Here is a 144,179-nt window from a genome sequence, read left to right on the forward strand (position 1 = left end):
CCCTCACTGGCAGTCTTCAAGCAAAGGTTGGATACACACTTCTCTTGGATGCTTTAGGATGCTTAGGGCTTATCCTGCGTTGAGCAGGGGGTTGGACTAGATGGCCTGTATGGCCCCTTCCAACTCTATTATTCTATGATTCTATTCCTGATGGTTGGTGAAACACAAGTTACTGAGGAAGTGCCATACATAAGTGCTATGGTAAGGATTCAGTACCATTCAATTTCATGTACATGTATTTGATTTAATAATTCCCCAGTCTTGCACTTCCATGGGATCGTGGCCCACATATTACAAGGTCATATTCAATATACATGGAAGCCTGCCCCCTTGTGTGATACAAAGGTCATTGCAGGTATTTTGATGAGTATGTAGTAAAAACTGTTTGAACTTTTTCTTTGGTTCAGATTTACAATGGCTAACAGCAGTTGCCTTTCAATACATTTGAAACAACCACAGAGATGGGTGTGAACAGTCACCTCCACACACTGCCCTGTGTTTAATTGACAAGGAACATCTCTCATGCAAGACAAATCAGCCCAGTGACAATGAGGCATAAAATAATGTTATTGTCCTTCCAAATTAGCCATTTGTGATATAGAGATCCACCAGGCATTGCATACGCTTGCTTCTCTTCCTTGGCCTCCTTTTATTTATATGTTTGCTGGATTTCTATGACCACCCCTTCTGGCATAGCTGGCTCAAGGCAATTTACAACATCTGGATCACACAATTAAAATATACATTAAATAATAACAAACCAATAAACCCAATATAAATTAGAAAATCAATCTTCCGGTTAAAATGTAATTGTGTTCATGACTGATGCTTTCAGTATCCGATAGCTTGCTTGCAGATTTCTTCCTGTGTTCTTACATTCAGAGGGGTGTATTTATACAAAGGGGGTGGTTGTAGATGTTGTATCCTCCTGGCCCCAACCAAATACCTGGTGGAAAAGCTTTGTCTTACAGGCCCTGTTAGCAGTAGCTTAGCAGTTCCCGTAGAGCCATCGTATCACTAAGTTTACATTAAGCCAATAGCAGAAGCCACAATTTTCACTGGCATCCTAAGTGGAGCTGCTGGTGGTGGAAAGCGTTGTTAGGTCACAGCCAACTTGTGGCAACCCCATATAGTTATTTAATTTATTTATTTGATTTTTATACGACCGCTTTTCCTAAGAACCATGGCGGTTCACAGAATAAAACGTTAAAATACAATAAAACCCACATAAAACCCCAATTTACAATAAGTCAGCAAGTGGCCAGACATTCTTCTGAATAACCAATCTCATCCCACCTTGTTCAGCTGGAAACTAGGAGCAGGTGCATGTCTAATAGACCTTAGGAAGGGTTCCTTGGATGGAATACCGGGATTCTGCCCTGGCCTCAACCATACGCCTGGTGAAAGAGCTCCATCATGCAGGCTCTGCGGAAAGCTGACAATTCTGGCAGGGCCCTCAGCACTTTCGGGAGCTCATTCCACCCGGTTGGGGCCAGGACCGAAGGGCCCTGGCCCTGGCCCAGGCCAGGCAAACATCCTGGGGGCCCGGGACAACCATTTAATTCATACCCACAAAACAGAGAGCCCTGCGGGGGGCATAAGCAACCTTCATTGAAATCAGTGGGTTTAGATGGGCGTGCGTAGGAAGGCACTATTTATTTCCTCTGAAATGCCCTTGTTCTCCCAAGCAGCTGTCTTCTATTCGAGCTCTGGCTATTGCTAGTATCCCTCTTGTCACTTCTTTTCAGTCTTCATTCCAGTCTGACAGTGAGGATTTTCTTGTCTGTGGTAACATCTGTTGTTTTCTGGAGTATTTCTGTCTTCTCTTTGGTAGTCTGCTGACCTCCATGTTTACCTAGGGGGCCTGAAACAGGAAACTCCAGAAGTAGGACAGGTCAGGCTGCTCTTCCAGAATAGCCTGTTTTACTTGTATGAAGCAAGATTATGGAGGAGTTTGTGATGCTGGTAGACAAACAGCAATGTCATTTATATAATCTTTCCCCTTTCCGTTGGAGAAAGTAGAAGAAACCTTTGTTCAAGGTAATGGTGTATTTCTGTAAATTCACAACATTTCAGGAATTTCAGATTTAATTCATACAGCACAAATCCAATGTTTTTAAGCACAGGAATTGTTAGACTGTACAATACTATATAGGTCTACTAAGGAATAATTAGATTGTGCACTAGACAGTCTATAAAGCAGGGCATACTTCCACGGAAATGTTTTTTAGGATTGTACTATTAACTAAAGAGCCTCTTATGGTGCAGAGTGGTAAGGCTCTGCCCATGAGGCTGGGAGTTCAATCCCAGCAGCCGACTCAAGGTTGACTCAGCCTTCCGTCCTTCCAAGGTCAGTAAAATGAGTACCCAGGTTGCTTGCTGGGGGGTAAACGGTAATGACTGGGGAAGGCACTGGCAAACCACCCCGTATTGAGTCTATGAAAACGCTGGAGGTCATCACCCCAAGGGTCAGACATGACCCAGTGCTTGCACAGGGAATGCCTTTACTTTTACCTTTTATTAACTATTAGTTAATTAAAGTTGGTAATGAAAGTTGCAATTTCTAAGATTATGACCTGGAATGAACTGCTCTGGGTATAATACCAGGTTATGGGAGTGTTGTGACAGTGTTTGCATGAGCAAAACATGCTTTGAGTCTGTCATTGAAATATAAGTCAACACACAAGCAAAAACTGATGAACAGATGGGGGGGTGACACTTAGGCCCAAGGAATTTCAGACATCTAAGCATTCAAGATTGAGGGACTAGGAGAGGCATAACTTTGATTGGGATTGCAGTAATACTTGTTGTCATTTTTAAAACAGTCACAGTTAAACAGTAACTAGAATCTGGGTTAAATTTTGATCTTGCTGCAATTTATGCAAAATTCAGTTTCAGTTTGGGCTAGGATTTAACATTTTTTTGGGTGGAGATTAAAATTCTCTCAATTTCCCCCTGCTTGTGAAAGTCATATCCCATATCTTTAAAACTTTAAAACTTGTTTCAGTTCCTCTACTTTGCCATACCAAGCTCACAGGGATGTTTTCCAACTGAAACAATTTCCTAGTGTCCCTGCCAAACAGGTCAATCTTGTTCAACATTTATGTGCATAGCATTTCCAAATCTACTAATCTCTGCACCCACTCAGGCATTATGATGGCTGTTTGATTCTATTTAAGCATAGGTCCTATTTGTATGAACTTTGTCATTCTTGTAACTAGGGGCAAAGCTTTCTAGCAGCCTGACTTAGGGATGGAAATAAAGGCAGAGGTTTCCTGTTAGTTCACCTGCTTTGCAAACTAAAAGTAAAATCAAAACAGAGAGTAGCAATACTACCCCCTCCCCAAGATAGGCAAAGTAGTATACCCACAGTGGAGAGAAGTAGATGTATTACTTGCACTGGAAGGCATGTGCTGAGAAGGGAGGCAAAGGTATTACACTCTGTGCTATGATAACAATGGCAAAGCAACTATGGGGGAGTGAGGCAATGGTGTTGCTGCCATTCTCTCCTTCTGGCAAGCCAGCCATATAGTCTTGCTGCAGAAGGGGAAGGATTTATGAGGTAAGTGCTCTCCTTCCAATAAAAGGCAGGCCCAAATATGAAGAGACATGAGAGATGTTTACTCCCTTCTTTCTCTCTCTGTATTTCTTTTTATGTATCCAAATACAATTTTTGCAATTTTATGCCAATAAAGTGAATCTATATCAAAATATTCAGGAATTTCCTCAGCAAGAGTTGATGTGTGTATGTGTGTGTGTGCCTTTTGTTTAATTTGTGACAACACTTACACATACACACGCCTTACAGGAGAACCAGGAGTTGTGAATAGATGATGATGATGACAACCATTCAGTTGAGTCTGACTCTTGGCTCAATTGTCACCATGATTTCTGATCTTGTACCGCTTATTTTGGTTGTGTAATGTTTTGGCCGGTGTCAATTTTGATTGTGTCTAACCACTGCGTTCTTTGTCAGCCTCGTTTCCTTTTTCCACTGAATAATCATAGCACAATTGCTTTCTCCATTGAGTTGAATCGCATGATATGGCCAAAGTAACTGAGCCGGAGTTTAGTGATTTTGCCTACAGTGATATATCAGACGTACTGTAGTATTTCCTTGTTTGTGACTTTGCAGAAGCCTTCTCCAACACAGAGTTCAAACAAATCAATTCTTCTTTTGTCCTATTTTTTTCATTGTCCAACTTTCACAGCCATAAGTGACTAGTGGAAATATGTAGATCAAACTAATCTACATTTGGAAGTCAGGCTTATGTTGTTGCTTTTCCATGTTTGGTTCAAGCTCATCATTGCTGAGCGACCCAGAGTAAGTCGATGTTTTATTTTCATACTGCAATCTTCACTCACATCAATTTGTGATCCAAGAAAAATTCTTGAATGCATTCAATCTTTTCACCATCAATTGTTATTGTGATATGACTGGTTTTTTTACAGTAATCATTTTTTTTGTCTTTTTAGTGTTTACGAAAAGGCCAAGTTTTTTACTTACTTCATTGACCTTTATAATCAGCTGTTCTAGGCCTTCCTTGGTTTCTGACAGAAGGGTAGTGTCATCAGGATACTGAAGAGTATTTATATCCCTTACTCCAGTCTTAATTCAAGTTCTTTCAGTGCAGTCTCTCTCATAATGACCTCAGCATTATATGATCTCAGCGTACAAATTAAACACAAAGGGGAAAAGAATAAAACCTTGGCACACTCGTTTCTCTATTTTGAACCAGTCAGTGTCATCAAATGGTATATGTACAATGGTTTCGTGGTTCGCATAGAGTGACTGCATCAGTTTGATCAACTGCATTGGCACCCCCAAATACTGGCTTCCCTCAATTGGTTATGATCCACACAATCCAAAGCTTTCTTGTAGTCAATAAAGCAGATATAGACATCCTTCTGATATTCCTGTGACGTTACCAAAATCCAGCGCAGGTTTGCTATGTGATCATGAGTGCCATGTTTGTCGAAAGCCAGCTTGAACTTTTGGTAATTCTTTTTCAATAGTTGTTGCTATGCGTTTGTTGTATGATTTTAAGCAGGATCTTACTAGCATGAGAAATGAGGGCTATTGCAACTTTCTGACCTGCCTGGCTGACAATTTCATTTATCAAATGGTAGATGAACCCACAAGAGGTTCAGCCATACTGGACTTAATACTGACCAACAGGCAAGAGTTGGTGGATGAGGTGAAGGAGGTGGGAGACCTAGGGGAAAGTGACCATGTCCTCATAGAATTCCTTTTGAGATGGGGAGCCAAGGAAGCTTGTAGCCAGACGCGGATGTTGGATTTTCGTAGGGCAAACTTTAATAAACTCAGAGACATGATGAGTGTCATACCATGGACGAGAATGCTGGAAGGGAAGGGAGCATGTGAAGGGTGGGCGCTACTCAAACAAGAGCTATTGCATGCTCAATCAATGACTATCCCAGAAAGACGAAAACACTGCAGGAGCTCTAAGAAGCCTATTTGGATGAACAGGGAACTTCAAGAGGAACTAAGAAAGAAAAGGAAAATGTTCAGGAAATGGAGGGAAGGACGGAGCTCTAAAGAAGAGTACCTACAGGTTACTAGGCACTGTAGATCAATCATCAGAAAGGCCAAAGCTGAGAGTGAGCTAAGATTGGCCAGGGAAGCCCATTGTAACAAGAAAAGATTTTTCAGTTATGTGAGGAGCAAACGTAAAGTAAAGGAGGCAATAGGCCCACTGTTGGGTGCAGATGGACAAACTCTAACGAAAGATGCAGAGAAAGCAGAAAGGCTTAGTGCCTATTTTACATCTGTTTTTTCCCACAGGTCAAAGTGTTTAGGCACATCTAGAGATGGCCGTAGCCAAAGGATAGTGTCTGGGTGGCAGGTTAACATGGATAGAGAGGTTGTCGAGAGGCATTTAGCTGCACTGGATGAGTTCAAATCCCCTGGTCCGGATGAAATGCACCCGAGAGTACTCAAAGAACTTTCCAGAGAACTTGCACAGCCCTTGTCCATCATCTTCAGAACTGGAGATGTTCCGGAGGACTGGAAAAGAGCAAACGTTATTCCGATCTTCAAAAAAGGGAGGAAGGATGACCCAGGAAACTACAGACCAGTGAGTCTGACCTCTGTTGTGGGGAAGATAATGGAGCAGATATTAAAGGGAGCGATCTGCAAACATCTAGAGGACAATTTGGTGATCCAAGGAAGTCAGCATGGATTTGTCTCCAACAGGTCCTGCCAGACCAACCTAGTTTCCTTTTTTGACCAAGTAACAGGTTTGCTGGATCGGGGAAATTCGGTTGATGTCATTTACTTGGATTTTAGTAAAGCTTTTGACAAGGTTCCCCATGATGTTCTGATGGATAAGTTGAAGGACTACAATCTGGATTTTCAGATAGTTAGGTGGATAGGGAATTGGTTAGAGCAGTGGTCCCCAACCTGCGGGCCGCGGCCCGGTGCCGGGCCGCGAAGGCCATCGCGCCGGCCCGCGGCTCCCTCTCCCCGCCCCCCCCGCAGTAAAAAACTTCCCCGGCCACAAGCTTGCAGCCCGGGAAGCTTCTTACTGCGGCAGGGCGAGGAGATGGAATCGGGGCCGGGCCGCGCCCATGCGGGCGCAGCCCGATGTGCGGGCGCAGCTCGCGGGAGCGCGGCCCGATGCGGGGGGGCGGTCTGATGTGCGGGTGCGGCTCGCGGGGCACGGCCCGATGCGGGGGCGCGGCCTGATGTGCGGATGCGGCTTGCGGGCGCGGCCCGATGTGCGGGCGCGGCTTGCGGGCGCGGCCGATGCGTGGGCGTGGCCCGCGCAGGCGCAGGCCGCACCCCAATGTCCTGCCGGTCCCCAACCTCAGAAAGGTTGGGGACCACTGGGTTAGAGAATCGCACTCAAAGAGTTGTTGTCAATGGTGTTTCATCAGACTGGAGAGAGGTGAGTAGCGGGGTACCTCAGGGCTCGGTGCTCGGCCCGGTACTTTTTAACGTATTTATTAATGATCTAGATGAGGGGGTGGAGGGACTATTCATCAAGTTTGCAGATGATACCAAATTGGGAGGACTGGCAAATACTCCGGAAGATATAGAGTTCAACGAGATCTGAACACAATGGAAAAATGGGCAAATGAGAACAAGATGCAATTTAATAAAGATAAGTGTAAAGTTCTGCATCTGGGTCAGAAAAATGAAAAGCATGCCTACTGGTTGGGGGATACGCTTCTAGGTAACACTGTGTGTGAACGAGACCTTGGGATACTTGTGGATTGTAAACTAAACATGAGCAGGCAGTGTGATGCAGCGGTAAAAAAGGCAAATGCCATTTTGGCCTGTATCAACAGGGGCATCACATCAAAATCACAAGATGTCATAGTCCCATTGTATACGGCACTGGTCAGACCACACCTGGAGTACTGTGTGCAGTTCTGGAGGCCTCACTTCAAGAAGGACGTCGATAAAATTGAAAGGGTACAGAGGAGAGCGACGAAGATGATCTGGGGCCAAAGGACCAAGCCCTATGAAGATAGGTTGAGGGACTTGGGAATGTTCAGCCTGGAGAAAAGGAGGTTGAGAGGGGACATGATAGCCCTCTTTAAGTATTTGAAAGGTTGTCACTTGGAGGAGGGCAGGATGCTGTTTCTGCTGGCTGCAGAGGAGAGGACACGCAGTAATGGGTTTAAACTTCAAGTACAACGATATAGGCTAGATATCAGGAAAAAGTTTTTCACAGTCAGAGTAGTTCAGCAGTGGAATAGGCTGCCTAGGGAGGTGGTGAGCTCCCCCTCACTGGCAGTCTTCAAGCAAAGGTTGGATACACACTTTTCTTGGATGCTTTAGGATGCTTAGGGCTAATCCTGTGTTGAGCAGGGGGTTGGACTAGATGGCCTGTATGGCCCCTTCCAACTCTATGATTCTATGATTCTACCGTAATTGGAACAGTTTTTCTTGTCACCCTTTTTGGGTAGTGGGATGTACATACTCCTCTGGCCTTCGCAACTAACAACAACGCATTCCTTGCCGTGACGAAGGGGCGAACTAGCCTATTGTAGAGGTACTTTTGTATTTAAGATCACAATACAAAAAATTAATTAAACAAAAAAAGCTCGAACATGCCAAATCCTTATGGAAAGAATTAGATCGGGCGGTTTCTGAGAAAAATGACTCACGTTTTTGGGCACTAGTCTCCAATAGTTTAAACACCTGGTCCCATCATCTGGAGGCTCAAATACCAGCTAAAGATTGGGCCCTGCATTTTAGCAAGGTCTTTGGAGCCCATTTGGCTTCACCCCCAACAGCCATGTCACATTTACAACATATCCCTCCTGATCTAACAGATCTCCCAGTTTGGCCCACAGTTTCAGAGGCTGAAATCAAAGGCCTGATCTCCTCACTGACATCTGGTAAGTCCCCAGGGGAAGATCTGATCCCTACAGATCTTTATAAAGCCTTTCCATCATGGTGGTCTCCTATATTAGCAAAAACCTTCTCGCAAATTAACAATACAGGCCAAATCCCCCCTGGATGGAAACTTAGCATTGTTGTGCCCATTTACAAAAAAGGGGACAAATCAGCTCCAAATAACTATAGGCCTATTAGTTTGTTAGACATAGCAGCAAAACTGTACAGTAAGTACTTACTGATTAAGCTGGAGGAATGGGCAGATGAAAATCATATTTTACACCCACATCAAGCTGGATTCAGAAAGGGCTTTAGTACTATTGACCAATGTCAGATACTTCAGCAACTGGTCTATTCAGGGATAAATGGCCCTAAGAAAGTGTTGTACGTTGCATTCGTTGACTTGGCCGCAGCTTTTGATTCTATAGACAGGCAGCGCCTATGGCAAAAATTAGCAGACTTGAACATTGATAGGCGGCTCCTATTTCTGCTGCGGGAGTTGCACTTTGACACTTATGCTCAAATTAGAGTGGGAATTTCTGGCTCCCTAACCAACAAAATTCCAACATGCAAGGGCGTCAAGCAGGGATGTGTGTTGGCTCCCCTGCTGTTTAATTTATTCATTAACAACATTGTAGAAAGACTCTCTGGCCCACAATTTGTTTCTCCCATACTAGGAGGTCAAAAAATATCTATTTTACTCTATGCAGATGACATGGCCCTAATTTCCCTCACGAAAATTGGGATGCAAAGACTACTACAACAACTTGGTGCTTATTGTAAAGAAGAAGGTCTTAAAATAAACTACGATAAGACAAAAGTAATGGTCTTTAGAAAAAGGGCCAAAAAGTTCTCTTGGAGCATATCTGGAAATTCTGTTAGCCAGTGCAACTCATTTAAATATCTGGGTATCACATTTAGTGAGAGGTTGAATTGGAAACTTCATCTGGACACCATTAGAGCCTCTGCAACACGCCTAGTGGGCACTATTCTGAAGTTTTATTATACAACAGGAGGCTTCCTCATCGATCCAGCCCTCAAATTATACAAGTGCAAGGTTATCCCCCATCTTTTGTATGGAGTAGAGGTCTGGGGATGGAAGGAAAACTTCATACCTAGGCTAGAATCTGTTCAAAATATATTCTTAAGGCGAATTCTAGCCCTACCTAGGGGAACTCCGGCTGTTTTGATGAGGGCAGAAACAGGTCTGCCTTCTCTTAGTGCCCAAGTACATTTGGCAATTTTAAAACAGTGGAAAAACCTCAGGTTAGCCAACATAAACAAATTTAGTCATCAGTCCTTTAATATAATGTTATCTAAGGATCCAGCACGGCATTGCCTTATTAATAGCCTTATTGCACGCTACTCCATCCCCGATGACCTCCTAAATCCTTCAGCTAATAACTCTCACCTTAGAGACTGGATCTTCAAAAGTGATGCCCAGTTAGACAGAATGCAAATTTTGGAAATTAAGACAGCAACATGGTTTAAGCGGTTTAAATATGACCATCGTAGATCCTCTTATCTAATGAAAATCAGTAACCATAATCTCAGAGTAGCTTTTACATCACTTCGATTCGAAACGATGCCTACAGAGGTACTGGCGGGTCGATTTAGCTGTACGCCAAAAAACCAGCGTTTCTGTATTTGTGGTGCACAAGCTCTGGAGGATTTACCCCACTACATCTTTGACTGCTTACTTTATGCCCAACCCAGAGCCAAATTCCTCAATGAGACCTTACGGGGTTCTAACCTTCACTCCGTTGCTGAAAAGATAATCTATCTTTTATCTGACCAGGTTGATGATGTAACATATAAAACCGCCCTATTTGCCTTGGCTGCAAGGAAAATAAGGGCCAATGTTACAACCACTAAGGCAGCCTCTTAACACTCTTGCACTTTGTATGCTGTTTCAGTTTTTTGGTCTTAAATTTTATATTTTTATACAGTTCCTTTTATTCTATTTTACTGTTTGTAAATTTGTATTTTATATTTTGTAAAGGCCTATGGCTATATACAAATAAATGTATCTTATCTATCTACTCCTCTGGCCAGTTATTAGTTTCCTAGATTTTCTGGCACACATCTCAGCAGTTCCATGGGTATGATGTCAATGGCTGGAGCCTTATTGTTTGGCAACTACTCAAGGCCCATTCAACTTTCTCCTAATGAATGGCCAGTTCAAGTTCTATTTCTATTTCTTTTTAATTTGGAAAAGAGCGAATTTCCATTCTGCATGGTTACAGTTCTTCTGCATATTCTCTCCATCAGTTCATGGTGCTCTGTTTGTCAGTCAGTTCCTTCCGTTGTTTATCTTTGATAATATTTTTGTGAAAGCATTTCTTGTGTGTCCCTTTCTGTAATCTTCTTGTAACTGCTTGCATTTCTGATTGCAGTAAGCTTCACTTTGTATTCTTGCTGCCCTTTCAAAATCACATTTAATTTCCTGCAGTTTTTGATGCTTTTCTACATTCAGCTATTCTTACAGTTTCATCTGAGAGCCAGTTTGATCTTTTTTCTGGCTTCTTGTGCGGTGTTTAACTATTTCAACAACAGTGGATTGAATTTCTTGACACAGTTCATCAGGCATCTTCTCTGTTGCATCCAAAAGTTGAAATTGATTTTTCATCTCTACTGCATATTTGAATGGAATTTTATTTACATCAAACTTTCTTAATTGTGATGTCTTCTTTTGACAGCTGTTTTGACAGCAAGGATTGAATTGGACAATCTTCAACTGCCTAAAATGTAATCCATTTGGTGATGTCCAAGTGTATAGGTGATGCCTATGCTGTTTAAACCAAGTGTTAATGAATAGAACCTGTGATCAAGTTAAAGCATTTATCAAGGTCCAGAGTTGTCAGAATATTTGATGAAGAATGGATGAAGTCTTGCACTCAAGTACTGTTGCTAGTCTGGCAATTTTATCTTTAAACATCTCTATTAGCCACTAGTACCACTGTATGGTGCTAATATACAATAGCAATCTCTGGGCCATACATAGGGCTGCTAAACTCCAGTTGGGGTCTGGAATTCTTCCAGGATTACAATTGATTTCCAGACTAGAGGACAGTTTACCTGCAGACTATGGCATCACATCCCTGTCAAGTGCCACCCCCACCTCCACAATCATTGGGTACCACCCACAAATATCCAGGAATTCCCTTAGTATGAGTTGACAACACTAGCTGTTATGTATGATAACATTGCATACAGAGTTTTGTGTTCAAAGTGTATGATGTTGGCAATGAAAAATCCCAATTTTTTTTGCATGTTGTGCATCATGTTTAAATTGTTCCCCAGTTAGACTTGTTTCCAAGTGCACACATAGAAGTTGTGGCTTTGTTTTCTGTTGTGTTAGCAATGTTCACAGGTGCACAGAAATGTCTTAATGAAGGCACAAATGCTGGCACTTGTGAGAATGGTCTTTGTCCCTGTCATCCTTACATTATCATTGATCACAACATACCGTGGCAATGCATTCCATAGGCAGGGTTACCACATTTTGAAAAGCAAAAAAGAGGACATAGTTCCATACACTGATTATTTCAAACAAGTGATTACTATGACAAATCTCATTTAAAATATCCGCCTTTAAAATGGGATACATGCTACTAACTAGCAATATTTCTAACCATTCATCCCCCAAAGAGGACATTTTAATCAGTTTTTTTTTAAATAACCCCAAACAGAAGAGACAGCAAAAAAAGTGGACAAGTCCTCTAAAAAGAACATGAGTTAATAACGTATCAATGAAAGCAAAATGAGTATGGGATAAACAATACTTCTTTGGTTTGATTTATTGTACTCGAAGTGGTTTCATAGTTAATTAAGTTATCCAGTCCGAGCTTTTAAATAAATTAGTTCTTAGAAATGCCGGACGGCCTAATCAGTCGTCTACGGGTCTTCAATCTGTTCCCGTCTCACCAACCGAGTTGGGGGGGAAGACGCGCAAAATCTGTTGAATGGCGGGGAGACTGCACCCTTTGTGTGGTGCAGGGCCGTGCCTTTGGTATGCATGAGATTGAAATGAAGTATTTTTTCTTCCAATGTTCCTCTTCAGGCTGCACCTAGTCAAACCGTCTAGGTGTTTTTACTGCTCCTCTGTTATTATCATTGTTTTTATTTGGACCCCTATCCACCAATGCAAGGATACTTTAATTTTTTTTTTACACGCTTTTCTTTCCTCATCCCCCCCACCCCATGTCTTCGGTGCCCAGTCCGTTGCCAATAGCAACAAAGATTTTCCGTCCGCGGGCTAAGATGGCGGCGTCCGGGAATTGAAGCCGGCGCGCCGCTCCACCTGCCGCTCTCTATGGTTACCGTGGAGGCCTGTGGGTGTGGAGTCCCGTGACGGGTCGCTCAGTACGCGGCGACGGCGGCCGGTAGGAGAGGCGATGGGGGGGGGATAGCGGCTGAGGGGGATGGCGAATGCTACGGTAAGGAGGACTGGAAGGTGGGGAGAGGCCTTCGTCGAAGGGAGGAGAGCGGGCTGCAGCCGGAATGCGAAGGGAGGGGAAACTGACGGGGGAGGGGGCTCGGGCGGCAGTGCCAAGAGGGCTGGGGGCGTTGGGTCAGGGGAGGAAGGGGTGGAGGCAGCAGGCGCTAGGGGGACGAGTTGGAGGCTGGCAACGTCGGAGGGGCGGGGGGTGGTGTCGGAGGCTCGGCGAGGGAACGAGGCTTCAGTGGCAGGAAGACGGCGAGTGGAGGAATGTGGGAGGTCGTCGGCTCTGGAGCCGAGGGGGGTCCCTGGCAGCTGGGCCACGGGCGAGGGGACGGAGAGGGGTGAGCTATTAATGGATCCTGGTAGGTCGCTCCGAGTGGGCGTGGAAAGCAGGCCACCGGGGGGAGTCGCGGTGGGGTTGGGCAGGTTGAAGGGCTCGACCCTCCCTTCAGTGGAGGAGGAGGAGGAGGAGGAGGAGGGGGGGGGGCTGAAGCAGAGGCCAGGGCTCCAACCAAGCGTGTGGGGCGGTGATGGTCTATGCAGAGGGTCGAGGACGAGCAGGCAGGGAAGTCCCTTGGAGAGGGGGGGTGCCCCTTTGACTGCAGCCCTGCAGGGGAGCCCTTTCGGGATATGGAGCAGGCTGCAGCCGGTGGGGAGCGGTGGCGGCAGTAGCAGCCGCCGCCGCCGCCTGGGTACGCGGGGGTAGGTGGGAGGGAGCCCCCCAGGCTGAGACTTCAGGCAGTGGGCGGAGTATGCAGGGAAAAGGGCTAAGGAGGTGGTGAAAGGACTGACTCGTGTGTGTATATGCGCCTGTGCAATGCTGTGTTTTGCTAGCTGCTGCGGCTGCAAGCCTGTAGGTGGAGGCGTCTGTTCCAAGCTGCTCTCGGCTGCTGTTGCTGACAGGAGATAGGGGTTGGGCCTAAGAGGCCATAAGGCAGAAGAAAAAAGCAGCAACAGCAGGAGAGATGGTAGCGAGCAGAAGCAGGAAGCCCCAAACACATAAAAGCCGTGACGCCCTTTGCTAGCAGGTATAGCCAGTGTCTGAAATGGGTGGAATGTGGGTTATTTGGATTGAAATATATTACATAGAGTTGGAAAAGTGTAGCTTGGGCGTATGTTCTGGTTGCTGGCTGCTATTAACCAAGTGTATTCTTTTGTTAACAATTTAACAATGAAGGCACTCCTTTTTTAGAACTCTGATCCTTAGGAGGCACAAAACTATTTTTACCAGTATTATGCACATTCCTGTCATATATGTAGGAGAGTGCCTTAGCAAGTAGGAGGGTTAGATTCTGACCTGTACATTTGGAAACCATTTTTTCCTGTATGTGTTGAATTGGTTTTAAAGAATGTCACTTTGTATTTCATCCTTATATGAGAAGAAAGTACAACAAAAAGTTAATAGCTTTTCAGATATTTCTGGTGAGTGTTCATAGTTACATGTTAAATAGTAGCTATGTCAGAAGAGCTCTTTGCTGCTTACAAAAGGATGGGCAACTCTTTTTCTATTTCATTATTGTTATGTCAGTTCTGCTGTTGTGCATAATTATGTATAAATAGCTTGTTTAAATGTTTTTTTTAATATAGTGAAAGTTTCTGTTATGAAATATTGTAATTTGAAACCTATCTGAAAGCTAGTTTCATATTTACAGTTGATCAGTTTCTGTGTGGCTTTCAGTTATTGACATGCACTATTGTTTTCTACTAAAGATATGATTATTTGATTTTGTTTATATTGATGAAAAACATGTGTGATAAAGCATTGAGCTAATTTAAGAATACTGGTTGAGATGGTCTGTGAAATAATTTATAGTCATTGCATATATGCATGAACAAAAATGCTTCCACAGTCAAATAATAATTGCAGCTGAGTTCTAATTGCATGCTCTAGCCTGCCTTGGAGCCATAAAACTGCTGAAACATAATTTTAAAGGGGAGTTTTTCACAACAGACAGCTTTTTAGTCATCCTCTAAAGGTGACTGTGTTTTACTGTCATTGAATTCTTCATTTAAACTAAGAAGTTAAGTCACACTGGTCATCTTAGAACTTACAATTATATGTGTCTGTATTTTAAGCACAAATGTTTTAGTGGTCTCTGGAGTTCCACCTGGTTCTTACCAAGAACTTGGTGACATTTATTATGTTTGAGGGTATATTTTAGATAAACTGAATTTTTAAAATCCATTACTCTTGACTTGGGTTTAAATATTTAGATTTTCTCAGTGAGTTACACAAAGCAGCAAAGTTCAGGAGAATTGATTGCCTAAGTCTAAGAGATGGAAACTGGATTCATTTTAGCTTATGATAAGCACTGGTAAATTGGTTTTGTGGAACTGTTAATTTTGCTAGATGTAACAAGTGAAATGAACAGGAGATGGTTGACATTTGGTCAACAGTTGTTTTAGAGGAAAAAACCCTTCTAATTTGACAGAAACTCTACTTGCAGTAGACTAAAATGCAGAAGTATTGGTCTAATACTGTAGGTGGTTAGTAATATATAGAAAGTAAATTCTCTTTTTCTGTGCTATGAAGCTTATAAACATTATTTGCTGTACTACTGTCAGTATTTTTCAGTTTTCCCCATTATTCAATTGGAAGAGGCTATAGGGTGGGTCATTGACATACATATTGATGATTGGTACACTGTACTAATCTAACATTATACAGACAATGGGTATAATTCATGCAGCTTTATCCCTGTGAATTATACATTTTTTACTTTTATAGTTTCATACCTTGATCCTTTTAGTAACACATATGAGAAGTTTGGCATTGGTCAGTCTGTTAGGACCTGTCCTAGCAAAACATCTTTATTTATTCAATTTGTTGAAGGAATTACTCTAAAGTATGTGCAATGTACAACATAGGTTACGAAATATGCCCAAGGGCTGTTAGGGAGAAATGGTTTTGATTGGTTTAGAACTTTTAAAGTTTTTGGGGGGAAAAGTGACATGAGAGAAAAATCTTGCAGTAAACTTTTGAAATAATGACATAGTTGTAATTTTCTGTTCAAATTCTTACCATAGATTAAAAGTTCAGACACCGCATTTATCACTTGTTGCATTTGCCCAAGTTATTGTAACACCAATCCAATCCTTTCTTATATGATGAAAGGGAATGGCAAATTTACCTTTAGCAGTACTGCTAATGGTTTATCCTGCTCTTCATTTGTTTCCCCTCCCCTATCAGAATTTGCTTCCTACTTCTTTGCTTCCTTTTTTCTTTATCATTTAGGCCATACAAGCTCAGTCCTCCACCTCTTTTGGTATGCCTTGTTGGAGTATAGCTCTTGGCACTGGATACTGGATTATGTACTATTTTCTTCCAAATATAGGATTCATAATTTATGTACACAGTTATGGAGCCTTAGCTGAAAGTGGAAATGCAGCTAAAGCATTCCATTCTATAGGATCAGCTCCTGCTGGTAATGGATTTTTCCAGATAAATGAATATAGGTATCTTCCTTGCCCGTAGAGTGGTTTTGAGTTGTAATATTGTACCATCTTGCTACTGTGATTGTTGTTGTGGGTCTTTAATCAGACTTTTGTAAACCACCACGAGCCACTCAGGAGTAGTGGTTAATAAATAAAATAAATAACAATAATAACAACAACAATAATAATTTGTATCTGGTCATGGCTTTCAAGTGCTCCTGCATTGAGCACAGTATGTGTGACATGGTTTAGTTTTTGTGCTTTTCTAATTTTTGTAGCCATCCTTTTATAAATGCATAAGGTAGTATAATAAATAGGGAGAGAGGCAGCTCATTGTATTAAAGGTCTATAACTGATAACATGTACAACAGAAGCAAATAAAACAAAAACATGTGAAGCTTTAAACACACTCCTGTCAATGTGTGAGGACTCAACCAACTATTTGTGTTAGAATTGAAATGACTGACAGCTGTATAGCATTTCAGTTTAAATAGCCGTTTTCCTAGCATGTTAAAAAGGCCACTTTCAACAAATTCTTGTATTCTAATATAGATGGTTACATTGTTTAGTTTGCCTGCACTGCATAGTGCCCACTTTATAACAGGCTTGACTTGAAACAGGTATCTTCCAACAAAAAAGCCCTCTTTCGGCATAATTTCACTTTTCTGTGGTATCCAGTCCACTTCTCATGCAGAATTCGTACCTCTTGGAATCATAGAGTTGAAAGGGACCTCCAGGTCATCTAGTCCAATCCCCTTCACAATGCAGGAACTCGCAACTACCTGCCTACCGATGGGCACATAGTTATGGAGCCTTAGCTGAAAGTGGTGACCCCAATTTCATGCCCAAGTGCCCTCCATCATGCCCTCCATCAAAAATCTCCAGAATCCAGCCTTGCCTGGAGGAAATACACCTGCCATCCAACAGCTGCAATTATCATTGGCTTTGAAAAGGGAGGAGATCCTGTTTTTTGGAAGCTACAGAATTTACTCAAACACAAGACTAGGTTTTTCACAGATATGCTATAAAAGGGGGGGGTGGCATCCTATATTTGCATACATGTTTTGAGGCCAGTGGCACCTTTAACAGCAACAAAGTTTAATTCTGGGTATAAGCTTGCCTGTGCGCTCACACTAATTTAGATGCACTGAAACAGATTTCTTCAAGCCTTACATATAGGTAGTGTGTTTGGTGGGCCAGTTAGAATCAAGATGCATAAATAATTAGGTGCTAAGTATAACTGAGATTGGGTTAAAGCAGTTGGTAGGACTTGTGATTCACAACAAATTACCATACAAGTATAAGAGTTAACAAACAGATATGAAAATAAAGTGTGAGTCGAGTGGCACTTTTAAGACCAACAGAGTTCAATTATGGATATATAAGTGAGCACTGAGAGACTTAGCATGTGTAGGTGCACATTTCATCAGATGCATTGAAACCATGTGTTACATATACCGTGTTTTCCCCAAAATAAGACATATCCATAAAATAAGCTGTAGCAGGATATTTAAGCATTTGTGAAATTTAAGTCATACCCCGAAAACAAGACATGCCCATAAAATAAGCCATAGCAGGATTTCTAAGTGTTTGCACACCATAGAAGTAAAGCTGTGGCTGCTGTTTTACTCAGCACTGTGGGTCTCTTTCCCCCCATTTTGATTTTCCACAGCAACAGTCTGCGGTAGGGTTGCGGCTGCTTTGGTGCCCACGGATGCCCGAGGCAGCGGCACAGAAGACAGGGGCGGAGTCAGCACCAGTGCGCCAGCTGGCACCGCATGCGGGTGTCAACTTGTGCACCGCCAGCATCAGCACCCCGCCCCTCTGTGCCACAGCACTAGCTGCCCCAGTCTCTCTCACCCCCCCCACAAACACCAGTAAAGCTGCTGCTCCCGAGCACTGACCAGCAACAGTCTGTGGGTCTCTCTCACCCCACACAAACACCTTTGTTGATGGCATTGACTTCTCTAAATACCAATAGGACACCCCCTGAAAATAAGCCATAGTTTGTCTTCTTGAGGAAAAATAAATATAAGACAGTGTCTTATTTTCGGGGAAACATGATGGGGAAGGGCAGCTGCCAAGAAGGGCAAATTAGAGTCAAGGTGCATAAGCACAGCTATGATTGGAAAAGCATGGTTGGTAAAATCTGAATAGCAGAAAATTAGTGTACAGATAATAAAAGTTAATAACAGATGTGAGAACTAAGAATGTTCAAGAAAAAGTTTGCCCTCCTGAACTTGTGAAAGAGAACGAACGGTCATTATCCAGTAGAACTGAAGGGCATTGTTGGGATTTAATGACATATACAATGTTAGAAGATGAGCAAGTGAATAAGCCCAAGATGGTGTAGTTGATGTTGTTAGGTCCAGCAACTGTGTGGTCTGGGTGTATGAGGCAACAAAGTCAGCACCTGGGTTTATCACAAGCTCTGGTAACTGTGTTCACATTCAAATTAAATCTTGTATCACTATGGGTGAGGAGTTGTTTGAGATTGGGATGGGGGGTTGTCAATGCACAAGAACTTACAATTCTCTACATAGAGCAAATAGGTCAAACCCTATGCTAAAGGAGAAACGGTCACAAATCTGACACCAAGAATCACAAAACTGAGAAAACCTGTAGGAGACTATTTCAGCCTCCCACATCACTAGTTGTTTTATTGCAAAGGAATTCCAGAAACAGACTGGAATGAGAGATTGCTGAATTACAAATTATTGCAATGCTCAGGACCATGAAACCTCCCAGGGCTTAACAAAGACATTGGGTTCTTATCTTATTACACATGCTAAGTCTCTCAGTTCTCATTTATACCCAGAATTAAACTTTATTGGTCTTAAAGGTACCACTGGATTCAAATGTTCTATTGCTTCAGACCAACACAACTACCCACCTGAATCTATTTGCATACAATTTATGTCCACTCATTTGTGTGTGTGTAAAATTTGGGACAAGGTCATCTTCCTTTTGAGTAAATATTAATGTCAGAGAAGTCCTTATGTGGTGCCTACATATATATGGTTGATACCTAAGAGTCTTTTATGTATTGGGACTGTGGTGATTTCAATTATGCAGGGAAATGGGGAGCAACTTTTTTTCCCTTACACATTAATGGGACCCAAAGTACTCTCAAATTAATTTAAACTCCAGTTGGTCTGACATTCCATTTCCACTTATAAGAAGAACTTAAACTGCAGGAGTTAGATTCAAATGGGCAGCAGAACAACATTTGATTCCAGTGGTAACTTTAAAGCCAACAAAGTTTAATTCTGGATATAAGCTTTCTGGAAGTAAAGAGCCACTTGTGGCGCAGAGTGGTAAGGCAGCAGACATGCAGTCTGAAAGCTCTGCCCATGAGGCTGGGAGTTCAATCCCAGCAGCCGGCTCAAGGTTGATTTAGCATTCCATCCTTCCGAGGTCGGTAAAATGAGTACCCAGCTTGCTGGGGGGTAAACGGTAATGACTGGGGAAGGCACTGGCAAACCACCCCGTATTGAGTCTGCCATGAAAACGCTAGAGGGCGTCACCCCAAGGGTCAGACATGACTCGGTGCTTGCACAGGGGATACCTTTACCTTAAGCTTTCATGCCACTACACAAACTTTGTTTTGCTTTAGACCCACGTGACTGTGTATCTGAATATAAAATATTTTAGCTTATGCTGCATCAGGATCTGTAGGCAACAAGTTATCCTAGCACTAAGTGGATTGCATTTACCCATTCTAATGCATATACTTCCTTATTCTGAAGGATCTACACCCTTTATACAATACAGATGTTTTGAAATATCTTCTGCATTTGAATGATTATGAATGTTTAAATACTGCTGCACATTTGAGTTCATTCTTTCAGTCAAACTGGTGTTCAGATAGGTTTTCTGTTGATGGAGCTTTGCTCAAGGCTGGTTGTGTGTTTTATTAAAAGAATAAATAAATGCGACTTCTAAGTGTAAAGGCCTGATTTCTGGAAATAATGAATTTAGGCTCTTCTGTTCTGCTGTAGGTTGTCCATATTTTGTAGGTGAAGTATTCTCTTACATTTAATTTTCTAATATTTAAGCAAAACTTAGCAATTCATAGACCTTGATTTAATTAGATTTAGTTGATTTATTGCCCAGTACATCATAGTGTACACAAGAGAAGGGGAATTTGGGAAATATGAAAAAAACCCCACATGTTATGGGTGTCCTGTTTCCATAGCAAGACATGATGACATCTAGTTGCTTTTCAAATAGCAGCTTTGTGACTAGGCAAAGCTGTTGCAGGTTTATCTTAAGCTGTATTTCAGAGCTGTGGGGCCAGAAGTATTTTCTACTCGTTTCAGCACTTCTGTTTATGTAAAATACATGATTGGTGGGAATACTGATTATGTTAAAAATTACATGTTTTTTTACTTTTGCATACAACTTATGATTAATGCTATGAAACATGCTTTGAATTTCTGTAAAAAGGCATTCATGCTGAACATGCATATCCTGATCGCATGGGAAGAAGCGCATGCTTTTACATGTGGAGAATTTATCATTGATTACACATGTCATGGAAGTTCCTTCTCCTGTTTACATGACTGTTTAAACTTGGACCAGTAGTTGAACTAGCTCTGCTAAAGAATGTAATATTAATTTTAGTTGGACATATGCCAGATTGCTATTTGGAATATGCTATATACTGCGAATCTTGGAACAATTAAAAGTAATTTTGTATTTGAGAAAATGGAAATGCTCAAAGGATCTTGAATTTTAAAATTATGATTGTAATAATATACAGGTCACATAAAAAAACAGAATAAAATCCCGACATTTTGATTTTCCACAGCAAAATCAAAATTAAACACACTACTTAAACTAGAACTCAAGCAGGATTATGTGAGCAGTAAGACAACACAAAATATTTGCACACTCAGGTTCTATGTGCAATATACGCTATTTAAAATTTTTCTCTCAACCAAGCAACTATGAATGTAACACACTCCATTTAAGACTGAGGTATCAGTGAGATAAATATTAAGCAAATTGGGGACAAAGCTTTATTTCAAACAAAAGTTTGTTGACACAAAATTCAAACAGAAAGTTTTATAAATCCACTTTTGTGGAAAAGATAGCAAGCTAGCAAATATATGTTGCTAACGTAGGTTGAAAAATTCCTTGTTATCAAAGATTTGAGTGGGTTCATGGCACAAGTTCTTAACATTCTATGGTAATCTCAGAACTCCATACATCTTATGATGCCATTGTGTAATTTTCTGGTTACTGTGAACTGACTTGTCTGAAGAATCACATTGTTACTTCTAACTTTTGCAGAGATTGTTCTTTGGCTGTTATGGTTGCTTGTTTACACATTTAGACCACCAGATGTTGCCAGCTATTATAAGAGTCCTATTTTGTATGAGAACTTGTCACATTCCTCCAAGTAACTCCCTAAAAAAATCTTCCAAACAAAAATCCAAAATAATCACATTTGATTTGGTAACCTTAAACATTCTTAAGAGTGAAAGAGACTAATGTTAGAAAACAGCTTTATTGTGTAGTCTTAAAACAATGCCAGTTTCAACTTTTCTGTTGGTTTCAACTTTTCTGAAGAAATGGAACTATGGGATGGATGTTGAATCAAAATATTATGGTGCAGCATACAAACCAAAATGATACTGTAAGCTTAAATCTACAGATGCAAACAATGAAAACACCTGGCTGAGATTTAGCTATCAAGGAAGATTTTTTAACCTTCTAAAAACTACTGTAATCATAATAGGAAAAATATGTCACCTGATGTTATTAAAATAGCTCTGCTGTTTAGTTAGGAATATGAATTCCATCTTGTCTAAGTTCATGCAATAATGACAAATGTTTTGAATATATAACATGTTAAATGAAGCATTGCTTTGAAATATAGCCTTTTAAATTTAAAGTTTTGAGATCACATACCACAATAAAGCTGTTTTCTGTTAATCCACCACAAATTTAAGCTTGACACTTTCAATTAAGGCCTTAATTATTTTGGAAAACTAATAAGACTTGTGCTTTTATCACTGGGGGCAAACAGAGACCCAGTTTCCCATAGATCACTGAAAAAGATTATCGGACACACCACAAACTAAATACAGCAATTACATTTAGATATGATGATTAAGGCATAGGAGACATTTAATAAGTGGTATCTTTAAAAGGATACAGTTTACAAACAGAAGTTCTTCTGTTTCCCCTTAAACCATTTTACTAACATAATTTTTTGTTCTAAGAGTATCATCTAAAGGCCATATATAGAAAAAGGGTTGTAAGAATTCTAGCTTTTACTTACATGTATGGTTGATGACATCACCCTGCCAACAAAAGTGTGTCTAGTCAAGCCTATGGTCTTCCCAGTTGCCATGTATGGCTGTGAAAGCTGGACCATAAGGAAGGCTGAGCGTCAAAGAATTGAGGCTTTTGAACTCTGGTGCTGGAGAAGACTCTTGCTTGTCCCTTGGACTGCAAGGCGAACAAACCGGTCAGTCCTAGAGGAGATCAGCCCCGACTGCTCCTTAGAAGGCCAGATCCTGAAGATGAAACTCAAATACTTTGGCCACCTCATGAGAAGGAAGGACTCCTTGGAGAAGAGCCTAATGCTGGGAGCGATTGAGGGCAAAAGAAGAAGGGGACGACAGAGAATGAGGTGGCTGGATGGAGTCACTGAAGCAGTCGGTGCGAACTTAAATGGACTCCAGGGAATGGTAGAGGACAGGAAGGCCTGGAGGATCATTGTCCATGGGGCCGTGATGGGTCGGACATGACTTCGCACCTAACAACAACATCATAGTGTACTGTTCAGTGAAAAAAGCTGTTATTTTGTTCTGATTATGAAATTCCACAGATCAAAATAATTTTTTGACTAGATGTCATTAGTGTTAGCCAAAGTGGGAAATTTGCTGAAGTAATGGGAAAGTTGTTTTTTTTAAATTCTATTGTGCCAGTCTATACACTGCAGTTAGATAGTAATGGAAAAAGTAGGGTAATATGTTCAAAGAGTGAAAATGCAAATAAACGGCTGGAAAAGTACATGTGTATAAGTACAAATGACTGTGAACTGCATGTAGGTTTGTATAATTCATTTTTATTCCTGTAATTTGGAAATACCTAGAGATCCAAAAGAGCCTCTTGTGGCGCAGAGTGATAAGGCAGCAGACATGCGGTCTGAAAGCTCTGCCCATGAGGTTGGGAGTTCAATCCCGGCAGCCAGCTCAGCCTTCCATCCTTTCGAGGTTGGTTAAATGAGTACCCAGCTTGTTGCTGGGGGGTAAAACGATAATTACTGGGGTAGGGAATGGCAAACCACCCTGTATTGAGTCTGCCATGAAGACGCTAGAGGGCGTCACCCCAAGGGTCAGACATGACCCAGTGCTTGCATAGGGGATACCTTTACCTTTACCTTAAGAGATCCAAAGCTCAGTTATTCAAGGGACACAAATTATTTTTAGATGGGTTTTGATGATTTGATTACTGGACTATGAACAGTTTTGATAACTGAAGTGTAAATGCTACTTGGATTCATAAATTTTTGTAGCATTTAGATGCTACAGAATATATAACTGGCATATGGCAAGGCTGTCTGTTTTCCCTCCCATCCCCGCAGTAGAAATGTCATTGAACACATTTATTCTGTGTTAAAATCTGATACATCATCTAACAGACTTTGAAGAATCTGTTTGAAAAGGTTTTTATCTTTTTTACCACCCTCCAGTCTTCATAAATTGCTCAGTATCATGACATAATTTAGAATATTTCCATACCTGTTGGCATCTCAAAGAGATCTTGTAATTAGATTTGCAGAAAGAAAAGGGCAGATTGTGTAACTTGTTAAATTTAAGATTTTTTGGGGCTTCACTGTAGTGCCCTAATATTTATTGATGCTAAATTTTATTATTATTTTTTTAAATAACAATTATATGTTTAAATATAATTTATTAAATTATCACCTTTCAACAGGAGAATTCCTGGAGGGGCTAAAAGAGGCAGTGGTTTGCCTGCTACTTAAAAAAAAAATCTTTGGACCTACGAGAGCCTTCCAACTACTGCCCCCATCTTGCATGTAGTGTTTCTAGGGAAGATGCTTGAAAAGGCTGCTGCAGGCCAACTAGCAGCATACTTGGAAGAAGCTTTGGTCCTAGACCCATCTCAGTCATGTTTCTGGCCTGGCCAATGGGGTAGAGACAGTGCTAGTTGCCCTGATGGACAACCTCCATTGCCAATTGGATCGGGACAGGTCGACGCTGCTTATATTACTAGACCTGTCAGCAGCGTTGAAGAGAATTGACCATGAGCTTCTTGCCGATCAGAGGGACCGATCTCCTTTCTCCAGGATTGCATAGAGAAAGTAGGACTAGGAAAGAGCTCATCAAGCTGCCACAAACTGGCTTGTGGAGTCCCCTGGGGCAGTTCTTTCTCCAATCTTATTATGCTCCCTCTTGCTCAACTGGTACACAGGTTTGGGTTGGGTTGCCACCAATATGCCGATGACACCCAGCCGTTCCTCCTGATGGTTGGCCGCTTTGACTTTCCCTCAGGAACATTAGCCAGCTGCCTGGAAGCAGTGACGAGGTAGCTCAAGCAGAGTTATCTGAAATTCAATCCTTCAAAGATGGAGGTCCTGTGGCTGGGCAGAAAAGGTCCAAGTAAGGAAATGTGCCAACCTGGATGGAGTACGGCTGTCAGTGGCCTACTCCGCCAGAAACCTGGGGGTGATTTTTGATGCCTCCCTCTGGAGGCTCAGATCATGATGGTAGTGCGGCTGGCATTTTACCACCTTTGTCAAGCCAAACTATGAGTGCCGTACTTGGCCCTGGAACACCTAGCCATAGCAATCCATGTGATGGTCACCTCTAGACTGGACTTCTGCAACTCGCTTTATGCTGGCCCACCCTTATCCTTTATCTGGAAACTACAAATGGTCCAGAACGCAGCTGTCAGGGTCCTCACAGCAACACCTAGGAGGTCCCACATCTAGCCCATCCTCCAGCAGCTTCCGGTCAAATTCTGGATCAGTCTTAAGATTTTGGTTATCACTTTTAAGGCCACATGCGGTCTGGGCCCAGTATACCTGAGGGATCGCCTCTCTGCCTACACACCTTCACCAGCTTTATGGTCCACCAGTTCCAACTTCCTGGTGATCCCTGGCCCCAAGGAAGTTTGCTTGACTTCAACCAGAGCCAGAGTTTTCTCTATCCTGGCCCCCACCTGGTGGAACGAGCTCCCAGAGGAGATCAGGACCCTGATGGAACTTGAACAGTTCCACAGGGCTTGCAAAAGGGAGCTCCTCTGCCAGGCATTTGATTAAGGTTGACCAAAACCACCTCTTCCAATCGGCCCCCCCATGTCTCCCTCCTACAACCATCACTGCAGACCCGCCCACCCCACTGGGCCATCAGTAAGCATTGGTTTATTGTTCTCAACATTCTGTTGTTCTATTGTTCATAATGTTGTTATTATTATAAAGTTATTTGTATTGTTCCTGTTTGATGTAAATAGCCCTGAGGCGTCAGGGAGGATGGTTATATACATATTCTTATAAATCTTAACTACTGGCTCTTAAATAAAGTTGAAATGGCCATCTGGGCGGCGCTGACCGAGTTTCAAGTCTGCTGTCTGGGTCTGTCCGGCCCCAGGCAGCAGGCCAGTCTGGATTTGGACGGCCCCTAGAGTGCCCGCCTCCCTCAGGTGTGTGAAAACGCTCACACAGCCTCGCCACACAGCTCCTGGCCACTGAGGGCTACACTTGTCAGACTCGCCTCCATCCAGGTTCTGGAGCACCCCGTGGTCCTCTGCCCGGCTGCTGCCGAGGCATCCGGTCCCAAGAACCATGCCTGGCAGCGGCGGTCCTCCGTGCACCAAGGAGCCACCCGTACCACACACATCTTCTTGGCCGAGGCACCCTGCGGCCGCATGCCACGGAGCTGCCACCTCTACACAGGCCTTCCCGCCATCAGAGCTGTGCTGCCCTCTGGTTGGCCGCCGCTGAACCAGGCGCCCCGCCACCCTCTCACCCACGAAGATGCTGCCAGCCCTCTGAGTATCCGCCGCTACTCGCTCGCTTCCCACCAGCCTGCCCGCTGCCGGCTTACTCGTCACCAATGCTCCCATGGCCTCTGGTAGGTCCCCCCCTTCTCCCGTTCTCCCTGCTGCTGCCCGCTAGTGCAGGAATGCAATGGGCTTTTCAGCTAGTAAATAAAATAAGTAGCATCACAGTTACAACTATAGTGAGGCTTGCCATTAACTAGGAGAGGTCAGTCATTTTGGAATTTTTTACCTTTCCCCTCAGTGTTCCTGGAATCAGCTCTTTCACACACTCCATATTTATTACTCTCCTCACCTCTTACAAGAAGCTACTGGAGGGGGCCACAGAAGCTGGAAGGGTGCATGAACCTTTTTGGAACATGAAAGGGAGTGGGGAGTGACCAGTTTCTCTATTTCCCCAAGTGATTGCAGTTGTTATGAAATCTCCCCTATCCCAGGCTCATGAGCTCGTTCTCCTGTTTGCTCTGATGGGAAAATGTAGCAGAGAGAGGTCCTGCTTCTTCCATCTGCTGGAGATACCAAAAGAGGGTCATTCTAGTAATCTTGGGTGCATCCTTCCAAATGAAACCCTTACATTGTTGAGTCACAATGTGAGATTTTTCTTTCTTTGTCCTTTTTACAAGAATGAGGTAAGAGATTGCCCAATATGCAATCTTCAAAGTGGAGGATATTTTCTCTGGAAGCAGCTCAAGTAGCTGCTGTTCTTTCTAGGAGGTGATGAAAGCAGGGAAGAACCCCATGGACTGCTTGTTAGTACAGTAAACTGAAGGCATGTAGGTTTGACTTGTTTCAAGTCAAGTCTTATTCATCATTCAGGTATGTATTTTCAGCCCAGGATTATATGTAATGTCTAGGGCTCGAGCCTCTTATGGCACAGAGTGGTAAGGCAGCCGTCTGAAAGCTTTGCTCATGAGGCTGGGAGTTCAATCCCAGCAGCCGGCTCAAGGTTGACTCAGCCTTCCATTCTTCTGAGGTTGGTAAAATGAGTACCCAGCTTGCTGGGGGGTAAATGGTAATGACTGGGGAAGGCACTGGCAAACCACCCCGTATTGAGTCTGCCATGAAAACGCTGGAGGGCGTCACCCCAAGGGTCAGACATGACTCAGTGCTTGCACAGGGGATACCTTTACCTTTACCTAGGGCTATATGTCTGCCATATTATGTTGGAGTGCAGCTCAGTTTGCTCTGACACTGAAATTTAATATGTGAAGAGTATGTGTGACCTGTGTTGCATTTGAGCATCTCATTTTTGAATTCTTCATTATGCCTTTGTCCCAACAACATCTTAGAGTGGTATGTTGGACATGTATGTGTTCAGATATGAGATAAAGTAGTATAGCTCTGTTCTTTGGATCTACCTCTTGTTGACAGTACTGTCTGAAACTCTATTTTCACCCTGAAGTTCAGAGATATGGAGCATTCTTGCTGTTCTCTTAACAAAAGGCTTATTGTGTTCATTGTTTCCTTATGAACAAGTGACTAATCGTTCCTCTTTTATTTGTTTACCATGCCTTGTGATGTAATGTGAACCTGTTTGCAATCTAGGATATGTTTTGTATAGTAAAGTGATGTAACTCACTTGAAGGGAGATTTCAAATGCTCCTGTTGGTTGCAGTTGTTCTTCAGAGCACATAAGACTAAATGATAAAATGGCAGTGGGAATAATTTTTTGTACCTGTAACTAAACAGCAAATTAAAATAATTGCTTTGCTCTTCATTGACAATATTTGCACATAAACTACCTTCAAGTATTTGTATTTTTTTAGACTAGAACAAAACCAAGTATTTATACTGTGTTTTGATTGCACATGTGAGTTCTTAGAACTCTTATATATTCTATATTGTGTAAATTCATATCTGAAATTTTCTGATAGTATCAGAATAGCAAACTTCTGGGATTGTAGGACTTCCCAACTTATTTTCTTGTTCTTTCATATTTTTCTGTTTATCAACTTGCCAGCAAATTCTGGCATTGGCACTCCTCCCTTTCCAACATTCTTAGCGCTGTGGTTTCAGAACCTGTAGTGCTTATTTGGAGTGTAAGGCTTCATCCATTAAATGCAGTCTGATGCAAAGGAATTCCTCTGCAAAGAATTATGCTGCGTATCTGCTAAAGGGTGATAATACAAAATGTGAAATTTCCAAATAGGCTGGATATGTACCAGGGATCTGTAATCAGCCATGATTCCTTTGTAATATTTATTTATTTACTTACTTACTTACTTACTTACTTACTTACTTACTTACTTACTTACTTACTTACTTACTGCCCTCTCCGGGGGCTCAGGGCGGTTTACATAAGAACAAACAACAATACATAAAACAATCTATAAACATATGAATAACTTTACAATAATAACTAATGGTTGTAACCATATAACAATGTAACAGTATAAACAATATAGACATACAACAGTGCAACAATACAAACAGGTCCAGAGCATGCTGGTGGAATTCGGGGGTGGGGGGAGCAGGGGCCTTTCAGTCGCTGTTGAATATGTCTGGTCTCAACCAAATGCCTGGAGGAAGAGCTCCTTTTTGCAGGCCCTGCGGAACTGTTTAAGCTCCATCAGGGCGTTGATCTCCTCTGGGAGCTTGTTCTACCAGGTGGGGGCCGGAACAGAGAATGCTCTGGCTCTGGTTGAGACCAGACGGTCTTCTTTAGGGCCAGGGATGCTTAGCTTGTTGGTGGCAGTGGAACGCAGAACTCTTTTGGGGGCAAAGGCGGGGAGGTGATCCCTCAGGTACACTGGGCCCTGACCGCGTATGGCCTTGAAGGTAATTACCAGAACCTTTAGTCTGATCTGGAATTCAACTGACAACCATTGCAGCTGGTGGAGAATAGGCCGGATGTGAGACCTCCACGGTGTTACTATGAGGATCCTGGCCGCTGCATTTTGAACCAGCTGTAGTTTCCGGGTCAAGGCTAAGTGTAGGCCTGCATAGAGCGAGTCCAGTCTAGAGGTGACCGTTGCATGGATCACTGTGGCTAGGTGTTCAGGGGCCAGGTAGGGCGCTAGTAGTTTGGCTTGGCGGAGATGGTAGAATGCCAGCCACGCTACCTTTGTGATCTGGGCTTCCATTGTGAGGGAAGCGTCCAGAATCATGCCTAGATTCCTGGCGGAGCAAGCCATAGAGAGCTGCACACCATCCAGGGCAGGCAGACACGCTTCCTCGCATGGGCCCTTCCTACCCAGCCACAGGACCTCCGTCTTTGAAGGATTGAGCATCAGACAACTCTGCTTGCGCCATCTCGTCACTGCTTCCAGGCAGCTGGCTAAGGCTTCTGGGGGAGAGTCAGGGCGGCCATCCATCAGGAGGAAGAGCTGGGTGTCATCTGCATATTGATGGCAACCCAGCCCAAACTTCCGTACCAGTTGTGCGAGAGGGCACATGAAGATGTTGAATAGGATAGGAGAGAGGACCGTTCCTTGTGGGACTCCATAAGTAAGTTGCCGGTGGCCTGATGTTTTCTCTCCTATTGCAACCCTCTATCCACGATCCCAGAGGAAGGAGATCAGCCATTGAAGGGCTGCCCCTTGTATTCCGGCATCGATGAGGCGGCGAACTAGAAGCTCATGATCAACTGTGTCGAACGCTGCTGAGAGGTCTAGTACAGTGGTCCCCAACCTTTTTGAGGCTGGGGACCGGCAGGGCAACTGCCCGCCCGCGCCTGCCGTGCATGCGTGGCCGAAATCATGCATGCACGGCACTTTCGGCCGCTCATGTGCAATGCGTGGGCGCGGCCCTGATTCCCTCTCCCCCCCTCCCGCAGTAAGAAGCTTCCCGGGCCGCAAGCTTGCGGCCCTGGGAAGTTTTTTACTGTGGGGTGGGGGGCGGGGAGAGGGAGCCACGGCCCGGCGCCAAGGCCTTCACGGCCCGGCACCGGGCCGTGGCCCCGCGGGTTGGGGACCACTGGTCTAGTAATATCAGCAGTGCCGACCTGCCTCAGTCCAACTGGCGACGGAGATCGTCCATCAGTGCGACTAGCGCTGTCTCTACCCCATGGCCAGGCCGGAAACCTGACTGGGATGGGTCTAGGACTGAAGCTTCTTCCAGGTATTCCATCAGTTGGTTTGCAACTCCCCTATCTATCATCTTCCCCAGAAATGCTAAATGCGAGACGGGTCTGTATATGTCAAGTATGTATTTGGCAATGCAATCTCCTTTTCACACTTGATTTTTAATGCATCAGACATGATAATTATTCAAAGTGTGACTCTTAGAAGTACAATGCGCTGCTTTATTATGCTTCTAACAATAGAACTTTGAAAAGGATTCCGTATGACTATGCAAAAAGATACCACCAATTTAGTGTATAGAAACACTTATGGCATGGGATTACTCTCCAAAACATAGACTGGGAAATAAATTTGCTCTTTAACTGTTAAATAAAATTCAGTCACCAGAAATAGCATCAACAATAAAATTACACTCCCCCCAACTCCCATGAATATTAGATGTGTTCTAACATTAAGGATACTGCTCTTCAAAAAGTGTACATAATGAGGATAGTGAGAAATATTTTTCTTGTATCAGCCTGGGTTCTTTGCTCTATATTATACAGATTTTCCACCTTGTTGCTTAGACTTGCAGTGAATTTATTTCCTTGTTTCAGCTTTTTAAGAAACAGTCTTGAGATTGTTGAGTATCTAATTGGAGGCAGAGACAGCAAGGTGGTGAAAGTAATGAAATTTATACTCCTTAAGAGGCCAGTGCTATTATGTATTAGGAGTGTGCAAACAAACAAGCAAACCCCCCCCTGTTTTTTGGTGGGTTTGGATATATTATACCCCCAAAATATTGTTATTTCCCGATATTCCCAAATCTCAATACTGGTATGGTATTCTGATTCAGTAAGATTTGGGTATGCTGAATTTTCCCCACCTCCATTATAGCCTGTGCTGACCACTGCTGTCGATGGTCTCCATCTGGAGAATAAATATGAGGCTATGGGGGGGGGGCTTTTTTATCTTAGAGGCATCAAATTTGCAGCATAGCTGCTAGTGCCTCTCTGTAAAATGTCCCCCAAGTTTCAAAAAGATTGGGCCAGGAGTTCCTATTCTATGAGTCCTCAAAGATGAGTCCCCAGTCTTTCGTTCTTTCCCATGGAAAGAAGGCATTTAAATTTTACAGGGAATGCCATCCCTTTACAATTTAAATGCCTTTTGCAAGTCACAACAGTGACACAAGAGTGAACTCTGAAGGCATTTAAAGGGCTCACAATGAATGGCATTGGCAGTGAGGAGGTTGTTGTAGGTGGAACTTGTAGCAGAGGAAAGACATCTGATGCTACCTAGTAAATTAATTTTCTTATACCCTTTTGTGATTCTGTATTCTGGAAAAATTATGACAACATAATTCCTTGTAGATCTGATACTGTGTTATTTAATCAACTCTAATACATTTTGTAATAAATTTCTGGTGTGTTGAGACTGCAAACATTTCCAAAATGATGCATGTTAATTTGACTTAGAAGTGATTTATGGTTCTAATCAATGCTCATGAAGAACAGCATAAGCAATGTATACTTACACACAGTAAAAAGAAACTGTTTCATGTCCTTGTGTATTATGTATACCATTGGTACATATGTTCCCCCTATGGAAATTCCTGTGGCTTCAAAAAGTGCTACAATTATGACAGAAATTTCTCTCTAATAAATTTGTGTGGGTATGATTGCACAGAGGAAGAATTCTCTTGTATGAACCAAACCTTAGCTTTGTTCACTTTGCTCTTGCTTTAACTTGTACTGTTATAAAATGGCTTCCAAAGTATCCTATTCCATCTCATATTTTCTATATATCAACAAATATGTCATTTTTGCTAGCATTTTTGACATTTGGGTTTTATCAGATAGTAGCTTTGACCATCACTCATAGCAATTTATGGCTTTCGGATTTATCAGATTATGGAGAATTGCACTACACCACAAATTGCTATGGCAACACTGATAGAGAACTTAAAATTCTACATGCTGTGGAACCACATGGGCAAAGGCTGCTGGTGTTCATACTGCCTCTATTTGTCAGTAGTGTGAACAAAAGAATTGCTATCTGAATACAGTTTCAAAGATTGCTTGTTAAAATATAAAGTGAGCACACTGGCTGGAGAAGTTATTGTTACAGACCTAGTAAATTCTGGGTGTCTCCACCAGGACCTAGTGCTAAGCACAGTCTGCTATGTTGGAATTTGTGCAGTTTGCAGACATTGCTTGCATTTAGTGTAACTTGGCTAAATATGCATGTCTGACCCTTGGGATGACGCCCTCTAGCGTTTTTACGGCAGACTCAATACGGGGTGGTTTGCCAGTGCCTTCCCCAGTCATTACCATTTACCCCCCAGCAAGCTGGGTACTCATTTTACCGACCTTGGAAGGATGGAAGGCTGAGTCAACCTTGAGCCGGCTGCTGGGATCGAACTCCCAACCTCATGGGCAGACAGCTTCAAACAGCATGTCTGCTGCCTTACCACTCTGCGCCACAAGAGGCTCTGTAACTTGGCTATTGAATGTCTAAACTTATATCGTGAAGTATGACAGCATTTATGTTAATTCTATTTCAAATATTGTATTGGGTCCAGTATTTACTACCAAATACAAAGGAATTAGGAGGATAGGTGTGACTAGCTTTAACTGGGAGTAATATAAAAGTAGCCAGGAGAAAGCAGCCATGATGTTGACTTGAGTTACTAGTATTTTTCAGACAGGTTTTATATTTGTGGTGGCTTAACTGTTTCACAGGCTTTGCGTGGGTGTTCTACACAGAAGATTTTAACTTCTCTCTTCTGGTACCTTTCTGCCAAACTTGTTAGTTCTAAAAGCTAAAAATCTCAATTAGCGTACTCTGTACTTTTCCTTTTACTCAAATGAGTTACAATTTGTTGGAATTTTCCTGGTGGATTTGCATATTAGGTAACTTTATTCTTTAGACATCTGTTGCATAAGTAAGTATTCTTAGACTTTTATACTATGGAGATAAGAACTTGGCTCCATCTAATTGAGCATTCTGTTTCCAGCTGTGACTAGCCATATGTCTCTGGAACACTTCATGCCAGCAGGGCATGAAGATGATGGCATTTTGCTGTTTGTTTCCAGACTGGAGTTATGCTTCCCTTGAACATGTATGGTTGACAAGGGATGCCACTGACATCGAAATCCTGATGTTAGAAATATGTCAGGATTTTCCTCTCCATTTTAAGTTTGAGTGCTAGTCTGTTTTGTTGACAGTTAAAAAGTTTAGCAAGCTTGAGCATAGACTTTTGCCAGTCATATCTACTGAATATGACTCAGAGCTTTATATTTCTGTCATTTTACCGAATTACTATACAAAATAGCCATTTTGCCAAGTTTCATGAGTGAAAACTGCATTGACTACAACCAGTACACTTTTGATTCCAAGAATGAAAGTAGATATTGGAATTGAGAAGAGTGAAGTGGTATGGAAGCAGTGACAAGATGGCTCAGAGTTGTTTGAAGCTCAGCATTTCAAAGTTGGATGTCCTTATGGCTGAGTAAAAAAGGTCCCAAGTGTGGAAGCACATTTCCTCATCCTGGATGGGGTGCAGGTGACAGTGGCTCACTCCCCTTTTCTGTGGAGGCCCAGATCACAAGAGTATTGCAGCTGTCATTCTACCATCTGCACCAAGCTGAAGTACTAGCACCCCATTTGGTCCCGGAACACCTTAGCCATAGTGATCAATGAAATGGTCACCTCTAGACTGGATTTATGCAACTTACTCTATTCAGGCCTACCCTTAACCTTGACCTGGACACTAAAACTGCTCCAGTATGCTGCAGCCAGATCCTCACAGGGATACTGTGGAGGTCTCATATCCGGTCCGCTCTCCAACAACTGCACTTGCTCCTAGTTGAATTCTGGATCAGACTTAAGGTTTTGATAATCACCTTTCTTAAGGTTTTGGTAATTATCTTTAAGGCTATACACAGTCTAGGTCCAATGTACCTGAGGGACTGCCTCGTTTTCTATACCCCTCAAAGAGCTCTTTGCTCCAGAACTTTCAACTGGCTAGTGATCCCTGGCCTCAAAGAAGCATGTCTGACCTCAACCAGGGCCAGATCCTTCTTTGTCCTGGCCCCACATGGTGGAATTCTCCCAGAACAGATCAGGGCCCAGCTGGAGTTAGCACAGTTTTGCAGGGCCTACAAAATGAAGCTTTTCTGCCAGGCATTTGGTTGAAGTTTACCAGCACCATTCACTGGGCCCCCCAAACCCCCTCCCCATGATCTGACAAAGCTATTGGGATATTGTTGAAACCACTGCTGTTGCTGTAGTTTTATTCGATAGCATTGCCGAATTGCATTATACTTACTCCCATATTCTCCGTAAACCTATATTCTCCCATGTTCCATGTAAACTGCCCTGAGCTGCAAGGATGGGCAATCCTTATCCATGGTTCCTCTATATATTTGTGAAACAGCCTGGGGGGATTGAACGTGTCCGGGTGCTACAAGAATAATATAATATATTGGTGAAAGGAAGAATTTACTTAATTTTATGTTCTAGTTAGAAGATTTGAAGATAGAAGACTAGGATGGCAGTCACCTTGAACATTTTTCAGTTCATCATTTTAATTATAGATCTGTATGCTTCACACATCCATTGCAACAGCTTTACCTGATTAATATACATCAGCAGTGTTTGTATAGCAAATGTACCTTTTATTGTTCTTCAGAATTTGAGCAGAATGAAGATTGTAGGATATGGTTTCATGTTTGCCCTATGAATCTTCAGCTTGTCATCCGAGAAAAAGAAATGCTTCCATTAATACTTGCCTGTTTCTGCTTTTATGTTGCAGGGCTTCTAATGAATATCCTCTGATTATCTAAATTCAACAGTTGGATCTCCAGATACCAAAACTGGGGGTGGATACCTCTGGAATCAACATGTAGCAGATGGCTACTGCACCAACAAACTTGCTGCTTCGAGACAAGACTTTTGTCTCTTGAAACTCCATGTACAGTCAGCAGTGAATGAATCATTTTAAGGATCCTTGTTTTTTGGATGTTGACTGGGCTTTGTTAGTTAAGGTTTAAATTAGATTTGTGGTGTTGGTTAAACTGAGAAACCATGAGTAGTAATCTTGGAAAAGAAAAAGATTGTAAGGAGAAAGACCCCAAAGTGTCTTCGGCAAAGGAAAGAGAGAAAGAAGCTAAGGCCACAGGTGGATTTGGGAAAGAAAGCAAAGAGAGGGAGCCTAAAACCAAAGGGAAAGAAGCCAAAGATGGGAAGAAGGACTCCAGCAGTGTGCAGCCAGGTGTGGCTTTTTCAGTGGACAATACAATAAAACGACCTAATCCAGCACCTGGCGCTCGCAAAAAATCCAGCAATGCCGAGGTGATCAAAGAGCTAAACAAATGCCGGGAAGAAAATTCAGTGCGATTGGACTTAGCTAAGCGGTCTATACATCTCCTCCCATCATCTGTAAAAGAGTTAACACAGTTAACAGAACTTTATTTATATGGTAACAAACTGCAGTCACTACCAGCTGAGGTGGGCTGTCTTGTGAATCTTGTGACACTGGCCCTGAGTGAAAACTCTCTTACCAGCCTGCCTGACTCTCTTGATAACTTGAAGCAACTCCGTATGCTTGATCTGCGGCATAACAAACTTAGAGAAATTCCTCCAGTGGTGTACAGGCTACTTTCCCTTACCACACTTTATCTGCGCTTTAATCGTATCACAGCTGTGGAAAAGGATATCAAGAACTTGTCAATACTCACCATGCTCAGTATACGGGAGAACAAAATCAAGCACCTGCCTGCAGAAGTTGGTAAGTAAATTTAATGATTTAATGCTGTTTACTTATTTCTGTTCTCATTTATTTATTTACACTTTCACCCTTTCCTTCCCATCTCAGGGCAACATACATAGAAAGTGGTGTTTCAGTGGTGAATTGCAAAAAATGGTGTTTCTTAGTTAATGTTGAAAATACTTTAATATAACGATACTTCTACTTTTGGATAGCGTGGTTCTTATTTCAAAACTGAGACTGAATTATAAAGCTGAATTGTGCAGTCAGGCAGCTTCCTATTGTGTTACAACTGCCTTTGGTCCAAGGATTAAGGGATTGTGTGTATTTTATTCCCTTACTTTAGCTCCCCAAAGTGCTTCTGTGTACATGGAAATTGCAATGAGAGAGCATGAGCTTGTGTCCATGCAATCTTTTCCATTTTGTGGGATCACATGACATTAGCCTGTATGAATTGGCCCTCAGGTAGCATAAGGTGCTCTCTAAAAACAATTTGAAACCTTTCTGAAACAGTATAGTCCTCAATTATTTGTGGCCAGATCAGTCAAGAGGAAAGGGAACTTTTCACTGTATTCAGAATTTCTCTCTTGCCTTTCATCCTAATCTTTCAAAGTGGCTAACGTGCAAAAAAAACTTTAAAAAGCAACAAAACCATAATGGTGCTTGAACATCTCCCCAGTGATACGCAGAGAAGGAGGGAATCAATTTGTGTCTTTCAGTTGTGTACACAGGAGCCCCCACTGGCACTCAGTGCAGCTAGAGGGAGAATCACTTTACACACCATGGCTTCAAAGGATGGCATCAAAGAATGTTCATCTTTTCTGAGCTATTTTAACTCATGTCACCCTAGAGGTTAACGTGGAGTTCTTTCAGCATTTGTTGTTAAGAAATAGGAATACCTTGCCTATAAGTTAGATCACTTAATTTTCCTTATCCGTCTAGGAAACCTCCATTCCATTGCAGCAGCAAATATGTAGAGTGGAATAGAAGAATGCAAATTAATAGTGAGTCAGACAGTGAGCATGAGAAATATGTTGAACTAGAAAGAAGTGTCTGACAGAATGTGAGGCATTCCTGTTATTTGAAATGGTTGTTAGGCTTACCGTGCACATTAGTTTTCACATTTTATTAGGTATGTTTTATACCCAGTTTAGGAATATTGGGATTACAAATTAAGAGGGATTTTATAAAATTGAAATGGAATACATTATGGGTATTAGTGTTCTAAAGATACAAGTTCTCAAGTGGATCAAACCTCCTTGAAGCAACAAGACAGAAAACTAAAAGGGAGGGTAAATAAGAATATGAGGGAAAAGGAAAGGGTGTAAGGTAAAGAGAGACTGCTTTTCCTTTCTTCCCTATTTTGTTCTTGTGTTTTACCTTGGCTCTAGCAGTGGTCCTCAACCTTTTTATCACTGGGGACCGGTCAACGCTTGAAAATTTTACTGAGGCCCAGGTGGGGTAGTCTTTTGCCGAGGGATGTTGCCACCACCTGAGCCCCTGCTCCACTTGCTTTCCCGCCAGTGCCCGTGACTTCCTGCCATCTGCTAGGGGCGCTGCCAGCAGCAGCTGCGTAGTGCCACGCCAAGGGGAAGCCCCAGCCATGGTGGCCGCTGGAGAGCACCAAAGGTGAGCCGGTGGCAGACTAACAGGGCAGCCCCCGAGGAAGCATCTGGGGAGGAGAAACCACAGCCCAGTACCAACTGATCCACGGACCAGGACCGGTCCCCGGACTGGGATTTAGGGACCACTGCTCTAGAGGAAATATTTGAGAAGAGAGCTGTGAATAAATGAAGAGTAGAGGCAAAATGATACACCATTCTGGCTCCCCCCTCCCCCTTTCACCTAGTATGCATGCTTTGTTCTCTTCTGCAGGGTCATCTTGATAGCCAGGTTGCCAGGCAAAATATGAATTTATTTTGGCAGATGGACTCACCCACCATAAAAAAAATCCTAGTGTGATGACAGCCTATAGCCTGCAGAATAAGAAAGATATTAATAGATACATCTTCAACAAATTTTATACAATGATGAAGTGAGGCAATCATAGTAGGAGTGGTTAACCTAAAAAGTGAAATACTTCTGCTTCCTCAGATATTTAGTATATAATAAATAGTAATAAAAGCCAAGGTTGGGGGCTTTTTTGGAGGACCCCTGCTCATCACGATGGGAGACTTCTTCTGCCCCCACCGCAGCTAAGGGGGTGGTGGTAAGGACTTTTTCATGCTGCCCTACAGAGAGTGAGAGAAGGGGAAGGGTCCAGCGAATGCTGGCAGGGGCTCATGGGAATTGTAGTCCACGGACATCTGGAGGGCCGCAATTTGACTACCCCTGCTTTAGTGAGTGCTGCTTGACCTTGAAGGCTATAAAACTAGTGAAAAACAGAAAACTATTCCCTCCCTAAATAAAACTATGACATTATCAAGCAGTCTATTTTTATTTTATCTGTATTTCACTTATAGAAAAAATACATTAATTGAGTCAATTTGTTTTGTTTATTTTCAGTGTAAGGAAAGACTTAATGGTTAAAACATCTTTTTCTTTTTAGGCTTAAACCTTAATTTATCAATTGACTTTATGTAATCAGGGTGTGAATATATAGTATTAAAGTAGAACCAGCCATGCCACTGCAATGTGATGAAAGTTTTTAAACTATATAATATTCTTAAATTGAAGCTAACCAGTGTTTCTTAGGCCATGACTTGGATAGTCCAGGCTAGCCCAATCTCATTAGATCTTGGAAGCTAAATGGGGTTCACCCTAGTTACTATTTGGATGAGAGACCATTATGGACTACCAGGGTCATGATGCAGAGGCAGACAATTGAAAACCACCTCTGAATGTCTTGTCTCAAAAATCTCATGGGTTGTCATAAATCAGCTGTGATTTGATGGCCAAAAAAGTGTTCCTTTTAGTCTAATCAACGTCCCTAGATACTATGCCATCTAGATAGCTTCAGGGATCTACATTATTTCAAAGTAATAGCTGTTATGCCAATTTAGAACAAATCAACAGAAGGCAGAAGTAAAATATACAGGTTTATATACTAAAAATCCCCCTTCAAGGATCGCTGCCTTGTTGTGGCAAGGGGGCTTGCGTAGTTCAGTGAAGCTATGAGCTATGCCGTGCAGGGCCACCCAAGACGGACAGGTCATAGCTGAGAGCTCTGACAAAAGGTGATCCACTGGAGAAGGCAATGGCAAACCACTCCAGTATCTTTGCCATGAAAACTCTATGGACAGTTCCAATAGGCATAACGATATGACGCTGGAAGATGAGCCCCTCAGGTCGGAAGGTGTCCAATATGCTACTGGGGATGAGCAGACGGCTAGTACGAGTAGCGCCAGAATGAATGAAGCGGCTGGGCCAAAGCCGAAAGGACGCTCAGTTGTGGAAGTAACTGGTGGCGAAAAGACAGTCCGATGCTGTAAAGATTTTTATTCCATAGGAACCTGGAACGTCAGATCCATGAATCAAGGCAAGCTGGACGTGGTTAAACAAGAAATGAGAAGACTGAACATCGACATTTTAGGAATCAGTGAACTAAAATGGACAGGAATGGGTGAATTTAATTCAGATGACCATCAGGTATACTACTGTGGTCAAGAATCTCACAGAAGAAATGGAGTAGCATTCATAATCAATAAGAGAGTAGGAAAAGCAGTCTTGGGATACAATCCCCAAAATGACAGAATGATCTCAGTTCGAATCCAAGGCAAACCATTCAACATCACAGTGATCCAGGTCTACGCCCCAACCACTGCTGCTGAAGAGGATGAAGTTGATCAGTTCTATGAAGCCCTACAACACCTTCTAGAAGCAACGCCCAAAAATGATGTGCTTATCATCATGGGAGATTGGAATGCTAAAGTAGGAAGCCAAAAGATAACCGGGATAACAGGCAAGTTTGGCCTTGGAGTACAAAATGAAGCAGGGCACAGGCTGGTAGAATTTTGTCAAGAGAATACAATGGTCATAGCAAACACTCTTTTCCAGCAACCCAAGAGACGACTCTACACATGGACATCACCAGACGGTCAACACAGAAATCAGATTGACTATGTGCTCTGCAGCCAAAGATGGAAAAGTTCTATCCAGTCAATAAAAACAAGACCAGGAGCTGATTGTGGTTCAGATCATGAGCTTCTTGTTGCAAAATTTAGGCTTAAATTGAAGAAAGTAGGGAAAAGCACTAGGCCACTCAGGTATGAACTAAATCATATCCCTGACGAATACACAGTGGAGGTGACAAATAGATTTAAGGAATTATATTTGATAGACAGAGTGCCTGAAGAACTATGGACGGAGGTTCGCAACATTGTACAAGAGGTAGCAACTAAAACCATCCCAAAGAAAAAGAAATGCAAGAAATCAAAATGGCTGTCTGAGGAAGCTTTACAAATAGCTAAGGAGAGAAGGGAAGTGAAAGGCAAGGGAGAAAGAGAAAGATACACCCAATTGAATGCAGAATTCCAGAGAAAAGCTAGAAAAGATAAGAATGCCTTCTTAAATGAACAGTGCAAACAAATAGAAGAAAACAATAGAATGGGGAGGACCAGAGATCTTTTCAAGAAAATTGGAGATATGAAGAGAACGTTTCATGCAAAGATGGGTATGATAAGGGACCAAAATGGTAGGGACCTCACAGAAGCAGAAGAGATCAAACAAAGGTGGCAAAATTATACAGAAGAACTATACAAGAGCGAGCTTAACATCCCTGATGACCACAATGGGGTAGTTACTGACCTGGAGCCAGACATCCTGGAATGTGAAGTCAAATGGGCCTTAGGAAGTCTGAGCAACAATAAAGCTAGTGGTAGTGACAGCATTCCAGTTGAACTATTCAAAATCTTAAAGGACGATGCAGTAAAAGTGCTACACTCAATATGCCAGCAAATTTGGAAAACTCAACAATGGCCACAGGATTGGAAAAGGTCAGTTTACATTCCAATCCCAAAGAAGGGCAATGCCAAAGAATGTTCAAACTACCGCACCATCGCACTAATTTCTCATGCTAGCAAAGTTATGCTCAAAATCCTACAAGCTAGGCTCCAGCAATATGTGGACCGAGAACTTCCAGAAGTACAGGCAGGATTTCGAAGAGGCAGAGGAACTAGAGATCAAATTGCCAACATACGCTGGATCATGGAGAAAGCTAGGGAGTACCAGAAGAACGTCTACTTCTGCTTCATTGACTATGCTAAAGCCTTTGATTGTGTGGAGCACAACAAATTGTGGCAAGTTCTTAAAGAGATGGGAATACCAGAGCATCTTATTTGTCTCTTGAGAAATTTATATGCAGGTCAAGAAGCAACAGTGAGAACTGAACATGGAATCACTGACTGGTTCAAAATTGAGAAAGGAGTTCGGCAAGGCTGTATACTGTCGCCTTGCCTATTTAACTTGTATGCAGAGTACATCATGAGAAATGCGGGATTAGAGGAGTCACAAATTGGGATCAAGATTGCAGGGAGAAATATCAACAACCTCAGATATGCAGATGATACCACTCTAATGGCAGAAAGTGAAGAGGAACTAAAGAGCCTGTTGATGCGGGTGAAGGAGGAGAGTGCCAAAGTTGGCTTGAAACTCAACATCAAGAAAACAAAGATCATGGCATCCGGCCCTCTCAATTCCTGGCAAATAGAAGGGGAAGAAATGGAGATAGTGACAGATTTTATTTTCCTGGGCTCCAAGATCACTGCAGATGGGGACTGCAGCAAAGAAATTAAAAGACGCTTGCTCCTGGGGAGGAAAGCTATGGCAAATCTAGACAGCATCCTAAAAAGCAGAGACATCACCCTGCCAACAAAAGTGCGTTTAGTCAAGGCTATGGTCTTCCCAGTTGCAATGTATGGCTGCGAAAGTTGGACCATAAGGAAGGCCGAGCGTCAAAGAATTGAGGCTTTTGAACTCTGGTGCTGGAGAAGACTCTTGCGAGTCCCTTGGACTGCAAGGCGAACAAACCAGTCAGTCCTAGAGGAGATCAGCCCTGACTGCTCTTTAGAAGGCCAGATCCTGAAGATGAAACTCAAATATTTTGGCCACCTCATGAGAAGGAAGGACTCCCTGGAGAAGAGCCTAATGCTGGGAGAGATCGAGGGCAAAAGAAGAAGGGGACGACAGAGAATGAGGTGGATGGATGGAGTCACTGAAGCAGTAGGTGCAAACTTAAATGGACTCCGGGGAATGGTAGAGGACAGGAAGGCCTGGAGGATCATTGTCCATGGGGTCGCGATGGGTCGGACACGACTTCGCACCTAACAACAACAATACTAAAAATACTACCAACAAGTGATTGTTGATGTGGAATGTATCTTCTGGTACACCTCCGATACAGAAATAGTCATGGATGTAATGTCCGTTGGAAACGGACCCTGGAAACACACCAGAAGTCTTCAGGGAAGCGGCCAGTGGAGGACACCAAGGCTTCGCTGACTGAGACAGCAGCTGCACCACCGCCGGAGGCCAAAGCAGTGGCCACACCATGGATGCTGAGGCATCAGTGGTGGCGGAGGAGGCTGTGACACTGGAGGCTGAAAGCTGATGGTGGCAGGGTGGCCAGCTGAGGCAGTGGTGGATGGCTGTGCTGGCAGAGGCCATGCTGACGTTGATTGTGGCTATGTAGGATGTGACGGTGTAGGCAGCAGCATCAGAGCTGGCTGCGACAGTGGAGGAGGCAGCATAGTGAGCAAGGCTCAGTGCCGAGATTGGCCGGCCGCCACTCGTCCCATCCCTCTTCCACCTGTACTCCTGACAGATGGCCGAGGCAGCGCTGGCGGTGGAGCACTCAGGGATTGGTGCCAGCCCTGGACAGCCACCACCCCACCCATCCCTCTGGTTCCCCTGGCATGGAGGCCACGAGCCAGGGCCTGATTGTCATGGATGATGTGTTCTGCATCATCTGTGATAATCTGATTCTTGGACATTTTTTGAATCTGTTATGACTTTGCTAGGTTAAACAAAACAGAAATGTAGGGTTGAAACTTAGAACATGGTGTATTATTATTATTATTATTATTATTATTATTATTATTATTATTATTATTATTATTATTATTATTATTATTATTATTATTATTATTATTATTGGATTTTTAGTCCACCACTCCTGAAAGGCTTGTGGTGGGTCACAACACATACAATCCCCAATAAAAATTCCCCTAATGCAATAAAATAGTTTTAAAAACCTAAAAAGTGGCGGTGGAACATACACAACCTAACCCAACCTGCCCACAGCCCAGGGGGCAAAGGGGTCATTAATCATATCACTACATTTCACCACCACCAAGAATAGTCGGGGGGGGGGGGGGCCCAGCTCTTCCTTAGGGTTGCTGGCCTTAAACATAAACCTGGCGGAAGAGCTCCATCTTACAGGCCCTGTGAAAAGCTGAAAGCTCCTGCAGGGCCCGTAGCTCTTCCAGGAGCTCATTCCACCAGGCAGAGGCCAGGACTGAGAAGGCCCTGCCTGGCCCTGGTCAATGCCAAACACACTTCCCTAGGGCTGGGAATGACCAACAAATTTGTACCCACAGAGCGTAAAACCGATAGGGCAAGAGGCGGTCCCTCAATTATGTGGGTCCCAGATTAGGTAAAGGTTTCCCCTGTGCAAGCACCGAGTCATGTCTGACCCTTGGGGTGACGCCCTCTAGCGTTTTCATGGCAGACTCAATATGGGGTGGTTTGCCAGTGCCTTCCCCAGTCATTACCGTTTACCCCCCAGCAAGCTGGGTACTCATTTTACCGACCTCGAAAGGATGGAAGGCTGAGTCAACCTTGAGCCGGCTGCTGGGATTGAACTCCCAGCCTCATGGGCAAAGCTTTCAGACGGCTGCCTTACCACTCTGCGCCACAAGAGGCTCTTAGGGTCCCAGATTGGAGGGCCTTAAATGTTAATACCAAAACTTTGAACCTGATCTGGGCAGCAGTGTAACCAGTGCAGCTGCCTCCGCACAGGCTGGTTGTGGGCCCTCCAAGGTTTCCCTGTGAGGAGCCTAGCAGCCGTATTTTGCACCAACTGTAATTTCCGGATCAGACCCAAGGGCAAGCCCACGTAATTAATAGGTTAGGGAAAATTCAGGAGGTAGAAAAATATAAAGCAGCCTAATAGGAGGGTGATTGCAAAAATCTTTCCTTCTATGCAATGTTTACAGTAAAACTGAAGTTGAATCGTCTCATTGAGCAAAGCAAATTCAGAATCTTAAATTGAAATGCTTCATTTGTGATGTTGAAGGCATGGATGGGATTCACTTTTGGTTTTTCAATAGTTATAATATTTACACTTTTATTCACTGTACATTCTCATTTTCAGGTGAGTTGTGTAACCTCATAACGCTGGATGTAGCACACAATCAGCTTGAACATCTTCCAAAGGAGATTGGAAATTGCACACAGATCACCAAACTTGACCTACAGCACAATGAACTTTTGGACCTTCCAGACAGTATAGGTATGTAAAGGTGTGCCTAAAGATCTTTTATTTCCAGAATTCAGGTCTTTGAATAAAAGCCTAACAGTAATTTCCCCTTAAATGAAAATAATAGCTGATTTTATTTTACAAAGTTTTAATGATGTTCATTTGAAGCCCAGTTTTTAAATAATTTATTTCATTCTATATACTTTCTCATCTGAGGGATGATTTACACATTACGATTTTCTTACATTGAAATTTTTAAACAGATAGCCATCTGATGGAGAGGCTGATTCTGTGAAGATTCAAGGGGGTGGTAGGTTACAGTGGATGAGTGATAGGGTTGTGAGTGTCCAGCATAGTGCAGGGGGTTGGACTAGATGACCCAGGAGGTACCTTCCAACTGTATGATTCTATGATTCAGTGTAAAATGTCCGATAGAACCTTAAAGACTAATAATTGTATCCAGCATTAGTAACCGTAACTTGTGCAGAGATAGGCGCACAAATTTCAACATGATCTTCTAAAAGCTATGAACCAGTGTTCATGAAGCCATACCCTAACAACCATCTGAGGCCACATGGGTCATTTGACTGTGGCGGGGCGGGTTCATAAGTTTGTGTATTGGGGGTGAGGTTTGCTTTTTAATATGGACCCATCTAGAGCCGCAGCCTGGGGGAACTGCAGTGGAAGTTGGCTGAAGCAAAATTGCATTCCCTCCCCACACCCTTTCCCCACTGCTCCCTGAGCAGCAAAGAAGCATCCACCCAGCAGAACAAGGAGGATTATTGTGGCCTTGGTGGTGGGCTCTGCTGAGCCCTTCCCTATCTCCTGGGTGGCAGCTGTCACCCCAGATGGACCTCAACCTGGTCCACAGATGCCTAGTCCCGCGAAAAGGATGAAGAAAATGAAGTATGGTCATTCGCCTTGTCTCAGTGACGGTGTCCACTCCCCCCTTCAGTTGGACTTGGGTATGCAGGAAACTGGACCATCGTCCCAGGCCCCATTGGGGCCATTGCATTACGTGCTGTCAATGCTGTGCTCTCTCAGGCAGGCCCCAGCCTCTGTGCCAGTTCTGGCAGACCTCCAAGGGAACTGTGGCCGCATCAGAGATGACCGCACTGAAGAAGGCCTCATCCAATTCAGGCACTCCCAGTCGCAGCATGTCTTGGATGAGGCTGTCTTCACTGGTTTCTGTCAAATACCCAGGATTTTCCCATTTAAAGTATTTGGGACAATGTCCAGTTTATCCAAGATCTTATCGTTCCACCCCCAACTCTCAGTCCCATATAATAACTCTTTGAAAACTTTGTCCAAAAAGCCTCTAATAGACAGGGCAACAAATTGTCCACCTTTAGAAAAAAATAATTTTAAATTGGTTCCAGCAGTGTTACAAGCTGCCAAAAGGACGATGTTAAATTGGTCCTGCAAAGAAAGAGAAGCCTGGAATATGATACCTAAGTATTTGAATGTGAGAAATTGCTCAATTCCATGCTCATTTATAACCCAGCTAAATTTAGATCCAAAATTGCCAAGAACAACTATTTTTGTCTTGTTGTCATTTATTTTCAAATACTCTTGGTCACAGTACTTGGCTTTAGCTGATAGCATCTTCCTAAGGTCAGGAATGGATATAAGTGCCATATCGTCAGCGTAAAATAATAATAATTTGCTGATCATCCAGAGAGGGTGAGGGTCGGTCCAAGGTATTCATAGCCTGAACTATATCATTTATATAGAAACTAGCCACATAGCCTGATGCATCTGACAATAGAACGGGCGCTAGCCACCTCCCCCCCCCCCCCCCACTGGTAGGCCAGCTGAGGCCTGGAGAAGCCTCAGTGGGCATTCTTGGGGCGTGGAGGGGGAGTGCTGGCAGGGACACAGATCCTTCCACCACCTCATGCAAAAGGCCCACCGATGCCCCCAGAGGGCTCGGCAGGCATTTTTGGCATGGGGCAGGAAGGGCTGGCAGGGATGTGGCTCCTCCCGCCACCACACGCAAAAGGTCCACTGATGTCCCCAAAGGGCTTGGCAGGTGTTTTGTGGTGCAGAGCAAGAAGAGCTGGAGGTGATGCAGCTCTTCCTGCCACTGCATGTAAAAGGGCCACCAAAGCCCCAAGAGGGCTTGGCAGGTGCATTGCGGGGTGGAAAGGGCCAGCAAGGGCACGGCTTCTCCCATCACCACGCGCAAAAGAGCCAGAGGGTTTCGGTGGGCATTTTGCAGGATATGTGTGGGGGGAGAAGCCCTGGTCAGGGACGTGGCTCCTCCTGCCACCGGCCACCAAAGACCACCCCCACCAGCCCACAGTCCTAGGTCCACCGCCCTCCCTCTGCTTAGCAGGCTGATACTTCTTCCAAATGGAAGAAGTTTGAGGGGGACGTGATTGGCTATTCATTCAGTGGACGGTGAGTCAGGAATGGGACAGCCAACCTGATTGGTTGGTTGGCAGTGTGACCAAACTCCTTCCACCACCGGTTACTGGCTTTATTTAGAGTACAGATTAAACAAAAATGAAGGCAGTAGAAATCCCTGCCTCACTCCCTTCATAAGATGGATTCGATCTGTAAACTGGCTATAGACATCAACTCTAACCCTCAGAAAGGCTTGAAAGGAGTTCCTGCAATAGTCTGATTAATCTCTCTATTCCACAATTGTCAAATTTAGCCATAGCCTAGACTAGTGGTCCCCAACCTTTTTCAGGCTGGGGACTGGCAGCAGCAGGGAGGGCGATTGCGTGGCCGCGCATGCCGCGCACGCGTGGCTGCGCACGCATCATGTGTGGCCGAAAACAGAAATGCCGCACATGCTCGTTTTCGGCCGTGCATGGCACATGTGCGTTTGCGTGGCCCGGCCGCGCGTGCGCAGCCCTGCTTCCCTCTCCCCCCCTCCCACAGTAAGAAGCTTGCCAGGCTGCAAGCTTGCGGTCTGGGAAGTTTCTTACTGCGGGGGGGGGGGGGGAGAGCCGCAGCCCACTGCCAGGGCTTTCATGGCCCGGCACCGGGCTGCGGCCCGATGGTTGGGGACCACCGGCCTAGACCGCTCGATGGAATTAAAGGCCAACATAAGATTGACAGAAGCTATGAAAGAGCCTGGCCCTAAATGGTATTGGATATTTCTGAATTAAAGCTGCCAGGATCAGGCAGTGATCTATTGTACTATAGCATTTGAGAAAGCTGGCTTGCTCAGAGTTAAAAAGGTCAGTGTAGTCAGCCTGGTCTTCCAATTTCACAAGGAGATTGTGATTATATAATTTAGAGGCCACATCCAACAGGTTGATGGGACGATAATTTGCAGGGTCAGGACAGTCACCTTTATAAAAAAATAGAGACTATAATACTTTGTGTCCAGGTAGGTGGCACATTACAGGTATTATCAATTTCTGTAAATAATGTGGCAAAAATAGGAGACCAGCAATGCACATATGATTTATGTAACAAGGGGGAATTAAATCCTTCCCTGGGGCATTGCCAGAGGACAGAGAATTAATAAATTGAGTACATTCTGACAATGTAACTGAATCCCAAACAGGAAGATTCTCCTCTTCCAAGATGTTAAACTCAGAGGAGGGCTCCCTTAGAGAAGAAAAATAGAGAGAGGAAAAATGCTTGCACCATATATCTGTTGAAACAAGAGGAGTTATATGATTACTTGCCTGAATACCTGAGGCGATCATCTTCCAAAATCTTTTTATCGTTCTTTTTATAATGGTAAGAGCCAACTCCACCCAATGAGATTTAATTATATAGATATAAGTTTTTTTTGTCCTTAGAAATCGCTTATAATAGTACTGGGTCGGAATTTGAATAGAATAGTCAGATTTAGCTAATCTAACTCTACGTTGTAAGAACAAAGAGACTCATGGATTTACAGTTCTGGTCAAACTAGAATTTCCTTAAAGGATCCTGATGGGCTGAACTACAAGTAATTAAATATGGGCTGAGTGAGGAAATGATATTAGTTAAATTTTTAATTGCATTAAATCTAAGATGAATTGCATTTGCAAGTCTATTAAAGGCCGAGAGTTAAGACAATACAGTTGGTTCATGCCATTTGAGCCTATGCTTAACTAGGTTTGAGTTTGCACTACTGTGATCAGCAACCATATGGAAATTGGTTAAAGAGAAAAAAAGTGCTGAGCTAATTGGGATAAAGATCTAACTCTATAGATGGTAGTTTCAGAGTTTGAGTATAAAAGCTTTGCCATACTGCAGTGAGGTTTGAGCTCATTTTCTTGTGACTAGACCAGTTGGAATCTGCCTTGTGTGATCGTGGAATTTCATACTATCTACTTGCATCCTTTTCTCTCTTTAGCACAAATTTCCGTACCTTTCCTCTGATAACTTTAACTAAGAGTTATATCAGCATCAGTGATAAATGTATATTTGTTCTCATTGCATAAAAATATTTAAAGATGCTCAACAATTTAAACTTTGTAACATAAGTTTTTATTCTATGTTGCTTGCACAGCACACATTGTCAAAAATGTATCAGCCTCTCACATTTATACCATACTCTAGTCATTAGAAACATATTGTCTTTGTATATGGAGACTGTTAGAGCCAGTTGCTGTTGATTTGCTTGTCGCTTATGAATGTGTTATGAATGTCATTTACTTAGACTTTAGTAAAGCTTTTGACAAGGTTCCCCATGATGTTCTGATGGATAAGTTGAAGGACTGCAATCTGGATTTTCAGATAGTTAGGTGGATAGGGAATTGGTTAGAGAACCGCACTCAAAGAGTTGTTGTCAATGGTGTTTCATCAGACTGGAGAGAGGTGAGTAGCGGGGTACTTCAGGGCTCGGTGCTCGGCCTGGTACTTTTTAATATATTTATTAATGATCTAGATGAGGGGGTGGAGGGACTACTCATCAAGTTTGCAGATGACACCAAATTGGGAGGACTGGCAAATACTCCGGAAGATACAGAGTTCAACGAGATCTGAACACAATGGAAAAATGGGCAAATGAGAACAAGATGCAATTTAATAAAGATAAGTGTAAAGTTCTGCATCTGGGTCAGAAAAATGAAAAGCATGCCTACTGGATGGGGGATACGCTTCTAGGTAGCACTGTGTGTGAACGAGACCTTGGGGTACTTGTGGACTGTAAACTAAACATGAGCAGGCAGTGTGATGCAGCAGTAAAAAAGGCAAATGCCATTTTGGGCTGTATCAACAGGGGCATCACATCAAAATCACAAGATGTCATAGTCCCATTGTATACGGCACTGGTCAGACCACACCTGGAGTACTGTGTGCAGTTCTGGAGGCCTCACTTCAAGAAGGACGTCGATAAAATTGAAAGGGTACAGAGGAGAGCGACGAAGATGATCTGGGGCCAAGGGACCAAGCCCTATGAAGATAGGTTGAGGGACTTGGGAATGTTCAGCCTGGAGAAAAGGAGGTTGAGAGGGGACATGATAGCCCTCTTTAAGTATTTGAAAGGTTGTCACTTGGAGGAGGGCAGGATGCTGTTTCTGCTGACTGCAGAGGAGAGGACACGCAGTAATGGGTTTAAACTTCAAGTACAACGATATAGGCTAGATATCAGGAAAAAGTTTTTCACAGTCAGAGTAGTTCAGCAGTGGAATAGGCTGCCTAAGGAGGTGGTGAGCTCCCCCTCACTGGAAGTCTTCAAGCAAAGGTTGGATACACACTTTTCTTGAATGCTTTAGGATGCTTAGGGCTAGTCCTGCGTTGAGCAGGGGGTTGGACTAGATGGCCTGTATGGCCCCTTCCAACTCTATGATTCTATGATTCTATGAAATCCATTCTCTAAAGCAGGCTTTCTTAACCAAGGTTTCATGAAATCCTGCGGTTTCTTGATGGCCCTGAAAGGTTTTCCTAAATGGGTGGGAGTTAATTTTTATATATTTTTAGAATTTTTAAAAACATTTATCAGGTGATATGACTATATATGGTCATGTTGACTCACTCACACCCCGTCTAAAATGGTCCAGGATGGGCCTGGAGGGGTGGGGGGTGGGAATGGGAGGGGCCCCAGGTGGGTGTGCACACAGCTAAGCTTCTCAACCTTATTCTGGGGTTTATTGAAGCCTGAAGAATATTTAAGGGGTTTCTCAACAGTAAAAAAATTCAGAAAGGCTTCTTGAAAGCCAACTGAGCAAATGGCTTCCACCATGCATTATTCTCTGGTGCTATATAATGCTGAAACAGGCACCTGCATGCTACAGAAAAAACAGTTGCGTAACACTGACTGTATTCTAGCCACAGTGGTTTGGTTCAACATTAAGCAAGCAGTGGCATGATTTCTTGACATCACATGTTATCCTGTGTTTAAGGTTAGTTTAGGATTGGGCACTGTAACAGTGGTGAGTCACAAGTCCTGGAATTGGAAATCAGGTTCCTAGTATTTAAACATATGTTTCTTAGTCTGAGTAATTTTAAAAATCTTTTTGTGATTCTTGCTGCATTAAACTATAGAACAGTTAGATGGTAAACTTGAAGCTTCGGTGCATTATCAAGTAGCAGCATGTTTGTAGTACTCATGAACTTTCATACTATTTGGTAAGATTTAATTAACTCATGTTACTTAGGTCTGTAAATGATCATATAAATTCCAAAACCAGTGTGCTGTGTGGCTTGTCAGAGCTGTTCACTAGGTGAAAGCCTTGAGTATTTGTATTGTAGAAGCAGCAGAACACAATCATAAGTGGGCCACAAACTCTTCTTTCTTGCTGGAAGTGGGTGCAGTCTGTCTGCAGTTCTCACTAAAAATTGCACACACAACCCCAGGATGTTTTTTGGCAGAAAGTGGGGAACTTAAAGTAGTTATGTACACCTTTCTTGCCCAGGGGCATAGAAAATGGACTCCCGTGCGGTAAATATTAGCTGCTGTACAAAGGCTGGTGATTGACCTTGCAGTTTGCAATTCAAGTAGCTAATATATGGTACATTTCACCAGGAGTTTTAGCTCTAGTTCTTGTGTAATGCTCATATATTTGAGTTAATCTTGAATAGTTCCTATTAGACTGTGTTTTTTTAAGTTTGCACAGTTTAAGGCAATATTAAATACTCCAAAAGCTAGAAGACAAAAAAACTTGTAAATAAAATATGCATGGAAAGCCTATAGTAGAAGTTTATCAGTACTTGTGAGTGAAAAATCATTTGAAAATTGTTTAGCGTGATTATCAGAAAGTAGCATGATTATGATTAGGAAGTATGTAGACTTCCACATATATAACATTTTTTTCAATCTGTTTTCTCAGAAAAAAAACATTTTTTGCCACCAGTTAGCTTTTTTTTTTTGCTACGGACTGTGCTATAAAATGTGGAATAGTAAAAAAGATGTAAAGTTTTCTAAATTAATTACCACAGTATATTCTGACTAGTATGAAAACTCTAAAAAGTGTGGGATTGTATGAGAACGGTGGCTAAGAAGAAACTATTACTATACTGATTCCAGTAGATCAGTGAGAAAATACTCTTAATGGTATAGTTTGTAATTATTCTATGGGTATTTGAATAGTGGTGGTTATATATTTGTAAATTGCCCTGATTACTGTTTAACTTGGTTAACATAAATGCATAGAAATATATTCTTAGAATCCAAGCATTTCTTAAACAGCAGTTTCTGCCATTTATTGTCAGGGAATGGTACACAGATTTACCTTATGGTAGTAGTATTTGTTCCCTGCTGAGTGAATATTGTTCTTTGCTTTCTGCTTTATAGAACTTAAAGTTAAAATTATTGGGGGGGGGGATGACGACAGTAGTGTCATAATTAAAAGAGTCTGTCCTGTGAAACTAACATAATTAGACCTGAACACACTGGAAAAGTGGGCAGATGTGAATAATATTATTTGTTTGTTTGTTTGACTTTTAGGACGTCCCTCTCCAAAACAACCTTGGAGAAGCTTACAACATTTAATAAACCCACACAAAGATACAAAATCATTAAAGTATTAAAATTAATCAACTTAAAAATCTTACTCCATCATTATCCCTGGAGAGCCTAGGATTGCATAAATTGGAATTAATATTTCTTATCCAGGCTCAGATGGGGAGAGTGTAAGGCATAGGAGGGATGAGGGCCCATTCTGATGATGAGTGCTGTCCTGGGGGAAGAGTGCCACTTTGTAGGCCCTTTGGAACTTTGGCAGTTCTATAAGGACTTGGGTCTCTGCTGGCAGCTCATTCCACCTGGCTGGAGCCAGGGCTGAAAAGGTCCTGGCTGAGGTCGAGGCCAAGCACGCTTCTCTGGGGCCAGGGATCACGAGCAGGTTGGAATTTGCTAAGTGAAGTGCTCTTCAGGGGGTAATACACCAAAAAATTAGTGCAGATTTCTACATCTGGGTAACAAATGTGAAGCACACATGCTTGATGGGGACAGACTTCTGGGTAGCAATGTAATATCCATGTTTTACTGATGTGAATGTATGTTGTACACCGTCCTGAACCACATGGGAGGGTGGTATATAAATTGGATGGATGATGGGGGTGATGATGATGATGATGTGTAGGGTATGGGTGCACTGTAAACTAATTATGAGAACTCAGTAGTAAAAAGGTAAATGCATTTCTGGGGTTTATAACTGGAGACGTAACATCCACATCACAAGATGTCATAGTCCTGCTCTACACCACGTTGACCAATCCATATTTGTGCTCTACATTTGAAGGTCTCACTTCAAAAAGGATGTGAACAGAATGGAGCAGATATAGAAGAGAGTGATGAAGATGATTAGGGGCATGGAGACCAAGCCTTTCAAGGAAAGACTTGGGAATGTTCAGTCTGGAGAAGACATTGGGGGGGGGGCATGATTGATCTCTTTTAGTATTTAAAAGACTGTCACTTACAGGAGGGCAGGGAACAGTTGCTGTTGGCAGCAGGAGATAGGACATAATAATGAGTTTAAATTAAGACCTGAAAGATACTGGCTAGGGTTGTTTTTTTTAACAATAAAGGTAGTTCAGCAGTGGAATAAGCCGCCTATGGAGGTGGTTAGCTCCCCTTCACTGGCAAGCAATGCCTGAATTAACATTTGTAAGGGATGCTTTAGACCAGGGGTAGTCAAACTGCGGCCCTCCAGATGTCCATGGACTACAATTCCCATGAGCCCCAGCCAGCAAACACAGTTTAACTATCCCTGCTTTAAACCAATCCTGCATTGAGAAGGGGTTTGGACTAGATGGCCTCTATTGTTACTTCCAACTCTGTGATTCAATAATTAATGGTGGAAGTTGAAGAAAAATGGGATGGATTTGAAATCTGTAAAACTGTTATCCAGAAGAAAGCCATATTTTTCCTGTGCCCCTTTTATGTGATGATCCCAAACTACACTCCAGTGTTCCAGGAATTAAAAATAAATTTTTAAATGTAATGCAAAAGCTTTTGAAAAGAGAAATGAAACCTGCTTTTAATTGAGCTGTGACCTGTGCTGGGATGAGGGGAGGGATTAGAAAGGCTGTAACTTTAAAGGGCTGAGGCACTGACTTATTATTATAGCATGTTCTTTGCATGTAGAAGATCCCAGGTTCAGTCATCAGTCTCTCCATTTTAATAGATCAAGTTGATGCATTTCATTAGATTTATACTCCAAGATAGGCTCAGGGTGGCTTACAGTGAAGTAAAATACAATTCAATAGACAATCTTAAAGCAATAACAACAGTAATAGAAATATAATTTCAAACCAGATATATAAATTCCTCGTTAAAGTGTAGCATCCAGCAATCAACAGTAATATTACCCAGTGAAAACCAGAATTGCAAAACATATGCAATAACTTAAAAACTTGTTAGAACAGCTTTGTCTTGCAAGCTCTGTGGAAGCTTGCTCTCAGGGCACATGTCCTCTGATAAAGTATTTGACTAGGATGGGGCCTACACAGAGAGGGCCCTTGCATTGGTAGAAGAGAGGCGAGCCACTTAAGAGCTGAGCACCACCAAAAGATTGCACTATGAAGAGTGCGGGCAGAATTGGGGATCGGGAAAGGCAGTACTTGTCTATGTAACATGTTGGAGATCTGCTGCCATTAAGAATAGACGCTGCCGATCTTGATCAATGGTCAGACATGGCATCAGGCCATGTATTTGAGGCCATCCTTTGTATCTGAGGCCCTAAATTTTAGTTCAGGAGTTCAGATAGAAGCAGTGCATCAGAATTGCAGGAGATGCTGGTGCCTGCCTTTTAAATAACACCTAAATTTCAAGTTGATTGGACTAGTGAGGTTCTACTTCTATGGCGGCCTGAACAAAGTGCCCTCAGACATAGAAAGTTTAAAGCAAATAAACAACATAAATGATTCCATATTAATAATTAAAAGTCACTTAAATCTTTTTGGGTCAATTAGACCCAAACTGAAAAACACAGAGGGAGGAAAAAGAACAGTAGCAAAGTCACTAGAAACAGCTGAGAGAAGGCTCAGCTGGGTTTTTTTTTTTGGGGGGGGGGTGAGGGTCACTTTAAACCAGATTGCCCAAAAGAGCTTGAAAAAGCAGCCCATTCTGCAGATCTCCCTGCAGGCCCAGTTTTTGGAGATTTACAGGACAGTCTGAGTTGGACTGGACTCTCCAGTAGAGCCTGGTCAGGAGCCGATTCTGCAGAGAGTTCTCTTTGCAGGCTTGGCTGGGACTCTGCTGGACAGCCCTGTTAAAACAGACAGCCCAAGAAAACTTGCCTGGCAGCCAATCTTGCAGGGAGTTATTTTCACAGGCTTTGCTGGGCAGCACAATTTAGACCTGCCTCCCTAGAATCATAGAATAATAGAGTTGGAAGGGACCTCATGGGCTATCTAGTCCAACCCCCTGCACTATGCAGGACATTCACAACCCTATCGCTCATCCACTGTAACCTGCCACCCCCTTAAGCCTTCACAGAATCAGCCTCTCTGTCAGATGGCTATCCAACCTCTAAGAATTTCCAAAGATGGAGAACTCATCTGAGGAAGCCTGGTCCATTGAGAAACCACTCTAACTGTCAGGAACTTCTTCCGAATGTTGTGACGGAAATTCTTTTGAATTAATTTCTTCCCATTGATTCCCTCCCTCTGCTCCATCCTCTATATGGCAGCCTTTTAAATACTTGAAGATGGTTATCAAATCCCTTCTCAGTCGTCTCCTCTCCAGGCTAAACAGACCAAGCTCCCCCAACCTTTCTTCATATGTCTTGGTCTCCAAACCCATCTTTATTGCCCTTCTCTGGATATGTTCCAGTTTGTCTACATCCCTCTTCAACTGGGGTGCCCAAAGCTGAACACAGTACCCTGCCCAACAGAGCCCAGCCAGGAGCCAGTCCTACAGGAAGAACTGTCCACATATGTTCTCTTGAGCAGTCTTGTCTAAATACAAGCTTGGCTGCCGCTGTCTTGGGCAGCCTGGTTTATAACCCATCTGCCCAACAGAGCCTGCCTAAGAGCTGGTTCTGTTGGGGGCGATCTCCCCACAGGTTGTGCTGGGGCTCTGCTGGGAAGCCCAGTTTAGACTCAGCTGCCCAGTACAGCCCATTTAGGACCCTATTCTACTGGAAGAATTCTCCCTACAGCCTGTGCTGGGCAACCTAGTTTAGACTAGACTGCTGAACAGAGCCCACTCAGGTGTCGATTCTCAATCTTGGATGTTGTTCTGCTGGGCTGCCTGGTTTTACCTGTAATTCTCAAATATATTTGCGGATTTTGGGGGGATTTTTGTTATTGTTGTTTTCTAAAACAATTCTGGATACATTTGGGAAATCCACATATACTTGAAAATTACTATTATTTTTAGGGTACATATTTGGTTCGGGTAGTTTTATTCCGATGAAATCCTCAGAAAAACATTGCTGTTAAAATTATTTTTAGATATTATTGTGAAAATGGGTTCTTCTATTTCTAAAACATACACCTAAGAGTCAAAGGGATTAATTCCAAATACCAGAGTTAGTCGTAATCTGTAGATAGGCAACTAATTTTTTTTCTAGCTTCTGTTGCAGGTGTTTCTTAATCATTTTGGGATTTTATTTATTTTAGGAAATCTATCCAGCCTGAAAAGTCTTGGTTTGAGGTATAACCGGCTTTCAGCAATACCCCGGTCTCTAGCACAGTGCAGCAAACTTGATGAGCTGAATTTGGAGAACAATAACATTTCTACTTTACCAGAGGTGATGTATTCAGCTGCAAGGTCTCCTTAGATCTGTATAATACATACGTTTTTGATAAGATACTGAAAGTGTAAATTCTCACAAGACAGTGTTGTTGAATTGTATATGTGGTCAACATGTGCTAACATGAACTTCTGAGGCCTGCATCATTATTACTCAGTAGGTACATACTCTAATTCTCAGTATTGAGTATTTTCTTAAAGGCAGTTCTGTATTATAATGAATTATGGTTTTCCTCCTATTTAGTAATATCTTTGGTAAGAGGTTGGCCTGTGGTGGGTCAATCCAGTGTTGAACAGGTTTCACATTTACTCGAATGGAGGATGATCTTGAAGGTTTACTGCACATAAGATGACCCTCCCAAATGTTATATACACACAAAAAATATTGTTGGGTATAACTGTAACTTGTATGTGACTGTAAGATAACTCCCTTTTTTATTTGATAGCGTACCTGGAAGAAAAAGGGAACTATTAGGAGTTTTGGAACTGACCTGTGTAGAGCGACATATGACTTCAGCATTCAGGATATTACACATTATAAATGTATATTTCAGTTTCTGGGAGTTACTTTCAACTGCCTAACCTGTTGTATACTTCAAAAACCATACATGATTTTCTGTTTAGTTTTATGTAATTAATGTTGATTGCTAGAACTAGCTTTAATGAATAAAATTATCTGGAAATGGGACTAGACTGAAATTTGCTAAATCAAGTACCATAGCTCAAAGTTATTACAGTTAGAAGTGATTGAATGGGAACAAATGAACATAGTTTCAAGGAAGAAAGTTGCCTGGAAGCATTTAAGCTGAATCACCTTTCCCAAGAATATTACAAAAGTTACTGGAGTGTAACTACATATACAAAGGAGACTGTCAGGAAAACTGATTGCTTTATGATAAGATAGGTTGGTTTCCTATCCAGAACTCCAGAATATATAAAAATTGCTTTATCCACAAGTGCTACTCTGCATTTGTGTTATAATTATTGCTGAAAAGAGCCACTTGTGCTCCTATATTGGTATAATCCATTTACAGTGCATTTCCTTGGCAGCAGGGAAAAAAGAGAAAATGCATTCTCAAAGAAAACTGCAGAATTGTAAAACATTCTCAAACTCTTGATGCAATGCCTGATAAATATTAGAACCTGGGAGGGGCAGCTGTTAATTTATTTATAAATAGTGAGTACTTCTGTTTCTTTTCACAAGAGATTAAGCATCCCAAAGCCAACTCCATTATTTCGGATATTCAACCAGCAATAGCTAGATCTATATGTCATTGTTCCTCCCTTTGAAATGAGGAGAAGGAAACTACATTTTATGGTACATAAGACCTGCTTGTTAGGTGCCATGGGCATAAGAGCAATGAACTGCAAGTCCTATATTGAACATGTATCAAAGATCCCTTTGGGACAAGATGATCATCTGTCATTGATGCTTTCCTGAGTGTAAAAATCCACTGACAAAGGCCATAGTGGCTGAATGACTCAAACGGGGAAAGTGGCAATTGAATCCTTCAAGAAAGGAGGTATAATACAATCCAATGTTCCTGTATTTGTATATAATGTTGTTCATTATTATTTATATAATATGTATACGTATATGTATATGTGTTGGTTTTTGTCTTAGCATCTGCAACTAGGTTATTCATGACTGATACTGCAATTCAGTGACTGAATGCTCAGTCAGATTCCCTGTCACATTTTTAATCCAATTTACAGTATATCATAGGCATGCTGTCCAGGTTGTGGTTCTTTATCATTTATGAAGAAGAAGAAGAGTTGGTTCTGATATGCCACTTTTCTCTACCCGAAGGAGGCTCAAAGCGGCTTACAGTTGCCTTCCCTTTCCTCTTCCCACAACAGACACCCTGTGAGGTGGGTGAGGCTGAGAGAGCCCTGATATCACTGTTCAGTCAGAACAGTTTTATCAGTGCCGTGGCGAGCCCAAGGTCACCCAGCTGGCTGCGTGTGGGGGAGCGCAGAATCGAACCTGGCATGCCAGATTAGAAGTCCACACTCCTAAACACTACAAAGACTGGCTCTTACAAGTAATGTATGTTCATTCACTAATGTATGTTCATAACCCACTGGGGACTCTTTCCATTTTCAGTGGATTAGATGACACCTCCCCTCCCCCTCACCGGTAGGATTACTAGATACAGTATTTGCAGATTACAGACGGATAGTGTACACTGCATTTCTGAAGCACCCTATTGGGCAAGTGGAGTGTGGTTACCACTGTTGGGGGGCATGCCAAGATGCAGGTTCATTGGTCTCTGACAGAACCAGAATCCCTGCATAGAGACCTCCACCATCACCTAATGATCAGGCAATTCCAATTGTTTGTCTGCTGCTCCTGGACGGGAACTAATATTTAGGGTTTTTAGGGTGTTGCTGGCAAGCCACAAACCCTCCTCTAGCTGGTTCTTTTCAGTGTATATTGAAAAGTTTCTATATCAGAACTAAGGAATACCAGCTGGGTCTTGTTTTCTGTGATGGCCAGGAAATGTTGAAATATCTTTAATCATTGAGGGGCAGTATGTTAGCAACTCACCCACTGCAGTGAATTTTGATGCTTTCCTTGCTTAATCAGTTTGCATCTGATAAGGCCAAGTAATTCTGAAAAAAATTATGGCATTGTATCCTCTTGTTATAAATGGGTTATTCAGTGGAATTTTTCTCCTACCTTCGGTATATGCTAATGCATATTTTGAGCCAGGTCAGTTTACAGTATATCTTTTTCTTTCACACTTGAATGGCTGTTAATTTGGCCTGAAGAGCAGGGGAAATTTGTACCTTATCCTATGGCCCTCTTTCTCTAAGATTTCAACAGATGTCTAAGTTACTTCTAGGTCAAGAGGTCTCCCTTTTGACCTCCCCACCACAACCCTAGCTCAGAAGTAGAGAGGGCTATGTATACAGGAGATGTTCTCAGGGCCCTACACTTTTAGTTTCATGGAGTAAAACTGTACCTACTTTTATGTTCTTTCTAAATTGCCCGGAGCTGAACGGGAAGGCCATATAGAAGTATAAAGGTAAAGGTATCCCCTGTGCAAGCACTGAGTCATGTCTGACCCTTGGGGTGACGCCCTCTGGCGTTTTCTTGGCAGACTCAATACAGGGTGGTTTGTCATTTCCTTCCCCAGTCATTACCGTTTTACCCCTCCTCCCCAGCAAGCTGGAGACCTATTTTACCGACCTCGGAAGGATGGAAGACTGAGTCAACCTTGAGCCAGCTGCTGGGATCGAACTCCCAGCCTCATGGTCAGAGCTTCAGACAGCATGTCGGCTGCCTTACCAACCTGCGCCACAAGAGGCTCGTATAGAAGTATAAGATGGCCCAATAGGGCCATCTATCTTAGGCAGAGATTAAGCCAGTTTAATGGACAACATCATCCAACATATCTGCATTGAAGCTCTGCTATTTATTTATTCCTTATATAGAAGTATATTCCTTATATAGAACTGGCTTAATCTCAGCCTAAGGTAGATGGCCCTATTAGTATTTTTGCATTACACATGCACTCAGATTTTTTTTTTCTGCAGCCTTCGTAGCTGGGTTGCTTTTGATAGATATGTGCAGTGTGATGACCTAGTCAAATGACCCATGTTCGTCCATGCCATGAATGTCAATTCCTGGAGAGAGATTGCTGTGGATAGAGTCGTCCTTCAATCTTTTTTTTCCACAGTATAAGCCCACATCTTCTTCCATGATGAGTGATCTTGCTATTCTCCCATGTGGGACTGCACAGAAGACACGAAGATAAAAACAAGGTTACACTTACCTGTAACTGTTGTTCATCAACAATCTTCTGTGCATGTGCACATCCCTCCCACCTTTCCCCACTGTGGTCTTATGCTTATGGCTTAATACTTATCTTCCCACAGTGATGGATGGAGAAATGAGGGAGGAGTGCTCACCGTTCCCACATCTTGTGATTTGGGGGCAAGAAAGTAAGCCTTCCTCTAAAAGGGGAGAGGGAGCACTCCTGAAATCTAAAAATGTTTTAAAGCTTGCTCACTCCTCTTTGCAGTAGACCTGTAAAAGTGCAGTCCCATGTGTGCCTGCACAGAAGACCATTCTGTTAACAAAGTTACAGGCAAGTGCAACCTTATTTTCTGAGTTATAGTATAATAATGTTTTTGTTAAAATATGAATGTGGATTTGTAGAGATACTAAGATGTATAAGGGAATAAGCGGTGACAATGGAAGTATTGAGTGGCAATATAGCGGTAAGCTTTTGTTAAATATCAGATATTGTAAGTTTTAGATGAGGAGATAGGGTTAAGAATTTGATCAGGAGGAGAAGAGAAGAATTTGGATGCTTATCAAATCTATTTTTTTTTATTGTATTACACAATGTATAATAGTTCGTAAATTGCTCTGTGTAATCGCTTTCTTTTTTGTTTGTATATTTGTTCTTTGAAGATGTATGTATGTATATATATCCTACCTTCCTTTAAATTCAGTCTTACTTATTCATTCCTTATTGCAGCCCTAGCTTCATTTTGTCTGTATGGATCATGTAGCTTCCACTTTAGCCTTTTTGCTGGCCCAAAGGGATCACTTGCTCCATCTTCTTCCAGTGGCAAAGCCATTAGAGTAAAACACATACTTTCCTTGTATTTTACATAATGTAGTATCATAGATGAGAGGAAGTACTGTAAAAGATCTATTTTATTTCAGAGTATAAAATAAGATGCTTAGGGCAGCAATGAAGTGGCTAAGTACATGGTAAAGGAGGAAAGCAGCTGATGAATTTTAGCTTGAAATGACCTTAAGATTTCAAAGGACTTTTGGCTATGATTAGTCTTCCTAACTCCTTTGTTGCTGTCACATAATATGTTTAGCTAGCAACTAGGTCATAGAAGGGAATTAAGGATAGCATCCATTTGATAAGAAAAAAGTGAAACGGCGGCTTACAAGCAAACTGATCTGTTGTGTCTAGTACACTTATTGGTGTTTGCGCAACATTGCGGTGAGTGATTAGAACCTGAGAGTGAAAATGGTAGCATGTTTCTTCCTGTCACTTTTTGGAATTTCTCCTACTAAAAATCCATGTATTTTTGAAAATTGCATTATCAATTGGGTTGACCTTTTAAAGTTGATCAGAAGTGTTTAAAATTGATTAATCTTTACCCTATTTTGAAGCCCTCCAGTTTTAGAGTTGCTGGATATATTATTTCTGTAAAGAATGAACTGTGGCTATTGAGTGAGATCATAGCCATAGAGGTAATAATATTCATTTTAAATGCACTGAAAAGCAGATAAACACTGAAATGTGTTCTGCTGTGAAGATGCAATAATAGGCCGTAAGGTGAACATAGTCTCTAAAAGCTAAATACAACCATGCATTACAGTGCTCCACCCTTCCCATTGGCTGAACTCATAATGATGCAACATAGTATTATAATTGACTGCGCTATCCAGACATTACCTCACTATGCAAAACTACCTCTGGGCTTTCTTATTGCTCAGTGTTTCCACCCATTACCTTGGGGAAATGAGTTCCTGAAGTAATAAGTATGTTTTAAAATGATAAGCTTGTCTTTTTAAATAGACATGAATCTGTGTTTGCAGCAGTGCATATATAAATGTACTGCAAGCAAATGCTTTTTTAAAAACAATATTGCTGTCTTGACCAACCCTGTACTTGAAACTCCTTCAGTAGTGAAGTAAATGTGGAATCCGCTTCTCATATGGATGTTCCTCTGGCATTTTGGATTTGGCTGATTGTGTGTAAGAAGGTAGAAACACTTATGAATACAGCTAAACAGAAACAAAAAAACTACCTATATATTGGCATACCAAGGGTCTGGGCAAAGTTTGGGTTTCATGGAAAAGTTAAAATAATGAATATCAAAATTAAAATGCTTTGGTTTATGATTTAATGTGAATCTGTATTTAAACATATGCAATTACGTCTCTCTTCCTCAGGGTCTCTTATCCAGTCTTGTCAATCTGACTAGTCTGACTCTGGCAAGAAACTGTTTCCAGTCCTATCCAGTTGGTGGTCCCTCACAATTTTCTACCATCTATGCTCTCAACATGGAGCACAATCGCATCAATAAAATCCCATTTGGAATTTTCTCTAGAGCAAAAGTATTAAGCAAGCTGAACATGAAGGTGAGGCATCATCATTAAGAACCAGTCTGGTTCTTATTTTGCCAGTGGTAAAGTTTTTATATAGATAATAACTGCTAACACCTTGTATACCCTCAAGTGTTAATTATACAGTTGAGAGAGTCAATCTCCATTGTTGGTGCTTTTTCATATTCCTTGTGCTTAATGTAGAGATATTTGAAGCGCACAGACTCTTCTTCTGATGTAGGGTTGAGTTGAATGTCTGCCACAAGAAGCATAATTATACTATTTTTGTGGCATATCAAGCTGACTGAGCTCAAATGGCAGGATGTTTGTTCCTTTACTTCTTTTTTCTTTGTTTGCTTTTACTTGGAGATAAATTCATAAATTGGCAGCCTACTGCCTTAGAGTGTTCTGAGAATCTTTTAATTTCACGTTTTGGTAGTCTGAAAAGCATAAAGATTTACTTTGGTGTAGTAGTGAAGCATGTGGTGAATTATGTCGGACAACACAGATTTTGACAGCCTACATAATATGACTTTGGAGCGCATAAGTGTTCCAGCATGGAAGTGTCCCAACCATATATCAAGAACTTTAGGCTTCATTTCACCTTCCAGATAGGTACAATGTTTAAACCGCACACTCAGCAGGGAAAGTGCCTTTAACCTAAAGCAAGCATATACATTAATTAAATATTAAATTGCCATAAGCAAAATGTTATTGTCCCTTGGTTTGAAGCATAACTCAATTCTGGTGCAGCCCATCATTCCTTGCTTTGGTGGTGGCCTAAAACAGATTGACAGATGTTGCCAATTTAGTTCAGTCTCGTTTGTAACATAGATGTTGAGTTTCTAATTACAGAGAACTGGTTCTGCTTTAAAGTTAAGTAATACTTTAAGTTAATATGAAAACTTAATCGTAGCCTATTTGTCTTTAATAAAAAAGAATTGTCAGTGTCTGTTTTTTGGCCAGATTAGGTCACAAATTGTTCCAAAAATACACTGTTCAGATTTGATTTTACTCTAAGCATGTTTAAAAAAATGTAGACCTTGTATACATACTGACTATTTTTTGAACCGCTTACCAATTATACCCCCTTAAAATGATATTTTGTTTAGGATTTTATTAGGGTTCCTAAAAGCACCGTGCTATTAGATGTAGCATTTTAGCTGTAGAAATTTGAAGAAAAAATGTAAGTTTGTCTGTTTTAAATCTGAAAAAAGAGATATTACTTCTAGTGATTGAAATGGTAGCAATACCTTTATTTTTAAAACTTTTTTAATTTTGAAAAGAAAAATAAACAGGAAAGAAAGAAATACATAACCATTTTAGGATTGTTGTACAATATATAATACCAAAGGATAGATTTAAAAGTTTTAAGATTCTCCCCATCTCCTCCTCATTTGAATCATAACACAATTATCCCTATCACCTCTTCATTTAAATCTTAACAGTAATTAGTATTTAATGAAATATTTACATCATTTTACCACTATATTAATACATTCTTGCTACTTATTCCATTAAACATCTTATTATCTCTACATCTCTACCTTGGCACATTTTCATATGCCTGATAATAAAAATATACTATATCATAATTCAAACTAATTATCTTAAAACCGCCCGCAGCGCCGCGGGTGCCGTGGACTAAATAAAGCGGTAAGCAGTGAGTGGGAGGAGTTAGGGCGGACTCAGTCCGTGATGAGGAAGGGTGCCGATTGGCCCCTTCCTCCGGACTGAACATCGGAGGGCCCAATCGGCAGGCGCAAAGCGCCTGCCAATTGGGCCCTCCGATTGCGCAGCGCGGCTCGCGGTTGCTCCCTGGCTGGTGGCCTGGCGCGTCAGGAAGTGCGAAGTGCCTCCGACACGCCAGGCCGCTGGCCGAGAAGCTGCTGCGAGCTGCGTGCAGCGCGGCTCACGGTTGCTCCCTGGCCGGCGGCCTGGTGCATCGGGAGGCACAAAGCGCCTCCGACATGTCAAGCCGTCGGGCAGGGAGCTGTTGCGAGCTGCGCGCAGTGCGACTCACAGCAGCTCCCTGCTCGCCGCCCTGCACACTCAGCACACCGAGATTGCCGGGCCCGGAAGAGAAGCCGCGCTCGGCGGCGGCCCCAACATTGGCGGTTGCGCGATCGGTGCGCCCGGTGGAGGAGCCGCGATTGCCACCAGCGACGCCCCGAATGGCACTGCCGCCAGAGCCGCGAACACCCGCGGCGGCGCCCACCCACCCTGCCCGCACACAGACCTGCAGAGACTTTGCGCCCTCAGGTAGGCTGCGGCGCGGCCGGGGGTCTAGGACTCACGCCTAGGGCCCGCTGTATTTATACTACAGCGGGCCTATTTTCTAGTCTATCATAAATCACATTTGTTATTATTCTGCTTCTAATTCTTTATGAAATTATATATTAAAGTGTTTCTCATTGGACATTTAACTTCTGCTTTCATAATAAAATTCTTTCCTCAAATTTCAAAATTGATCTATTTTTCAGATATAATTTCCCTATTATAACATATTCAATCAGTTTGTTATCCCTGTCTTTTAAGCTTGGCCAGATGTTTTCCCATCTTGTTGCATAAACAGTTCTAGCTGCTGTCACAGTATATTTGAATCTCTCTTCAGGGACTTTTGATAGTTTGTTAAGTAGAATTTCCAGTGGCATATTCATAGGATCGATAGGAAATTTGAGTTTTATTCTACCTTGCTTTTCATTCATGTATTTCATTCATTTTAAAATTTTTAGTTCATTTTATACCAATTTTCTTATTATTTATTAGTTAATTTGATTTTACAACTTAGTTCTTTAATGAGTGCATCCATTCTCATCTTTTCTAATTTGTGAGAATCAAGGTGATTTTGTTCTTTATATGCTTAAATTTGTTTCAAGCTCAAGTTACTGTTAATACGTCAAAGCATTTTCTATATTGACCCTTAGGACAATCAGCTGACTTCCCTTCCTCTGGACTTTGGGACATGGACCAGCATGGTAGAGCTTAATTTAGCTACAAATCAACTCAACAAGATTCCTGAGGACGTGTCTGGGCTGGTTTCTTTAGAAGTGAGTAGAATGCACCAGGCAGCCTAAGCAAACCCTTCAAAGAACGAAGTCTAAGAGAATTAGTGCCGCTATTTGGAAAGCCTTTTCATATAGTATAGTTAAGAAACAGGAGAAAAGAGAAAGTGTTTTTCCGAGGAAGAACTTTGGTATGCATGCTTGCACTTTAGGGCTATTAATTGTCACTTCTTCATGCAAACAGATTTTTTTTGAGTTATCCTAAACTACATAAAAGAATTAGTATAAAACAACAGGGTTCCTTCACAATTCATGGAGGAGAGAAATCCTGTCCATTCCCCTTTCCCTCCATGCCACTTTTTGCTCCACTTTCCCATTCTCACTGCTTTTCACTTTGTTCTTATTTCCCACTAATGCCTTTCTAAACTGAAAGTCTCCTGCTGTGGTGAAGTAGCTACTCAGCCTCACAATGACAACTATGATCTAATGTAGTTTTGTGCAGGTTTTGTTTCCTGCCCGCTCCAAGTTTGTAGAATTGCTAGAAACTGTAAATAATAATAGGTAATGGTAATACTAAATTTAAATTAAAGTAGTGACACCCAGGCTCTCACAGGTATGTAGGACACATAACTGCTCCAGAGCTCTTTAATCCATCGCCCTCCCTCCCTCCCGCTCTGTCTGTATCTCGCAAACACCACACACACAAACCACTTCCCTTCCCAATTCTCTCTCTTTCCTGCCCTCTTCCTTCCCCAACCTACTCCCCAGACCCTTCCCCTCCAGACATACACACACACTCAGACACACACTCAAAGAGTCCTCCCCCTCCCTCATTACCTCTTCTCTCAGGAGGGCCCTGGCCTCCTCTGGCCTGCAGGGCAGCGCCTGGGCCTGAGCTGGTGTCACGGCTTCCCCCCAGCCCCCAGAGGCCTCCCCACCACCCAGACTCCCTGCTCCCTTCTCCCCTCCTCACTTCACAGCGGCGCTGGCCTGCCCGGCCTCTGCACCACCTTGGGATGTCCCCTGGCCAGACAGGGTGGTGCTGACCCACCCAGCTGCTGTGCTGCCCCACGACTGCCCAGGCCTCCCTGGGCAGCAGGACAGTGACCCAGCCTCCTCCCACAATGGCCTGTGCTGTCCAGGCTGGCCACCAGCCACAATGCTCTGCAGCTGCCCCAACCTCTTCTGGCATGCTTCCTAGGATGGGGCTACAGATGATCCATGCCCATTTCCATCCCAGGGACCATGCTAGAAGATTTGTCCCACATCAAAATAGCTATAGAACCTTAAAGAAAATGAAAAATAATACGCAAAACATAAAAGCTATTCAGGAATGTTATAGCAGTATGGCTTTCTGACTGCTTTATTTATCAAAAAGACACTTCTGAATGGCTAGGGTGATTTTTGCCAACTTTCCTATTTCCATTGCATGCGCCTAGCACTATAGGGGAGCATGGTTCCCTAAACAGGGAAGTAGTCTGACAGATGCAGAGCTAGGGGGAAGGGGACTGGGAAAGTTCTGTTAGAACTCTGCTTATAGTCCTTGTTGGGTTGTGAGCTATAGTTGTGGTTTGCCTTAATGCTCTTTAGTCACTTTGTCCAGCTTAAACTGGAAGGGACAGAACTTGTATGGGTTTTCACCATACTTGCTAAACTGCTTACTTACTAATCTAAGTATCTGCCAGTGAGAATGCATGTATAGCATTTTTCAAAGATTGTGGCCTAAAAGCTTAAAGTTTGTATGTGTGTTTCCTCTTGTCCAATGAAAGCTGTTTTGTGCTTTATGATAGTCTTTTGGTGGGACCACAGTAGCATTCAAGTTGGATGCTAAACACTATTTGAATGTTTAATCACTACTAGTGTAGTTGGTAGCTGCCCTTTTAAAATTTATTTCTCTATTTTTTAATTTTAGGTTCTTATTTTATCAAACAATCTTTTAAGGAATCTTCCACATGGCATTGGTAATCTGAGGAAACTAAGAGAACTGGATCTGGAGGAAAACAAGCTGGAATCCTTGCCAAATGAAATAGCATATCTTAGGGAACTACAGGTGAGATAGTTGTGCAGACTGTAAAATCCATGTTTGTCATTATGAATCAGTTGTTTTAAATCCATGCCAAAGTTAGCTGTCTCTACCATATGAAAACTGAACCTCTGTCATTGAATGAGGTTACTGATTTGGTGATCATTCTCTCTTACATCACAATGTCTTATTGCTGTCTTATGAGGAAAATGTCAGACGTGTATCCTCCTCTTCAGTGTGTAAAAACCTGATAATGCCTTTGGGTTTAATTGGAGGGAGCATATTTTGTAAAGGAAGCCCCCTCTGTTGATTTCATGCTTGACATTTGCTGCATGATTATGAAGCTCAACCTATGAGCTATGATTGCAGCAGGAAAGTTCTTATGGTCCTTGAGTAATGCTGCCCACTTTTTGCTAGTTCTTGCTGACTTCTGTGATGGTAGCTGATCTTAGTTTGATGTTACAAACTTTGTTGCTCTACCAGAGACTGATTCTAACAAATAACCAGCTGAGCACCCTTCCTAGAGGAATTGGACACCTCATCAACCTGACACATCTTGGATTGGGGGAGAATTTTCTTACACAACTTCCTGAGGAAATTGGTAAGATGCAGTTTGTGTTATCAGTACATTGGTGATATATAGTAGCTATTCTTAACAAGAACCATGTGACTGAAAGGGCCACAGACTGAAAAATGTGAGAAAGGGAGCCCAAAAGGTTGATGGGGCCCTGGTAACTGAACTGATGAAATATTTTTTTTGTCATTTATGATATCATTAATTGCCAGAAAGTTCCACTTTCATCAAGGGCAGGAGGGGGAATTCCTTTGTGTGTGCGTGAATTAATGCATTAAAAAAATGAACACACACATTTTCCTTGGTCATATATTCTAGAATTCTGTCTCACGTATATAGAAGACAAGGTATGTCAAGTATATTTATTTTGCTCTTAGTTTAGGCCTTTTTTAGTATAGCTCATTGTACAAGCAGCCAGCCTACTTCAGGGTGCCATGGAACTTGAGAACCGCTCCTAATAGGGCCAATAAAAGGTTGAGAATATCTGAATCGGTGGGTGCTGACATAGTAGGGATATATTTTATGTGTAGAGATATTCCTGCAGTATCACCTTTACAGGATTACATAAACTATGATGAAATGACCACCTGCTGAAATTATTTTTTTTTTGGGGGGGGAAACGATGTGGGTAGTCTGTTACTGTATACCCCTTCCCTTTTCTTTGGTGATGTCATAGTTAGCATTAAGTCTTCAGCACACTGCAGTTACTATTTCTAGGAGCAGGATTGCATGAAGCACTTGGAAAACAAAAGATGGGTGTTTTGGCCAATGGAGTACTCATATTCTAGAGTTTCCCTTTATTGAAAATCATTTGTATAATGCTGTTTCTTGAAGTAGACTGTCATAGTTGGGATATGAGTAAAAAAAATTAAGCCTATAATGGATGAGCTTAAATTGATAAAGAAAGGTCTCAGTGGTTTGGTCCTCTCTAGATTTCATATAGATTTTTTCCCCTTTGCATACCAGCTACTGAAAGATGCTGTAATTGCAGAATGGTAAATGATTCATGAATTAAAGTTCCTGCATGGAAGCATTAAATAAGAAAACATAAAAGTGAATTATTTTTCATTTAAAAATATCTGCAAGAGCTTTCTGAATTGTATAAATTACCTTTAAACAAGGGAATATTTATTTCTGTAGTAATTGTACTAATGCTTTTATGCAGGTACACTGGAGAATCTGGAAGAACTGTATCTGAATGACAACCCTCACCTGAACAGCCTTCCCTTTGAACTGGCCCTCTGCAGTAAACTGTCTATAATGAGCATTGAGAACTGTCCACTCAATACCCTTCCAGCTCAGATTGTTGCAGGGGGACCTTCCTTTATCATCCAGTTCCTCAAAATGCAGGGACCATATCGTGCCATGGTCTGATGGATAGCTATTCTGAAGGTGTACAAAATATAAATGGTATTGAGGGTGTCATTGTGTATATATATTATTATTATCTAGGCCACACGGTGCCAGGATTAGATAAAGATTGGGTTGTCCCATACACTGTACAAAATGCAAAGAGCATTATTGGTATTGTGTATGTGTGTATATATAATATAATATATATATTGTATATTATATTATATATAAAACATAAATAATATAAAACAGGCAAAATTAAGACCACATTTATGTGTTTCTGCTAATAGAGGAAGCATAGCCATTTAGATTCTTTTTTCCTTTGTAAAATGCTTGTCTAAGTTTTCTTTGCTGAATCTGATGGATGTCTAGGTAATGTGGAGATACCAGTTCACTGGAGATGATTGCCAACCTTACTGATAAATTTAAGGGACAAAACGTTTTTAAATAGATCCCTCTTTATGTGGGAAAACCATGGACCTCAGTAATATGAATTTCCTTCTGTCATTCCCCTCTGCACACATTGTGTCAAAAACCTGTTGGAGTAATTTGTCTTCTAGTTGGGGAGATCCCTTTAACTTATTCTAAGATTTGAAATAAAAGGTGTTGTATGTTGTTTACAGTCAGAGTAAATCAATGGATTTTTTTGATTTGCTCTGTTTTAATCATATCTAGAATGTATATGCTTCTGCTGAGGGCTTTTTAATGATTGATTTATAGTAAAACAAAGATAAGTAGGAAAAGATACAGCCCAACAAAAGCTTGAATTAATTTTAAATCTTGGTTTCTCAAGTTATTGGCTGTAGGCATATCTTCTTTGGACCAGTTCTTTTATAGTTGGTCTCACCTATGACGAGCAGCATTTCCTGATTAGAAATGGACTAATTTGTTGAAGACCTACACATTCTTTTGAGCTCTAATAGTGTATTGAATCAAAATAATGTGTAGGTCTATATATATAGTTGTGTTTTATGACAACAGGCAATTGTAAGGGTTCGTCCTAGTCCTTGTAAAATTAATGAATGTGTCTCTTTGAAACACTGCAGTACATATTACAATTTATGGTTGGTTAACATTGTTACTCTGGTTTTATATCTTGACTTGCCTTGTACATCCTTCCATTATTATGGAACATCTGTGTCCAAGCACAATATTTCCATGCTGTGCTGTTTTGCTGCTGAACTAAATGCACTTTGCCCTACAGTTGGGACACTTGCTTCAAGTTAATCAGTTCAGTACCATGATTTATTCTCTTTTAATCTCATTCTATCAATCTCAGTATTAAAGAATGATCTGTTAAAAAGGACACCTTTTCATTTGTACTTAGATTTTGACTGCTCTGTAGAAAACCGTGAAGTGGTTTCCATTCTGGTTTTACTGTCATTGTCGTGGCTGTACAAAGGGCTAATGATGCTGCAACGGATAGGCACTTGCTGCTACCTTGTGGTGTCATTTTGATTTGGAAAGCTCATATAGAAGTAACATTCCAGGTATTTTTCTTTTTCCTAACTGTTCACTTCACTTTGAATTTACTTCTGGAACATTCTAGAGAGTGAGAGCGAGCTATAACTTTTGAACAAGTCATGCATACCAAGAGGAATATTGTCCCCCGTTGAAAGGGTTTTTTTATTTTGGCAGTTTTTATTTCTAACAGAAAAGTTTATTTAATGGGCACACTCCTCATATATCTAAGCATGTTCATCCATTTTAAATTGTTAAGATTGCATGTCTAAGAATGCAGTGCTAAATGCACTGCTAGGGATTTAGATTTATGCTGCAACTACTGTTGATTTCAAAATTTTGATTTTGCCCAGCATAACTAGTTATCTAGATCTGCTTTCTCAGAGGAGAATTATAATATGCATTCTGATTGGATCTTTTTTTTTTTAAGCAAGAAAAAATTTCTTAAAGAAGGGCAGGTAGAGATATAAAACTGTTAAAGGGCTGGTAGTTTAAACTGTTCTATACATCACTGGATTTTATAAAAGGAATATTAATTTCTGCCACCTTTTTCTTAGAACAACCTAGTAATAGTTATTTGTTTATTACATTGTACAGTTTCAGCTTTGCACAACCAATCTATTTGAGCATTAAGATGTGAAAATGTGAAGATGCCTGTGTGGTGGTTACAACATAAAAGTTCACTTTTATGCTGAAGCTGTAAAGTTGTTTCACTGGTTCAGGATGAGATGCCATTTCTATATTCATAATTGTTTCTTAAAGTGAGAGAGGTTTGTCTGAGCTGCCCAGTTGCACTTTTATTTTTGGGTGGGGATACAATACAGTTTTGCAAGTCAGTTGTCTCAATATTGCTTTAAAGCCAGAGTTTAGCCATGTACTGAAAATGGTTGAAGATCGCATTTGAGGGATATTTTTGGAACCTTACACAAAACTGAAGCAGGGACAATATGTTTTGAGTAGACTGGCTTCTTGCTTCACTCCGTGGAATTGTTGATTAGATGAAGTTGGGCTGCATTTATGCAACTCTTAGTTCTGTCTGTAAATATATTAATATAAGATTGTTCATTTTGCCAAGGATTATATGACTGACACTTTCGTTCTTCTGAACATCATCTGCATGTTGGAAATGGGTTTCATTTATACAATATCTGAAAATGAACTAGAAATAACTGGATTTTAAAAAACCAGTGAAATAGTTATATTTCAGCATTGTATGTAAATAGAGGTAAAAAACCTTATTTTGTGTTGAACACTGAATTTGTAATGAACGATTCTCCAAAATCCCACTGGGATTAACCTTTTGTTCCATAATCAGTATAGAGTACAAAGTGGTAGGAAAGAAAAATGTATAAGGAGGGGATACACCCTTAATTTAAAATTTCAAAAAATATTTTCACAAAATGCTGTAGCCATTTATACCTGTGATGATTCCCAGTTATTCTGTATATCCAGATAATTTTTACTGTTTTTGGCAAAAATAGATTTCAACCAGTTAGATTTAATCCATCTAAATCAGGCCAGGATGTATTAAATAGAGGTTTAAGAATGGAATGCATGCCAATCTGGAACTGGGGGAAAGTTCTTATACTTACATCATACTGAGACATCATCAAAGCAGAAGAGCATATATTTAGAGACTTTGGGGAGGGATATCTTTTTAAAGATCCAGAATGTCCCTTACTCTTGTATACAGTACAATGTACTGTATTCACTTTTGCTAATTCATTTTTGCTAATGAATTTGACAATCTTTTCAAATCTTAGCAGTCTTGGTGGAAAGCCATGTAATGTCCAGTGATCAACATGAACTATCAATAAATCTGGTGCACTCTTGATAGAATGTTCCTTATAGAAAAGTATGAGTATTTAGTACCAACTAGCCTCTTCATCTCAATCTGTGGAACATCCCATGTCTCAATAACAGCAGCAACTATCAGTACTGATGCTGTATCATACAATTGCGCTACACAATGGGCCTCTTCAGATTTAACAGGGCTATGGTTGAAATGTCTTCGAAGTACTCCATAGGGTAACAGGGACTGCTTTCCGTTTTGCTGAAGAATTCCTCCATGTCTAGCTGTAGAAAAGTTAACAAAATGTTAATGGCAAGCGCAGCAGAGCTTATGCAGGTGGAGCAATACAATCAGTTGCACCATTGAAACTGTCCTTTTGTTCAACTCCTCCATAGTTAAGGGAAATAAATCAGTCTCCCTTTTTAAGGATTATTTTGGAATACTGAAATGTAAAGGAAGGCTTAACTGATGCTATAACTTTGAAACAAATATGTCTACAGATAACTGTGAAATATTAAAGGCAATTAAAATGCTTTATTTTGGTGGGAGAAGGGAAAGAAAATAATTAAGTTGTATTATCGGCATTAAAAAGGGGGTTGCACGGTGGATGCTGTTAATTCATTCTCTGATAAAACAAGTTTGCGGTATTTAGTATTTAATTTACAATATTTATCTTTGCAAATGTTAAAACTTGAGAGATCTTAGCTCACTAAAATGGTTCTGCAAAGATGAAAAAGGGGGAGAGTAATGTAATTTAATGTTGAAAATTCAGGCAGATTTCCAAGTAGCATCTTTGAACCTGAAAAGTTTCTGAATTGGGCATTGGAATGATTTTGTGCTAATGTATCAAAGGAGAAAATGCCTTCCTGACTATTCAAGGAGCTGAATTTACAGTAAAGCATTTGTATAGTCAATATTGCACTTCCATTGTATCTTTAATCAGCATGTCAGAACTTGCTTTTAATTAGGTATACACTCGGCAGTAATTTGCACAATACACCAACTTTAAAAGGCACATGTACGACAATTACTAATGATGATATCTGCAAAAGAACATCCAATGGCTTTTTTAATTCTGCAAAGATCTGAAGATTCTGTTTATTATTTTGATGTTTGGGTCTTAAGCAGGACAGTGCAGGATTCTGCCTGTTAAATAAAAGACCACACTAATTTGTGGTTGAGAATGAAAGCGTGTAAACAGTCTACAAAACAATGTACTTTCTGAATTATTGTAATGTTGATTGTTATGTCTATAAAAGATTGCCTTGCTTTTTTATGAGTCATTCTGTATCAATGTATTCATTATAAATAGTATATTTGTAAATGCGCTGCAATTGGGTCTTTTGGGCATTTTCTAGTAGTAAAGAATGCATTGACTCTAATTATACATTTGTAGAGAATCACAGAAGACTGAAGTTGATTTTCTTTGGGAAAAGTGGACCTTCCCCCAATATAAAATCAGGTTTAATGTATACTTACTTCTCTTTCCAAAGTTGAATGCAGTAACTGGACTGAAAGAAAGCAAACTGTAAAAAGTGCAGACCTTACACAGAAAACAAGTTAAAAAACTTGAAATAAATATTAGTGTAAATTGCATTCTACATGTCATATGCTGGAGGGAGGGAGTATCATCACTTGGGATTAGCTTACTCCAAAAAAGCATATGAAAGTTGCTGTACCTTCCAAATATTCTACAGGTTATATGCATTATGCCATTCCAGACAGTTTGGAATCAGTCCAAATAGTTACTAGTCTGGCTTTTCTTCATGGAATGGATACATTTGCAAACAAAAATGTTTAACTTTACACCAAAGTAAAGTGACAATATTATAGATGAAAAGAGAGCAGTGTTTCTGTAAACATTGTTTCTGCCCAAAATGCTCCTTTAACACTTCTATAAAGTTCTTTTATAAAAAAAAAACACAACTTTTTAAAAACAACCATCAAAACATTCTGGGTAAGTTCTTTATGGCCACTTTGAAAACAAAAAAAAACCTTGCTTAATTCTTATTTTTATAACTGCTGAGGTGTAAAACAACTGAAAAGTGACTATTGTTAGTAATTTTGCTTTTGCTGTTCTTCCCTGTGCTGTTCTTATGTCACTTCTGACCTTGAGAGCAGTGGTGGTTTGGTCAAGATCAGCGACCTTTAATCTGGAGAACAAGGTCTGATTTCCCGCTCCTCCACATGCAACCAACTAGGTGACCTTGGGCCAGTCACAGTTCTCTTAGAGCTGTTCTTGCAGAGCAGTACTCTTTGGGCTCTCTCAGACCCACTTACCTCACAGGGTGTCTGTTATGTGGAGAGAAAGGGAAAGGTTTGTAAGCTGCTTTGGATAGTAAAAAGCAGGGTATGAAAAACCAACTCTTCTCTTTTGCAAATCAATTCTGCCAGATTTGTTTTGTTGGTAAATCAACAACTGTGACGGTTTATTAAAATTTATCAAGGTCTGGGAAGATGCAAAATAATTTTATTGATGGAAGCAATCAAAATGAGAAATCACTTTATAGCAGTGATTTATTTTTCATGATTAAAATAGGCTGAAATCATGTAATTCATAACTATCTCCTGTATTCATTATGGGGAGGCATAAAATATAAGATTAGTTTCTCAGATTCCTGCTTTCGAAGGAATGTTTTATTGAGTGGGCTAACCTTGAGGGTGGTTTTAATTCTTATATTCCAACAACTCACTGTTTTAGGGTCAATTGATTATGTGATGTGCTTTGTGGAATCTGACCACCTCAGTGTGTGTTAAATGGAGTATAGTAGATTCTTCTCATAGGTCATGACACTGTTTTGTTTAGTTCTCTGGCTAGTACGATATCTCTTAGTTGCAGTCTCTGCCTGTGAAGTGTCTTACTGTGTCTGAACAGCCATTTGTGTGTGTGTCTGGTACTTCTACTGAGTCTGATGATTTTTCAAGGTTTTCACTAGTTAGTGCTTTTTCACATGCAATATTTCCTGTTCTGAATATTTTTATATAGGAAATTGTACATATACCGTTGCATGTGAGAAGGGCACAGGCACCTGTTCTATGGCATGTATTCAAGGCAAGAAAACCAAATGATTGAATTCCCTTAAGTGGTTTCTTTGAATACTGTTTCCTGAATTCTCACCGGCTTTAAATCTCGGTTTTCATGACATCTCTTGGTATTTAAAATAATAATTTAACCTTTTTCACTTAGCCATTTTTCCCATCTGCATGTCTCATTGAGTTCATTCTTCTTATCCACATAATATTTGTTACAGTGAGACCTCAGAACCCAGCCTTCTTGAAGTGAAGGATCTGTGGCTCAGTTGTACTGTGTACAGTTACTTTACATCACGTCTTGCTACACATTCTGTTACATGTGTCTGTACTCTTGGCCATGTTACTGACAACGGTTATCTGGGATCTGGGTGCTCATTACAGTATGGCAGTGAACTCTTCAATAAATAATTCTAAATGCATTTGCCAGAACAGGAGGTGCCAGCTATGTGGAAATTGGTTCACCTTCATTCTGAACAGTTCCACATGGGGCTGCGCAGGCCAGCAGCTGGAAGATTTTTAGCTAGCTTAGCAACAGAGCAAGAGGAGCCCCTCCCAATCAGAGCTATTGGAGCTGTTTTCCTACCTTACGGTCACATGCACTGGGGAGAGGCGCCACACTTTCCTGCAGTTTTCTCTTTGCTGCATGGAGAAGAGCAGTTTTACTTAGCTCTGCATTTTCTCAAAAGAAGAAGAGAAGATGTATTTAAAAATGCTCATATTTAAAAGGAAAATTTTAAAGTTTTTCAATATGTAAAAGGTAGTTAACGGAAACGGATTTGGAACAGAAAGAATAAGGGGAAGAGAAAAAGATCATATAGCTAAAGATATATAGCTAGAACAGACGTAATGAATAATTATATAAATGTATAAATGAGTTCACCTATTACCAGGCAGCAGACATGCAGTTTGAAGCTCTGCCCACGAGGCTGGGAGTTCAAACTCAGCAGCCAGCTCAAGGTTGACTCAGCCTTCCATCCTTCCGAGGTCGGTAAAATGGGTACCCAGCTTGCTGGGGGGTAAATGGTAATGACTAGGGAAGGCACTGGCAAACCACCCTATATTGAGTCTGCCATGAAAATGCTAGAGGGTGTCACCCCAAGGGTCAGACGGGATACCTTTACCTTTTTAAATATATCTTATTAATTTAACTTAACCATTTTCTTTCTGATTTAATACACAGCACTGCAAGAAGTCCATAGGATATTTCCAGTTAACTTTAAAAGAGGAGATAAAAAAATAACCAAACCTGCTCTCATTAATTATTATTATTAATAAAACAATGCTCATGTTATTTGACAAAGATAGATAAGCACCCCGTTTGTCTTGTATGTCTCAAGGGAGAACCACAATGTATCAGAATCTAAGATCTCCTGCCTCAAGGCTACCTTATGGGAGAAGGCTCTATGTCTGTTAAGCTGGCAGCAAAAACACTCTGAGTAGAATAGCCGGGTTTTTTGGCCCTCAAGCTGTTCTCTGTTCACTTTCTGTCAGTAATTTCATTCCATACTGGATACCTGATAGGACCTCATTGGACCCATTCCCCAAAAAACAGGTTGAAGTCCAAGCATTAGACTTATTGATTGGTACCTACAGAACTAAGCACTCAGAACACAATAGGTCCGGTGACCATTATTAAGATCTGTGAGCATGCTACCCTGTGTACCCTACTTGCTATGCTCTGGCACAGTCTCCGTCACTATGTGACCTAGTGTCAAGTCCCTGTCAAGGCTTCAATAAGCAGACTTGTAGGGAAATAATTTCTTTATTGTAGAAAGCAAACAACTATAGAACAAAGCTTTTATTATTCTCAGCGTTGTTTCCCTCCGCTCTTAACAGTGCCAGCTCCCAGCGGGTTACAAGTTTTCCTGCCCAAATTAGAACACCAAGTCCTGGCTAGGGTGCAACTTACCATCTCGTCCTCATCCAGGTTTCAGGGGGTGATTCTGGATACCTCCCTCTCTATGGAGGCCCGGGTCACAAGGGAAGCCCACACAGCACCACCTTTGCCTGGCAAGACTGCTAGCACCGTATCTTCCCCAGGACTGTCTAGCCACAGTGATCCATGAAATGGTCACCTCTAGGCTGGACTTCTGTACCTCGCTCTATGTAGGTCTACCCTTGTCCTTGACCCAGAAACTCCAGCTGGTGCACAATGCAGTTGCTAGGGTCCTCATCAGTACACATTGGAGGGCCCATATCCAGCCAGTTGCATTGGCAGCTGAGGCAGCTGCATTGGTTGCCAGTCCTGGCCCGGATCAGGTTCAAGGTTCTGGTTTTAACCTTTAATGCCATTTGCACCCTGGGCCCTGCCTATCTGAGGTACTGTTTGTCTCATGCCCCCCACAAGGCACTTCGCTCTGCGGGTGCTAATTTACTGGAGGTCCCTGGCTGCAAAGAAGCATGCCTGGTCTTGACTCGGTCCTGGCCCTGACCTGGTGGAATGAGCTCCCGGGGGAGCTGAGAGCCCTAAAGGAACTATCAGGGTTCCGCAAGGCCTGCAAAATGGAACGCTTCTGCCAGATCTTTGGCTGAGGCCAGAGCCATAAACGAAGGACCCTCCCTTGAGCTACACAGTAACATCCAGCATACCCCACCCTGGGGGGTGGATGGCTACAAGGATGGGTGGAGGGATTATACCACCAATCTTGTTTTATCCTTTTTTAAACTATGTTTCATTCTGTTATGCGATAGGGCTTTATCATGTTTTTATGGAGGTTTTATATTGTACCCCGCCACAAGTCTCCAGAGAGTGGCAGACTAAAAATCTAAGAAATAAATAAAAGCATACTTTTATATCCCCCTTGTTGGCATCTCTCTCCAAATCCTGGTGCACTCATAGCATAAAAGGCTCTCATTTCCCCAGGCCAATGTCCCCAAGCTTAAAGCATGTGCTAACTCACATACAGTATTTGGCATTCTTAAGAGCACACAAATCAGTTTCACAAGGTTAAGATGATAAACTGCTATAGATATGTGAGAAACCCCTGCTTAATTTGACACAGGTTAAAGACAGGTCAAAGGCAACATCTTTTAGCCAAAGCATAAAACAGGTTAAGCAGAACATGACATATAAAACAGATCAAAAAGAATTACAGGGCAAGATCATAACACAGGACCTTGGCTTTTGGCCCCTCAAGGCGAGGTGCCTACCCAACAGGTCACTATATCTTTTGATTCACTGCCTCCATGGGCACATTCAAGACCATGGCCACAGTACACTTGCTGCCACTCTCTCTGTGCCATCTAGAATGGGCAGAAACTTGAGAACTACACACAGTACTGAGGAATCATACTGCAAGGCTGATGGAGAAACCTGACCACACACCCCACACCCACATATCTTGAGACCAACTGCTTATGATTCCAAAGTGGAGGAGGAAAGCAGGTCCATAGTTAGTTTGAGTGTATCAAGTCTGCAGCCCCTGTCCCCTGATGTATAGCTGACCAATTGGGGGTGGGCTGGGAAAAGAAGCATACGAGCCACTGGGTTGAGCCAATGCTAGGAACAATTACCCAGAGTGTCCTGCTCCTTTCCATCCCCTCCAAGGGGTCACAGAAATTGTTCCATCTTACTCAGAATGTTGTGTATTGCTGACTTCAATCTTGGAAACAAGATTTGGACAAATATTGGTGGTGGAAAATGCTTTCAAGTCACAGCTGACTTATGGCAACCCTGTAGGGTTGTCAAGGTAAGAGACATTTAGGGGTGATTTGCCATTGCCTGCATCCATGTCATGAGTCCGACCCTGGTATTCTAGCCAAATACTAGCCACGGTGGTCCTTGCTTAGCTTCCAAGAGCTGATGAGATTGGTCTAGCCTGGGCTATCCAGGTCCATTGCCAACTATTCGGTTCTATCTCTTGCATGCTTGGAAAACCATCATATTTCCTGTGCTACGTAATGACTAGATACTGTCCAGTAGCATCCATTATAATTGGTGAGAAGATCTCTCGGGTATTCTAATTATGTGTATACTAGTAATCAAGCCCACTGCACTTTAAAGGAAGCGGACGCTAGCGGCCATGCGACCGTCCCTGGGGCGCCGGCGACTGTTCCCAGCCTCCCCCCCCCCACCGCAGCCGCGGGTGGCCATGTGAGAGGCTGGGAGGCTTGTCCGCCGCAGCGGTGGCGTCCTGTGGTGGGGGCGCGCAGTTGGCTACCTGTACTACTTGAGAGTGAGAAGATGTTGGCGGGCAGCTTGCGGCAGGTCCAAAGGGTGTGTGGCGGCGTGCTCCAGCGGCGGAGGCGAGCTCGGGATGAGGAGAGAGGTTGGGGGCTGGTGGCTTTTTGTTGGCGGCAGCGGGTGCCGTGTCTTGCTGCTGCCGCTGCTGGGGTGTGTTGCAGCCACAGTGTTTTGCTGCGGGCTCTTGGCTCCGGTGGTTGCCGTGGGTGGCTGTCACCGCGGCGGGGCGGGGCACATTTCGGCGGCTCGTGGTAGGGCTGAAGTATGTGTCGCCGCGTGCCCCAGCGGCAGAGGCAGCCTGGGTGGAGAGTGGGGGCCAGCGTGACAGTGTTGGGCGGTGGCGGCCGCCTGTCCCCACAGTCTGTTGGCGGCATGTCTTCGGGGGACCGTGGCCTGGAGGCTCCGCGGGCCGCCGCTCTTCTTCACGGCGAGTCAGCAAATAGCAGCGGCCAGGCGAATGTGGCGGACGTTGGAGGGGGCAGATCAGGAGGCGCTTTGCAGCTCCCGATTCATCAGTCTGGTGGCAAGGGACCAATCAGGAGCCATGCTGTGCGCGGCTCCCGATTGGTCCCTTGCCGCCGGATTGACAATCGGAGGAACCAATTGGCAGGCCCTTTGCGCCTGCCAATTGGCCCCTCCGATTGTCAATCCGGGGGAAGGGGCCAATCGGCACCCTTCCTCATCACGGACAGGGCCCTCCTTAGGTGCCCTTACCCGATTATTTAATCCGCTCCACAGGAGCGGTTAAAGATATCTATATATCACTATATCACTATTATTAATTGGGTAGTCTAGCACTCTTAAGTATATTCATAGTCTTAGTTCTCTTTGGGATAATTTTTAGCCAGGTTATATTGCATTTTATTTAGAAATGAAAACACACTTTATAGTTTAGATTTGAACAGCTATAGATTCAGAAAAACTGGTTCCTGCAATCAGTTTGGTATGCAAAATGACAATTAGTACCAAAGATATAATATGGATTTAGGAATTCCACTGTAAAAACTGTTCAGAGTATAGAATAAGAACACTCAACAGACACAGGGAATCATAGAATCATAGAGTTGGGAGGGTCCTTCAGGGTCATCTAGTCCAACCCCCTGCATAATACAGGAACAACCAGCTGCCCATCCACAGTGATCCAAATTTTATGCCCAAGTGATCCTTCCACCAAAAATCTCTAGAATTCAGCCTGGGCTGGATGAAATTTACCTATCATCTCATAGTGGCGATTAGCAATTCCCTGGAAGTTCCTGATATATTAAGGAAATAGTACCTTTGAGCAAATAGTCTTGAGAGAAGGAAGCAAAGATGATGGGGAAATGAAAGTTTCTAGTAATGATTCTGCTCTTCAGAGAAGGGTGGGCTGAGAGAGGAAAAGGAAGGATAATAGAACACATTTGCAAGACATATTCTTAAATAAATTATTAAGGAACTTCAGTGTCATAGGAAGAGCACATTTATTTAAACAGGTTATTCAGGCCTACAATAGCAAACTGAAAGACATGCAAAAAGGGGACAGAGGGAGGAGTGGGCAGAAATGAACCATGATATTCCTGACTTTCCACTCTAATGAGAATGGGCTGGTGTCCACTGAAAACCAAGGAACTGGTTAGTGATCAGCATGATTTACTCCATGGCATTTAGCGGCAGGCAAGCTGTTTTGACAGCAGGAGCTTTGAAACCAATGTCAGGCAAATGATAGTGCTCTGGCTCCTTAATCTTGGAGAGAACAGATGGCCATTCCAGGCTGTGCCGTTTAATTATCCAACTGCATGGCTTACAACTATTTTCAAGTGGACTAGCTTAGAGCGGATCTGTGAAACTTGTCCCATCCGATATGTGTCAGCGAGATGCATGCCCTGCTGCACCAACGGTAATAGGGTGCTATTAAAATTTGAATTGTCATTGTGCCTGTGCTTAAGGCCTAGTGATCCCCGGTAGCCTTTTTCTTGCATACTACCAGAACACACCTGAGAAATTAGGCAACGTGTGGATTTCCCTTGAGAAATATGAATGCATGCATTTTTTAAAAATATGCACATTGATACTGTTTGCTCTCTGGAAAAGCTGGTGTATGTGATTAGGTATGGAGGATATTTTTGTCTGCCATAGAGTGAATGGGAGACGGGGCCTGAGGAGTTCCCAAGGAACTGGAAGCTGTGTAATGTGCTAAAGTACAGAAAACCCTCTTAGGCTCTTCTGATTTTCAATATTTGTTAAAAGTTTTCTTTCTTCTTGTGACATCAGGCTACCCCCTCCCCTGAATTCGTCTAGGCATACCAAACGTCTTTGGTTAGATCACTATAGCAGGAAACAGAGAAAACTTACCCTCTGCCCATTTATGCATCACGTTCTTTTAGTTCGGTCCTCATGCTTCTTTGAGAGGCTGACCACCAAGAACTGTTAACCGTTTGTCTAAATGAGCTCTGCTGCATGTCTACATCCTTGTGTAGAACTCATGTTGGTGGTCAAGAGATCAAAACATCTTGAATGTTATATGGGAGCCCTTTCTTCTGAAAATAACCAGGGTATTTTTCTTTTCACTTTCTTTTCACCTGTATGCCACCTTCACTTTTGCCTACACAGATGAATCCAGCCATTTTGTGTAACTGTAGCTGAACTCTCGAGACACAAGTGTGAAAGGGCCCAGTAATTTGTGACATTTGGGGAACTTTCAGAAAATTGCCCTTGTTCTCCAATTGTTCTCCAATTGCCCTTAATTCCTGTGTCCTGCCCGTAAATCTCTGCCTTCTCAATTATTCCTAATCATCTTGTGATCGGTGCAGCAAGATAGGTTATGAAGTAGAAAGTTCCACCTCTCTGTGGTTACCAACTTCAAGGTGAGGCCTGGATTTCTTCAATAATTACAGCTGACTTCCAGACTACAGGCATCAGCAGTAGTAGAGAGCAGAATCCATGGTGTCATTCCTCACTGAGCTCCCACCCCTGCACGAGTTCCATCTTCTCCAGGCACATCCCAAGGAGTTTCTTGAATCAGAGCTGGCAATTCTAATGCCCTCAGTGATGAGTTGGATGTCATGTCAAAGTATTTAGCTACCTTGAAATGGCATTTTGTGAGATGCTTGATATTAAAATTGCAAGTTGTTGGGATGGATGGAGTAGAAAGAGGGACGATAGTTTTTTGGGTTAGTTGTACAATTCATATTAAACATGTGTATTACAAACAACTTAGCTTATATTCTGAGCCTAGGGAGTGCAAACCAACAGCATTGCTAGTACGTCATAGTAGCATTCACCCTAGATTATTTTGACATACTATACATGCTTTTGAATAATATTTAGAAACTCTAGTTCATGGTTTGATGCAGACTCATGAACTGAACCACGAACCATCGCCAACTAAAACGGTTTCACATTCACCCAACAGGTTCATCTCCCCAGTGGCTACAGAATGAAGGCCAAGGCTTTCTGCTGCAAAGTCAGCTTTCTCCTGTTAGTATAAAGATCGTTGAGTGGGCTGGGATGACAGCCTTTTCCAGAGTTAGCACCTAAGAATATAAGCTAGAAAGAGATGATTTATAATGAGTGAGGTCATTATTCTGGCTAATTCTTGAGTGCTCATACTGATTGGCACTTTCTTTCCAACATCTCAAGCAAAAGTCTTCTCTGGTCCCACTAGTGGAGACTAAACTTGGCACTTCATAGCCAAAGCATTAGTTATGTCTCTTCCCTTCCCTTTCTGGATCTACCACTTCTGGTTGGGCATCAGAGAGTTCTGCCCTTAGATGTATGACACAAGAGCCCTTTTGTCTGTGTTTTTGAAGGAGCCAAGAATTGCCCAAACCAAAATGACATTGGCTTCCAGGCTACATGCAGGAAAGACATGATTTCAAAATCCTGTTGCCTCCTTGTCGTCTTCAAAAGGATTTCTTGTATTGATTTGTGCTGTGTGAAGTAATAAACATCTGCAGGGACTCACTAATAGCTGTAGCCAAACCCAAAGCACTGAGTCAGTCTCCAAGGCACTTTATGGAGAAAAGGGCTGTAAAGCCAGAAGGATGATGCCTTTTACAAGGAGTGTGTGTGCGAGAGAGAGAGAGAGCACTTTGCATGTTCTGCCCTTGGGATGGGCAAGAAGTGCTGCATTGTGTTTTCTGTTAGTAGGAAAAACAGGGCAGGTCACAAATTGCCTGTCTGGACAGAACAATTGCGAATGTAATGCTAAGAAAGGAGGGGCTAATAGAAATACTATACCAAATGGAGAAAGGTAGCTGGGGCAAGACTGAAAACCTAACTGTGAAGGATGACAGAAGTATTTATAGGATTTTAATTTTTTAAAGTCAGTTTCTAGTCTTTCTGGTTGTGTGTGTGTGTGTGTGTGTGTGTGTGTGGAGGGGGGCGGGGGAATGAGCAAGTCTTCTAGTCCTTGGAGGTTGGGGGAAAGCTGTACACATTTTCTTGGTTTGTTTTGTTCCTCTGAGTGAAGATGGCAGCAGTCTTCCATTTTTCCTCCCCCTGTACTAGGCTGTTCCAGTGTCTCATCTACTTTCCATTCCCCATGTATTTGCCTGGTGCAAGCAAGGGAGGGTCATATTGACATGGGCTCTGAGTTATGTGGGCTGGCTTGGCAGGTGCAGTCTTGTTGTCTTCCTGCTTCACCCAGCCTTTCCCCTTTATTGCTGTTTCAGAAGAACCGGAGTGTTCATCAATGTCTCTCCTTGTTAAATCAGACACAGAGCAGATTTCCTCAGTCTTTTCAGCACATTCCAGTTTTCAGTTAGGCCCGATGGGTATCTGTAGGCTGAAGCAGTTGTGCACCTGTGGCCCATGCAGTTCAGACCCAAATGCCACAATCAGTGCAGAAAAAGCTACTCTAATGGATGATGTGTGTAAGCTGCTGGGCTGAATTTGGTTGTGCAAAGACATGGTTAATTCAGCCTGTGGCAGCCATGGCTGCCAAGTTCACATGGACTGATTGAGACCTCTGCCTGTTGTGGTCTGAGAGAGAGTAATCAGAATACAGCCTCCAGTCTGGTACAAAATGTCTCTTAAATAGTTCCTCCTTTGGGTTCTTAGAATAGAATTGTTTTCTCCATCCCCTTGACTGTGCTTTTTAGAAGTGAACAGCAGAAGGTCTGGACTCCAGGGACCAATTTACATGGAAAAGGGAGTTCCAATAAGCCTGATTCCTGAGCAATGGGCAAAAAAATTGCCTTTTGTCATGAGATGGTGACATGGCTTGTGACATGGCTCCCATGCTGTCTGCTTTCTGAGGAGTATTGCCATAACACTCTCTTCTGGCTGTTGTCTCAGCCATCAACACATGCTGTGGCGCACTCACAGCAAACCTGCTAGACAGATCTTAAAATCTATGGAACCTGCCTGCAAGCGTAAGAATTTGGATTGGGTTCAGAGAAGAAGACCAGTTGAAAATTCACTATGATTTACCAAGGGGCACAAAGCGTTCAGCACTGAGAACCAGATGGAGAAGCTTTTGGAATCTTGAGTGGGAGGGGCTGTTTTGCCTGATGCAAATTTGTACTCCTGCCTAACCCAGAAGGCAGTGCAAACTGCTACATCTTTGAATACAGAATGGCTCGAAGTCCTTTGGGATATGGCTATGTGTACACTGCTGTGGGGCTTGAAGTGAACTTTTAAAACTTCAAGCAGCAGCCCTTTGTTTCCTATGCAACAACCCTCTTCCATGGGTGTTTATCGGTTCAGTCTGATATGCGTAATAGACACAATACCAGTGTGAAGCTTCTGCATTCCCTCTTCCCTCTTCCTATGGATAAAACTGACAGGGATATCTTTCCAATCAGTAAAGTAAAACAGATCTTGCAATAAAAGAGATTTTTCTTTGACAGGGCTTTGACCAAGGCTCAAGGAGCTGCTCGTCTAGGCAAGGCTGCCTCCTTGATTCTACACAAGCAGCCATTTTCCCAGTTACTTTGCTTGTGCCAGCACTGGCCTCATTAAGTGTGCTTCTCTATGACCGTTTATGCACTGGGAACTTCGCTGCCCCAGCTCCCATGCAGGAGCACAAATCGGGGGTGGATGAGGTACACCAGGCCAAATGCTCCCCTGTGTGGGTGCAGGAAGAGGTGGGGCAACCTGCCACAACTAAAATTCCAGCCTGCAGCCTGGCATGAAACCTCCAGTGCATAAATGGTCTATATGAGCAAGTGCTTTACAGACTGTGTGGTTACTCTGTTTGACTTGTGTGTGTGACAGTGTCATTGATTCTAGTGAGGTGCCCCCCCTCCCCCACAACCTTTCTTTTTAGTTCTTCAGTCTGTTGATTTTGTACTTGGCCTGTAATTGCATTAGTGCCAGTGTCTTGGGTTCAGGTGTGTTGGAACAAAAAATCCCAACTGATAACAGTCAGGGCCTTCGAAGGTTGAATGTCTGTATCAATGTTAAAATTATATAACTTTTATTGTGCACAATTTTAAAAACTTAAAAAACTTAAACACATCTAGGCATCCCATAGGCTATTGCAAAACAGTGTGCCATGCACTACATGAACCAGTAGACCTTTTATGGTTCTACTTGTTCCCCTCCCCTTTTGGTTTTTGTTGTGTACCTGCATTGGTCTGAAGCAGCAGAACAAAGTCGATCTGAAGAACTGTGTGTGCACATGAAAGCTTTTACCCAGAAAAACTTTGCTCCTTTTAAAGGTGCCACTGGGCTCAATCTTTGTTCTAGTGTCTTGGGTGTTGGTTAAGATAATTTGCAGCCCACACAGCAAGTCTGCATTTTGTCTGAACTACTGATTGCACACACACTGATAGTTTGTCTGTGCCTGTCATCCACCTACTTGTGTAAATGGGCTGTATGCACGTGTGTGCCTGCACAAAGGGATTTGCAGCAAGTCTGAACAATCAGCCAAAGGCAGTGACTTAATTAAGACAAACCTCTTAAGTCAGGGGAAGGTGATAATGGAGAAGGACAGAAGGTAACCTGCAGCCGGTCACCTACTCAGACTAAGTTTATGGTTTGGGAGAACAATAGAAGTTGATTGAAAGCCTTGCAGTAGCAGGCCAGGGTATCAAAGGCAATGACATGTGGTGGCAGCCCCAATTTGCTCCTGCCCATTGGCTGCTCATTTGATTGACGGCCAGAGGCGGGACAAAGCTCGGCAAATATAGCTTCCTGGATAGCGATTTTTTGCTGAGACCGGAAACCTGTGGGAAACGATAGAAACGCAACTGGATTCCACTACAAAGGCAGGTATGCATAACGATGAATTCCACTATTTAAAATGGCATTTTTTCATTCCGAAACCAATTTGCAACATTGATCCTGGTGTGGAATGGCCCCCAGGGAAGCAGGGGGAACTTCTCTGACTGCCCTGCTCACCAGGCTGGAGGCAAAGCCTGGGCAGCCATGGAGTGTCTCTGCAATAGTACCTGGCAAGCAGGATTCGGCAGTCTGGTCCAAGGCAACAAGGTGTGAAGGGCTTAAGGAGCTGGTGGGCTCATCAGCGAGATTTCTGGCAAGTTGATCCCACACCAGGTATCACAATAGGTGCTTTGGATGAGTGAACTCTGGTAATATACCCTGCTGAGGATTCTCCTCAGGCTCTACCCCCAAATCTCCAGGTATTTCCCATCTCAGAGCTGGCAACCCTATCCCACAGTGGCTCTAACATCACTGCAGTCCGACATAGTTTTCCTGCTGGAAAAAAAAGTTTTAGTGTGCAAGAAGAAAGGACTCGTGCTTATCTGCCAGGAAGAATCACTGCTTCCTCCTACTGTGGATCCCTCTCTGCACCAAGTCGGGTACCATTCCTAGAACTTTTGGGGTGGCTTTTAGAAGGCTATGTAGCAGAATATAGGTGGAAGGAGAGGGAAAGAGAAAGAAAGGGCAACCTCTCATTTGTGTAGATGTCCTTTATGCTCGAGCACAGGGATTTTTGGAACCAAGCTACTATTCTGGTGATGTAGCCATCTAGTTATGCACATAGTTAGGAGCCCTTCCTTGTTGGGCAGGCAAAAGAGGCCACTGCAAAATGCAAAGGATTGTATCCACATAATTCAAAGGAAGAATTTCAGAATGAGACTTCTTGGGAAGGAGGAAGTCTTCACATTTATCTGAGTTGTAGGATTCAATTTAGTGAATTCCTGCTGAGTTCGCCACATTTAAACGTCTGTTTCCCAGCAAAGGCTTTTAGATGGTTTCTCATAAGAACTGTAAGAGCTGAAAATCCGTGTGCAGTAAGAAAAGCCTCTCCCCTTTGAAATATCAGCTGTTCCTCAGTTTCCTTTACTTGCAGTACTGCAGATGAGCCTTTCATAATACTGCGTGTACAAACACCACCTGCTGGAGAGCAAATATTTTCCTTGCCTACTATCAAAATGATGACCATTTCCAAGGATTAATACCACACATTGTTTGTTTTATCCCATTAAATTAAGAACTGTTGGACAAGTGTAGTGTTGTCCCTTGTGTTCCCTTCTTGAAGGTCATATGAGGAGAGTGACCCTTATTCGTCTGTATTTCTTGGAAACGATAATCTCTTTTGACTGCACGGTTAATAGTGAAGACTCACTGATGTCAGTAGGCCCCTGAGCCAGGGAGGAAAGAATTGTCATTGTAGTTGAGGGAACAGTGAGACGGAACATCTGATTAATGAAATAGGCTCCGCAGTTCCAATTCCATTACCAATGTGCTTTAATGATTTATTATAAGCAGGTAAACCTTTAATCTTTCCTTTTGTATTGGATTTTGCAATTCAAAGGAAGAGTCATTAAATGGAAACAAAAATGACAACAGGATGGGTACAACAAAAGGAAGAAAACAATCAACCTATAAACAGATTCTGCCTCCCCAGTGTGAAGTCCAGCAAAATGCAATTATTAAGACCAAACTTCATTCATGTAATATAATACCAACATTTTTTCTTCAGGAAGTGTTGGTCAACATAAAACATGATTTCTAAAATGGACGCAAAATACCAACAGAGGCATTTCTAAATAATGATTTGATGGTTTATTTTGGTGAAATCAAGACTATGATTTAAAGCCTAGTCTCACACCAACCCTAAAAACAGTTTCAGGCTGACTTTTTACAACTGATATTCAAATAAAATTCTCTGGAAAGATGTTTCCTTCTCTACAGATTTTTGAGTCTATGGGCTAAATAGCTATTTAAGAGTACTCTAATATGCTGGATCTTCTGTTTCAAGGAAAACTTTTTGTGCTTTCAGCCACGGCATGTGGGGCTCTGCTGTACAAATGGAGCCTCTGCTTCTAGGCAACATAAAGTTTTATGGGCAGCTCTGTTAGCGCATCTGAAAGGAATGCTTCTGCAACCCATATATCAGCATCAGAGGGAGCCGGCATGACGCTGGATTGTGGCCTATGTATTTCAGAAGGAAAATGAGTGCTCTCCTAGCAAGATATAATTTGTCCCAATAGCAAGGCCATCTGCTGGGCCATAAGAATAATAATAATGATTTGCATTATGTAGTGTTCATTCTGCCAGTGATCCTTACATCATTCTTATCAGGTAAACCAGCAGTTTTATTTCTTTTTAGTGGTTGGGGACCTCAGGCCGAGAGGAAGAGAATTACCTCTAGCTCTCAGTCCTTCCAGTATGTTCATGTCTGAGGTAACATTTGAACCCAAGACCTTCCTAATCATAACCACCCACTAAACTATGTAGAGGCACAATGCTTATTCGTCTCCCCCGCCCACACTGTTGTCAGAGTAATTGACACAGCAACAGTGTACTACCTGGTTAAAGAGTAGATAAAGGTTTATTTAGGAATTGACATACTTGATAGGAAAGAAGATTACAGAGGTAGGGTCCTAACTACATCTCTAGCTGACAGAGAGAGGTAAGCATGTTTTATGGCTGAGTAACCCCTCCCCCTGAACAGTGCACAGTCTCCAATGATTCCCCTCCTTTCAGCTGCCTCCCCCCAGCCAGATGCTTGGAGGAGAAGTGGAGAGCCCATCCTTCAAGGTCAGTCAGAAAGTGTGCTGGCAAAGAGGAGGGGGAATGAGGGGATGGAATAAAACCCAAAACCAGTGAACAGATCTCTGCACGCACACAGAGGGCCATCTTGACAAATAGCAGATGTATAGGCATACAGCAAAGAAAGCAGGGGTTAAATATACACCTAGTATAGCGTGGTAGAGCTGCTAGCCTCTGAGATCCTGACCTGGATAGTCCCAGGATAGCCTGATTTCATCAGTTCTTAGAAGCTAAGCAGGGCTGTCATGGAGGGAGGAAATGGCAAACCATCTCTGAACGTCTCTTGCTTTGAAAACCCTACAGAGTCATCGTAAGTCAGCTGTGACTTGATGGCCAAAAATTAAATATCCATCACATCACTTGTGTTCTGAGCAGGCATTTGGGAGGACTTTTGTTTCCCATTTTTAAGCCCAAGAGCTGACTATCCCAACATCTACAAGGCATTTTTTAAATCTGGAAGTCTTTGTACTAACTTCTACTATCACTAAGCAAAGCATCACAAAATAGTGATCCTAAACTTCATGAAATTGGATGTTAAAAAAGAAGGTACACCTTCCCTCCATTGCTTCCAAAGGACTAAAGTCAAACCAGAGAATCTCTGCAATAGAAGCTGAAGAGCGGGTGGGTGGGCATTTTTGTAAGCCAAGAAAAACCAGTGTAATGTATAGAGCAGTGGTCCCCAACCTCTACAATTTTACTAAGGCCCGGGGGGGGTAGTCTTTTGCCAAGGGACATCGCCGCCTAAGCCCCTGCTACACTTGCTTTCCAGGTGGAGCCCCAGCCAAGGCAGCCACTGGAGAGCACCAAAGGTGAGCTGGCAGCAGAGTGGCAGGCCAGCCTCCGAGGCAGCAGCCGGGGAGGAGGATGAGGAGAAGCCGCAGCCTGGCACTGATTGATTGACGGACTGGTACTGGTCCCCAGAATGGGAGTTGGGGACCACTGGCAGAGTACTCAGAAATAGTAGTTCAATCACAGAGAACCCAGCAGAACCCAGGGCCATTGTGGCAATATCAACTGATGTCAAGCCCAAAAACACAGTCCAAGCAAGGGGGGGGGGTCCATTCAGAAACACCATAGACCCCTGGGCAAAGACTCCATTGGGATCCTGCCTTCTGACCCCGATCCAAACCAAATATCTTAACAAAGCAAACAGATCACTTAACTTGCTGTTACCATTATAGTAGTAAAAAATTGACCTGTGTATGTTTATTTTATTTATAGTCCACCTTTCTCCCCGGTGGGGACACAAAGTAGCTTACATCATTCTCCTGTTCTCCTGTGGGGTAGTTCAATTCATCCTGTGTCTCTAACACTCTGATGCCCAACCTGCCATGGAAGGTTGCAAGCAGAGTGAATCCCCATCAACTCTACCAATTATTCAGGGTCACGGCTCATCAGTCATGACAATTGGGGTCAACTTATCACTTGTCACTTCCTGCACTGCTCCCAGTTTGGGGGAGAATGATATGGTTGAGTTCATGCCCAAGGACACAGAGCTGAGTGTCCTCAAAGCATTGGCTTGTAGTGTTATAGGGCCCACTCCACTTGTTTAGCCCACTTGTTTAGCTCCAAGGTGATTTTCACTTTCCAGTCCACTCCTGCACTTCACTTCACTTCACTTTGTTATTGCATCCAAAGGCAGCAGTACTATGCATGTTCTACCAGGGCATTTGCATGGCAGTAGAATGCATGTGGTGCCATTCAAAATACTCATAATATGGTGAGTGAGAGGGGTTTCAATGGAATTCTGTTCAGAGAGTAATTTAAGAAATGACTTTGGGAACTGACAGTTGAAGACAAGTGGCTTAAGAGGACTGGGAAGGAGGCTGAGTGGATCAAGCAGGTTTATTCCAGCAAAAAAGGAGATGAAAGAAAAGGAATTAGCTTCTAGTAAAGAGAAGGGATCTCTGCCCATTTGAAAAGGGAAACTGACTCCAGAAAATAGGACTGATGATTGGTCTGTGTATAGAGAAGGATTTGGGGAATTTGGTTGTATGTTCCTACTTTCTAAACTTTACATGTTAGTGAAACTCAGATTCCTATGCTTGAGTGTTTAAATAGAAACTGAAAAGAAAGCAAAACATTTAAAGACTTTGTTGAAGAGCACAAACATTTACTTGTTGGTAAGAAATTATTTGGTGTTTGTATGAATACAAACCTCATTCTTATTACCTATTCACCTCATACATCTGACATCTGATTAAACCTGAACTTTTCTCTTCCCAGTTGAATAAAACATTTGTTTATTTTGAACTTTCGAACGTCTCCCGTGTGCCATTTCAAAAATAGAGAATAAGAAGTTTATTATGTCTCCTCCCTTAGTTCTCTGGGTTGGGCCAGCATGTCTCTCTCTTTCTGCAAAATGACTGGGTAGGACAGCCATAGGCAAACAAGAACGAAGACAGAAGGAAGAATCCAGTGAAGGAGGGAGGGAAGAGGGCCAGATTGTCATAGCTTGCAAGAATTGTTCCTGGTCCTGTAGACAGGTACCTGGAAGTATGGCTATTCACAAACCAGTCGAAACAGGAATGCTGCAGAAGGCTAGTACTAGTCACTGTTTGTGCCACCATAGTTCAAAATGGCTTTCTAACATCAGATTGTGAAACTGCTTTTGAAAAGCAGCGAGATTCTTTGATTGTGACTATGATTAGGTGTCTGTGTATGTTTCCATGAAAGGTTTCATAATACTTTGATCCCTAGTGGTTCCTACAGTTGCTTTATTATCACATTTCCTCTTTAAATTGCTATTACAGCTGTGATGTCTCTAACTCCCATGCTGTAAACCATTTGGGGGAATAGATGCTATCTCACTTTGTGTACTTAGACTGCTAGGTCTTGGTTCAGGCGGCTTTATTGCTTCTTCAAATGCTGTACCCTTTCACAGCTTTGAAATGTTCTTGTGACTTTCAGATCCAACACCCTTTCTTCTTACATTATGCTATCGAGTCTGCCAATTGCTCACTGCCTGCTCTTCAAAAACCTGACACTTCAGATTGTCTTTTCCCAATCATGAGACCATCAGTTGCGGATGGACATAGCAGGCCTGCTGCCTTCTAGCTGCCAATGTAGCTAAGGGAAGTGATCTCATCTAAACTAGGGTAGCTTCAGTTGCACAGACTGGATTGTACCAGTAGGTGTCATTGCACCCTTGCACTCTCCGTTTGCATCCAGCAAGTCTTTTTTGTTCAAACCTACACATTGAGTAACAACCGCACAGGGGGATTTCTCTTTTATAACAGAGCTTTTCCACCATGTGTTGCTTGGATGACTATTTTCCCTAACCACAACATTCCTGTGCTGATTTGTAGACAAGCAGGAAACTTTTGAATTCTGAAATTAGGACTCGCAACTCACTTAAAAACCTGAAAGTGCCTATCAAACATGGCTTATCGTGTGCACTACTGTGAGGCAGTTAACCACTGCATGAATAGGAAATGTATCTGAAATGACTGGTTTGACTTTTGCACTTTGCAGAAGAGATAGCTTGGAAATGATATATGTATTGATTTGGAATATTTCTATGCTACCTCTTCAGAGTGTTGTTCAGGGTGGCTTACAATTTAAAAACATGGTACAAAAACAAGCCATTAAACATCACTGAATGGTAATTTGGGAGCCATGCTGAATACCCTGTTTACTTGAAAGGAAGATCATGCTTATTTCCCGCTTGTGCCATCAAAAAGGAAAAGAAAGAAAAAAAGAAACCATCTTAAATCCACATGCAAGTTATGGTTATGTACAGTAATTAAAATGTTCGAGTGCAGCCCTTTATTTTTTAGGGGGACCATCTTACTTTCAGACTTATTTTTGTTTGGGATAAATATTGTATCTATCACACATTTATCTCAATGTTGCTCTAAGGAGTTCAGGTGACTGTACACAGTAAGTCTCTTCTTCACTCTTATATTCTCACAGCAGACCCAAGCCATAGGCTCAAAAGTGCCCTGCCTGACTGGTAGTGGCTGTCCAAGATCTCAGCAGAGAAATGTCTTCAACATTGTTCCCTGAGGCCCTTTCACTAAAGACTGAACTTGAGACCCTCTGCATGGAAAGCCCGTGCTCTACCACTAAGCCATGGGCCTTTTGTGATTGCCATTTCTGTATGGGATCTGAACTTCTGCATATGCTTTGAAGGGAATCTGCTCATATAACTTTACTCAGGGGGTTCCCCAAATCTTTCCCATCCTTTTGATACCTAATCCTGTTTTAGCTCTGCTGCTCAGGGTGGCTTGGAAATTTTCACATTCTTCCTACTTCTACAGCAATGTGTTATGTGCAGCACAGGATAGGGACAGGTCGCAATCTTCCCTGAGAATATTTATAATTTGGATCAAATCGACAGGTTGGGGACAGAGATAGGAGAAGATGAGAAATGTACTTGACTTTCACCATAACTAATTTATTGGGCTGAACAGGAGGTGTAGGTCCAAGGCCAACTAATATATCCAAAATGGAGACAGCTGCTGAATCTGTGTCCAATTTGCTTTCACAAGGGAGGCATGATACTTACACAGCAATTTAAACCTGGCAGCTTTCCAGATTAAAGTGCACTCTTAGAGTTGTTTATGAACATACTTTTTCACTTTACTCACAAACCTATTGGCTGTCACCCACAGCTCTCTCATGGCTCACTTAAAGGGCATCACTTCTGGGGAAGCTAAAGTTGTCACAACCTTGGATCCCATGGTGACTTAAAAATAATAACTCCTCCTTTGTACAATTACAGGAAATGTACTTTCTGGATTCCCCTGGATATCTGTCCTGTTTAGTTGTGAAAGTAGGAAAGTGCAGATGGGTGGACTTAAAGATTGCCTACAGGGCATTTTACCCAAACCATCAAAGGGCTTAGAATATCTGAAAAGCAGTGCATCACTTTTAAACACCGTTCCTACCATCTATGGCACTTCGTCATTATTATTTCCTCTAGCAAAAACACTTAAATAAATAGATCCTGGAAACTAGAGGAGTCAAAAAAGAGTCCTATCTATCTTCCCCTGGCATGTCTGTATGTATATTCAGAGACTGTGTGCCACAAACGGAAGTGCTTTATGACATCCAGTATAGTACCGAGAACTTCTCACTTATCAGTCTAGTTAGGCTGCAGAAATAGAAATGAGGTTCAGCTTTCAAAGAGGAAGCTGGTTGAGGGATAACTTCCACTGTTCATCACCCCAGTCTCTCTTTTCTGTATACTGTTCAAAAACATTAAACAGATTACTAAAATCTGAGTTGCAATTTGCAAGTCTTCAAGGGGACTGCTGTTTAATATTCATGAGTTCACAGGTTGCAGTGAATGCATGTAGGGGTAGTCAACCTGTGGTCCTCCAGATGTCAATGGACTACAATTCCCATGATCCCCTGCCAGCAAATGCTGGCAGGGGCTCATGGGAATTGTAGTCCATGGACATCTGGAGGACCACAGGTTGTCTACCCCTGATCATACACATGATTTTTCTTTATATGTGCACTGAATAATTCTTATGTTACATTCAAAGCGTGCTCAGTTTGGACATGTGATACAAACCTTATGTTTATCCAGCTACTGATCTAGGGTTTAATTTGTAAAGTGAGCTCACATTGGCTCTTTCTTACAAAGAGATGTACACATGGACTTGCAGTGTCCATGTGCATTCCCAAGGCTTCTGAGTGTGGGAGACAAAAATAATATGGAAGGCTGAGTCCCAACTCTCTCTCTCTCTCTCTCTCTCTCTCTCTCTCTCTCTCTCTCCCTCCCTCTCCCCCCCCCTCTCTCTCTCACACACACACACACCTTGATCTGGACATATCCCATTTCCGCTGGATGCAGGACTTCTGACCTTACTTAGCTGATCAGAACTTCTAACAATCCTAGGAGTACCGATCACCTTTGGGGACAGAGATGGAAGAACATTTAGATGCAACTTGTCAGTAAATGGCTAGCGCTTTAAAGACACACAGGTTTTGTGTGTCTGGGTAGTGGATGCAGATGCCTGCCTCATTATCATGGTGCCCTCTAGTGATGGTTTATCTGTAAATGACACACAAATACAGGTCCTAAATGTGTGTAATATAATGTCTTGCAATTTTTGCAGGAGTTGGTATCTTAACGTGTACAGGGAATTAACAATTCAGTTACAGGATCGAGATGAAATGACAGAGCCAAATGCTACTGTCTAATCCACTACTAACCCACTGCTTGCACATATGCACAGAGGCATTGAATAACCAACTTTGAAGAATTCTCCTGTGCCTTTAATAGCTGCCCAACAGGGAAAGGCTTAATTGGTGTTTCTTTTCTCCATCATCATAGCACAGTAATGAGAAAAGCCATCCCCATGCTCCACAACTTTTAAAGGCAATGGAGCCCTTTGGGTCCAGTACTGGAAGTCTTCGTTTATGTACAAAAGATGCATTTGAGAGGAAGGTAAGCAGCATGCTGAAGACAAGCCTTGAACTATGGGCTTAAATGCCCATGATACATCCCTAGAGTCTTCCTAGCCTCAAATGAATCTCTCAGCTGAATAGCAATAATCTGTACCTACATGAAATCAGGTGATTGATTTCTCATTGCACACAATCTCTGAAGAAACAGTCTTAATACTTCTTACTCTCTCCCATCCATAAAAGTGGAATTCCTATGATGTAGGTAAGGAAGACCTGGGAATGAAGTCTTGCAGTTCATTGGAATTATAGGATAACAAAACTGTGAGGCCTCTGTGCGTGTGTGTGTGTGTTTGTGTGTGTGTGTGAGAGAGAGAGAGGCATAAAGATTATTTGGGCTGTAATGGGCTGCTTTTGTTTGCTAATAATGGGTGGGGGAATCCCCTGCTTCAAGTTATTTACCAGAAACAAAGTCGGTCCATGAAATCGGAAATGAAAAGAACCAACAAAATGGTGTCAAAAATAAAGCCTCTCCTCCTGGATTCCATTCTGGCTTGACCGGGTGAATCTGAATAAAGGTGACAAGAATGAATACACAGCTGTGGAGGAGAGACTTTATTTTTGACACCATTTTGTTGGTTCTTTTTGTTTCCTAATGTTATTTACCAGCCATTGGCAACCCTAGCTATAATCCTATGCTGACTTGGAAGGAAGTTCACTGGCACAAGTTCGGATTTACTTCCAAGTAAGCAGGAGGTGCACAGCAGACACATATCAGGAACTTGGAAGCCTAGTAAGGCTGGAAGAGGCAGTGTGTGAACAAGGGGTCACTGGTTTGTACAGCACCTTGTACAGCATATACAATTGGAACAGGATTATAGATCTAAACATCTAGTCCAGCCTCCCTCTCCTTAGCCATACAGCCTCAGGCATCATTATATGATCCCAGGGCAGAGGAACTTGCAAACAAAACAGGCTTTAAAGAGATTCTCCACATTCAGCCTGCTTTGTCATGGGGAGGTGGAAACGGGATCCTGTGATTGGGGAACTGGGTGCTCCAATGCATGAGCACAGAAGGGTTTTGTTTCCAGAGAAACGGGTATGCACCAGGAAGAGGTAGGAGAATCTGTTTCAAGTTGCACTGACTTTGTGAAGAGTTAGTTAAGCTACCGTCTAACACTTAGTTGACAGCACTGGGATACAGATTTTAACCTTGGCTGGATAAGTGCTGAGGCTCCCTGGATGTAGCCTGGAGATGTGTGTCAGCACACGTATATGCATCGTACATGGGCACATTTGTAGATTGTGATGGGTTTCATGTCTGAAAAGAGTGCGAAAAATATTTGGAGAAGGGCCTGTGTGCGAGAGAAGTATTTGTAAACTGGGCCCATGTGGATGCTGGCGATGCGCATGTTCACCAGGGAAATCTCTGCCAGGGCAGTCTGTGGTTACAAGCACTGTGGCATCTGCATATATCTGGGGGCCGGCTGGTATTGGGCAAAGTGCAGTCGTCCTATATCGATGTATAGAGAGGGAATCTTTGGCCATGAGACGGACCCCAGTGTGTGTGGGAAGATGTGCCTCACTTCCACAGTGGGCTTGTGAAGGGCGTGTGTCCCTCCCTCATCCAGGTATGTGATGGATGCAGCTGCTTTCCGGATCCCGGGCGGGGGGCGGGGGGCAGGGGGGGAGCTGCCTAAGAACGGCCTCCGCAGGTGTCCGCCGTGAGCCCGCCAAGCGCCTAGCGAGCAGACTTCGTGGGGACTTACTTGTTGTGCCGGTCGCAATGGAGCCTGACGACGGAGCCCGCTGTGCCTGCGGGTGGGTGGGGAAGGAAGGCGGAGCGCCCCAGGGCGCGCGGAGCCGAAGGAGCCCGTCGCCGGCGCGTTTGCGGGGCAGCCCGGGGTGCGGGCGCTGGCCGGGGGCGCCGGGCAGCTAGTCCCGCGAGCGAAGCGGGCGAGGCGCGGGGCTGCCGGTGTGCCGGAGCCGGGCTCCCGAGGGAAGGGCGGGCGGGCGGGCGCTGCTGGCGCCGGAGCAGTTGCGCGGCAGAGGCGGGGAAGGGAGCCGGCCGGGGGCCGTCCCCACGTGGCGCTGACGCTGCTGCTCGGCACCGCCGGCCCGATCCCGGGCTATAAAGCGAGCGGGAGGCGGCGAGGCAGCGCCTGAGCAGGCGACTCCGCCGGAGGACTACCCGGCTCGGCGGCCGAGGCGGCGCCGCCCCTTCCTCCTGCCCGAGCCGCCCGCTCCTCCCGGGGCGCGCCACTGACCGACGGGCTCTTCGCGCCGGGCTCTGCCGGCCGGGCGGGCGGGCAGAGAGGAGCGCAGCGGCCGCCGGGGCATGCCCGCGGGAGGGGTCCTGCCTGCGTGCGCGAGGCCGAGGTAAGCCCCCGCCGCGCCCGCCCGCCCGCCGCGCCCCATGCCCAAGTGGCGGGATACGAGGCGGCGGCGGCAGGTCGTCTGCGCCTCGCTCACCTGGGTGGAGAGGAGCTAGCGGGGCAGGGCATCGTCGACCCCCGCGCTTTGCCGGCCGAAGGAAAGTCGCAGAGGAGCGCCTGCCTTCCCGTCCTGTCCTGCCCTGTCCTGCCCTGTCGTCTGCTCGGAGACTCTGACGGGCCGATGGACGCCCGAGGCGGTGGCTGCCCTTGCTGGTGCAGGTGGGCCAGGCGCTGAGACCTTTCTCCTCTTCTTCGCAGGTGGGGCCGGGCAAGGACCACCCCCCCATCCCACGCAGGCCGCACTGGGGTGGATGTTGAACCTACAGAGCCCGTTCACGGAGAGGGGGGGATTCTTCTCTTCCCTGGCACACCTGCAGGCTCTGCAGGAAGACAGCGACCTCCAGCACATGGATGGCAACGGGAGCCTCAACGGGAGTGATGCTGGGCACAAAGGGGGCCTTCCCTACCCCTTGCACACCACCTTGGCCCTCATCACCCTGGCTACGCTGCTCATGCTCTTCACCATCTTTGGCAACGTGTTGGTCATCATTGCTGTCTTCACTAGCCGGGCCCTCAAGGCCCCACAGAACCTCTTTCTGGTCTCCTTGGCCTCTGCTGATATCTTGGTGGCCACCCTAGTCATCCCCTTTTCTCTAGCCAATGAAGTGATGGGCCAGTGGTACTTTGGAAAAGTGTGGTGTGAGATTTACCTAGCCTTAGATGTACTCTTTTGCACCTCATCTATTGTACATCTCTGTGCCATCAGCCTAGATCGTTACTGGTCTATCACTCAGGCCATTGAATACAACCTCAAGCGTACTCCACGCCGCATCAAAAGCATCATCTTCCTAGTCTGGGTCATCTCGGCTGTTATCTCTTTCCCACCGCTCATCTCCATCATGAAGCAAGGTGAGCCTGACAGTTCAACCCATCAAGAAACAGACTCAAAACAAGAGAGCAAGACACCTACCTGCAGCATCAACAAGGAGACGTGGTACATCATCTCTTCCAGCATTGGCTCATTTTTTGCTCCCTGCCTCATCATGATCCTGGTTTATGTCCGTATCTACCAGATTGCAAAGAGGAGGACTCGTGTGCCTCCCGGCAAGAGAGGGGAAAATTCAGAGAGGAAGCAGAATGGGCTGGCAGATAAGGAAGATGTTCCTGCGATGACCAAACTTAATGGGGAGAAGGGAGCTGTGGCAGGAGGAAGCCAGGAAAGGGAAGAAGTCAATGGCATTGACTTGGAGGACACCTCCTCCTCAGAACATAATGAGGACCATCAGTCCAGGAAGCAGGAAAAGGCTCAGAGAGGAAAGGGTAAAACCAAATTAAGCCAGATTAAGCCTGGGGACAACTTGCCTACCAGAGTGGAGGAGGAGAGGAATGCCAAAGCTTCCCGATGGAGGGGCAGGCAGAACCGGGAGAAACGCTTTACCTTTGTATTAGCAGTAGTGATTGGGGTGTTTGTGGTTTGTTGGTTCCCTTTCTTTTTCACCTACTCCTTGACTGCTATTTGCAAGAGTTGCTATGTGCCTGACACCCTCTTCAAATTCTTCTTCTGGTTTGGTTATTGTAACAGCTCCCTGAACCCTGTCATCTACACCATCTTCAACCATGACTTCAGGAGGGCCTTCAAAAAGATTCTCTGCAAAGTAGACCGAAAACGGATTGTGTGAGAACCCAAGTTTATTTGCAAGGGTGATAAAATTTCTTTTTCTTCCAGAGGGGCTCTACTCCCCTCTGGGTATTGTCTGAACTGATTTCTGAACTCAGACTCTTCAAAGACTTCAGGTGAGACAAAGTATTTAAAACAGTAGCACACGGCCTCAGCCAAAGGGGAATATTTCTGCCCAGTTGGTGGAATTGGAGACTTGACTGTAGGCATTGTTTATGTACACTTGTAAGTTTGACTTGTCACAAAACGGAAATGAAGGGGGAAGGGAGGCACAAAGATGAAAGGAAAGTCCTATATTTCAGGAGCACTTTCTTTCTACTTTTGTTTTCTTTGTACAAATGTAATTAATGCTGACATCCTTGTAAAACTACAGTATTGCATCTTTGGGAATCTAGACATCTTTAATTTGAGTAGAAGAAACGGGCTTTGAAGCATCTTTAAATATATCTTGAAAACTTGAAGCATTGTGAAAAGAAATGACCAGACCACTGGAGCCATCTCATCAATCCTAAAATGCGATAGTATTAAAGAACCAAGATTTCCAATATGTTGTTGGATTTTGGGATCTTAAAAAAACTGGTAGCATACACTTGAAACAGGCAGTGTTTTATTCTACTGCCTATGTGTAGCTTGTTTTTATTTTATTTTTGTGTTCTCTTTATGCAGTATTTGATAAAAAGCTGTACTTATTTTTTTTCCATCAAGAAAAATGAGCAAATATTAAAACTTTCACAATTGGCATAGAAGCTGTCAAAAGGCTAAACTCATTTTAACATTCGATGCTCAAGACCAATTAGGTACTAAAATGGTTAAGATAAAGTACAACCCCCCCATCATACACTGATATATGTTCAGTGCTAACTTATTTCCCTAGCCTGCAGTTCTAAATAGATAACCTGACAGATGCAGCCTTTTATTTTTCTGTTTACCATGTTATTGGATCTGCATTGATTTTTAACATTTTCATTTATACTAGATTTCCTGCACACAAAACTTCCTTCATGCACATGGGCACTTTGTTCTTTTAAATAATCACAAAAATGAAGTTTTTGTTATTCCAGATGTGGTACATAAATATCTCTTTTGGTTTATTCTAGACTGACTATTATACACATGTAAATTTATATAGGAGGAAGGAAGTTAATGGGGCAGTTATGCTGTTTATATTATGTGAAAATTTATACAGGTACTGGAAAGGAAGAATTAATAATTTTGAGAATTATCTTCAAGGGTTTATTTTTGGAAATATCTATAGCAGGACAGACATCCTGACCATTATTAAAGGGGGGGGGGGAAAGGAGGAATTAGAGACTTCTTGTTCCATGTTTTCATTTTAATTATAAATGGGATGGCCTTTATTTGGATGAATTGTCCTTTTTTCCTGGAATGCCAGCATTCTATAGTATGCCACCGATGCTCTGTATTCTGGGAATACCACACCCTTGCTGTATGCCAAAAGACCAAACATCTGATCTCAGTAGTGCCTCCTTGATCTGTATTTAATCTAGCAAAACCACTGTCAATATGATAGTTATGGAGAAAGGGAGGGATAGCTTTTTAGTATCAGAAATAGATAATTTGAAATTGTTTTATAGTTGGAGAGCCCGTTAAAGCTGTTTACATATAACTTTATAATGCAGAGTTTTTAGATTTCTTTTTATCAATTTACCAGTAAGGGGAAACACTCTTCAGCTGAACTGACTACATATGGATGCAGATTTGTAATGTATTTCTAAAATGGATTGGGCTAGCACATTACTGTCTATGGAGGAACAGCAGTCTGACTGCTAAGCTAACCCAGTGCCACAAAATGTGGCTCTCTGCCATTTTAATCATGTTGCCAGGATATCACAGTTAGCAGTGCCAAGGCCAATGCTTAAGATCAGGGTTCCAGAACAGCAGTTATCAACAGCAGTCCCTTACATTAGTTTTTAGACTACAATAACACCTTTGTTACCATGATCACTTGGTAACCAACACACACACACACACACACTTCCTTCAGCATCTCAGTGGGACCACCCATTTCATTCCCAAAACAACCTGGTGAGGCAGGTTAAGCCTGACAGAAGATGAATGGCCACAGTCACCCAGTGAATTTCATGTGGTTGATGATATTTCAAATGAAATATCATTCTAAATCTGCATGACTTCCCCCAGTTGCTCCAAGTAGATCTGAAATTTCTCACAAGGGTATTTGAATGTTTACCAGTGGAAGGAATTAGACACTGGGAAGTTTTTCAGTAACCTGAGGCAAATTGCCTGTATTCCTGCTTGGTCTTATGATGTCTTGTGGTAGCAAAAGAGAAAAAAAGAAAAAAAATCATTTCATGTGGAGCAAAGTATGTTGCCCTAGCATCTTAGGTGCTGATTTTCTGTGAGTGTTCTAGAGTGAATTTGCTAGTTTAAGATTGGGATCCTAGACTTTGATTATTTTTTGACTGAAAGGAGTTCAGCTGTTTCATTTGAATGCAAAAAAATCAGTGCTTCATCACAGCACATTCAACAGGAGACAAGATGGTAAACTACTTGCTGCAGATCCTGGTTTCTTTGGAGGGCTTACCAGAGATGGCAAGTAAATTCTTTCTTGGGTTACCACAACAGTAATTACAGGACACAACTCTGGAGAAAGTTACATGTATTTTAAGCTTCATTAACTGGCCCAGTTATGTCTGGATTGTGCCCGCTTACCTTGACGCAATGATTTAGTGTGTGTGTGTTTGGTACAGCAGCCCGAAACTTCACTGCTGCGTTACTTTTTCAATAGAGGAAAGAATTCTGGCAGTCTTCTCTTTCCATTGAAATGAGTGGGACAAGTTGTGGCCAAGAGGTCTGTGTGGAGCACTCATGGGGCCCTTGCTATGGGGTCAAAGGCCTTTAAAGCATTATCATTTTCATCATCTTTATGTCAGAATAAGAAATGGAGTAGGACTCTTTTTAGGAGTGCAATATTAAATGTAATCAAATAGAAAACACCTTATGGTTGGATTCCCCATCCCCCCTTCCTTTCTTTTTATTATAACTTCATCTGGTGAAACCACCACTTGATTGCCATGCCATTTGTGCTTTTAAAGAGATCAATCGATGATAGAGGCCATAATGAATAAACAAAACAAATAAAGTTTCTATATTAAAATGTGTAATAATTGTCTGTATTTGCAGCAGTTTATAGCTTTAAGGACATTGGCACCTGGGAAATTGACCTTTGAAAGAACATACAGCCAGAGTCTCTTATAGTTTGCAGAAGGCATTGTTACAGCTCAGACAGAACAATGGTCTGGTTCATTGTGCAAGTGACACACTGACAAATAAGCTTTTGATATTATTTTGCATTCTTCCTTCATGCCACAGCAAACCCATTCATGTACCTCTTACAGAACAAGGATTAGGGATTACTGTGCACGAGTTGCTCTGTATATTTAAGTTTGTCATGTCTTTCCACCCCCTATGTAATATTGGCCCAGTGTTGTGTTTACTAACTGTGGACAGACTGCTGAGTAATTCAGTTGCAAGTACAAGCAGGAATTATTGGAGTAGGAGGAAAATCAGTGCTTGTATACAGCTCAACACCAATTGGTGTTTAGCAGTGGTCCCCAACTCCCGGTCCGGAGACTGGTCCCGGTCCATGGATCAGTTGGTACTGGGCTGCAGCTTCTCCTCGTCTTCCTCCCTGGCTGCTGCCTCGGGGGCTGCCCTGCCACTCTGCCACCGGCTCACCTTTGGTGCTCTCCAGCAGTTGTCATGGCTGGGGCTCTCCCTTGGCAGCGCTCCCCAGCGGGCGGTGGGAAGTCAGGGGCACCAGCGGGAAAGCAAGTGTAGCAGGGGCTCAGGCGGCAACGTCCCTCAGCAAAATACCACCCCCCTGGGCTTCAGTAAAATTGTCAAGCGTTGACCGATCCTCGGTGATAAAAAGGTTGGGGACCACTGGTTTAAAGAACACATAGATTATTTGTTTAATTCACCATCTTCAAGAACAGAGCCCAGTTTTATGTGTCAGAATGAATGAGTGAATATTTTAATCTGTGTGAAGACAGGTGACAGAAATTCATTCCATAAACTCCAAACTTTGAGGCATGGTTTGTATGTGCTGACAAACTAGGGTTGCCAGCTTCAGGTTAAGAGAACTGAAGAGAAGCCATGTTGGATCAGGCCAATGGCCCATTCACTCCAACACTATGTCATACATTGGCCAAACCCCAGATGCCATCAGGAGGTCCACCAAGGAGGGCTAGAATGCCAAAAGCCTTCCCACTGCCCCCCCCCCCCCGTACCAATAATACAGGGTGTCACTGCCCCAGATATAATGTTCTATCTATACATTGTGGTTAATAATTGCTGATGGACCTCTGATCCATATGTTTATCCATTCCCCCCTAGAAGCTGTCTATGCCTGTAGTTGCCATTACTTCTTGTGGCACTGAATTACATGTGTAAATTACTCTTTGGGTGAATAGGTACTTCTTTTGATCTGTTCTAACCCTCCTGCTTATTAATTTGTGTGCCTGTGAGTTCTTGTATTGAGAAATATGTAGAAAAGTACTTCTTTACCTTTGCAAACCTCTATCACATCACCCCTCGGTCATCATTTTTCCAAGCTAACCTTTATTCATAGGGGAAGTGTTCCACCCCTTTAATGATCTTGGTTGCCCCTTTTTGCACTTTTTTCCAATGCTATAATTCCTTTTTTTGAGGTGTGGTGACGAGAACAGTATTTCAAATGAGGCCGCACCATAGATTTATATAAGGGTGTCATGATACTGTCTGATTTGTTTTCAACCCCCTTCCTAATAATCCCCAGCATAACATTTGCCTTTTTTATTGCAGTTGAACACTGAGGTGACATTTTCAGGGATTTATCTACCACAACTACAAGAGCTCTTTCAGTTGCCACTAGTTTGGACCCTATTAATGTATATTTACATATGCTGGGAAATAATTATTTTTGGGGGGTGGAACCTAAGAAGGGTAGGGTTTGGGGAGGGGAGAGGAGAGGAGAGGAGAGGCTTCACCTTCCAAAGTGGCATTTTCTCCAGGTGAACTGATCTTTGTTATCTGGAAATCAATTGTAATTCCTGGAGATCTCCAACTACTACATGGAGCTATACTATCCCATGAATCTAGAAACTTGTAATGCACTGAAGGGCAGAGAGAATACATGTGCACAAAGCATTCAGGTATGCTCCCGCAAGAGCCAAGCCATGATTCATATTGATGTCTGAATTTTTCCAGTGGATTCTTGTCATATTTATTTTACTACCATTATTATTTCATGGGAAATGGTACAAATTATTTTACCCTGATTGCCCCTTTAAGCTTTTATATCCACATTACATTCAACCCTGTACATTATTCCATTATCACAATGTTAGAATAATATAACAACTACTGGTTATCACCAATTGTACTTCTATAATTCGGACAGCTGCTTGAACTGGGATAATTGCTCTTTTATACAGCTGCAAAATGGGATTCAACAGACCCATAGGCAATGCCAGTTCTCCAGTCAGTATGGACCTGTATGATACATGTGTTTGTCAACATATTAATACTTTATGTTCTTTGATATGCAATTTAAAATAATACATGTACATTTAAAGAGAAACCAGCGTGAAAAGACTGACTGGTTCATGCTAGTGTTATTCATTTGTTTTTCTTGATAAGTGGAGTCTGCACTACAAAAGGAATCAGAGTTTATTCTTTGATAATTCCATTCCCTGTTCTTTGAATTTCTATTCTTCCTTGTGCCACCTGACTGTCTTCAGTGTTTTCCTTACCCCTCAGAATTCCTAGGAAGGAGCCATGATTTTTATATACATAAATGCCATCAAATCGTAATTGACTTGTGGTGACTTCAGCAAGGGCTGTCAAGGGAAGGGAGAGGCGGAGGTGGCTTGCCATTTCCTTGCTCTGCAGAATCTTCCTTGGTGCTCTCCCATCCAAGTACCAAACTTACTTGGCTCCTGAGATCTGATGAGATTGGGCTATGCTATGCTGCCTTCCCTCATGCTAGGGTCTTTAACATGCTACAGGAGGGGGGGGGGTCAACTTAAAATCCCAGTTCTTTGACAACTTCATCTGAGGTGGCCATTGGATATTATTGACTAGTAATTGGGGGAGCAAAGCCAAGTTAGAATGTAATCTTGTTGCTCTGGAACCTGGACAATTTCATTACGCTGTTTGTTAATTTGCCCTCTCCATCTATAAGTCTGAACTGATTATTTCATTCCATGATATTGGGGCATTTCCCACGGCTTAAAAATAGCACAATGGTTGCCGATTGAAAACGCTACTAATTTGCCATAACGCACGACGTCGTCAACAATCTGCAACAATCCTGAAACCGATCAGCAATAAGCGCTTCGTTGTGGCGCTTTCAGGGGAATCCAGAAAACTGGATTCACCCTCCGGATAGCGATACACTCCTGCAACCAATCTGCAACAGTAGCGCTAAAGACCTGTGCGTTACCATTGTAGCTGGTTCTTCAAAGTCCCTCCCCCTGGATCTCTCCTCCAAACTTCCGGCGAAGCGATCGCCATTTTTTTTTCTCGGAGCGAGCGGGGATAAACGCACCGGCGAGCCTCTTTCTGTTTAGAGGCTTCCCTGGCTTCAGTCCTTCACCTTTAGTCACTAAGCACAAACCACATAAAAGCCCGTTTGCTGAAATAAAGTCCCTTTATTTTTTACACATAAATTCAGCCGAAAATCGAGCCCGTGAGAAGGGGGGGGGGAATTTTTTTTTATCACTCGAGCCAGCGTGCCAACGATCATACAATCAAACGATAGATCACATTAGGCAGCTGGATGGGTCTCTCCAGTGCAAGGAATCTACGTAGATTCGTTGCTATGGGTCTGTTTTTTTTTTTAAAAAAGCTTTCTTAAAGGGAAAGGGGCTGTTTGGGAGCATGCTAACGGCTGCCCATTGGCTGCTTGACGGCCAGGGGCGGGACAAGCTTGGCAATAGCGCTTCCTTTCTAGCGATTTCTGCCGAGACCGGAAGCCTGTGGGAAACGCTAAAAAACGCAACTGATTCCACTACAAAGCCAGGTGTGCAAAACGACGAATTCCACTATTTTAAATGGCGATTTTTCATTCCGCAAACAATTTGCAACAAAGATCGCCGTGGGAAATGGCCCATTGTATCTGAGGAAGTGTGCGTGCACACCAAAGCTTGTACCTTGAATAAAACTTTGTTGGTCTAAATTTGTTCTGCTGCTTCAGACCAACACAGCTACCCACTTGAATTTATCTTGCTGCTGATCCTGTTCATTCGGCTCTTAAAAGTTCAAAGTTCTTGCAGTTTATTTCTTTATTGCAACCAGTACCCTGGCAGACTTTCTCAATGATTGTTTCAGTTTTACTGTTCCACCTAATCCGTATGCAAATACTGGATATTTTAAAATATATTTTATTTTTGGATTACTTGAGGCAGGAATTGGTGGGGCTGTTTGAGTTGGAAAAAAATATCATATACATTTTAAAAAAGCATTTTCCTTTGCTAGTATTAACACTGAATACAATGAAAATAGATGGTTAGGAAATCTTGGATCTTATTTAATTATGTTAGCCACTAATATATAATATAATCTTATGGAAAAGAAACGTTGGGTCAATCAGTCACTGAGAATACTGTTGTTGCTTCTGTCCCAGGATTTGTAGTGAGAGATTATCTTCATTGGTGGTTTGCACAAACATTTTAATTTATTTTTAATGAACACAGTTTTAGAAATTGAATTCTCACAGTCAGATATTTGATTGGTAGATGGAGTTCTGCAGTTCAAGATCTAGCCAAGTTCTTGGGAACCGCCAAAATATCTTCACAGGACTCTTGCTGTTCCAAGCAACACTTGTTTTATGAAGCTGAGCTGGTGTTATTTGATCAGTTTCTAGAATACAGATGGGCACAAATCAAACCATGAAACAAAATTTGTGATGAATTTTGCTTTGTTTGGGGTTCGCCATCTGAAGTTCCTGATGGGTGTGCTCTCATGAACTTCCACAAACTTTTAAAACAGTTTCTGATGGTTTGTGGATAGAGCAGAAAGCAGGGATTTAAAAGCATGCTGAGTCCCTTTAAACCCCTGCTTTCTGTTCCCCATGAAAATTGTAAAGACATCTGAGCCTCCCCACAGTTCAGCTGTTTCGGGCTGTCTTGTGCAGTCCCTTTAAAGTCATTTAAATATGGTTTATGGGGCTATGAACTATGAACCGACACAAATTACATTTTCCCTAGCCTAGAATGTCCAGGTATTTCTTGAGACTTTGAAGTATTGCTCCAAGGGCTCTAATAACAATTGGCACAATGGTAACCCTCTTCTCCCAGAGGTATTCTAACTCAATTTGTAGGTATTGGTATTTTGTAATCTCCTCTTCTTTCTTCTTGATTGTATAATAATATTGTTACAAACGTACTTTGTACTACATAATACTTTAATATAAAGAAGAGGGAAAAGGAGGGTGACTATTCATAAAAGGCAAAAAGATATGTTTTATCTCTAACCTTTTCATTCCAGTACATAATAAAAATGCAGTCACAAAACTTGTCTGTACAGAGTAAATTATTTATTTCTATCCTTTGGTAGCTAAACTAACAGTTTCATGGAAGCTGAACAGACCTCTGGCATGTAGTGTCTGCATGAGGTTTGGCTGTAAATTTGGAAAGTTCTCCCACACTTATAGCATGAGAAACTACTAGCTGAATGAGAGCAGGACTTTTATGGTCATTATATTGACAACCCATTAAATAGATTCCATATGTTGGCTGTGCTTTGTGGCTATAGCAGTTTGTCTCATGTGAGCTAGATATTTTCTGTTGTAAGATGATTGTGGTGGGGGAAAATCTTAATTATTTAGTGGATCCCAAGTGTCAGCTACTGTTCAGCTTATTGGAAGCAGATGAGCTGTGGCTTAGTGGTACCTGGCAAGCAAAAAGTCTCATGTTCAATCCTGGGGTTTCCAGTTAAGAAGATCAGGTGATATGAAAGAGTTGTCTCTGAGATCCCATAGAGTTTCAGTAGGGAACGCTGATCTTCATAGAGTATACACAGAAACCATGAAAGTGTATTATACTGAATCAGACCATTAATCCACCAAGGTCAGTATTGTCTACTCAGTCTTGCAACAGCTTTCCAAGGACTTTGGTTGAGGTCTTTCATATGATCTACAGTTAACACATTCTTTTAACTAGTGTTCCCAGTAAATGAACGTAGGACTTATGTTCTACCACTGGGCCATGGCCCCTCCTCTTGCCAATTTTCTGATTTAATATAAGTTTCACATAGCTGCCAGCCTCCATGTGGGACTCTTGAATTACTGCTCATCTCCAGAGTACAGAGATCAGTTTCCTTGGAGAAATTAATGCTTGGGAAGGTAGACTCCATGCCATACCCACTGAGGTCCGTGTCTTTCTCATGCTTCATCCCTAAATCAACTGGAATTTTCCAGTTTGGATCTGGCAACTTTACTCCCCAGTGGCTAGGGGCGGGGTCTGGCATGAAGCCTCTACTGCAGTGGTCCCCAACCTTTTTATCACCGGGGACCACTCAACGTCAGGGACCACTCACCGGGGACCACTCAACGCCTTTTACTGAGGCCTGGTGGGGGGGCAGTTTACTCCTCTACTCTCAACCACTGTCCTAGCGCTCTCTGATCGCTATGGTAATGTTTAAACATCCCTTCAAAATAAGATACAGACATGCCACAACAATGAAGTGTATTGTAAAGGGCTGGGGGGGATGAAGTAAAGGGCCAGGGGGGGGGGGGAAGCGTCCTTTGGGGCCCACCTCCAATTAGTCAAAGGACCACATGTGGTCCACCGGCCACAGGTTGGGGATCGCTACTCTACTGCATAGATCATTTTCAAGACTTCTTTTCAACTAGCAGTGGAAATGGGAATGCTAAATTAAATTACTCTGGAAAACTGAAGCTAGGATTATTGTGGGAGATTTTTGCTAAGAAGAAAGTGGGTTTTGAGGTAGGTTCTTGAAGGAGTAGAAAAAGGCAGCCTCACAGACAGAGAGGAACAAATTCATGCATTATGAGCCCCAAATAAAGGGAAAGTTACATGAGATGAAGACAGGAAGGGAACAGAGGCAATGGGAGGGGGACATGGAGAAGACACTCTCCAGTGTGAAGAGTTGTAGAATTTGGAAGTAAAGATTAATAACTTGAAAAGGAAATAAACAGATAAGAAGGCTGCACTGTGATTTATGGAGACAATAGCCTCAGTTTAATGATGGGAGATTAAGGCTAAATTGGCAGAGCTGTTCAGAGCAGATAGGCAAGGCTAGTAGATATTATAGAAGTCCAGAGTGCATTTATCTAGATTGCAGTATTTGCCAACACACTAGGCCATCTGTTCATGGGATCAAACTGCTTGTGGCGGCTGCTTTTCTTCCTGTGTGCACAATGACTGTCTCCTCAGAATGAGAAGTTGCCTGACTCTCAGCATGGCTTGGGTGAAAACTTCAGAACAGAGGATGGGAAGTTAATCTGAAACAGAATTGCCATATCTCTTTCATTAATAGATGCACAAAGTTGCTTCTTCATTGGATATGTACACATCTCTGGGGAAAGGGAGGAGTGAGAAAGCTGTGTGAAAATTCTGGTCTGGATGAGGCTGAGATGCAGGCAACCAAATCACTCAGCACTTCCGATCCTTCTGCAAATGAATGTCGTGTGAGAAGGTCACTCTTGTTAGCTCTGAGCAGAAGGTGAAAAGGATACAGGGAGTCAAGATGGCGGAGGCGAGGCTTTGATGCTGAGAACTAGGAGTCTTAAATTTCCTCTTTTAATCTCTTAACGGCTAATTAAGTTGTTTTAAGTTCTTTTATTTATTAATAACAACTGGAATTCCTTCTCACATGTCCTTGGAATGGTTATCTCTGCTGATTAAGGAGGATTTTTAAAGCGAACTTTCTACAAGAAGGATTCTTTTATCTGCTAAATGTGCAACTCGGGTAAGCACACTGAGAAGGTTTACTGGTACTAATTTCTCATCTTTTAAATTTTATTGGAAAAGATTGAAAGTTTATTCCGGTCTCGGGGATTGTTTACTGTATACAACTGAGCCGTGTTAATTACCCTAAAAGCCTGCAAGAGATGGGTCAAAAAAGGAGGATCCAGGATCCAGGAGTTAGAGGCTTTCATGAAAAAAAGATAGAAGATTACTTTGCTCCAGTTAATATACTAAAATACAACCTTCCCTCCTCTAATCAATTTACCCCCCTGGCTTCATTGAGTCACACTCCTCTAGAGGAAGATGGTTTAATGAACTCCTGTGAGGAACCAGTATCTCTAACGCTTGAGGAGAAAGAAGAAGAAGGTTAGAGGCATTGAGGGACCTGAAGAGACCAATAGTGATATCAAAGTTATGTCAACTGACAGCCAGAACTGTACAATCTATTTACAACAGCTTGAAGCTAATAACAGAAAAGCTCGATCATCTCATACAGAAGGTCAAAATTTTCATGTTACCCCACTCATCCCACAATTTGTAGCAACTGTGATTTAGAATAATAGAATCATAGAGTTGGAGGGGATATATGGGGTCATCTAGTCCAACCCTCTGCACGATGCAGGAACTCACAACTACCTGTCCACCCAAGGTGACCCCAATTTCATGCTCAAATGATCCCTCCATCAAAAATCTCCAGAATCCAGCCTGGCTTGGAGGATATTCACCTACCATCCCACAGCGGCAATTAGCAATTTCCTGGGTATGCAAGAAAGGGCCACAAGAGACAAATGCTGGCACATCCCTTCCTGCCCACCCACTCACAATCTGTTTAAGTTCATAAATTAGCATTTCTGTCATATGACTATCTAGCCTCTGCTTCTGCATCTAGCTTCTGCATGGGAAAACAGATAACCTATTTATCACAACTACAAAAGCAAAATAAGAGCAGGATGGTGGGGCAAGTTGTAAGTGCCACAAAGGCTGGTGCCAAATATTGTGCCAGAACCCATTGAATGCTGGACTTCTGGGAACTTCTTGGGTGGATGAGATATTCTCAATGACTGTGCTGTGAAACAAGTGGTCATTGAACCTGCTGGGGGGAGGTGATTCTGGGCTTAGTATTCCCAAGACCTAATATAATAGCACTGGTTGGGAACAGTGGCCATAATACAATTGAGTTTAACATTTATGTAAATAGGGCCTTGCCCCAAAAGATCAACACAACCACATTTAAGAAGTGATAGCTTCTCTCAAATGAGGTAGCCTGTGAAGAAAAAACTGAAAGGAAAGATAAGGAAGGTCAAATCCCTTCAGGAATCTTGGAGACGATTTCAAACTTCAATCCTAGAAGCTCAGTTTAGGAAAGGTACAAATAAAAAAAAAGATCTGCATGGTTAATGAACCAATTAAAGGGAAGTATAAAAGGTAAGAAGGATTCTTTTAAGCAGTGGAAGCCTAGTCCAAGTAAGATAAACAAAAGGGAGCACCGGCTTTGGTAAATATAATGCAAGCTGGTGATCAGGCAGGCAGGCAGCCAAAAAGGGACTATGAGTAACATATTGCAAGAAACATAAAGACCAATAATAAAAATGTCTTCAAAAACATTAATAGCAGGAAGCCAGCCAGGGAGGTAGTAGAACCCTTGCATGATCAAGGGGTAAAATCATTATGTCATGGGATAAGAGGACAAGTTTTCCTGTGGGTTAAAAACTGGCTAATTAACAGGAAATTGAGAATGAGTACAAATGGACAGTTTGCACAGTAGCAGGTGGTAAGCAGTGGGGTATTGCAGGCCTTGGTACTAGGTCCAGTGATTTTAAGTTAGAATCATAGATTAATAGAGTTGGAAGGGACATCATGGCTCATCTAGTCCAACCCCCTGCACTATGCAAGACACTCACATCCCAATCGCTCATCTACTGTAACCTGCCACCCCCTTAAGCCTTCAAAGAATCAGCCCTTCCGTCAGATGGCTATCCAGCCTCTGTTTTAAAAATTTCCAAAATGGAGAACCTCCCACCTCCCGAGGAAGCCTGTTCCACTGAGAAACTGCTCTGTCAGGAACTTCTTCCGGCTGTTTAGATGGAATTTCTTTTGGATTAATTTCATCCCATTGGTTCTGGTCCATCCCTCTGAGGCAAGAGAGAACAACTCTGCTCCATCCTCAGTATGGCAGCCTTTTAAATACTTGAAGATGGTTATCAAATTTCCTCTCAGTTGTCTCCTCTCTAGGCTAAACAGACCAAGCTCCCCCAACCTTTCTTCATATGTCTTGGTCTTCATACATCTTGGTCATTAAGTTAGGTCATTAATTATTTGGAATTGCAAGTAAGCAGTGAAGTGACAAAGTCTGCAGATGACACTAAGTTGTTCAGGGCAGTGAAAACCAAAGAAAACTGTAAGGCACTCCAGAGGGATCTCTTGAGGCTGGACATGTGAGCATCAGTGTTGCAAATGAGGGTCAACATGGGCAAGCCAAAGAAACGCATATTGGAGCTAAAAATTCCAACTATAAATACTTGCTGGTGGAGTCCGACTAGGAGAGAAACCTTGGAGTCCTGGTAGAAAAGTTACTGAAAATGTTGACTCAGTGTGGGACTACAATAAAAAAGCAAATGCTATGCTGGGGATTATTGTGAAGGGAACTGAATACAAATCAGCCATTATTATAATGCTCTTATATACAGTCATTTTGCGGCCTAATTTAGAATGTGATGGTCACCCCCAAAAAAGACATCATAGCACTGGAAAAGGTTCAAAATCAGACAATGAAAATGATTAAGGGGATGGAATACTTTCCACTGAAGAAAGATTAAAGGGGTTAGGTATGCTTAGCTTGGAAAATGATAACTGAGGGGTGACATGACAGAAATTAACACAATTATACATGGGATGGAGAAGGTAAAGAAGAGCTTTTCTCTCTCACAATACAAAAATTCATGGGCACTCAATAAAATTGATGAGCAAGAAGCTTAGAAAGATAAAAAGAAGTAGCTATTTACCAAAAGGGTAATTAACACATGGAATCCACTGTCACAGGAAGTTGTGGCAACTACAGGCATAGACAGCTTCAAGAGGGGATTGGATAAAGATATGGATCAGAGTTCCATCAGTGGCTATTAGCCACAAGGTATAGATCATAGAACATTGTATATACAGTGGGTGAGCGACAGGGTTGTGGGTGGCCTGCATGGTGCGGGGGATTGGACTAGATGACCCATGAGGTCCCTTCCAACTCTATGATTGTATGATTGTATGATTGTATGATTCTGTATCTGGCTATGCTGTCTTTTTAGTTTTTGTAGGATAACAGTGGGAAGACTTTTAGAGTTCTGGCCCTACTGGTGACACCTCAGTTTTGGCCACAGTGTGACACAGAGTGTTGGGCCAGATGGGCCACTGGCCTAATCTAGCTTGACTTTCTGATGTGCTTATGTTTTTTTAGACATTGTATTTCTCAACCTAAGTGGCTTAATAGTGTTTGCCATTCTCCAGTGAAATGGACATGATTTCTGATGGATATTGGCAACTTATATTAAGCCTTTTACCTTCTTCAGCTCTAAGCCATTGTTTAGAATTGATTACCAGGCACAGAAGAACCAGATTAGATCATTAATGGGAGTACTGTCTACATAGCATCGGACAGGAAAGGTTAATAGGATTGTGAAAAAAAATTGATTCAGAGAGGAGGATTGGTGTTTGTTGGTTTTATTGAAGTTAACACTAGTTAAGCACCCCAAAAGTCATTTTTATTAAATTGAATAGGGAACATGTTTCTGGCTTCTCAAATAGCCTACAAGGTTCTGTTCAGATCTGAAGCATTTACAGCAATGGCTGTGGTTCAGGCTGAAATCTTAATTAATTAATTTTCTACATTACATCCATAATAATACATTTTCTGTCTCTTCCCCCCTCCCATTTTTAAGAGTTCCTTTGATATGAGTGTTTTCAGTGTAAATAGGCCTTATTCCTTTTATCTGATCTGATATGATAAACTGTAAAGGTGTTTATCTATGGTTACACATCAGATTTGCTTTGTAATCCAGTTATGAAATTTGAGTGTAATTCCTGGGATGTTTCCAAATGGAGGTTTATATCTGTTTCAGCTACCAAACTGCCCAACTTTTGGGAAGAGAATCCATATTGACATCATGGTCTTATCATGCTGCCTTTGTCCTTTCCTCATCATTGATATGTTGTTCCTCAAACATTCTTTTCTCTGATATTTTTGGGAAGAGCACAGTCTGTGTATTATTGGGAGACTAGGGTGGGAAGAAAAGTCTTCTTCTTCTTCTTCTTCTTCTTCTTCTTCTTCTTCTTCTTCTTCTTCTTCTTCTTCTTCTTCTTCTTCTTCTTCTTCTTCTCATGGCTGCCACTTTCCCTGCCATACCTTTGGGCTTTTGGGGACTTAAAAAAATCTGTCATTGCTATATTGCTATAGTCTTATTGGTGGAGATTCCTTGTAATGTGTGAAAAAAACATTCTTAAAATTTAATTGTAAAACCTCTTTCCTAGGATGAAGCACCATTGAATAAATAGTAATTAATTCTGAGTCTGTTTAGGATTGCTCCCTTACCTACCTTGGCTTCAGTGTATTGAGCTAGTTTGTTAGGGGAGGATGGAAAGTTGTTTTGTATAACATTTGCATATTTTAAATGTATTAATTTATCAAAAATAACTTTTCCATCTACCACAAAAGAAACATAATGCACTCACCAAAACATTTGAACATTTTCCAAAGAAAATAGAGCACTCGTTATATCAAAACATCCGGCTCCAATAACCTGTAGTATAAACCTAGAACTTTTATGTTAAATTGTTTTTTCAATACTCAATGTTTGGGTTTCACTGTAGATGATGGAATGAGATTCCAAGTACATGTGCACAAGATCTGACTGTGTGGACAATTTTATTTCAGCGGGATATTGAAATGTACACAATTTTTGTGCAATCTATTCTTTTTCTTTTGAAAAATAAATGAGAAAAAGATAAAAGTGTTAAAAGGTGACACAAGCATTCATGTAACATTTTGGGTCACGAGAGTCTCAAGGTTTGAGACCACCCATTCATGCCATGTTGTTCTCGTGTTGTCGTCACAGGAATGGGATGAAGCCTTTATGCTATTGCATGCATCCATATTGGCTTGGGAGAGTGCCTGATTTCCTTAAGTAAGGCATTTCATTTAAAGATTTCCACTAGAAGTGAACCATGCTAGGCTTGTTTATGTTTCCTAAGTGCTAAAAGAACCCTTTTCAGAAATTAAAATCAATTAGTCAACTTGAAATACCAACAGACTTGCAAGCACTCAGCGTTTTCCTTCTTGAACTTCAATTAATTCATTAAGAAAATTGGACACTGTCCCTGGATTTTCTTTTAACTATTTTTTATACCAAAGTTTTCAATAATACAATGAAAGAAATGTGTATGTTTTGGAAATGAATTTGGTACTTGCCTTGGGCAGAATTATTTTATCATGAAAGGCTCAGCCACACAATGAGGACGTTCTTGTAGGAGGCAAAAAACAAAGCCAGCAATCTAACCCACAATCTAACAAAGGCTGACCATTTAGAAAAGCCAAAGCACATATCTTTCATAAGGAAGAATAACATGCTGATTTAAAACAAATGTTTGAAATCTCATGGAGTGAACCACAGTTCATGTACCAAGGAAGCCTGGAGAATACATGCTGACTATTCTGAGACCTGCACTTATGTCATGCGTCCAGAACAGCAGCATGGTGTGACTTAACAGTCAGGGAACTTCAGTTTCTTGCAGGGACTGGAGGATCAAAATGGTAGTAACTGTATTTTTGATACAATACATATGGGGAGGGAGAAGAGTCATTGGTTTAAATGGCTCTACAGAGAATGGCTCTTCGAGAAATTCATGAGGACTATCAATGGCTGAGCTACTTAAATGGTGATCCAAGGAAGTCAGCATGGATTTGTTTCCAACAGGTCCAGTCAGACCAACCTAGTTTCCTTTTTTGACCAAGTAACAGGTTTGCTGGATCGTGGAAATTCAGTTGATGTCGTTTACTTGGATTTTAGTAAAACTTTTGATAAGGTTCCCCATGATGTTCTGATGGATAAGTTAAAGGACTGCAATCTGGATTTTCAGATAGTTAGGTGGATAGGGAATTGGTTAGAGAACCGCACTCAAAGAGTTGTTGTCAATGGTGTTTCATCAGACTGGAGAGAGGTGAGTACCTCAGGGCTCGGTGCTCGGCCCGGTACTTTTTAACATATTTATTAATGATCTAGATCAGTGGTCCCCAACCTGCGGGCCGTGGCCCACTGCCGGGCTGCGAAGGCCATGGCGCCGGGCCGCGGCTCCCTCTCCCCGCCCCTCCTGCAGTAAAAAACTTCCCAGGCCGCAACCTTGTGGGCGCGGCCCGATGCACGGCGTAGCCCGATGCGCGGGCGCGGCCCGATGCACGGGCGCGGCCCGCGGGCGCGGCCCGATGCGCAGGCAAGGCCCGCGGGTGCGGCTCGATGCGCGGGCGCGGTCCGATGCCCTGCCGGTCCCCAGCCTCAGAAAGGTTGGGGACCACTGATCTAGATGATGGGGTGGAGGGTCTACTCATCAAGTTTGCAGATGACACCAAATTGGGAGGACTGGCAAATACTCCGGAAGATAGAGACAGAGTTCAACGAGATCTGAACACACTGGAAAAGTGGGCAGATGAAAACAAGATGCAATTTAATAAAGATAAGTGTAAAGTTCTGCATCTGGGTCAGAAAAATGAAAAGCATGCCTACTGGATGGGGGATACGCTTCTAGGTAACACTGTGTGTGAACGAGACCTTGGGGTACTTGTGGATTGTAAACTAAACATGAGCAGGCAGTGTGATGCAGTGGTAAAAAAGGCAAATGCCATTTTGGGCTGTATCAACAGGGGCATCACATCAAAATCCAAGATGTCATAGTCCCATTGTATACGGCACTGGTCAGACCACACCTGGAGTACTGTGTGCAGTTCTGGAGGCCTCACTTCAAGAAGGACGTAGATAAAATTGAAAGGGTACAGAGGAGAGCGACGAAGATGATCTGGGGCCAAGGGACCAAGCCCTATGAAAATAGGTTGAGGGACTTGGGAATGTTCAGCCTGGAGAAAAGGCGGTTGAGAGGGGACATTATAGCCCTCTTTAAGTATTTGAAAGGTTGTCACTTGGAGGAAGGCAGGATGCTGTTTCTGTTGGCTGCAGAGGAGAGGACACACAGTAATGGGTTTAAACTACAAGTACAACGATATAGGCTAGATATCAGTAAAAACATTTTCACAGTCAGAGTAGTTCCGCAGTGGAATAGGCTGCATAAGGAGGTGGTGAGCTCCCCCTCACTGGCAGTCTTCAAGCAAAGGTTGGATACACACTTTTCTTGGGTGCTTTAGGATGCTTTGGGCTGATCCTGCGTTGAGCAGGGGGTTGGATTAGATGGCCTGTATGGCTCCTTCCAACTCTATGATTTTATGATTCTAACTTCTAAATGGGGTTGTTTCCTTCCTCCTCTGATTGTGGGCTTTCAGAGTGTGTATTTGTGTGTATGTACCATTGTCAGAAACAGAGATGCTGAACTAGATGGAGCATGGCTGGGATTTTCTTAAGTTCTTTGAGAATTCAAGCACCACCCAGACATTTCTATTCTGAGGATTTGCACTCCTGTGATCTCTACAGTCCAAATATGCAGGACTCCTCATACTGCACTGGGCTTGGTATGTGGTGCATTTCTATTTAAGCACCTGGCTCTTTACATTGAAAATGTGTGTGAATACCACTTTAACTATCTTGAGGTGTATTCTGTTATTGTAGTTATTCATCACCTGGATTTGTATATCTACACAGGAAAATCCAGGAGCTGAATGATAGTGTAATGCCCAGTGATATGTGGATCTGGTCTTTCTCTGCTCTTGTGTCATGTGGATGAAAGGTGAACCATGGGAACCTACTCTCAGGATATAGTCTTGACCATCTAGTCCAGCAAAGACCCTGGTTGGGAGGATATGCAGCACAGACCACCAGTATTCATTGCATAGTTACTGTGTTTGGGTGAACTGAATGAAAAAAGCTGTCCTTGAACTTTTCTGTAAAGTTGCAGTGGTGGGTCAGGTTATCTTTATTGCTGTTGCCAGACACGTGATAGCTGCTAGTGAAGAAGCAGACAATGAGAGAATCAACAGAAAGAATTTTGAGATCCTCCAGGAAATGTAGGAAGTAAGGCACACAGATCAGTTCCTGGAATGGATGGTATGGTTTAAAAGGATAGTTCCAAGCAAGTTCACTAACTCACAAGGGTTGTTTTTACAAGAGGCATAATTTTGTTGCCTTCTTCATTATATTCATATTCAAATGTTGCCATGTATGTTACCTATTTTTATGCTACCCAAAAGATAATTCTATCAAAGGCATGTATGAATAAAGGATGACCTAGCATTTAGTCATTTTCACGTAAAATGCCACAAAATGGCAGCTAGTCAAATTACACATGACACAAGATCCTTGATATCAATTTTTCATGCTCAAAATATAAAAACAGCTAGAGGACTGGACTTACTCCTTCCACATGATATAATTGAGGGGCTTATATTTCCTTTTTAAAAAGTTCCCATTTGGCTAGATCACAAGGCAATTTCTCAGAACAAATGAGTTGCTAGAATTTATCTGTGCCACACCTCAAGTTGTTTGCTTCTATGAAGCAGGCAAGGCACTGTGTGTTGATATATTTTGCTTGATTAAGGGCAAACACTGCCAGGAAAAATCTCTCAAGGCAAATGGCTGACACTTTTTAATGCAGTAAGTTTTGGGAAAGCAAATGGTATAAGTTCCAGTGAAGCATAAAGTCAGAATAGCAGAGATAATCTGGTATGTTAGAGAAAGAATTAATTATGGGCTAAGATCACATTCTTAGTTCAGTTAGTTTTATTACGGTCATAGACCAGCATAAGATGATACAGAAACATCCATTAAAACCAGGAATTAAAACATTTTAAAAGATAACAATGGAAAATAGAAAAGGTAGATGAACACAGCTGTCCAGATTCATTTAAAACATTCCATTCTATTACGAATTTTGATCACTGCTACGCAGAACTTGGCAACTCTATAAGTTGTATTATTTTCTATATCTGCAAGCAGCAGAGAAATGTAAAATTCTCCTGAGCGCCCTGGGAATCTGCCTAGCAATTGAAGAATTAGACTAGTTCAAATCTTATTATAGAATCTACATTGAAAGAGAACATGTTCCATGGTTTCTACATGTCCAAAGCCACAGGTGCATTTCCTTTCGGTATAGGGTATTTTCCTATATCTTCCTTCTAATATCGCCAAAGGGAAGGCATCACAGCATGCCAAAGTGAAGGCCCTCCTATGACTAGGTACTTCAAGCTTGGCCAGATATGTCATAGGGAAAGATGAATATCTATTGGGTTCACTAATAATGAAAGATGGGTTATTAGCTAGGTCCTGTTGGCGTTCTATGTTGGTCAATCTCTGCTTAACAACTTCTTTGGCCTGATCATATCCCATACTCAGTAGGAACTCAGGAGAGAACCCCAAGAGTGCGATTTTAGCTCTGATGTTTCGTTGCCATGATGATTGATAGCCATCCTCAGTTGTTAGTGGGGCAAGGCCACGAGGGAAAAAGGACAGTCTAAACCAGTAATTTAAAGCAGTCAGCCATAATCTAGCCTCCATCTTCATGAAACCTGTCTCAAGTCTCAGAGTAACATTGGAGACACACTTTGGCACGTGAAGAGCAGATCTTAAAAATTTAGATTGAACCTTCTCTAAGGGGGCCAAGTTTGAGAGGGGACCCAACTGTGTGCCATATAATAGTTGTGACACTGCCTTGGCTTCAAATAATTTGAGTGCTGCAGGTATATATTGTCCACCTTTTGATCTAAAAAACTTAAGAATGGCATTTGCACTTTTCTGTGCGTTGTTGGCCACATAGTCCCCTGGGCTTTCCAGCTACCAGAGGTCTGAAAGACCACCCCTAAGTATTTGAAATGACAGACCTGTTCAATTCTGTGCCCATCAATGATCCAGGAATGTCTCTTAGGTTTTTTAGCAAATGACATAATTTTGGTTTGCTGGTAATTTAGTTCTAAATGGTCCATTTTACAGTATAATATTAAAGCTTTCAGGGCTCTTTTGAGTCCAGTAGCTGTTTTGGATAAAATTACTGCATCATCTGTGTAGAGCAGGGTTGAAAGATGTCTTCCAGCAATTTTTGGGGGGTGGAAATTAATGTTACAGAGGTGGCTCACCATATCATTAATATAGAAGTTAAAAAGAAGTTGGGCCAAGATGCATCCTTGTTTAACACCTTTTTGGGTTTTAATATCTCTGGAGTGATGACCTTCAGGGTTGCATTGTACTTTAAGGGAGGTTTCCTTATGCAGTGTGTGTATTAAGTAAAGGAGACGGTGATCAAGTGAGGAGTTCTCCATTTTTTCCCAAAGTTTGGTTCGTGAGATTATTTTATAAGATTTTATGCCTCTTGCTTTCCTGTCAAAGTTCTGCAGTTATAGTGTTTGTATGATTTTTGCCTACAAAATTACCTAAAGAAGTCTTTTAAAAATAGCTATGGTGCTTTAATAAGTCATTCACAGTGCAATTCAAAGCAGTCCTACTCTTCTAAGCTCACTGAATTTCATAGACTGAGAAAGGCATAGCTGTTACAGCTGTCCTGTTATGGTGCTATCATAAACAGAGATTTCTAAGTGCATGGAATTCAACGGGTTTAAAAGGGTGCGTCTGCTTAGAATTGTTCTCTTAGGTTTGTATGGGTAATCAGAATAATAAAGTTTTGTGAACATGACAGGAAAGATGACCTATTAAAATGTATCCACGGAGCTATACAAGAGAGGGCCAACTCAGGCATTTATTTATTTTTTCTGCCTTTCTCTTTGAGACATAAGGTGAGTTGCAGAATTTAAAAACAATACAATAAAATCCCATATAATACATAAGGAAGTAATGCAATAAAAGCAGATTACAAAATCAGAGACTAATGTACTAATTGGTTTGTTTCCAACAAATAACATAGTATTTTATTTTAAAAACTGCCTAAAAATTTCCCCAGACATTAAAACTCAAACCTTCTTTGTATAACTTATGTTATGAATAAATAGCTTTATTGAGAATAGAAACAACTTTGGAGAGAGAGAGAGAGAGTCCTAGAAGTCTAAGGTCCATTCCGCATGACTTTTAATATAGCACTAGTCTTGCATTTTGTTTTCGCCAGTAAAACTACGTTCCGCATGATGTCGTGAGCAATCTGCAACACTCCTGCAACACTAGCACGAAAATCGCTTTGTTGTAGCGATTTCCGGGGAATCCAGAAAAGTGGATTCACCCTCAGAAAATCGCTACACTCATGCCAACAACCTGCAACACTTGCAAAAAAGACCTGTGCATTCTCAATGTAGCGGTTTCAACAAAGTCCCTCCCCCTGGCTCTCTCCTCCGAACTTCCGGCGAAGCGATCGCCATTTTTTTCCCTCGGAGCAAGCGGGGAAAGCAATGAGCCAGCGAGGCTTAATTCACCCAGCAAGGCTTCTCTGGCTACAGTCCCTCCACAGAAGTGCTTTAAAGCTCCCCTAAGTCCCCAAGCACAACACAGCCCCCCTGTTTGCCAGTTCCCTTTAATTTCAGCCGAAAATCGCACCCATGCGGGGGGGGGGATTTTTTTTTCCACTCGGGGGAGCGTGGTAACGATGACTCGCCAGCTCACCTGCCAGCTAGATGGGTCTCTACATTAGGAAGAATCAAGGCATATTCGTTGAAACGTGTGTGTGTGTGTGTGTTTTTTTAAAACTGTGCTTATAGGGGCTTTTCGGGAGCATGATAACAACCGCCCATTGGCTGTTCGTTTGATTGACGGCCAGGGGTAGGAACAAGCACAGAAAAAATCACTTCCTTTCTAGCGATTCCTGCAAGACCAGAAACCTGTGGGGAACGAATGAAACGCTACTGGATTCCACTACAAATGAAGGTATACGGAACACCAAGATTCCACTATTCAAAATAGCCTTATTGCTTTGTGAAACCAATTGGCAACATTGGTCCTTGTGCAGAATGGGCCTAACTTTTCTTCATCATCTGAAGGCAAACAGTGAGGAAGTATGCTCAAGAGAGCAGGAAGTCTCCAGCTGAGCTAATTGAGCCATAGGAAGAGATTATTTGAAAAACACCAGGAAGTTTCTATCTAAATATGCTAATTACACATCTCCTCTTGAGCCCTCTGTAGCATATTGTTCATATGTGATGTTGAATCATGGACATTACAGATCTCGTATTTTTCAACAAGCTGAACTTCCTCAAGAGAAGGGAGCACAATGTCCTTTAAGATATCTCCCTTCCCAACCAGCATTCAGGCTTTAGTTTCAATTTGTTTGCTCTTAGTCAATTTATCGCAGTAGCCAGGCATCTTTTTAAGACCTCTACTGGATCACCAGGAGATTTGGATAAGGATATATAGATCTGGGTGTTATCTCTGTGCTAATGATAACCTACCCCAAGGCTACACATGATTTGTCTATAGGGCTTTACGTAGAGATTGAAAAGTATGCACCCTGTGGAACTCCACATGATAGGTCCTACACTGATAACTGGTTTTCCATGGCAAGTCTTTGAGTATGATCCATGAGGAATGATCTGAATTAGTTTAGCATGCTTCTCCTTGGTGTAATTTACTGTATAAAAGACTTCAGATAAGTCCAATAAGAGCAACAAAAAGGCATGACCTTGTCTACAGTCATATGAAGGTCATCTGCTAAAGCTAGCAAAGTTGTCACCATTCCATAGCTCAACCTGAAGCCAGATTTTAAATTATCTAGAGCAGATGGGTTAATCAAGAATACCTAGGTCTGTTCCTCTACTGCTCCCTCAGTCACTTTGCCCAGAAAGGGCAGTTTAGAAACTAGGTGATAATGGCCACATCATTTTTTGAAGGGATGGTTTTTAAAATTATGGATTGATAATTGTCTCTTTGAGTGGCTGAAGGAATGTGCCCTGATTAGTGACTGATTTATAATAGATGCCAAACTGAACCTGGAAACGAATCATTAAAGAGAAGAGGGAAGGAGAGAAGGAAGCATAAAAGGTTGAGGCTATAGGGGCTGTCAGGAACAGGGAACAAGGAAATAGTGTAAGGAGGGAGATATGGGACAAAATGAGCTTCTTTCAAAGTCCTTGTATGTTCCTCTCTGTGCAACTGGGTATGGTGCAGCTGACGCACCACAGCTGGGCTTGGTCCAGTGACCCACATGATGTAATTTTGCCACAGTTCTCCAGGGGAGAGGCTGCCAGGGGGATGGAAGGAAAGAAAGCGGAAGACTTAAAGCAGCTTACAGTTGCCTTCCCTTTCCTATTCCCAAAACAGACACCCTGTGAGCTGGGTGAGGCTGAGAGAGCCCTGATATTACTGCTCCATCAGAGCAGCTTTATCAGTGCTGTGGCAAGCCCAAGATCACCGAAGCGGCTGCATATGGACGAGCAGGGAATGAAACCCAGCTCTCCTAATCACTGCACCAAGAAGTAATGGGGGCTTTCAGAAAGGAGAAAGGAGAAATAGTGAGGGAGTGGAAAAATGACCCTGCAAGCCCTTGTGGGGATCTTCTATCCCTATTGAATTATGAGAGGTGAAACCTTTTTCGGTAGGGTAGATCAGGACTATGATTTTATTCATTATTTTTCTGTGACCAATAAGGCTCTTTCTCTCTTTGTGTGTGTTTTGCTGTAATGCTTTATTAAAGTGCCTTGATTGCAGGCAGGCATTTTGTGGCTGAAAGGATAACACAATGTCACATTTTAGGTTGATACATTACCCTCATGCAAGACGGTTGGCAGCATGGCCTGAAAAGACCCTGATCCAAGCAGTCAGCAGACTTCCCTACACCCCAGACTCCAGAGGTGCCCGGGGGACCCGTACTGGTACCCAGCCAGAAATGCTGATCCCCTTACCTGCTGGAATCCTATCACTAAATAGGAAGTGATCTTGGTGGGGGAGCCAAAGGGCACCAACCTCAGTTGATTATCCGAGGTCACCTGGTACATGAGCCTACCCTTGCCTTCCCAGCTGGGTTGACGTTGCCTGCTATCCACCACTTCTTAAGAGGCCAGACTCCCTGCCAACAGGCTCCATCTTGGCCAAAACCCCACAGCTGTGACAACATGTAATAACATTTCATATGACCTATCAACTTACTAACTTAACCTGTAAACAGGGCGGGAAGGTGGAAAGCTGTCAGCTCAGCTATCCAGGAGCGAGAGGTTGGGCCCCGCTGCATGTGGCACCTTTACAGGCACCACAGGACCCACCTGCCCCCGATGACAGAACATGCCACCGATGTGCTTCTTCCACAGTGCAGGGGCAGCTGGTGTGGTCACATTCGCCCTCCAGCCAGGCTGCCACCGGGTCAACAAATGGCCTCGGGTTAGTCCTGGACGCGATTTCTGCTTTCTAATGCATCAAATATTTTGTCCAGATACATATAACAGAAAGTATGTTCAGTTTCCCCCATATGAGTGATCAAGCTTTCTGGAAGACAGTTGAATTGCATACAGAGGTGATATGAATTCTTTTCTCCTTAATACAATTTCTTGGTACCCCTTATAAATGCTGTATTCCACTTCTAGTTGTTAGAGCACAGTATCAATTTATATCCTGGGAAGGCAAACAAATCAGTTTGACTTTTACAAATAGGTAAATGTTCCTTTCTTATCAATAGAACCTCTGTGTTTATTTAAAAGATTGAAATTATTTGCTTTCATGTGAATTTTCAGCTTGAGAAGGAAACTCAATTTACAGACTCTGGGAATGCAGACACCTTGTCACCTGCTGACACTGAACAGGCAGCAAAACTTCTGTCTTCGTCCTGAAGTTAGTCTATCTCCTGGGGTGAGAATCGTGTTTTCTCCACATTTTTAAAGAATTGGTCTTTTAAGAAATAAGTTACAGTTCAAATTTCCCCCATTACTGGTGAACTGTCATATTTCAGCAGGGTGATTAACCACAATAGAGTCACAGTGCCTACAGTGCAAAGAGTGTTTGCCCAGGAAATCCAGGGAAAGTAGCACTTGGAAGTAAGCTGGTTCCTGGCAACACAATGTAGAATAACACATGCAAGTCCTTCCTGGTTAGGCATAGTAAAGCACTATCTGTGGTGTTCTATCCTAGGACAGGCCTTGCTTTGAATATTACCTAAGCAACACCTGTAGAACTGCAGAATGGATTAGAACTCCTTGTAGCTACAAAGGGAGGAAAATGCGGGTGGAAAATAGATTTGGATGCCATAACTCCTAAGATTCCCTGACCTGAATAGCCCAGGCTAGATTGTCAAATCTCAGAAGCTACGCAGGGACAGCCTTATGTACTATTTGGATGGGAGACCACCAAGGACTATCTGGGTCATGATGTGGAGCCAGGCAATGGCAAACTAGCTTTGGATGTCTTCCCAGTCAGCTGTGATTTGATAGCACTTTTCTTCATCAATCAATGATGGAGTTAAAACATGGAGGGCTTGAAAAGAACAGGAGCAGTTAAAACATGGAGGGCTTGAAAAGAACAGGAGCAGTTAAAACATGGAGGGCTTGAAAAGAACAGGATCCACAGACAGAATCTTGAAGAATGCCTGTGTGTCATTTGATAACAGAAAGACCAACTACAAGAGTCAAATAACATTCTAACTAACTTCCAATAGTAGTTTGACAGGTAAAAGGAAACTGGAAGCCCAATGAGGAGGAGAGGTAGAAAGCAGGATCCAAGACATTTTATTTATTTAGAAAACATATTGGGGAAGGCATTGCCAAACCACCCCGTATCGAGTCTGCCATGAAAACGCTGGAGGGCGTCACCTCAAGGGTCAGACATGACCCGATGCTTGCACAAGGGTTTCCTTTACCTTTTTAGAAAACATATATATATATAAAACCTCTGTAATCCACCAAGTAAAAATAATATCCAATAATCCTATTATTTGAGCTATGGTGCTGGACATGGCTTCTGTGGATGCCATGGACAGCAAAAGTCACAAACAAGGAAATACTAGAATGCCTAAAGCCTTATATATCACTGGAAGGCAAAATCACAAAACTCCGTCTAACTTACTTTGGCCATATCATGTGATCCAATTCAATGGAGAAAGCAATCATGCTAGGACCGCAGTGGTAAAAGGAAACCAGGCTGACAAAGAACACAGTGGTTGTTGTTAGTTGCAAAGCTGTCTCTGACCCATTGCGGTCCTATGGACAATGATCTTCCAGGCTTTCCTGTCCTATAACATTGCTCGGAGTCCATTTAGGCTCGCACTGACTGCTTCAGTGACTCCATCCAGTCACCTCATTCTCTGTCGTCCCCTTCTTCTTTTGCCCTCAATCGCTCCCAGCATTAGGCTCTCCTCCAGGGAATCCTTCCTTCTCATGAGGTGGCCAAAATATTTGAGTTTCATCTTCAGGATCTGGCCTTCTAAAGAGCACTCAGGGCTGATCTCCTCTAGGAGAGAAAGAAGTCCTCTAGGACTGGTTGGTTCGCCTTGTAGTCCATGGGACTCGCAAGAGTCTTCTCCAGCACCAGAGTTCAAAAGCCTCAATTCTCTGTCGCTTGGCCTTTCTTATGGTCCAATGTTCACAGCCATACATTGCAACTGGGAAGACTATAGCCTTGACTAGACGCACTTTTGTTGGCAGGGTGATGTGGTTAGAGCATTACACAATGACCCCATTTTCTAACTCTATGCAATACATAGTCAGTTTGTTCATATGATCATAATCAACCCCAGATATGATTTTATTTAGGTCCAATTTATGCTTACTTCAAACCAAGCACTAGAATGAACTCATCCATAAGCCCATCTTTAGCAAAAGGATCCATAAAATGTCTACCAGTGGCAGGCTGCTGCAATTTGTACTCATCTTTTTTATATTCATATGTCTAAATATGTCTGTAGAAGGCTGTTTCTCTTCACAGTTTGATCTGAGTTCTAAAAATTCATAGCTGACATATTCATGCTGGAAATAGTTGACATAGTAGGTGACATTTGATGCACGTAGCTGCTTCTAAAAATATGATCATGTGCCAACTTAGGTGGATGAAAAGCATTATTTAGTATATTCTTATCCTGCTCTTCTTCCAAGGAGCTGAAGATACTGTACATTGATCTCCTCTCAACAGGTCTACCTCTCACAACCATATTGTGTAGCAGGACAGGGTGAGAGAGTGATGGGCCTATGGTTACCTGATAAATTCCATAGCAGCCTGGGGACTGCACCTGAGCTTCTCATATTCTATTCCATAACTCTAACCACTGGGATCTTGCATTAATGTAACCTTTCATGGGCCATAAAACTGGATGTTTGTCTCCATGAGGGAGAAAATAGCATTTCTTTAAGGGGAATGTACCTCTTATTCATGGGATTATCTAAAATATGTAAGAACTGTACAGTCTCTGTTCTCATGATCTTCCCTCAAGGAAAACAGTGATATTTATTTGTGTATGTCCAAACATTTTATGCATCTTCAATGGATGAGCTGCACATCTGGGGGAACAGGCTTAGTTAGGAACACATAGCACTTGTTAGGAAGTCCGAGAGGCCCCTTTTCATTTCTAAATGACCAATGGAAAAGATATTTTATACTGGAGAAAAAGTACAGGGGAAGGTACTTCCTTTTCCACTGGTCAGTTTCCCCTCAGATGCTTAGTCAGAGTTTGGGAGATGTGTGTTTACTTCATAAACATAATTTGGGACAATGGGGGGAACAGGTTCATGTGGAAGCTGCTTTATACTGATTCAGGCCATCAGTTCATCAAAGTCAGTACTGTCTACTTTGACTGGCCGTGGCTCAGGGGTGCCAAAGGTGAGGCCTTTCACATCATCTCCTGCCAGATCCTTTAACTCGAGATGTTGAGGATTAAACCTGGGGCCTTCTACATGCCAAGCAGATGCTCTAGCTCTAGAAACATCACAGGTAAAACACACGAAAGGAAAGAGTTAAGTTTCCTTTTGTTCTGAAGAAGTGTTTTCCATGCATGGAAAAGAGACCTCAGTGTCTTCTCATCTGCACCTTCATAATAACATCTAGTTTAATGCATAAACTTATATGATCTACAAAAAAAGCCCTATTTAAGGTATATCATTGTTGCTCTGCATACCATGTGGAAATGTTTTGCCCTGATCAGGTGAAGAAATAAGCTAATCCCTTCTTAATACAGAACATTAGAAATAAGATCATCCCTTCTTTTCACAACACAACAGTGTACCTGGTAGGAATGGATATTCATTATATGAGGAAGGCTGGATTTTATATCAATCCATTCCATGAGTACTTTTAGTATATTTTGATTTATTCTGTACCTGTTCCTGTCTATTCTTTGGAATGTAATAAAAAGACAAATGGTATATTGCAATTTATCAGTGAGTGAAAAAGGCTTTAGAGGCTGCAACTCAGATGATCTGTTGATTACAGAGTTTGTTCTATTTGAAAATGACTGATTTGATATCCTTATGTTTATCATTCTATTGAATAATTTTTCAACATAAGGGAACAATGCTGTATTGAGGTGGCATGTACATATAGCTATTGTTTTAATCCTTTGATTGTATTGCTTTATATTGCATTAAAATGTATGCATTTCCCCCCTGCCATTTTCTTCCCGGCATCATATGAGGAAGTTATGGGGACTTTCTGGAACTGAAAATCTACAAGATCCTGAATTCTAATGAAATCTGAAAATCTCATGGAATCAAGAAACATTACACAATCGAAGGTCAGAGTGATGCTGGGTTTAAATTAAGGTTGCCAGTACCCAAACGGGGGTGCTGGATCTCCCATCCATAGGTGGTGTTTGGTGGGAGAAAAATACAATAAAAAGGTTGATAGTGTGACCTCAGCTTTGGGAGATGGACGTGATATCACACTTCTCTAGGAACGAGCTGGATTTCCCCCAGAAGTTATGTCCCTGACTCTTTTGGAGTCTCTGACTTTTTAGGAGTCACTGACAACTATGGTTTTATCATATAATTTCAGGCAGTTCCTAAAGAGGTTTGACATTACTACTGGGTTCCCCAGGAAATGGCATCACACCATAGGCCAATAGTCCTCCCCTAGTCCTTACCCCCCCGGTCTTTCATTGGATACCAGGCTGGGCCTGTTAGCCCTAGTTTAGTTGCGACTCTTTCAGGAAATAGAGGTCTGTGGAATAATGAAAGGAGTAAAGTAGGCAAATAAAAGGGAAAGTTCCAAGTCCTCTCTCATAAATAGTTTACTGTACCAAGCTCCACTCATAGTCAGCTACTGCATATGAGGAAAATCTTACTAGAGCATCAACATGAGGGCTACAATTGACCACATTGTCCTAATGCCTTCTGGTTAGACATGTTTACATATTTTAAATATAAAATATTTACATAATAATTAAATATTTACATAATTAAATATTTACATAGTATTTTAAAAACATTACAAACCTCTGCAAAACCTGTCTGCCAGAGATGGGAGGGGAATGACTGGACAATACCTCTTCTATACCGTACTCAACTTCCTGAAGAAAAAAAAAACTAAACAAAAAATCTGTTTCCACACCAAGTCATCCCATGCCCTTTGCCTGCCACTTCTCTTCAACTGCCTGCCATTCTCTTCTTTCTTTTTAAAACAACAACAACAACAACAACAACAACAACAACAACCACCACCCCCACACAGATTCCTCAACATCCTCTTCCAAATTTGAGGTGAGACTAAAAGATACAAATTAATAAATCAGAATGTGCCTCAAGATGAGGTGGCATGCATTATTTGCATATGGATGGGGCTATTGGTGCAAAATAAGTGAGGCATGCTGAAAATTCTCCAATAATTTAACTTTAAAAGCTTATTAAAGTCACAGTTTTCACTGGCTTCTGGTGCTGGGTCTGAGTCAGCAACATTTCAAGTGATTTCAGCATGCTGAAGGTAGTGAAAATAGGCAAAAAAAAAAAAAAGTTCTAGGCCCACATGTGAGGATTTGAAAACTCTTGTTATCCTTGTTAACACTGAAAAATAGAGTCCCAGACTACATTTCTGGTTTAACAGAAAACTTTAACAGAACACATTTCCAATTTATTTCTGACTCTGTAGTAGAAGTAGTTCTGTAGATGTTTCATTTCATCTGGGTTCTATTTGTGCTTATCACCCAGTTTCTGCTTAGCTTGGTATTAATGGTGAAAAGAATGAAAACAGAGAAGAGGAAGGGCAGGAATCCTCTGTGCAGCTTGTGTCCTTGTGAGCATGTTTGTCCTGTGCTGAGAGTGTGGATGTGATAGAAGAAAAGCTCTTGGCTGAGGATCCCAGAGGATTATAAAAACCAGCACTTTTATATGTGACTATCAATTATATGTGACTATCAGGACTACACTAGGTGTGCGAAATCCAGTTTTTCTGGGGCGGAATGTTCACTTTCAGGTTTTCCTTGAAGTCTTGAGATTTCCTTAAAATCTTGAGCATTTTAATTTTGTTGCTTTCATTTTAAAAACTGGCATTTTTCTTTCTACATCTTTCTATGATTCTTGGTTTAGTTCTCCTTAGTTTCATTTCTATTCCATTCCTTTCAATGGGATGCATGTATCTGTCCTAGCTGCAATTTGTTTTAGTTTCCATCCTAGGATGTTTTTTGTTTTTTGTTTCATATTTGGATTGGGATTGTAGAACTCCCCTCTCTGTGCAAATACATTTTCCCTGATGAAAAGCACTCGTCATCTGCCAACAGTTGACTAAGGAAACTGACTTCTACCTGAAAAATGGAATGGACCCCCCCTCCCATTCCTTTGACCCTTATCCAGTGTCCATTCCCTGAAGCATTTAAAGAAAATTAAAGACTGTTGGATAGCTAGTCACAGATCTCCAAATTCTCAACTTGAAATCATTTAAGGTAGAACTACAAATGTAATTCTGTGATCCTTTAAACCTATCTGCCCCAGTTTAGTTCCTGAGGCTACAGATGCAAGGAGAGCTTTAAAATGATTTCAACTGCTGCTGTTTTCCCACCAAAAAATTGCTATTCCCAACTCCCAAGCTTCTATGTGGACCCTAAGGAAGACTTTCTTGGAGTCTCACAGGTGCCTCTTCTTTCTGCACGCTGCTACTGAATATAATGATTCCCTCTCTTTTAGTTTTGATTAATTAATACTGAATGTGCGCCTATGGTTTCTATCCCACTTCAACTGTGCTGGCAAACTGATTGTGAGTCATGACTAAATAGACAAAGGGTAGTACTTCAGGTGACTGAAAATGATAGGTCCAGATTACACAAATAGATATACCTTATGTTGCAGACATCATAGTCCCCTAGCATGTAATGGATACAATTTTATTAAAATAAATTAAAATAAGCTCTACAGAACCACTTGACCATCCTACTGCACTAGATGGGCAATAAAAATTTAGTCATTATTTGGCAAGTTGTATATCTTGTAACTTACCACTTGGATGTCTGTATCCATCCAAAGTGTTTCATGTTGATATTTTGTTTAAACATTAGCTGCCTTTGTAATTCAAAGTGATTTACAATATAAATAGAACAAAAACCATAAAAATACATAAGGCACATAAAAGTCCACAAATTAAAATAATAATTTAAATTTGGCAGCAAGCAAAACACTAAATGAATTGAATGAGGTCATGAACAAAACTCTCTTCAGCTACCTTCTGAGGGTCAAGAGTAAGAAGCCCAGGCATTCCTCCTTGTGGAGGCTGTTTCATAACCATGGGTCTTTTGCAAAAAAGGCCCTCTTCCATGTAGCCAACAGCTGAGCATCTTTGACTGATGGAACAGCCAAGAAGGCCTCTTGCTATGATCTCAGTTCCTGGGCAGGGACACATGGGAGAAGATAGTCCTTCAGATATAAAGGTCCCAAGTTATATATGGAAAGCCTAGTTCCAGGAATATATATGTGAAGCCCATGAAAAGAATGGCCCCTGTTTCTTGATTACTAAACATTTCCTTAGCATAATACACACTGCAATCCCTCCTCCTTCTAATCGCTAATGTTACATGACACATACGTATTTGTACTTTTGATTTCTCAAAGATTTTTTAATTTGCTCATGTGACATTCAGACACATTAAGTCTCAATTTCTCCTGAGTTTCCTGCTCCCCTTTTAAACACAGTTGTTGCTTATGAATCAAAATGCAGCATACAAAGTGTATGGCACTTGGGGTTTCTGAGCTGTGATATATTAAGGTGAATGCTGCATTATGCCAGAATTGTGTCTCCAGTTCTTTGAGCTGCAGTTCTGTGTTGTCCTCTCTTTGATGTAATGTGGCTGCTTGAGACTGAGAAGTTAAAAATTGAAGGTGGCCAGCAGGGAGTGGGCAAAATTATTTGTCTTTCCATGATTAGCCCATGATTAATTCTCACACATTAATCAGCTGTCTGACACTGCAGTATTATTAGAGAAGGAACTATTATAAGGGAAGTAGTTACATTTAAACCAGCTTTTTCAAGTGACACAAAAAGCACTCCGAATCACATGCCCAGACCGTATGGGGATTCTCTTGAGGACTAGGCATTTAAAGGAGGGGCCAGCTATCTTTTATAAAGAAAGAGCCAAACTATGTCAAAATTTAAAGTGATAAACAGCCAGTATAAGAAAATCTACTTGTGTTGCAAGAAATATATAACTCAGTTTTATTAATAATTAACATGTTGCTTATTAACCCATAACATTTCTCCAACCCAAACATTGGCTGTTGTGAGTAGGCAGTGGCATGCATGAAATCTTGCAATAAGTAGTAAATAGAGTCAGCAGTACCCGGTGCATTTGTTTTAGTGCACAGGCCCACTTGGCAGCGGCATAGTTCCCACTTGGATTTGGGGCAACTTCTTACCTTTATCATTTCCCTTTTTGTAAAGCATTTCTAAGAAGCCCTTTAAACCCATATAATTTTTTATTTGCCATTCTTTTCACATGTTACTCTAGCATTCTACCTACCCCTCCAATATACTTATTTTTTTTTAAGAGTGGTATCTGGATCCAGACTGAGGCTCATTTGGCTATAGAGCTGTAGTTTGCAGACCCCTGATTTAAAGTTTAAAAAATAAATAAATTGTGATCAGATTGTCACACTAGGCAGTTATATATCTGGTATGAGTGACTTCAAACTGAACAGGCCACATATTTTTGTGAGCTTTCGAGTCACAGAACACCAGCAGTCTGCTCTTCTTCCTTCCAAATGATAACCAGTGTGGTGTGTTGGTGAGTGTTGGACTAGGAGCTGGAAAACTCAGGTTGGAATCCTCACTCATGCCATGGAAGCTTACTAGGTGACCTTGGACCAGTCATTGATCCTGCCTTGAGGCAGGCCTGGATGGCCCCATCCAACTCTATGATTCTATATAGTCTCAGGCTAACTTATCTCACAGGGTTGTTTTTGAGGATAAAATGGAGAGGAGTAAGTAAGCCACTTTGGGTCCCTATTGGGAGGAAAGGCAAGATATAAAGTAAATTAGTGAATGAATAAACAGAACCTGGATGACTGATGGATTCTTCTTATCTATCACTCTTCCAGCTCATTCATTACATACGGGTACAGAATTGCAAGACAGACTCAAAAGAGCCTTAAGAAAAGGAAGCAGAGATACCAAGATGAGAGCATCCTATGGGAAACATAGCATAGCAGTCTGTGGAGGCACTAAAATAATTGTCTCAGAAATAGCATGGGATTTTGTTGTTTCCATGAGAAAAGCTATAGAGCAGAGAGCATGACTCCATGCTTGTCCTACCACAACAGCACAAGTTGCAAATAAATTTCTTATCTGACAAGGATCCTTTCTGTCCCTTGAAGAACCATGAGCATGAAGGGAAAACTCCACAATTTCTCTCATACTTATTTCTGCCCCTTTGGCTAGTCTCTCCTCCTCCTTCTCCTATCTCCAGAGAGACAGAGCAGGAGAGCCAGTGCTGACAGCAGCAAGTCAGGAAGGCTGCAATTTTCCAGCAACTATGCAAAACTGAATTAAGAAAGTTTTTTCTATATAGATAATAGGGTTGCACTGTACAAAGTGATCTGGATGAATGATTATGGACGCTGGTCTATACTACTGTGTGTAGCCTGCTGGAAGTAGAATTCTACAATGTCATTTTTTGCATCATTTAATGTGCTGTGTTAAGAAGAGTTGGTTCTTATATGCCACTTTTCTCTACCCGAAGAACGCTCAAAGCAGCTTACAATCACCTTCCCTTTCCTCTCCTCACAACAGATACCCTGTGAGGTAGGTGAGGCTGAGAGAGCCTGATATCGCTGCTCGGTCAGAACAGTTCTGTTTTTTAGATTTCTGGTGTGTTCCAGACTTCTATAATCTCCATCTTATTTCACTGTTTATTCAGTGTCCCATCTGGACTGTATTGTGTACCCTGTGTAATCTGAAACTGCCACTCTCTACCAGCAATTGGGAACAAATGGTTGTTAGCTCCTGTTAGTGTGTAATCTCTAGCAAATGCCTGCTTTCAGATTTGCTTTCTGCACGACTGAGTAAAAGATATGTCCATGGGTGGCAGGCGTTGGTTTTTCCATAGCAGTGAATTGCGAGAGTTATAAAAGGAGGTGCTGCATAAAGGAAGACCATGACACCAGCTTTGAGTGAAAGTAGGCCACATCTTTAATGGATGCAGAGCAAGAATAGTGGCACAGCATGGGGGACCCCCTGCTCCTTTCAATATTCTTATACCTACAACCACCAAAGCAAGCCATCCAGGTAGAGTGTGGCCAAATCATCCCCTCCCCCCCACACACACAGACACTAACAGGTGGATGCCATCAGGCTGAAGAACTCAGCACATGCAGTGGCCACATTAAACAGGAAAGGGTAGATTGTGTCCATGACGTGGCCTGCCTCTCAGCCTCAGCGCTCCATATGTAATATGGGGATAATAACAGTATAGGTTGGTCATAAGCATTAATGAGAAAATCTAATTACCTTTGACATTTCTAGATGTTGCACACCAGGAAAGCTAGAAACGTGTTCACTTTATGAATAGAAGGTGAGTATTTCAGCCTGGATCCTATGCTTTGTTTCCACTAGTGCTCCTTCCTTGTGTGTAGCAGGGATGGTCCTCAGCTGCATGTTCCTCTGGTCATGCAAGGCCAATGATTTGTAAGGAGGAAAAAAGGACTGTCTCTGCCATGGATGCCATGGAGCACAAGTGAGAACAAGGTCTCCAAATCTTCAGGGTTCAAAAGACACTTATTTTTGTCATATGTGACAATGTTACAGTTTTAGCCCTCCTCGTCTAAGGTCTGTGTTTATAACCAGAAAACATTGGCTCATAGTTAGGTGACCAACATTCTCTTGGAATGAAGTCTGGAAACATTTGATGTACTGATGAAGAAACTGCTGTTTATTTAAAACCAAAACATGATTTGCTACATTTCCTTCGAAAGTTTAATCCAATTTTGTAGATAAAAAAATCCACCACCCCCCAAAAAAAATCCCCACAGAGAGTTTTATAAACAAACAAGCTTTTTGTTTCTATTTCTGTCACTTGTTAGAGTTTTTCATGTGGGAAAAAGTAGATGCTTTTAAGAGAGCAAATCCCCGAAATCAGAAACAGTCAGCTTTCTTTTTGTTTTGAGTGTGTGCCGGAAGCTGCAGCAAAGACTAATTTCACTGCAGATCTCTGCACACCACATAGAATAGTCCAGTCTTCCCCTACTGCATGGGGGGCAATCATCAGATTTCTAACTTGCTGTTATAGTATCAAATACTCAAAGACATTAACTGCAGTAACTGATTATTTCATTTATGTCTACATGTATCTGAAGCTGCCTTAGACCGAGTCACTATTGATCTATCAAGGTCACGATCTACTCTGAACTCCAGCAGTTTTTTGGGGTCTCAGACAGAAGGCTTTCATATCACCTGCTGCCTGACATTTTAGTTGAAGATGCTGTGGATCAGACCTGAGACCTTCAATATGTACAGCAGATACTTTCCCATTGAGCCACAGCCCTTCCTCTAATTGTGAATGAGCTGCATTGGAAATGAGATTTGGTTACTATTGGCAAAAGACAGTTCTGTGAGGTAAGAATTTGATGACGGGTTACAAATACAGTGTGATTATTAAATAGAAACTTACTATTTACATTGTTTGCATTAATAGCTGATAATAAAATGATGGCAATTGATAATGGTTGCTTCCAGCAATTTTTGCGTAATTTTTTAGAGCTGATTTACCTGATCCAAACAGGAACTTGTTTTTATTGTGTATGGAGAATATCTCAGAAAATCTAGATATTTTGATGTGGCTTTAAAGAAGTAATAAAAATGAAAAAAAGGAGGAGGATCACAAATCGTGATGTTGAGAAAATCAGAAGAACTTTTCCCTAAGGAAAGAATAAATCAAAATGCCAAGGAAAGGGAGAAAAACACTGGGAGGAACTAAAGGAATGGGAGACAAAACTGGAAAAAACTGCATCATCAGAAAAGAAAAAGAAGGGAAAAGTAGTCACTGGAAACAACAAGAGATCCCACCACATGTCCCAGTAAATTAAGATGATGCTAGGAAAGCAATTAAGTACTTGGCGATAACAACATAAATATGATTATTATATTATTTTATTACTTGGGCATGAAAATTGGGGTTGCAGTAAGTGAGCAGCTAGTCATGAGTTCCTGCACTGTGGGTTCCTGGAGGTCCCTTCCAACTCTATGATCCTATGATTCTATAAAATTAGGCCCGATTGTTAAACATGAAATACAACTTGAGGCTGAGCAGGATCACAGAAGAGACATAGGACTTCCAGAAAACGTTTCTGAAACAAGATGCAAGTAGTTGGGTCCACCCTTACATACGTGAGAACAGCTGACTCAAGCAAACCTTGCTCACCTTTCCTTGTCCGTAGTTAGGGTTGGGTGCTTTGGTGCCCAAAGCAGCCATTCATTCCCGATGCGGCCAGTGCCGCGCTGCAGGGGGGGGGGGAAGGGGAGGCACGGGGGTCAGTGCCCTGGCAACTGCACACACAGAGGTATGGAGCTCAACTCTATTCCCAATGCATCACAAAACCCCTCTGCTTCCTTGGGTCAATAAACTTCTCTTAGTTTAAGCTACCTGGCTGGGTTTTCATCGTAAGATAAAATGGAGGTGACAGAATGATACTGTAAGCTGCTTTGGACCCTCATTGTCTAAATAAATAAATCAAAGCAAGAATTTAAATTCCTGACTTTATAACTGGGGAAAAGGAGAACTGCTAATCCTATTTAAAATGATTATTTATAGCTTTTAAAGATTTATGTCTCACTTTTTGATCAATCCCGCTTGAAGGTAGCTTATAAAAGTAAGATAGTTTTGTATGAAGCATGGCCCCTTACTTCTCACTTGGAAGAGAGGTAAGGGATGGAAAAATGTGCTAAAGTATCTCCCTAGATTTCATGTATTCGCAGATGACCTTAGGGGTTCAATAGCAAGCCCAGGGGAACACTCACTCCAGGAAGTGGCCTGCTGATAGGGTTGCCAGTCTCCTGGAGGAGTTCCCCTGCCACTGATCAGCTGGCTGGCAGGGAGGACCTATCAGGAGAAAGGAGAAGGCCTAGCCCTCATGGCCAGTGTTGCACAGGAATTAATGTCATCATGCCAGCATCTGGGCAATGCTCTTGTATTTGAACAAAAACTCTATAGTAGAAGTTGGTTTTACCATAGAGGTTTTGTTCAAATACCTGAGCATTGCCTGGGTATCACTGGTGTGATGATGTCACTTCCTATGCAAAACTATGAGGCTTCCCATACCCTATGAAACCTGGCAAACCTAGCCGCCAAGCCACACTGGGTATACCTGCTTGTACTGGCAGACTTCCCACTCAGGGGGAATGTGGCTCCCTGCTCATCTCTTTGTGGTGAAGAAAGCATGCAATCTTAAAATCTTTGCAACTCTGATTTCTGTCCTTCTGGAGGTTGGTGTTATTTTGATTGCATTTCTTGAAGATGATTTAGTCATTGATCAGAGAATTGATGCATAACTGTTACTGGCTGTATTTTATATCACACTGACTAAAACTGCCAACACTGGCATGATTTCCTTTTAGTTCAACAGAAATCTGTCTAAAACAAGTCAATCTAATTAATTTTAAGTATCAGTTTGGCTTTCATACTGTGATAACTATTTTTGTGTTCTCTACTTTTATCTTCATCCTAGCAACAGCTAAATATAATTGGCCTAGTGATTGCAGCACCAAGATGTCTGTCAAAGCTTTGTATCTGAATATCAAAGGATTAAGTTCTGTTTTTTAGCACAAAGAAAATGTTGTTATTACAAGGGGAAAATAGATGCTTTTACTAGCCAGAGACATGCAGCATGTTCAGGAACATTAAAGAAAAGTTTACAGTAATTTCTTTCCCCAAAAACAACCACTGGGTAAAAAAAAAAAATCTCAATTACACCTTTGGTCTACTAGATTTGAATCCAGTACCACTTAAAAAGCCAAAAAGATTTTGGTGATATATGCTTTCAGTAGTCAAAGCTCTCTTCTTTAGACACAGGTCAGAATTGAGTTGCCTGAATCCTTATATTCCTATCATAAGGTGTGAGGGGTGTGGCAAAGAAGGTAATCTGAATGCAAAGGTCTCCAAATTCCTACTGAACTCCCATTAGCTCTTTTGCTGTCGACCAACATGGCTACCCTCTGACATTTTCTTTGGTTAAGGAAATTAACTTGACAGATGTTTAGCAATAGGCTGCATTTCCCTGCTAAAACACAGCAAGAAGGCATTGTTTAGACCAAGGCCTCCCACTAGGGGTCCTCTGATCCCCAGGGGGTCCACAGGAACTCTGGCGGGGTCTGTGGCCTTTCCTTTTCAGCACGAATGGACTTGGCCACAAGCTAGGAAACCAACCAATTCCAATGCTCCCCCTCCAAAGTATGAGTGAGTTTTCTTGTGGTTTCTGCACCCGGGAGGGAGTGGAGCTCATATGCTTACTCCAACCTTAAACTACCTCCTGTCACACACCCCCTTCAGTCCTCCTTGAGCCTGCCTATTAATACTGGTGGTGATATCACTTCTGGTGACATGTCACTTCTAGGAGGCATGGCCAGCTGACATAACTTCTGGGGCTCCTCAAAGCCTGAAAAATTATTTTAGAGGCTTATCCATGGTCAAAAAAGTTGAAAAGGGATGGTTTAGACATTATCCATTTTTTTCAACATTTAGGGTCCCATGTGTGTGTTTTTTCTAACAGCAAAATGTCTAGTTTGCTCTGTTTGAAAACATGGAGTTTATAAGACCTGCTGAAAGTTCAGAAGAAGAGTTGGTTTTTATACCTCTCTTTTTACTACCTGAAGGCATCTCAAAGTGGCTTACAATTGCCTTCCCTTCCTCTCCCCACAACAGACACCCTGTGAAGTAGGTGGGACTGTGAGAACAGCTCTAAGAGACCAATGACTAGCCCAAGGTCACCTAGTTGGCTGCATGTGGAGGAGTGGGGAGTAAAACCCCTAAGGTACATGGAGAACCACCTCAATTTTTCCAGGTACCAAAATTACTAATATAATTGTCTTGATATTCTGTAGACTTTGAGATGGATCCAGTGCAAACCTTTCACTTGTGTTACTGCTCTTCTGCAAGAAGAAACACACAAAAGTCTGGTAGCCACTTGCACAAAGTCCAACTCACTGTTTTCCCATTTCCCCATCATATCATTTATATAACAAACATTGGATCTCATCCTATTTAGTTTGAGTGGAATGGTGCACAAGGGGAAGAACTTTCTGACTTCCACTGCAGCCTACTGTGTCTCATGAATTGTTTTCTTGGGATGATAGGTCTCTGGGGAACAGCATGAGGCACAAAGTGAAGATCTATAGTGGAAGAAGAGAAACTGACATGACCTATCCATTGACAGAAGAGTCTTGTGCCAGCAAAAATATATCCAAGCAACAATTGCTTTAAAAAAATATCCAGGGTCTCACAAGAACTGAAGAGTCTACAGTGATTCCAGCAAGCTTCTTTACTCTTTCACATGTTAGTTTGTTTCTTGGCTTAGGATGTCAGATGAATTTTCTTTCACATGCTGCAGAAGTTTGGAGAATTGGATGCAGGCAATAGGGACAGGTTCACACAACAGCACACAGAATTTGTAATTGCTTAAATGTGTAGATTATCTTATATGGTTATTAAACTTCTGAGGTGGTAAAGAGCAACTAAAACTATATTTAAAACTTTGTCTTATGAAGTGTTTCTTGTCATTCTAATATTTCATATGAGATAGGAGAACCTGTTTCTTCTTCCCTCATTTTTTTTCCTGAGAACCTCATTGGCTTTGTGTCAATTACCGTATTTGCCAGCGTATAAGACGACTGGGCGTATAAGACAACCCCCCAACATTTCCACTCAAAATATAGAGCTTGTTACATTACATTACAGTACTATGGGCAGCTATGTCTATCCCAACTGAAGTGCACCCGGCGTATAGGACGACCCCCCCCACTTGGAGGCATGTTTTTCAGGGGGAAAAAGTAGTCTTATACGCCAGCAAATACTGTACTTTTTCACAGCCTTGTTTACTTCATAGGGTTGCTGTGAGGATCAGATATGGAGAGGGAGGCCTACATCTAGTCCTGAACTCCTTGGGGCAAATACAGGGGTAAAGGTATCCCCTGTGCAAGCACCGAGTCATGTCTGACCCTTGGGGTGATGCCCTCCAGCGTTTTCATGGCAGACTCAATACGAGGTGGTTTGTCAGTGCCTTCCCCAGTCATTACCATTTACCCCCCAGCAAGTTGGGTACTCATTTTACTGACCTTGGAAGGATGGAAGGCTGAGTCAACCTTGAGCCGGCTGCTGGGATTGAACTCCCAGCCTCATGGGCAGACAGCTTCAAACAGCATTTCTGCTGCCTTACCACCCTGCGCCACAAGAGGCTCTAATAATATAGGGGTAAAATATAATAAATAAAATCTTGATGGGGGTTATTTCAGTGGGGTGCAGCACATACCACTACCGAGAGAAAATTGCTGGCTTAATTTTCTTTAAAACATATGCAAAATAAGCAGCTGCAGTGAGGTAGTTTAGATGTGGCACAGTTCAGTGTTGTCATCCCTCTCATATTGCTCTCCCCCCCCCCCACAATGTTGGGAAGTGATTGCCAATTAGTCCCCGAGAGGGAATATGGCCAGTCTCCTTTTCTACATATATTCCCTCCCACATCAGTCATGCAGTAAAGGGAATGGCTGAGAGGTGCCAGGTTTCAATTTTGACAGAAAAACAATACGGTTCCGGGAAACTGAAGTGCTTGGAGGCAGACAATTGAAGTGACTGCCAGCTGTTTCTAGAATGTCCTATTGTTGGTTCCTTTGGACCTGAATCTGGAGCACAAACAGATGGTGAGAGGCCATTTGATTAGAGAAAACAATCATATTCTTTGAAATTCATAAGCGGAAATGTTTTCTGTCTGGAAAAATACTAATTATTAGCCTTGGATACAAATGAAGATTGGTTATGGGGGCAGAGTTGACCATTGCTGCAGTGGTCTGCAATTTGTTTAGGGAGAAATTAACTCACACTGTTTAATGGTGTAATTAAATCATCTTTGCACATCTGTAGCAATCACAACCCAATTTTGTTATAAAGGTTGTACAGAGAGGTGAAGTTCAGCATAGCATGCTGCTTTTAATTGAAAAAAGAAAGAAGTTTGCAGCAACACCTTGATTGGTTTTTCTGGCAGTTCCCCTAGTCATATGCTGAGCCAGTTGGTGTAGTGGTTAAGAGCCACAGCTTCTAATCTGGCATGTCAAGTTTGATTCCATGGCTGCTACTTAACATGCAGCCATCTGGGCAACATTGGACTAGTCACAATCATGTTAGGGCTGTTCTTACTGAGCAGTCCTCTCAGAGCTCTCTCAGCCTCATCTACTGTTGTGGGGAGAGGAAGGAAAGGTGACCATAAGCCGCTCTGAGACTTCTTTGGTTTGTGAAAAGTGGGATATAAAAACTCTTCTTCTAATACTGCAGGATCAGTTTGGTGTAGTGGTTAGGAATGCAGACTTCTAATCTGGCATGCTGGGTTTGATTCTGCACTCCCTCACATGCAGCCAGCTGGGTGACCTTGGACTTGCCACAGCGCTGATAAAGCTGTTCTGACTGAGCAGTGATATCAGGGCTGTCTCAGCCTCACCCACCCCACAGGATGTCTGTTGTGGGGAGAGGAAAGGGAAGGTGACTTTAAGCCCCTTTGGGACTCCTTCGGGTAGAGAAAAGCAGCATATAAGAACCAATTCTTCTTCTTCTTCTTCTTCTTCTTCTTCTTCTTCTTCTTCTTCTTCTTCTTCTTCTTCTTCTTCTTCTTCTTCTTCTTCTTCTTCTTCTTCTTCTTCTTCTTCTTCCTCTTCTTCTAATTCCACCACGGGATCTTACTCTCCCTCTTCATATTCTCTGATTGGTTTAAAGCAGTCTTCCCCAACCACCGGGCCGTGGACTGGTACCCGGCTGTAGAGCCCTCAGTACTGGGCTGAGGCAGGGGAGAGGAAGGCACAGGTGCTGGCCGGGAGCGATTGGACGCTTTGTCTGAATAAATGCTAAGCAAATCTAAGCAGATAGGTGTTTCATAGATGAATCTTTATCACGGAAACCCCCCAGAGAAAAGACAGTGGTATTTTGTTAGAGTGTTGTACTAGAACTTGAAAGATCCTAATTCATACCTACCCTGCCATGGAAGCTCATTGGGTGACCTTCAACCAGTCATTCTCTC

At 42.3% G+C, this 144,179-nt stretch overlaps 2 protein-coding genes and 1 long non-coding RNA gene across 8 annotated transcripts; all 3 read left to right on the plus strand.

The window, feature by feature from the left end:
- The first annotated feature begins 12,631 nt into the window (after window positions 1-12,631).
- SHOC2 (SHOC2 leucine rich repeat scaffold protein) lies at window positions 12,632-74,154 on the plus strand. 5 transcript variants are annotated; one of them, XM_077349707.1, is made up of 9 exons: window positions 12,632-12,756; window positions 35,109-36,083; window positions 44,374-44,511; window positions 56,443-56,573; window positions 62,511-62,699; window positions 65,591-65,713; window positions 67,581-67,718; window positions 68,175-68,292; window positions 69,431-74,154. In XM_077349707.1, the coding sequence occupies exons 2-9, from the start codon at window positions 35,381-35,383 to the stop codon at window positions 69,637-69,639; spliced, it is 1,749 nt and encodes a 582-aa protein (XP_077205822.1). In that variant the 5' UTR covers window positions 12,632-12,756; window positions 35,109-35,380; the 3' UTR covers window positions 69,640-74,154. The 5 variants fall into 5 exon arrangements, with proteins under 5 accessions (XP_077205822.1, XP_077205819.1, XP_077205820.1 ...); XM_077349704.1 differs by having other exon boundaries at window positions 12,674-12,810; XM_077349705.1 differs by lacking the exon at window positions 12,632-12,756 and adding an exon at window positions 13,028-13,177.
- A 23,955-nt stretch (window positions 74,155-98,109) lies between these two features.
- Window positions 98,110-109,045, plus strand: ADRA2A (adrenoceptor alpha 2A). 2 transcript variants are annotated; one of them, XM_077349710.1, is made up of 2 exons: window positions 98,110-98,216; window positions 99,089-109,045. In XM_077349710.1, the coding sequence occupies exon 2, from the start codon at window positions 99,142-99,144 to the stop codon at window positions 100,507-100,509; it is 1,368 nt and encodes a 455-aa protein (XP_077205825.1). In that variant the 5' UTR covers window positions 98,110-98,216; window positions 99,089-99,141; the 3' UTR covers window positions 100,510-109,045. The 2 variants fall into 2 exon arrangements, with proteins under 2 accessions (XP_077205825.1, XP_077205824.1); XM_077349709.1 differs by lacking the exon at window positions 98,110-98,216 and adding an exon at window positions 98,552-98,774.
- Window positions 109,046-125,483: 16,438 nt separating this feature from the next.
- On the plus strand, window positions 125,484-141,606 carry LOC143843527 (uncharacterized). Its single transcript, XR_013233587.1, has 4 exons — window positions 125,484-126,366; window positions 130,137-130,231; window positions 137,265-137,523; window positions 141,256-141,606. It is a non-coding gene; the product is annotated as an uncharacterized LOC143843527 (long non-coding RNA).
- The last annotated feature ends 2,573 nt before the right edge of the window (window positions 141,607-144,179 follow it).

Source organism: Paroedura picta, chromosome 8 (genome assembly GCF_049243985.1).
Source record: "Paroedura picta isolate Pp20150507F chromosome 8, Ppicta_v3.0, whole genome shotgun sequence".
Classification (NCBI taxonomy): Eukaryota; Metazoa; Chordata; class Lepidosauria; order Squamata; family Gekkonidae; genus Paroedura; species Paroedura picta.

What these genes read in the sequence shown, in the direction of transcription:
- SHOC2 (XM_077349707.1), top strand. Translation starts at nt 35,381, where the DNA reads ATGAGTAGTAATCTTGGAAAAGAAAAAGATTGTAAGGAGAAAGACCCC. An exon ending in GGACCTTCCAGACAGTATAG is followed by an intron (nt 44,512 to 56,442) that starts GTATGTAAAGGT and finishes TATTTATTTTAG; the next exon opens with GAAATCTATCCAGCCTGAAA. An exon ending in ACAACTTCCTGAGGAAATTG is followed by an intron (nt 68,293 to 69,430) that starts GTAAGATGCAGT and finishes GCTTTTATGCAG; the next exon opens with GTACACTGGAGAATCTGGAA.
- ADRA2A (XM_077349710.1), top strand. Translation starts at nt 99,142, where the DNA reads ATGTTGAACCTACAGAGCCCGTTCACGGAGAGGGGGGGATTCTTCTCT.